At 52.8% G+C, this 137,454-nt stretch overlaps 7 protein-coding genes and 1 pseudogene across 21 annotated transcripts in view; 5 read left to right on the forward strand and 3 right to left on the reverse strand.

Moving 5' to 3' along the window:
* Nucleotides 1-16,609: 16,609 nt before the first annotated feature.
* Nucleotides 16,610-22,560, reverse strand: TMEM187 (transmembrane protein 187). Of its 2 annotated transcripts, none has more exons than XM_059678803.1 (2): nt 22,175-22,560; nt 16,610-17,891 (listed from the first exon to the last, which is right to left on the reverse strand). In XM_059678803.1, the coding sequence occupies exon 2, from the start codon at nt 17,649-17,651 to the stop codon at nt 16,851-16,853; it is 801 nt and encodes a 266-aa protein (XP_059534786.1). In that variant the 5' UTR covers nt 17,652-17,891; nt 22,175-22,560; the 3' UTR covers nt 16,610-16,850. The 2 variants fall into 2 exon arrangements, with proteins under 2 accessions (XP_059534786.1, XP_059534787.1); XM_059678804.1 differs by lacking the exon at nt 22,175-22,560 and adding an exon at nt 18,067-18,232.
* Nucleotides 22,561-22,932: 372 nt separating this feature from the next.
* On the forward strand, nt 22,933-49,110 carry HCFC1 (host cell factor C1). 6 transcript variants are annotated; one of them, XM_059679488.1, is made up of 26 exons: nt 22,933-24,398; nt 31,449-31,597; nt 31,784-31,944; nt 32,745-32,953; nt 34,106-34,190; nt 34,687-34,793; nt 35,907-36,086; nt 36,217-36,576; nt 36,861-37,021; nt 37,505-37,702; nt 38,033-38,257; nt 38,393-38,497; nt 38,729-38,948; nt 39,493-39,635; nt 39,777-39,915; nt 40,121-40,341; nt 40,979-42,497; nt 42,760-42,923; nt 43,414-43,987; nt 44,397-44,720; nt 44,906-45,024; nt 45,112-45,249; nt 45,530-45,715; nt 46,007-46,307; nt 46,829-46,892; nt 47,088-49,110. In XM_059679488.1, the coding sequence occupies exons 1-26, from the start codon at nt 24,206-24,208 to the stop codon at nt 47,125-47,127; spliced, it is 6,285 nt and encodes a 2,094-aa protein (XP_059535471.1). In that variant the 5' UTR covers nt 22,933-24,205; the 3' UTR covers nt 47,128-49,110. The 6 variants fall into 6 exon arrangements, with proteins under 6 accessions (XP_059535471.1, XP_059535473.1, XP_059535474.1 ...); XM_059679490.1 differs by having other exon boundaries at nt 43,543-43,987; XM_059679491.1 differs by having other exon boundaries at nt 43,543-43,987; nt 44,400-44,720.
* A 5,140-nt stretch (nt 49,111-54,250) lies between these two features.
* On the forward strand, nt 54,251-61,190 carry RENBP (renin binding protein). 4 transcript variants are annotated; one of them, XM_059679855.1, is made up of 11 exons: nt 54,251-54,363; nt 54,672-54,781; nt 54,913-54,988; nt 55,196-55,271; nt 55,466-55,638; nt 56,088-56,312; nt 57,086-57,167; nt 57,513-57,688; nt 58,814-58,945; nt 60,841-60,928; nt 61,018-61,190. In XM_059679855.1, the coding sequence occupies exons 1-11, from the start codon at nt 54,286-54,288 to the stop codon at nt 61,083-61,085; spliced, it is 1,284 nt and encodes a 427-aa protein (XP_059535838.1). In that variant the 5' UTR covers nt 54,251-54,285; the 3' UTR covers nt 61,086-61,190. The 4 variants fall into 4 exon arrangements, with proteins under 4 accessions (XP_059535838.1, XP_059535839.1, XP_059535840.1 ...); XM_059679856.1 differs by having other exon boundaries at nt 54,281-54,363; nt 54,583-54,781; XM_059679857.1 differs by having other exon boundaries at nt 54,317-54,363; nt 54,662-54,781.
* Nucleotides 61,191-61,434: 244 nt separating this feature from the next.
* Nucleotides 61,435-67,179, forward strand: NAA10 (N-alpha-acetyltransferase 10, NatA catalytic subunit). Of its 2 annotated transcripts, none has more exons than XM_059679861.1 (8): nt 61,435-61,593; nt 62,062-62,160; nt 62,492-62,550; nt 63,533-63,578; nt 63,665-63,780; nt 63,982-64,026; nt 66,089-66,173; nt 66,872-67,179. In XM_059679861.1, the coding sequence occupies exons 1-8, from the start codon at nt 61,573-61,575 to the stop codon at nt 67,106-67,108; spliced, it is 708 nt and encodes a 235-aa protein (XP_059535844.1). In that variant the 5' UTR covers nt 61,435-61,572; the 3' UTR covers nt 67,109-67,179. The 2 variants fall into 2 exon arrangements, with proteins under 2 accessions (XP_059535844.1, XP_059535843.1); XM_059679860.1 differs by lacking the exon at nt 61,435-61,593 and adding an exon at nt 61,734-61,928.
* Nucleotides 67,180-67,237: 58 nt separating this feature from the next.
* Nucleotides 67,238-93,481, forward strand: ARHGAP4 (Rho GTPase activating protein 4). Of its 3 annotated transcripts, none has more exons than XM_059679852.1 (22): nt 67,238-67,575; nt 75,816-76,023; nt 76,099-76,261; nt 77,172-77,234; nt 77,520-77,705; nt 78,313-78,441; nt 78,524-78,745; nt 85,504-85,605; nt 86,476-86,667; nt 86,759-86,843; nt 87,109-87,136; nt 87,390-87,492; nt 88,888-88,948; nt 89,024-89,101; nt 89,189-89,323; nt 89,430-89,535; nt 89,630-89,863; nt 89,958-90,031; nt 90,111-90,294; nt 90,960-91,049; nt 91,379-91,472; nt 92,841-93,481. In XM_059679852.1, exons 2-22 carry the CDS (start codon nt 75,818-75,820, stop codon nt 93,078-93,080), a joined length of 2,775 nt encoding a protein of 924 aa, XP_059535835.1. In that variant the 5' UTR covers nt 67,238-67,575; nt 75,816-75,817; the 3' UTR covers nt 93,081-93,481. The 3 variants fall into 3 exon arrangements, with proteins under 3 accessions (XP_059535835.1, XP_059535836.1, XP_059535834.1); XM_059679851.1 differs by lacking the exon at nt 67,238-67,575 and adding an exon at nt 69,628-70,904; XM_059679853.1 differs by lacking the exons at nt 67,238-67,575; nt 89,630-89,863 and adding an exon at nt 69,626-70,904.
* A 52-nt stretch (nt 93,482-93,533) lies between these two features.
* On the reverse strand, nt 93,534-96,728 carry AVPR2 (arginine vasopressin receptor 2). 2 transcript variants are annotated; one of them, XM_059679859.1, is made up of 4 exons: nt 96,579-96,728; nt 95,623-95,666; nt 94,435-95,298; nt 93,534-94,265 (listed from the first exon to the last, which is right to left on the reverse strand). In XM_059679859.1, the coding sequence occupies exons 2-4, from the start codon at nt 95,645-95,647 to the stop codon at nt 94,057-94,059; spliced, it is 1,098 nt and encodes a 365-aa protein (XP_059535842.1). In that variant the 5' UTR covers nt 95,648-95,666; nt 96,579-96,728; the 3' UTR covers nt 93,534-94,056. The 2 variants fall into 2 exon arrangements, with proteins under 2 accessions (XP_059535842.1, XP_059535841.1); XM_059679858.1 differs by lacking the exon at nt 96,579-96,728 and adding an exon at nt 96,210-96,331.
* An 8,505-nt stretch (nt 96,729-105,233) lies between these two features.
* Nucleotides 105,234-106,073, reverse strand: LOC132224772 (mitotic spindle assembly checkpoint protein MAD2A-like; annotated as a pseudogene).
* Nucleotides 106,074-130,650: 24,577 nt separating this feature from the next.
* Nucleotides 130,651-137,454, forward strand: part of L1CAM (L1 cell adhesion molecule) — a 25,541-nt gene continuing 18,737 nt past the window's right edge. For both annotated transcript variants that reach the window (XM_059680541.1, XM_059680542.1), the window contains exon 1: nt 130,651-130,764. The gene's annotated coding sequence lies outside the window, so the exon portion shown is untranslated. The remainder of the gene's footprint in view (nt 130,765-137,454) is intronic.

A 137,454-nucleotide genomic window follows, 5' to 3' on the forward strand; every position in this document is an offset into this window, starting at 1 on the left:
AGGAGGCAGTGAAGCAATGATTCTCTCTCATCACTGATGTTTCTCTCTCTCTCCCTCTCCCTTCCCCTCTGAAATCAATAAAACAAAAAAGATGCCCTAGCTGGTTTGACTCAGTGGATAGCGCATCAGCCTATGGACTGAAGGGTCCCAGGTTTGATTCTGATCAAGGGCACACGCCCAGGTTGCAGACTCGATCTCTAGTGGGGGCATGAAGGAGGCAGCAGATCAATGATTCTCTCCCTCTCCCTTCCTCTCTGAAATCAATCTAAAAAAAAAAAAAGGTGGGGTCCCCTTGACCTTGGGTGGGCCTCTGTGACTGCTTTGACTCAATGGTGTGTGGCAGAAGGGAACTAGTCTAAACTTCCAAGGTGAGGTCCCTTTCTTGAGATATCCACCCTTGGAACTAGACACCGCCCGTGAGGAAGGTGACATGAAGAGGCCCAAGTGCACTGGGGCCAATGCCCTCTGTCCTCAGCCCCAGCTGAGCTCCCAGCTGATACTCAGCACCAAGTTCAAAGACCTTTTTGACGTCTGCTGATGTCATCTTTTCCTCCTTTGACGCGTTCATATTACTAATTTTAATGACATACTTCCTAATTGAGTCATCTCGGCACTTTTGGAATGAACTCCACTCAGCTATGGTATGTTAATTTCTTTCTTTTTTTAAAAAAAATATTTTTATTGATTTTTTACAGAGAGGAAGGGAGAGAGATAGAGAGCCAGAAACATCGATGAGAGAGAAACATCGATCAGCTGCCTCCTGCACATCTCCCACTGGGGATGTGCCCGCAACCCAGGTACATGCCTTTGTCCGGAATGGAACCTGGGATCCTTGAGTCCGCAGGCTGGTGCTCTATCCACTGAGCCAAACCGGTTTTGGCGGTATGTTAATTTCTTAATCTGCTTTTGGATTACACAAATTTTTAAAAAATATGTTTTTATTGATTTTAGAGGGAGAGGGAGAGAGAAACATTGATGTGAGAGAGGAAACATCAATTGGTTGTCTTCACATGCACCCCCACCGGGGATGAAACCTGAAACCTGGGTATGTGCCCTGACCAGGAATCAAACCGGCGGCCTGTTGGTGCACAGGGCTAACTAATTTTTGTTTGTTTTTCTTTTCTTGTTAATCCCCACCTGAGGATATTTTTCCATTGACTTTTAGGGAGAGTGGAAGAGAGAGGGAAAGAGAGAAAAACATCGACATGAGAGAAACACATTGATTGGTTGCCTCCTGCATGAGCCCCAACCAGGGCTTGGGCCAGGAGGAGCCTGCAACCCATGTACGTGCCCTTGACCAGAACCCGGGACCCTTTGGTCCACAGGCCAACGCTCTATCCACTGAGCCAAACTGGCTAGGGCTATACCAGCTAATTTTTAATGTTCGAAATGTTCATTGATATTTATCAGTGATAATGACCTGCAGTTTTCTTTGCAGGGTGTGTGTGGTCTTTGTCAAGTCTGGAAACCAAATGCATTCAGTCAGTCAGCCCAGGAGTACCTGCTAAGCAGCAGATGTGCCTCTGGACTCGGAATGGAGCAGTGACTGGGACGCAGCTGTCTCTGTGGTACTAATGTTCTCCTAGGAGAAGAAGGTTCTTCCGGTTTCATGAAACACATTTAGAAGCTTTTCTTTACTTCTTTGATTTCTGAAAGGCCAGAAAGAATTCATTTGAGGCCTGAGGCTGGGGCAGGGGTGTCTGTCTGACAACCCATTTCCTCCTCTGCTCAGCTGTTCTCTTTCTTCAGGGATCAATTTTGGCGGGCAGTCCCCACTGTGGGACCCAGTGTGTGCCTTAGAACCCTTCAGATCATGGCAGTGGCAGGGTCCCTCCCAGCCTGTCACTTAAGGCCACCCACCGCTCAGACCCAGAACCCACCTCACCTTGGGGTTACAGTGGTTCAAGAGTGAGGTGGCCAGCCCTAACCAGTTTGGCTCAGTGGATAGAGCGTCGGCCTGCGGACCAAAGGATCCCGGGTTCAATTCCGGTCAAGGGCACATACTTCAGTTGCAGGCTCCATCCAAGCCCTGGTCAGGGTGCATGCTGGAGGCAATGAATCGATGTGTCTCTCTCACATTAATGTTCCACAGCTCGCTCAATCTCTCCTCCTCCCTTCCACTTTCTTTAAAAATCAAGGGGAAAATACCCTTGGTGAGGGAAAATACCCTCACCAAGGGTGAGGATTAACAACAACAACAACAAAAAAAATGAGTGAGGAAGCCAGCCTTAAGGGGCCCTAGTACTTCTCCCTGCAGGACCCTGCCACTCCTACCCTCCCTCCCCCCTCTCCTCCTCCCACTCCCTCCCCTCCCACTCTTCCGCCCGCCTCCTGCCCTCCCCACTAGGACAGATGCAGACGAAGAGATGTGCAACCTCATTAGTCATGGGGAAATGCACGATAAAACCACAATGAGATAGCTGTACACACACAGCAGAATGACTAACCCTAAAGAGACTGGTCATACCCAGTGCTGACGAGGACGGGGAGCCAGGGGAAATGTAAACTGGGACAAGCCACTTTGAATAACTGTTGGGCGGTGTCTGATGAACTTGAACTTTGCCTGCCCTAAGCAAGCAATTCCACTTCAAGGCGTATACCAAGGAGAAATGAATGCGTGTGTTCACATAAAAAGGCTTGTACCTGAGTGTCTGTAGCACCTTTATTTATATTAGAAACAAAGCAAATACCCACATGTAAGCAAAGCTGTTATATATCCGTACCATGGAATGCTACTTGGTAATAAAACAGAATGAATGTGCTCCTGTGTGTATGAATGTCACACACATGTGCTGTATGCTGCAATTTCTATGAAATTCTAGAACATACAAAACCCATCTGTCGTGATAGAGGTCAGAACACTATTTACCTTTGGGGGTTGGCTTGATGGAACCTCCACTAAGTATAGATGTACTCCACTAAGTACATCTAATACGTTTTGGCTCTATCTACTGAGTCAAAGTGGCTGTCTTTAGATGCCACTTGTGAACATGGGGTGCCCTGGGAAGACAGCAGCCCCTCAGAGAGCACTTAGTCACAGGCTCCTTCACATTTTCACGGAACTGTATTTGCTTGATCTAATACCTCCACGGGGAGCCCATAATAAGGTCCCTCTCTGATGCTAGATTTGTCTGTTTCTTCCTGGAGTTCTGTCCACTTTTGTTTTGTACATTTTGAACCTATTTTAATATTATCCCTAAAATGTTTTTGTTTTGTCCCAAAGTCTATTTAGTCTGATATTAATAGAGCTATGCCTCTCGATGAGTAGGTGCCTAGTATACCTTTTTCCTCATTCTTTCACGTGTAATCTTTCTGCAGACATGTTTTAGGTGTGTCTCTAGTACACAGCATATACCCGGGGGTTGTTGTTTTGATACAATATGACAATCTCTGTCACTTCTTTTTTTAAATATATTTTTATTGATCTCAGAGAGGAAGGGAAAGGGAGAGAGAGAGAGAAACATCAGTGATAAGAGAGAATCATTGATTGGCTGCCTCCTGCACGGCCCCCTACTGGGGATCAAGACGGCAACCCGGGCATGTGCCCTTGACTGAAATTGAACTTGGGACCCTTCAGTCCACAGGCTGATGCTCTATCCACTGAGCAAAACCAGCCAGGGCATCTCTGTCACTTCTCACAGTCTCCGGACCTGATTTCCTCTCAGAGGTGGTATCTGTTTGCTATGTCTGCCCCCCCCCCCGCCCCCGCAGAAGCTTCTAGTGGGGCTGGCTCAGCTTGTTGTTTTCAGTGTCACAGGCTCAGCTCCTTCATCTGTTTGCTTTGTACAATATAAAGAACAATCAGCATGGTCTGACCAGTCTTCTCCATCTGAATAGCAAAAATGAAGAATTTCAGATGGTAAACATTTCTGAATGGCTTGCCTGGCAAGGGCAGGGCGCTCTCTGTGGAAGCTGAGAAGCTAAGGGTGGGGCACAGTGGCCTCCCATGTGTACACTTGACCGGTGACACATCCAAGTGCAAGTGCTATTGCATTCCTGATGAGAGACTTTTGAAAATGAAGAATGTACTTTCAAAGCATAATCAGATACCGCCTTCATACCCACTAGAATGGTGATAATAAAAAATCAAGCCCGGCCAGTGTGGCCCGTGGTTGGGCATCAGCCTACGAACCAGGACGTTAGGATTCGATTCCTGGTCAGGGCACATGCCTGGGTTGTGGGCTCCGTCCCCAGTAGGGGGCATGCAGGAGGCAGCCGATCAATAATTCTCTCATCATTGATGTCTGTATCTCTCGCCCTCTCCCTTCCTCTCTGAAATCAATAAAAAGTCTATTTTTTTTAAGTCTATTTTTTTGAAAAGTGGATCAGTGGGTGCCAGGGGCTACAGGGAAGAGGATGGGGACTGAATGCTTATGGGTCCAGGGTTTCTATTCTTTTAAATATATTTTATTGATTTTTTACAGAGAGGAAGGGAGAGGGATAGAGAGTTAGAAACATCGATGAGAGAGAAACATGGATCAGCTGCCTCCTGCACACTCCCTACTGGGGATGTGCCCGCCACCAAGGTACATGCCCTTGACCGGAATCGAACCTGGGACCCTTGAGTCCGCAGGCTGACGCTCTATCCACTGAGCCAAACCAGTCAGAGCGGGCCCAGGGTTTCTTTTTGGGTTAAGATGTTCTGGAATTAGGAAGCGATGATGGAGGCCCCGCCCTGTGAATGTACTAACATCCACTGAAATGTACACTTTAACAGGGTAAAACTGTGCTATGTAATTTATATCTCAATTTTTAAAATGTATTATCAAAATGAAATCTGGATCCCAAGTCGGGGTGGCAAGGGCTCCAGTTACAAACAACAAAGTAGCAGCCAAGAGCAAGGGAGGGAAGTGGCCAGGGCCACCTTGGCCACTTCCTACCTTCAGTGAACTTGAAGCACATTCAACTTCTCTAAACTTGCTTTCCTCGACAGTAAGTCCTCAGTCATGGTTAGCTCGTCCCAAAAACGGTGTGTCTCCTCCTCCATAATGCAGCGCGGGGCTGGGAAGAGTTGACACCTTATTATATGAAGAGCATGACCTGCCTTTATGGGTTACCCCGCCTAATCCTCACACCCACCCACACCACAGGCGAGAGGTACTGGGAAAGAGAGAGGAAACTGAGGCACAAAGAGCTTATGAAACTCACTCCCTCTGGCCTGCTGAATTGCGGAGATCAATGTTATTGTTTTCTGTTTTCTTTTTAAAATATATTGTTATTGATTTCAGAGCGGAAGGGAGAGGAAGAGAGATAGAACACCCATGATGAGAGAGAATCATTGATCGGCTGCCTCCTACATGCCCCATACTGGGGATCGAGCCCACAACCAAGGCATGTGCCATGACCGGGAACTGAACCATGACTTCCTGATTCATAGACTGACGCTCAACCACTGAGCCACAACTGTCGGGCCAGAGATCAATGTTGACTTTAAAAAAATGTGGCTGCCCGGCCAAGGTACTTGCCCTTGACCAGAACCCAACCCAGGACCCTTCAGTCCATGGGTGGGTGCTCTATCCACTAAGCCAAACTAACTAGGGCAGAATTTCCTTCCTTTTAAGCCTGTTTTGTCCATCCATTTTCTGTTGATGGGCCTTTTGGCTAATGCTAATAATACTGCTATGTACATGAGTGTACAGATCTCTTAGAACCCCTGCTTCCATTTTTTGGGTACGTACCCAGGAGTGGAATTCCTTGATCATATGGTAAATCTGTTTATTTCTTTTTTTAGGCAACCTCCTATCTAAGAATAGACAAACATGGTAATTGACCATACCTTCGCTACGCCTCCCATTGGCTAATCAGTGCGATATGCAAATTAACCACCAACAAATATGGTGGCTAGTTTGCATACTGTAGGCAGGGTGGGACAGTGCGAACCACTAGAGCGCCGCCATCCAGGGCAGGCCAGCTGCCCGGGACCCCATCAGCGGGTCCGGGCAGCAAGGCAGGCCTGTCCCAGAAGCCCCAGAAGCCACCTGATTTGGCAGTAACTCTATCAGTAAGCACTCTGAAAGTCAGTGGCATACATGCACCAATTAAAAGACAGATTATGAGGGTGAATCAAAAACAAAACCCACTTTAAATATAGACACATATAGATTAAAAGTAAATGAATTAAGCTTCAGCCTGTTTTGCTCAGTGGATAGAGCATTAGCTTGTGGACTGAAGGGTCCCAGGTTTGATTCCAGTCAAGGGCATGTACCTCAGTTGCAGGCTTGATCCCCAGTCCCTATCAGAGCATGTGCAGGAGGCAACCAATCAATGTGTCTCTCCCTTTCCCTTCACTCTATCTAAAATTCAATTGAAAAATATCCTTGGGTGAAGATTAACAAAAACAAAGTAAATAGATTAAGTAACATTAAAGAGATTATAAGAAAAATATATTCCAAATTTTGTTAGTTGTATAATGGTTATGTTTAAATTATTAACACCTAAGAAATTGGGTGAAGGGTACATATAATATGCTGTAGTATTTTATAGTTTTTTTTTACATGTATGAGGTTATTTCAAATTAAAATATTAAAAAATTAGCCAAAACTGGTTTGGCTCAGTGGATAGAGTGTCGGCCTGCAGACTGAAGGGTCCCAGGTTCGATTCCGGTCGGGCTCATGTACCTGGGTTGTGGGCACATCCCCAGTAGGCGATGTGCAGGAGGCAGCTGATCAATGTTTCTCTCTCATTGATGTTTCTAGCTCTCTATCTCTCTCCCTTCCTCTCTGTAAAAAATCAATAAAATATATTTTTTTAAAAAATTAAAAATTAATAAATATTAATTGAAATGTGTATGCATTACATGAAAAATCTAATTGCTTCTAGCATAATTTATTAAATTGTGCTAAAATTTACAAGGGTTCAATTAAAAATATCTTAATTCTAAATGATATAATAGAAAATATATAATAGTGCAGTTATAAGCACTTATCTGAAAATAAAAATTTAAAGAAGTGAATTTAAAGAAGGGATTAGCCAAAGAAAATATATGCACAACCCATGGACACAGACAACAGTATGGTGATGGCCAGAGAGAAGTGGGGGGCAAGAGCTGGGTAGAGGGGACAAAAGGGGGAAATAGGGACATCCTATATCTACACTAATAAAAGAGAAAAATGGTAATTGGCGTACAACGATACCCTTTTCATTGGCTAATCAGGGCTATATGCAAATTAACTGCCAACTATGATTGGCAGTTAACTGCCAACAAGATGGTGGTTAATTTGCATATGTAGGCACAATGCAGGGATGTGAAAGGGAAAGCAGGAAGAAGCCCCCTGCCACTGACAGTGATCGGAAACCCAGGGGGGAGCTAAGAGCTGGGGGTCAGGACGAAGGCGGCCCTGGGGCCGCCTTTGCCCTGCCCCCCAGCCATGATCGGAGAATCAAGCGCCTTTGCTGCCCTGGCCAGTGATAGCAGGAAGTAGGGGTGGAGCCAGTGATGGGAGCTGGACACGGTCGAAGCTGGCAGTCCCGGGAGCTAGGGGTCCCTTGCCTGGGCCTAAAACGGAGCCCACGATCGCGGGGCCGCTGCAGCTGCGGGTCCCTGCTGCCCGAGCCGGACGCCTCAGACAGAGGCGTTAGGCCTGGGCAGGGGCGGAGCCTGCAACCACGGGGAGCTGGGGGTCCCCTGCCCAGTCCTGACACCTCTGCCGGAGGCCTCAGGCCTGGTCAAGGGGCCGATCCGGTGATTGGTGATCGGAGGGTGATGAGGGTCAAATCCTCTGGCTGAGGCATCAGGCCTGGGCGGGGGTTGAGCCGGGGATTGGGGTTATATGATGGTCCCCTTGCCCAGGCCTGAAGCCTGGGTCAGAGGCGTCAGGCTTGGGCGGGGGGTGGAGCAAGCGATCAGAGGGAGATGGGGGTCCCCTGCCCAGGCATGATTCCTGGGCCAGAGGCCTCAGGCCTGGACGGGGGCCAGAGCCAGTGATCAGGGGGAGAGGGGGGTCCCCTGTCCAAGCCTGACACCTCTGGCGGAGGCGTCAGGCCTGGGCAAGGGGCCGATCAGGCGATCGGAAGGTGATGGGGGTCTATGCCTCTGGCCAATGCATCAGGCCTGGGCAAGGGGCAGAGCCAGCAATCGGAGGGGTCTTGGGGTCCCCTGCCCAGGCCTGATGCCTGGGCCAGAGGCATCAGGCCTGGGCTGGGGGCAGAACCAGTGATGGGGGGAAATGAGGGTCCCCTACCCAGGCCTGACACCTCTGTCAGAGGCGTCAGGCCTGGGCAAGGGGCCGATCCTGTGATTGGAGGGTGATGGGGGTCAACGCCTGAGGGCTCCCAGTATGTGAGAGGGGGCAGGCTGGGCTGAGGGACACCCCCCCCCCCACACACACACACCCAGTGCACGAATTTCGTGCACCGGGCCCCTAGTAATAATAATAAAAGGCTAATATGCACATTGACTGAACAACAGAATGACCAGTTGCTATGATGTGCACTGGCCACCAGGGGGCAGACGCTCAATGCAGGAGCTGCCCCCTGGTGGTCAGTGCACTTCCATATGGGGAGTGCCACTCAGCCAGAAGCTGGCTCATGGCTGGCCAGCGCAGTGGTGGTGGCAGGAGCCTCTCCCACCTCCGTGGCAGCACTAAGAATGTCCAACTAACGGTTTAGACCCGATCCCTTGGTGGCCTAAGCCTTTAGTCGGACATCCCCTGAGGGCTCCCTGGCTGCCAAAAGGATGTCTGACTGCAAGCTTAGGCCTGATCCCCCAGGGAGTGGGCCTAAGTCGACAGGTGGACATCCCCCAAGGGGTCCTGGACTGTGAATGGGCGCAGGCTGGGCTGAGGGACCCCTCTGAGTGCACAAATTTTTGTGCACTGGGCCTCTAGTGTGTATATATGTGTGTGTATATATTTATATATATATACTGATTTCAGAGAGGAAGGGAGAGGGAGAGAGAGATAGAAACATCAATGATGAGAGAATCATGGATCGGCTGCCTCCTGCACGCCCCCCACCGGGGATCGAGCCCACAACCCGAGCATGTGCCCTTGACTGGAATCAAACCCAGGACCCTTCAGTCCACAGGCCAACACTCTATCTACTGAGAAAAACCAGCTAGGGCATAGGCACCCTCACTTTTAAACCAGGAAAGGCAAACAAGAAGGAAATGAAATTCTACTTCATTCCCCATCAGATAGACAGAAAGTAGATCCTCACAGTACCAAGTACTGGCAAGGCCGTGGCACCATGGAAGCTCAGGTGGGCAATAATTTCAGCAACCACTTTGGCAGCTTCCAGTCAAGTTGAAGTGTAGCTGTGCCGCACGCAAGCACATTCCCTTGCCAAGTGCTCACGCATAGGGGAGGCATGGGCAACAAGCACCAAAGGGGCACCCCGGGAGACCTGGAGAAAATGCCCACCAATCAGATCCCGCAGCCAGTGGGAGAAGGATCTGGACCGTGTGCATTTATAGAAAGTTACAACACATACAAAACAGTAGTATATATGGCTGATGCATATGCCCACTCGTTAGAAAGGCATGAGAGCCCGGCCAGTGTGGCTCAGTGGTTGAGCTGTGACCCAGGAGCAGGAGGTTACTGGTTCAATTCCCGGTCAGGGCACATGCCTGAGGCTGCAGGCTCGATCCCCAGTAGGGGCATGCAGGAGGCAGCCAATTGATGATGTTTCTATCTCTCTATCCTCTCCCTTCCCCTCTCTCTAAAAATCAATAAAATACGTATTTTTTAAAAAAGGCACGAGAGCATGCAGGGGAGTCAGATACACCCAACTCTGGATGCTGTTACTCTGGGGCAGGAGGGCAGGGAAGGGACTCCAGCTCAATCTGTTAGGTTTCCTGTCTTTCAGAGGAAGAGGCCTGTGCTGGCTGCGAGGTGGCGGGACAGACACCCCCGGTGGGGGCCCCAGTGGAAGTCGGGGCGGGGCGGCGAAAGAAGAGGCAGAAGTAAAACCAGAAGTCAGCAGTTCTAAAGAGAAGCAGAAGGCAAAGATCAAAGCGAAAGGCGGGAAACGGGGAAAAAAGGCTAGAAAAGCATGAAAATGGTTAGAAGGGCCTGCTGTGCTGCCGTGGCCCAGGCTGCAACGGAGCTCTCGGGCCTCACAGCGGCCTGGCAACCAGCCAACCCCCTGCCTGACCATGTGGCCCAACAGCCACCAGTCACTTACCAGAGAGGCAGCAGGGACTCAAGGGGCACCTAGGATGAAGCCTGCTTGTCTTAGCCACGGGCATGGGGATTGCACAAACATATTAGAGCTGAGAAAAAATGGGCCCCAAGCCTCCACTTAGCAGGGGAAGAGGTTACCCTGATCACATGACTATTTGGGGGCTCGCTTGAGAACACAGGTCACTTAGCTGATATTTATCCAAAGATTTCTTACTCATGGAGACCTTACAGGTGGGAGGGAAGTGCTTTGCCTGTTGGATGTGCCCAACTTGAAATGCAGACAAACAAAATATCCATTGTTCTCTGCGGTGCAAGGAAACATCTCACACAGGGTTTGCGAATTTCCTCCTCAATTAAAACATGATCACAAGTGTGCCAGTGAACTAGCTTGGGCAAACCACTATGCTGACAACGAGGACAGCTGCTCTGTTTTGTTTATACACTAGAGGCCCGATGCACAAAATTCGTGCAAGAGTAGGCCTTCCTTCCCCCAGCTGCCAGCACCAGCTTCCCTCTGGCACCCGGGACCCGGACTTGCCCTCGGCCGCCAGTAGACACCCGGGACCCAGGCTTCTCTCCCAGCCCCAGCTTTGTCCGGAAGGTCATCTGGTCTAATTACCATATTACGCTTTTATTATTATAGATGTAAATTTTAACTAGTTTTTTTTATAATTATTGTCTTTAATATTTTTAATTTTTAAAAAATTGGTTTTGAGAGAGAGAGAGAGAGAGAGAGAGAGAGAGTGGAAGAGAGAGAGAGAGAGAGAGAGAGAGACATCCACGGGATCAGCTGCCTCCTGCATGCACCCCAACCAGGGATCAAACCTGAAACCTGGGCATATGCTCTGACTGGGAATTGAACCAGCAACCTTTTGGTGCACGGGACGACATCCAAGCAACTGAGCCACACCGGCCGGGGCAATATTTTTATAATTAAAATGTTATCATGAAAAAGATCTGAAGCAGCTATAGATGTTAAGATTTGACAAAGCTGGCTAATGTGTAGACAAGTAAAATCTAGACAACCAGAAAACTGTTTTAAGCAAGACTACAAACCCAGAAGCTATGAAGGAAAAGACAGACATAGCCCTGGTGGTGGTTAGTGTCAGCCGCCCTGGCATGGAAGGGTCTTGGGTTTGATTCCTGATCAAGGGTATGTACCTGGGTTGCAGGTTCAATCCCTGGCCTCAGTTGGGGCCTGTGCGGCAGGCAACCTATTGGCTGTGTCTCTCTCACATCGATGTTTCTCTCTCTCTCTCTCCCTCCCTCCCTTCTGCTCTAAAAAAATCAATGGAGAAAATATCTGCAGGTGAGGATTAACACAAACAAGAAGAAAAGACATATAGACTTATGTGACTACATCAATCTTCAAGCACGTTGCTTTAGGATACCCACAAAGCCAAAAGACAAACCATAGATTAAGAAAACATATTTATCATCTGTGTGACAGATGACTGGTTAATATTTACAATACAAAAATGGCTTCTGCACAAAGGATATAAACAAGCACCTTCCAGAACAAACACAAACTTCTAATAGACAAATACACAAGCACCAGTTGTGCACGTGTGAGTGCACGTGTGTGAATGTGTATGTGCACGTGTGTGGAGAAGGCACGAGTTAGAGTCACAATGAGATCTCGTTTCACTCCCATCAGATTGGCACAAAATGAAAAAGTGTGCTAACACCTGCTGGTGGGTGGGGGCCCGGGGAGTCTTCTCTCATCCCTGGTAGAAATGTGAATCATGAGGGTCAGTGGTAAAAGCAACCCATGTGCCCTCTTTTTAAATTGATTTTTAGAGAGAGAGAGAAAGGGAGAGGGAGGGAGAGAAATCCATGTGAGCGTGAAACATCAATTGACTGCCTCCTGCACACCTCCCACCAGGGATGGAGCCCGAAACGTGGGCATGTGCTCTGCCTGGGAATCCAGCCGGCAACCTTTCATTGCACAGGGCCACGCCCAACCAATTGAGCCACACCAGCCAGGGCCCCTGTGCCCTTCGATCACACTCCTGAGACTGACCCAGAGAAAGACGAGCTCCTGGGTGCAGAGGGGCACCTGTGCACTTTCTTTTTCTTTTCTTTTTATTTTTTGTTCATCCTCACCGAGGATATTTTTTCATTGATTTTTTTTAGAGACAGTGGAAGGGAGGGGGAGAGACACACAGAGAGAAACATTGATGTGAGAGAGACACATCGATTGCTTGCCTCCTGTATGTGCCCTGACTTGGGGCAGGAGACCTAGCCTGCAACCGAGATATGTGTCCTTGACGGGAATCGAAACCAAGACCCTTTAGTCCACGGGCTGACGCTCTAGCCCAGGGGTGGGCAAACTTTTTGACTCGAGGGCCACAATGGGTTCTTAAACTGGACCGGAGGGCCGGAACGAAAGCATGGATGGAGTGTTTGTGGGAACTAATATAAATTCAAAGTAAACATCATTACATAAAAGGGCACGGTCTTTTTTTTCAATAGTTTTATTCATTTCAAACCGGCCGGATCCGGCCCGCGGGCCGTAGTTTGCCCACGGCTGCTCTAGCCACTGAGAAAACTGGCTAGGGAGCACCTAGCGATTATCTAGCAGGGAATCAGTGTGCTGGATGAGGACAGGGTGAAGTAGTCGGGGCATCACAGAAGCCCACTGGGGCCTGGAGCAGCGTCTGCGCCCAACGCTGTGAAGTGGGGAGAGCAAGTGCATGGGAGTACATGCCCCATCGTGGAGACACCAGATTCCTGACAGTCCTCCCGGGGGCTTGTCGTCCCCCCACCCCCACCATGAGCCTGTGTTACCTACACAATCAGAGCAAAACCAACACAACTAGGTTCACTGGGGGGCAAATCTCCGGGCCCTGGTATGCCAAGGGAGAGGCAGAGCAACAGAGGTGGGCAGGACAGGGCTTTGGGCCGGGAGGGGATGCCTGGGTTTCTGATACTCAGTGTTGCAACTTGCAGCCAAGACGAACTTCTAGAGTTTCAGTTTCTGTGAAATGTGGGGGTTGGCGCAGATGGTTTCTAAGATTCCTCCCAGCTTTGGAACCTCTAAACCGTTAGGCCAAACGTGGGGAGAGGGCCCGTTTGGTAACTATTGGCTTCTCAGCTGTGCTGTGGGGGGTGGTGGGGAGTGTAAGATGGAGATGATGATAATGACAACAATGATAAAGGAACAGGGAGGGGCAAGAAGAGGGACTTCTTAGAGCACAGCCACCAGCCTTCTTCCTTCAGCCTCTCAAACGTTGCTGGCACCCTGGAACCCCGGGGGCAGGGCTGAGGCGGTCTGTGGTCCCAGCCCCAGAATCCAGGGCTGGAGGGACCAGGATGCTGCATGGTTAATGCTGACCACACTTTTTGAAAAGCACTGATAAAAAAAAAAAAAAAAAAAAAAACAGGGCTGAAAGAGAAAGTTCCAGGCCTCTGGCTTTAATTGGGTCAGTTCAATGGAGGGTTATCTGACTTAGCAAATAGAAACACATTCCCAGTTCTATCTGAATTTCAGATAACAATGAAGGATTTTTCAAGGTAAGCACATCTCCTGTGACAGACATTTTGTTTATTTATATTTTTGTTTTGTTAATCCTCACCCGAGGATATTTTCCCATTCATTTTTAGAGAGAGTGGAAAGGAGGAGAAGAGACAGAGAGAAACATGGATGTGAGAGAGACAAATCGATTGGTTGCCTCCCCAACACACCCTGCCCAGGGCCTGGGATCTAACCTGCAACTGAGTTACGTGCCCTTGACCAGAATCGAACCCAGGACCCTTCAGTCCAAGGTCTGATACTATCCACTGAGCCAAACCGGCCAGGGCATCTCATCTGATATTTGTGTCTTTTTTTATACATATTTTTTTTTATTGATTTCAGGGAGGAAGGGAGAGGGAAATAGAAACATCAGTGATGAGAAAGCATCATGGATTGGCTGCCTCCTGCACGCCCCACACTGGGGATCAAGCCCGCAATCCAGGCATGTGGCTTTGACCAGAATTGAACCCAGGGCCCTTCAGTCCGCAGGCCGACACTCTATCCACTGAGCCAAACCGGCTAGGGCTCATGTGATATTTTAGACATACTGGTACTAGAACATTATTCATTGTCCTGCATTTCATCTGACAACCTTGGATGGGAGCCCCCTGCAGGAGAGTGGGCTGGGCCTCTGGGGGTCTCTGCCTGCTCCAGGTGTCTCTTCCGCAAGACCTTTGGGTGGAGGTCACCTTCCCCGGGTTCTCTCCAGGCCAAGTGGTGAAGTCCCGCCGCGGCTCCCCCACCCCCACCCCCGCCCTGGCACAGTGGTGCTCTAGTTCTCCCTGAAACCGTCCTCCATCACCCTAATCTGAGCCTACCACCTGTTTCCTGTGGGGACCCAGCCTGACAGGCGTAGAATGAAAACCAGGAGGTCCTCAGGGTCATTTACTAAGTATTGGTAGAAATAAAAGAAGTCATTGCTGCTTGTGCTTCAAACGTGTGGAATGAGCAACACTCTGCTGCAAAGTCCCAACAATTCTCAGTGGATCCACTCTGCCAGTCACGGAAACAGCGACGGAGAGAGAAATAGCAAAGGGAGGGAAATCCCCCAGATGCTAGGTGAACAGCCCGCCCCCATCATTCCTCCACCCTCATCTCTAACTGAGCCACCCAAGAAAGCACATCCTCTCTCCCTCCCTCTGGCCTCTTTGAGATAAGGGCAACCTCTCTGGAGACGCCCACGATCTTTTTCCTCTTCTAGGGCACAGAGAGCTTTCAAGACAACTGTAATGGAATAAAGCTGTTTCCCCAAACAAATGCTGCCCCTGCTCTTCACCTGCTGGCATGCCTTGCCTCGGGGCTCCCAAGTCCTGCGCCAGTCCGACCATTTGCCCAGGCCTTTGGGTGGGGTGGAGGCTGGTTGGCTGACACCCAAGCGGAGGCAGCCCTCATAGGCTCGCACCTGCTGGGTTCTTTCAGGTGACAGCTTGGTTGAGACCCACCACCCGTTTTAGATGTGCCCAGCGAGGAGAGATCATCCCGCCCAAGTACTCAGTTTCAAAAGCATCTCGGTAGCCATAGCAACAGTCCGCATGCCAACCTGAGGGGCTCTAGGGAGAGAAGCCTCAGGGAGCACTGAGCTAATAGCACATGGATGACCAGTCCTGAGATGCCATTTGGCAGGGACAGGGCATCCTTTCTCTGCCCTCACCTTTTTAAAAAATATATTTTGATTGACTTCAGAGAGGAAGGGAAAGGGAGAGATAGAAACATCAATGATGAGAGGGAATCATGGATCGGCTGCCTCCTGCTCACCCCACACTGGGGATCGAACCTGCAACCCGGGCATGTACCCTGACCTGGAATTGAACTGTGACCTCCTGGTTCATAGGGTGATGTTCAACCACTGAGCCACACTGGCTGGGCCCGTAATAATTTTTAAAACTATTCTGTCAGAGGCACTGACCACTTTTCCCTTACATTGTCAAGTTAAAAAATGACAACAGCCACCACAATAGCTGCCTGGTGTGAATGAATCAAAAATTCTACCTATTTTGTCAAATTGGCAAAAAAATATATTTTGGGGTGTGCTGACTTTTAGTAATTACTTTATGTATGGCATGAGATGAAAAAGGTTGAAAATCGCTGCTCTCAGGACATCTAAGACACACCCTGGCTGAGGGTGGACCCACCAAGCAACATTCTGTTGAGAATTCCACTTTTAACATTTGTGTGTTTCCTCATCTAAACACACCGCACCCTGCCTTGTTCCACAAAAGCTACGGAGTAACGTGGCTTCCATGTGACCTGCTGTTAGCTTGGCAGTTAAGATGACACAGTGAGTTAGTGCTCTGGCCTTCTGATTTCCCTATCAATCTGCTGGGCATGTATTTCATGTGACTCACTCTCCCTGACCCTCACCTCTTGGGGACACTCTCGGGTAACTCCGCTGCCTGGCCTACCCTACCCCACTGTCACCAGCCCACACTGTAACCCACATCCTGAAGTCATTGCAAACAACCACTCTCTCCAACTGCAAGCATCAGGAATTTCTTTGGGGTCATTATCCACAACATTTTATTTATCTATTTTATTTTTTAATTTTAAAAAATTGGTATCAGAGAGCAAGGGAGAGGGAGAGATAGAAACATCAATGATGAGAGAGAATCATTGATCGGCTGCCTCCTGCATGCCCCCTACTGGGGATTGAGCCCACAACTGGGGCATGTGCCCTTGACCAGAATCGAACCTGGGACCCTTCAGTCCACAGGCAGACGCTCTATCCACTGAGCCAAACCAGCTAGGGCTATTTTATTTTTTAAATATATTTTTATTCATATCAGAGAGGAAGGGAGAGGGAGAGATAGAAAAAGAGATAGAAACATCAATAATGAGAGAATCATTGATCAGCTGCCTCCTGCACGCCCCACACTGGGGATCGAGCCCACAACCCGGGCATGCGCCCTGACCGGGAATCAAACCGTGACCTCTTGGTTCATAGGTCAACACTCAACCACTGAGCCACAGTGGCTGGGTGCCCAACATTTTATTTTGAACAATTTCAAATTACAGAGCAGTTACAAGGGTAGTGCAATAGGGAATAACATTTCACGCCTAAATATTGAAGCCCATAACTTCGAAGGAAAGGACATTCTCCCATGTAATAATCATATCTTATCACGCCCAGGAAATTTAATACTGAGGACAAAATGTCATCTGATCATCCATTCTGACATTGGGGCCAGCGGCTGTCAGTAGCCTCTTTCCACACTTTATTGCATCTTCCCCTCAGGAGGGAGTCGCCGGCAAGTGCTTAAGTTGGTCAGAAATAAGAATGCAAAGTGGAACTGGAGCACATCACAGACTTTGGACCAGAAATGGCCTGTGAGCCGCTGGAAGAGATGCCACTGGGCCAGCTGATGGTCACACAGCTTGAGGACCACAAAGCCCAGGCAGGAGAGCACTGCCAGAACCAAGTACACCCCTGAGCACCTGCTGCCGTGGCGCCTGTGGACACGCAGGGCCTGGCTCATGGCGGCGGCAATGTGCACACCCAGGGCGACCTCAAACCCACGGGGATGCAGCAGGGCAAGGCCATAACTGGACAGCGAGAGGCACTCGATGGCGAGGAGCAGGCCGGGCTCCCAGCCCCTGTCTAGGTAGAGGCACCATGCCACAGGCCATGCAAAGATGGGCAAGGTGAACCACTGGTCCAGCACAGCAGCCGGGTGCGTCTGCAGCCCAATCCGCAGCCACTGCACGGGGCCGTAGACCATAGCCATGCCCGCGAAGACATCCTTTAGGTAACGAGCCCGCTGCACCTCACTGGGGTGCCCCAGGGCACTGACATTTCTCCGTAGCCAGTACACTCCCAGGAGCACGTAGGCCACGTTAATGAGCGAGTTGAAGGGCATGGCTAGGAAGGTGGGGAGGCCGCCTACTGGGGCTTCTGCATAGTGTTCATAGCCCACTTCCACAAAGACGCTTTCAAAAACGCCCATGTAGACGGTGGCCACACAGAGGCAGCTGGCCACGGCCACGTGGCAGAGGGCCTGCTCTGACTTGGGATTCATCTGGAAGCCTAGTTGTGACTTGGGGCAGAGAGCTTCAGAGAGCGGCAGCCTTCGCTGTCCTTTCAGAATTCAGATAAACAGCTTTTGCAAAATACTCCTGGGCCTCCCAGCTGAACCAGACGTCCCGTGATTTCCGATGCAGATGCTACAACCTTGCCCTGGAGTGGCGGTGGCAGGCCAGGGGGAGGCGGGGGTCCCGCTGATTGGCTGGCACACGTGGAGGACCGTTCTGCCTTTTTCCTTTGTGGTTAGAAAAAGAGTGTGGTTAGAAAGAAAACCATCCAAAGAAGAGACTCCATCTTGCCGACTCTCAGCCTCAGGATCCACCAACAGTTTTCATTAGAAACAAACAAACAAACACAAAAAACACACATACACACACCATAAAACAAGTAAAAGTGAAAATGATACTTACAGTACTAGTATGTCACCTTCTTACACATGGCTTCTAGAATCTTCTTGTGCAAGGCATTTTGTGCCTCTTGACAACTATGCTGTTCTTCTCTCATCTGTGGACTATAAAAATCCTGCTCCTGCCCTAGCCTGTTTGGTTCAGTGGATAGAGTGTCGGCCTGCGGACTAAAGGGTCCCAGGTTCGATTCCGGTCAAGCGCACATGCCCGGGTTGTGGGCTCAATCCCCAGTAGGTGGCGTGCAGGAGGCAGCCGATCAATGATTCTCTCTCATCATTGATGTTTCTTCTCTCTCTCTCTCTCTCTCTCTCTCTCTCTCTCTCTCCCTTCCTCTCTGAAATCAATAAAATTATATTTTTTAAAAAATCCTGCTCCTTGCCCTAGTTCCCTTAGAGCCACTGTATTTAGAGACACCAACGTCCCTAGATCTGTTCTTACAACTCAGAATGGGTTTTCCCACTTCTGAGACGTTATATGTGTGGAAGTTTCCAGGCTAGCCCCCAAACCCTTTTAGCCAAATACCCAACTGAACAAGAGACCATTAGCTGTGGTCTAAGCTCTGGAATCCCAGGCAAGATGGTGTGGTGCTGGAGGAGGCAGGGGGCGAGTATGAGCATGCCTCCTCTGTTTCTTGGGTGTGAGGCCAGGCAGCACAGGGATCTCTCCTCCAGGCCTGCTACCCTGGCTCACCTTTCTGCCCTCCCCAGAGTTGCTATACCCCCCCCCCAAATCACCCTCTTTCCTTGTCCCACAATACAACTTTCCATTTCCTGCAATCACAGAAGCAAATAATTTATTTACCGATTTTTTATTGATTTTAGAGAGAGGGAGAGAGAAACATTGATTTGTTGTTCCCCTTATTTATGCATTCATTGGTTGATTCTTTTTAAAAAATATATATTTTTATTGATTTCAGAGAGGAAGGAAGAGGGAGAGAGAGAGAAACATCAATGACGAGACAGAATCATTGATAGGCTCCCTCCTGCATGTCCACCACTGGGGATCAAGCCCACAACTCGGGCATGTGCCCTGACTGGGAATCGAACTGTGACATCCTGATTCATACGCTGACATTCAACCACGGAGCCACGCCTGTCGGGCCATTGGTTGATTCTTTTTTTCCCTTTTAAAAAACCTTTATTGTTGAAAGTATTAAATATGTCCCCTTCTCCCCTCCCCCCCATTGGTCCCCTTCAGCCTGCCCCTGCTTCCCCATTGGTTGGTTCTTGTGTATCCTAAGATCCAACCCTCAACCTTAGCATACAGGGAAGAGGCTCTAACCAACGGAGCTACTTGGTGAGGGCTAGCAGGCAAACAATTTAAAAACAATGTGGACTTTTCATTGACTGTCAACTGCTTTGGGGCTAGCTGCGGGCGAATTGGCCTAGTAGCCTAAAAATGTATTAAAGAAGAAAGAAGAGGTTCAGTGCTCTAAAAATGACTCAAAGCCAAGATAGCAGATAGGCAGGCAGACAGGCATGGAAAAGAGAAGGTCTGTGTCCCCCACCTGCTAACTGTGTGTGACCTTGGGCCTTAACCATTCTGGTCCTCAGTTTGCATACCTGTAGAATGGGGATGCTACCAGTGCCTCCGCAGAGTCCTTGTGTAAATTAGGTGAGTTGTTATATATGCAGACCGCTTAGCGCCACTTATTTTTCAAATACAATGTATATCCCCCTTCCTGCAGTTTAGGCCCTGAAAGTGTAGGACGGGGCTGATTCTTTGCTTTCCCTTCGGTGCTCAGTGAAGACCTACTCAATTTCAGTTCAATTCAAGCACCAAGCCAGCACCTTTCCTTTTCCCCCTTACTCTTTCATTGGTCCTATTTGCCACTTCACTTCTCAGCTGGGCCAGGGGGGTCCACCTGCATGCTCTGGGGAGGGGCCTGGGGGGCCTCATACTGAGCTTTCTTTGTCCTGTCTGTCCTGCCTTGGGGATCTTCTCTGAAGGAGGACCATGCGGCCTAGCATTTCCACAAGTGAATGGAAGCCCTCACCCTCACTCTGCATCTCCTGGCTGACCACAAGCTTCCATCTCAGCATGCGGCACTGTCGGCTAAGGAGCGTCCTGGCCACCCCTGCCCTGGGATTCCCACTTCTAGGATGGTGGCTGCTAACGTGGTCTGCATACAGCAGTCCCCAGCATGTTCCTCAAATACCCCTGAATCGGATCATGTCAGCCCCTGCTCAACACCCTTCGGTGCCTGGCTCATCACTCCACATACAATCCCAACCCAATGTCTTGGCCAGACATCAAAATGCCATCCCCATGTAGCCCTGAGAGCTTTCTAGGCCCAGTCTGTTCCCTAGCTGGAATGAGACTGGTGCTCCTTTCCTCCTGCACCTCACCTGGCCTGCTCACGCCCCTATCTCCTCTCAGGCACTTTTTTTTTAAAGTATATATTGATTTCAGAGAGGGAGGGAGAGGGAGAGAGAGAGGGAAACATCAGTGATGAGAGAGAATCATCAATCAGCTGCCTCTTGCACACATCCCACTGGGGATGGAGCCTGCAACCTGGGCATGTATCCTCACCAGGAATCAAACCCTGATAGGTCAACGCTCAACCACTGAGCCACACCGGCCGGACTCAGGCACTTCTTCATTCAGCACTCCCGATTCTGGCTGGGACGGGAGCTAAGTCCCTCCCTGCACCCATCTGAGGCCTGGCTCCCTGGTGTGAAGTGTCAGGCCTTAAGGGTTCCAGGTAGCGTGAGCTAGTCTGACCCTCCTGTCTGCCAGCCAGCATGGAGGAGAGCCAGGGACAGGAGTCAAACACTGTCAATTTGATAGAGAAGGAGGTCCAGGAAGGAGGTGGAAAGTGACTTCTCTCGGGCCAACCTGGCAGAGTCCACCTGAGTCCTTGTGCAAGCTGAAAGTGACATGTCATCAAGCCAAATTCCCAAGTCCATCAGGAAGACCATTGCTGGGTGCTTTACTGCCCAGCTTCTCTGTACCCTCCAACTGCCATGACCCCTGTGACAGGACACTCAATTCTTCACAGATTCCCCCATGGCCTGGCACACAAAGGCTGAAGGATCCCCAGCATCGGCTCCCTGTTCTGGGGGTCTTCTGGGGGGTCCTGCAAAGCATGACAATCTCCTGGCTAAGGGACTAACACGTGTTCCTTAGATTCATTCTCCTGCTTCCTGGGGTGATATGCATTTAAGTAGAAGCCACTAACTATCACCTGTCTCAGTGATGGCTTCTTTGGCCTGTAGCATTTGACAACTGCTGCCTGTGCTCCTGACTACCCTAATCACCCTTGCTGCCTTTCTGCAGAGAAGGTGACGCCAGCCTGAGGGCTGCAATGTGGGACACCCCCAAAAAGGTGAGATCCCTCTGAACCACCAGAAAGCCCAAGGAACCTGGAGCAACCACAGGGCTTCCTGAACTCTGGGGAGAGAATTGCTGAGTGTGGGCAGGGCCCCTGGGAACCAGCAGCTTGGCTTCCTTATTTCACAGGGGAGGGACTCAGGGCCCTAGAGGGGAGGTGAATGGCCAAGGTCATTTAGGGCAGTTGGTAGCACCGCCACACACGTGAGGCCTCTTTGGCCTTGCTCAAACAAATGCTTCCAAATGTATAAGGAAAAACAGGATCACGACAAAAAATGAATGTCAAAAGACAATCACTAAAATATTTTTGAAAATGTGAGAAAGGGTTATACATGTTCTTCTTTACCAATAGGTTAAATTCCAGGATCTCCAGGCAGGTTGAATAACTACAGTAATTTCAAAGTAGTTATTCTGCCTGCCAGTATGTCTTGTCATTTAGTTAATTTCAGGATATCTACAACAAAAGCTATGAGATATGAAATGACTGCTCTGTCATTTTCATTGGTGACAGTCACCTGCCTAATGCTCTTATGCTCTGCGGCCTATATTCATAATTGCGGGAAAGGCCAAATTTCGGCTAGAGGCTGGTGAAAATAAAGAGGAAATAAAGATGAAAGTGGAAAAAATCATCTATTGTCACTGCAAACTCCCAGACACCTGTGCAGGACCCCTGCACTACAGCCTGAGTCTAGCCGTGAGCATGACAGTGCAATACCCAGGCGGCCTCTTGCAAGATTTGTAACGGATTTGGAACCCGGGGGGCGACGTCAGTACCCACCTCTCAAGGTTGTGGTGAGAACTCACAGTACTGGCGCGAAAAGGCCAGCGATCACCATCCGGGTACTTTGTCTCCCTCACTTTGCTGGGGGAAATTCAAATCTCAAAAAAAGGGCGGACCCGAAAAGCGGGCTTGCGCCTGCGCGCGGGGCGGGGCGCGGGGCTCTGGGAAGCAGGCGGGGCGGGGTGACGCGAGGTGACGCGAGGCTGCACTGAGCTCTCCCGCGCCCGCCCGCCCTCCCGCTCGTGCTCGAACGCCGCCAGCCAGGCTGCCCGCCCTGCGGCCGGCTGGGCCGGGAGCTGCTCAGTGCGCAGCGGCGCCCTGGCGCGCGGCCCGGCTCATTTAGTTGGGGAGCGAGCGGCAGCGGCAGCGGCGGCGGCGGCGGCTCCTGGGGGCGGAGCTGGCGGGCCTGGGAGCCTGGGAGCCGGCTGCGTCACCTCCCACTCTCGCCCCGCCTCTAGCTCCCCCGGCATGGGGCTAGAGCTGCCTTTTTGCGGACGCTGGGTGTACGGAGCGGCGAAACGTTCGCTGCCTGACTCGAGGCGAGACTCTAATGTCTCCCGTCAGCTACCTTCAGCAACCAATGTCCTGTCCCCACTGTTAAATAAAGGCAATTCCTCGGGCGTGTGTCCCTACATGGGCTCGGGGAACAGTTCCCAAGGGGGGCGGGGCCAAGCTCGTCAGAAGCATTCTCATCCGGGTATTCCCTAGATGCCGCAGCCGCCATCTTTGTTTTGTGCTGAAAGTCGCTATTGACGCCCGCGGACAGCCGGGCGAGGGGAAGTGGCAAGATGGCGGCTCCCACGGCGGAGGCGTGGAGGAGCACGGAGGGGTACCGCGGAGATGGGCGCGCCTGCGCCTGACCCGGGCGCAGCCTAAGCCCGGGATAAGCGCGCAGCGACCCCAGACCCTCGCCTCAGAGCAGCGCGGGGGCTCCTTTAAGAGGAGAAGCCAGAGGCGAAACAGAGCGAAGGCGGGAGGGGGAGCAGTGACGTCATCCGACCCCGCCCCCTCGTCCGACCGTCGCAGCCGCCATGTTTAGTTGTTACTTCTTCACACAAGATGGCGGCTCCCAGGGAGGAGGCATGAGTACCCTGCCGTTACCGCTCCTCATGCCGTACAGTTGTCACTTCAGGGCCTAACTTTGGCTTTTGAAGCGGCTCCTGTGGGAAGGAGTCATAAGGTGGGAATCGAGGATCGGACGCTGCCTTGCGTTTTGTTTGCAGTGGAAGAACTGACCCAGGAAGAAGAGAATAGGGGAGAAGGGGGAGCTAATCTCAAGATGGCGGCTCCCAGGGCGGCAGGCGCAGCCTGAGCAGCTGAGGCGAACTGAGGAGAGAGGTTCAAGACCTCACAAGCCGTACGGCGCAAGCCTCTGAGCAGTCCCAGAGAATTCGAGCTCGCTCCACTGGCCTCCGGTGCGCCTCTATTCTTTACGAGTGTCGAGACTGTTTCGGGAGCGGCGGCTGCACCAAGCGCTGGGCGGGGAAACGCGACGGTCTCAAGATGGCGGCTCCCACAATTGTGGTCTGAGTACCGGCGGGACTGGGACAACCGCGGCGCTTGTGGCTCCTATCCACCCGCCCCGGAAGCCGGCCAGTGCGGGGGACTGGGGGGTGTGGGAACCGGGCCGGGGCTCCGCCATTTCCGGCGGGTGTGGGCTACGACTGAGGAAGGGAGGAGAGAGAGGCGGCTCAAGATGGCGGCTCCCAGGTCCTCCCGCCCGAGCTTATAAGCAGGAGCTCCCGGGCAAATAGTCAGAGCGGCTGGACTCGTATGCCTCAAGCTTCTCGGGCCTAGCCGCTCTACTGTTTCGGGACGCTCTTTAAGAGTCGGGGTGAAAGAGAAGAAGGAAAAGAGCCGAAGGGAAGGAGGGTAGTTAAGATGGCGGCCTCCATGGAGCCGTCCACCGCTGTGTGAGGAACTGCTTTTCCGTGAGAGCTGCCTTAGACGAAAGGGGGTGTGTGGGAGGTATTGGGGGGCTCCTTTCCCGCTCTGTGACTTTTCCCTATCTCGCCCTTTCCCGGAGTTATGGCTTCGGCCGTGTCGCCCGCCAACTCTGCAGCGGTGCTCCTGCAGCCCCGCTGGAAGCGAGTGGTAGGCTGGTCGGGTCCAGTGCCCCGACCCCGTCACGGCCACCGCGCCGTGGCCATCAAGGAGCTCATCGTGGTGTTCGGCGGTGGCAACGAGGGGATAGTGGATGAACTGCACGTGTACAACACGGGTGAGTGCAAAAAGCCCGCCGGGTCCTGGGAGCTTTCCCTCCTTCCATCTATTCCCTTTCCCTCCTTTTCCCTCCCTTCTTCTCCTCTCCTTCCCTCCATCCATCACTTCCTCAGCACTGTCTCCTTCCTTTTCCCACTCCTCTCTTCTCTCTCTTCCCCTCCTTTTTCTCCCCCTTCTCCCATTGCTCTCCTTCCACGCTGATCCTGCTTTCTTCCCTCCACAACCCTTTGCTCTGCCTCGTTTCTCTGCTCTTTCCCCCGTCCTTACACCCCCTGATTCCTCTGCTTGAGGGGTGCTTTCATTATTGAAGAGGAACCGTCTAGTCCGGCTGGTGCGGGGGCGTCGCCAGCGGTGGTGACTTCAGACATACACCGTTACCCGGGCGAGCGGGCTGGCGGATGCGTCCCTTTGGTGCAGGCTGATTCCCACCCCCTCCTTCCCTCCCTCCTTCCTCCTGCGCCTGCTCAGCTATTCATCCCTAGTGCTCATTCGGGAGAGATGACAACTTCTAGATTACAGATGAGTTCTGTCTCGAGAAAAGGGGCATAATCCAGCAGCCTAATCCTGATTTGGGCGGGGGTGGGGGGCTTGTGTGTTTGGTGGGTAACCTCCCTGAGATGGTGCAGGAGCCTTGGGGGACCACAGATCAGGCAGCATTGCCGCCTCCAGCTTGGCATTCACTTCTGCAATGTTTGTCTTCAAATTGCCGATTTTCTCGATCCTCCGATGTAAGATGAATTCCAGTGATCCCGCAGCGGGCTCAGGTGGTCCCTTACCTGACTCTCCTCTTCCTAAGGTTGAAAGAGGTTACCTGCCCATGTTCATGCTTCCCCCAAACCCAAGGCCTAGTTTTATGGTGGGCGGGCGCGGGGGGGGGGGGCGGGGGGGCGGCGGGGGCGGCGGGGGCGAGTGCGGGATTGGGTGGCCGAAAGAACACTGGACTGGGCTTCTCTCTTTGGGTATGCTGGCCTGTGGCTGGCTTTCAGCCTTTTGCCTGGTGTCCTTGCTGGGTCTCTAAGGCCTGGCTGCATCCTCCTGCAGCCCCCTCCCCACGGTGGCCACTTGGCCTGATTTGCACACCTATTGCCTCATTCTGAGTGGGCTGTTGAATGGCTGCTGGCCCGTAGCACCTCCCCTTGCTCGTAAGGAGGGGCTTGAGGCGTTGTCACTGGGAACATTGGGCCTGTGTTGTGTTCTGGGTGAGAGCCTGAGGGACCAAGGCTTGGATGGACAGGGGAAAGCCCCCCTCCCCTACGTCAGACAGTATCTTTTAGGGAGCTCCCCTCTGCAGCCGAAGGTAGATGGGTTCCGGTGGGACATGGCCAGGGCCATCTACCAGCTCTTTTCATCTTGCTATCATATCTAGCAAAACTCCTTGTGCTCCAGATCCATCCTGCCCCCCCAGGCTCTAGAAGTATAGGGTCCTTGAGTTGGGGCACCCCCTCCAGCTTTGAGGTTGCCCTGGGGTGGAGAGCTGGCAGCCGGAGGGAGAAGTTGGAGTGACAACGGTTAGAGCTGGGTTCTTGGTTGGGTGCTTCCCCCCTGCTCCCCCCCCCCACACCCCCGCCCAGGCAGAGTGCAGTTTTCTCTGAACCTTGTAGGTTTTTGCCCCCAACTGACCAAGTTGACTTTCAAAGGCTGGTGGGTTGCAGTGACCCTTTGCATTCCGGGTCTCAGCACCTGTTGCCTCCAGCGAGGCCAGGCTGGTTGGTGGTGCTCCGTGCCAGCTAAGACAGCTGCTGGTGGCAGCAATTAGCCCAGTAAGGTAAGGCTGAGGGGCAGGGCTGTTTTTAGAGAGGCCGTTGCCCTGAGCAGAACCTCAGCTCCTTGGATCAACTTGATTCTCCCAAGGCCTGGAGCAGGCTCCTTGGCAGGGAAATACCATTTTAGAAAGTAGGGCAGGGGCCTAATTAGCATCAACTCAACTCCAAAGTCCACTTCTTCCTGGGGCCTCTGCATATTCGTTAGTTTATTATAATGAGCTGGTGGCTTCAGCCTTGATTCATCCCCAGCCTGTAAGGATATGTTGGGTAGTCGGGCATAGCCAGCCCTCCAGAAGGGCTGCACCCCGATTCCTCCAGGGAAGCACTTTGCATACTGCCCTAGTCAACTCCTTAGGTGACTTCACACGAGAGCGACTAGCGACCCTTCTCCTGAGTGTTTATGCTCTGACAGATACGGTCAAATAACATAACTCAAATAATGGTGCAGAGGTCTCTGGCCTTTCCTGTAGCTGCAAGGTTCTTATGTCCTCTGGAAAGATGGGGCTTGGTGTTGCCCCCCCCCCCCCCCCGCCCACCAGTGTGGCCCAGATGCCCCTCATCCATGGCTGCTGCTTCCACAGCTGCCCTCCTGCTTACCTTTGTTGTTATTTTAAAATACATTTTTATTAATTTCAGAGAGGGAGAGGGAGAGAGAAACATCAATGATAATCATCGATCGGCTGCCTCCTGCACTCCCCACACTGGGGATCGAGCCCACAACCCAGGCATGTGCCCTGACCGGGAATCAAACCGTGGCCTCCGGGTTCATAGGTCGACACTCAACCACTGAGCCACACTGGCCAGGCACCTTTCCTTTGTTTTAAATGGGGTCAGCATATTGTCCTGAGGTTTCTCTTGCACTTTTCCTTCTACTGGATGAGAGCTCAGAGACTCGCTGAGCTGCCAGCGTTCCCTGTTGCTAAGATAAAAGACTCCAGGGGGTGCATTCAGGAGGTGCTAGGCACTTTGCTGGTTTGGTTAGCTCAACAAAGGGGGGGGGGAATGTGACAAGGGAATGAGGAGTGGCAGGTGTGTGAGAAAGTGTCTGTTCTTCCTCTTCGACAGTCACTACAGCAGCTGTGGGACACTTGACTGGCTTTTGGGAGGTCTTAGGGTAGCCGTCCTTGACCTCGGGGAATTTTATTTCAGCCCAGCAAAGCGGATTAATCAGAAGACCTGATGCTGACAGGGTGGGGTGGGACCTGGTGAGGGGAGGACATGGCCATTTGCCAAAGGAGCCACCCAAGGCTGGTTGGCCTCAATGGTTCTTTAAGGTCTGCCAACTGTTTCAACTGGAAGGAGCCTTGGAAAATATCTAGTAAAACTTCCTTGTTTTTTCACATGAGGAAATTGGGGGCCAAGAAGGGAAGTGACAGGTCCAGGGTCACCCTGCCAGCTGCTTGTGGAGTTTGGCAGGAGTACAGACCTTTATGGAGACCGTTAGACTGTCTCTTCCTTCACAGACGGAGACCACCACCTTGGAGACGCCTCCCAGTTCCTCTGTCCCTGTAGCTAATTAGTTGCTGAACCAAGCTTGTCTCAAATCTGTTCCCCCTCCATTCTGGGCCCTCTCCCCACATGGCTCTTGCAGTCACTTCCTGATTGGCCCTGTTAGTTTCATGTGTCGGGAAATCCCGTTCACCCTTCGAGGCCTAGCTCCAATGGTCCCCTCTTCTGAGAAGCCCCCACCCCCCCACCCCCGCCAATCATCACCCCTGCAAACCTCTTTCTTGGCTGCTCTTCCTATGGTGGGAGGACATGGCGGCTTCCCTACTAGATTGGGAGTCTGAGTCCGCGAGCTGTCTCTTCTGTGCCTCTCAGCACCCGGCACCGTGGCTGCCACACAGGAAGTGCCTCAGCGTGACAGCGAACAAAAAGGCAGCTGGTGCGGCTGGACCATCTACCCGCTGTGGGGGGTTGGATCTCTAGGTGGTGACGCGTAGAGGCTGTAGAGGCTGACAGGGCAGCAGCAACTGAAGACAGAGTTGGCACAACATGGGAAGGGGTGGGGGAACTGATAAAACACAGAAGCTGGGGTTTCAGGCTTGTTGAGGAGAGAGAAGGTGGAATCGTATTTCTGGCCATCCCATGAAGGGTCCCAGGTGTAGATGGCCTCCCTTCCTCAAAGCCCCCTCCCAGCTGAGAGCAGGGACAAAACCAGAGCATATCAAGAACGAGAGACCCAAAGATTAGGTTGCACGACACTCCCCACTCGATGAGCTAGAGGTAATAGTATTAAGGGGTGACTACGAGCAGCTGTCTTGTTTAAGAGATGGTTGCTTGTGCCACCTCAGTGGCCGAACTGGGGCTGGGGATGAAACGAAGAGAGGCAGTTCACAACTTCATACCTGAACACTGCCCTTCCTGGAGTGTTCTAGAACAAGATTGGGACTTCTTGGGCACCGTAGAATGTGCTGGTCATTGTTAGCTCTTAGGGCATCCCAGGTTACTTCTAGTCTGGCAGCTGGGTCGGTGATCAGTGTGTTGGGAAAGCGGTGGGCTGATTTCCTTTGCCATGTAGCTTTGTCCCAGCCCTGGTCCATGGCCCCATAGCCACAAGGGTGTTCAGGTGAGCAAAGGTGGCTGATGGCTCCCTGTTCATGGGGCCCTGAGGTGGGCATCTGGTGATCCCTTTTAAGTGACGAGGTTCTTGTCTGTGTCTCTTTTGCTCTGTGACCTCAGGTAAGTTACTTCCCCTCCTGGGTTCTGTTCCTTTATCAGTTAAGGGATGTTGGCTGGGATGATCTCAGTGATTTCTGTCAGCTTTTATCCCACTAACTTGGATGAGATCCCTTTCAGGGACCATTCATGCAGGGCGGTCTGCCTCGGCATGGGGAGCTGCTGGCTTTTCTTGGTGTGTACGTGCACAAGGAATGAGAGCAAGGCAGTGAGCCGGGACCTGGGTCTGGGCGCATGCGCATGGCAGGCAGTACAGCATTGCACCTCTGCTAGAAACATGGCAGAGGAGGGGAGAGGAGGATTGGTGCTAGGCATCCTAAAATCCCCGTGACTCAGCTAAACCACAGAGGGGGACGGGCAGCCTCTTCCACACCAACCTGTAGAGTTGGGTGGTGGGGAGTGACCTGAAGGGCTGTAACTGTCTCAGGAGGTCCAGCTGTGCTTTTATTTATTGTTTTATTTTTTCCCTGTCATTTTTATTTAGTTCAGTACATGGCAAAATATAAATACATAACAATATGTCCTTTCTTATCATGGGTAATAAAATCTGTAGCCAATATTTTACATAACTAAAGAAAACAATCTCTAAGTTACCAGAAAAGGAACAAGGAATAGGAAAACAATACATTTTATATGAATTATAGAGGCCAGTTACAGTGAAGATCTAGCACCTTTGTTTCTAACTCAGATTTTTTAAAAAATATATTTCATTGATTTTTTACAGAGAGGAAGGGAGAGAGAGAGAGAGTTAGAAACATCGATGAGAGAGAAACATCGATCAGCTGCCTCCTGCACACTCCCTACTGGGGATGTGCCCGCAACCCAGGTACATGCCCTTGACCTAAATCGAACCGGGACCCTTCAGTCCGCAGGCCGACGCTCTATCCACTGAGCCAAACCGGTTTTGGCTCTAACTCAGATTTTTTACAAAATAAAGTCAACTTGTAATACTTTGTGACCTGCCAGGAGGACATAAACACTGGCCCTTTCAAAAGACAGTGGTCAAAGACAAAATGTTATCTTGATGTCACAGCTTGTTCTTAGTTCTTAACTGGAGTTGATCTTTGATAGTCTTTTTTTAAAATATATTGTTGTTGATTTCACAGAGGAAGGGAGAGAGATAGAAACATCAATGAGACAGAATTATTGATTGGCTGCTTCTTGCACGCCCCCCCACTGGGGATTGAGCCCACAACCTCCATGAACCGAACTGTGACCTCCAGATTCATAGATCAACACTCAACCACTGAGCCATGCCGGCTAGACTCATAGTCTTCTTTAAGTGATGGTAGTTTGGCAAGATTTTTCTCAGGAAATCCAGCTGTAGTGTCTAGGGCAGCCGTACCCTTTTATGTAATGATGTTTACTTTGAATTTATATTAGTTCACACAAACACTCCATCCATGCTTTTGTTCCGGCCCTCCGGTCCAGTTTAAGAACCCATTGTGGCCCTCGAGTCAAAAAGTTTGCCCACCCCTGCTCTAGGGCTATGGTTGCTCCGTCTGCGCCTGACAAAGGCAGTCTACACCAGTCAGATCCCAGTGGGTGCTATGTTTACATCCGTATCCCAATCCCTTTGCTTACTCATGTTGACCAAAACAGATTTAGGGACATGGAAGCAAACAGGGTTGAGATTGACCCCTAGTTTGAGGATTTACCTCCTGGCTCATAGGTCGATGCTCAACCACTGAGCCATGTTGGCCAGACTTTTTTCCCCATCACCATTTATCCCTTCTATGCCCTCTTCTACCTCCACCCATCTCCCTCTACCTCTCCCCCGCCACCCCCCGATCACCACACTGTTGTCCATGTCCATGAGTTCCCTGCTGCCTGGCTTCACTGTCATCCTCTTCCTTGGTGGCCTCCTGAGCCTACCCCCAGCTAGAGGTGATGGGCTTTGGGGAAGCTTCTGTGGCCGGCAGAGACTGTTAGGTGCCACAGCTTATGCTACTGCTGCCAACTCTGGCTTTTGAAGGTGTTCTGGGGGGCTGTGGGCATGGCACGGGAGAAGGTGGATGTGGACCATTACCCAGGAGACGCCAGCAGAGATTGTTCTTGTGTGGCCTTGTGCCCCACTCCCACAGGCCACGCCGCCTTGATTGGCTTCCCTTGGGTGCCCCGCACCTGCAAGGACGGGGCGGGGGACACCAACCAGTACCGGTTGCTCTTTCAGCCACTTAAAGGTGCAGTCATGGGCCCCAGGAGGAGGAGCCTGGGGCCACTGAGAGAGTATTCTGGGTGTTAAAAGTTTCTTTCTGATGACCCACCAAGCGGTAGGGGAAGGAAGTCGGTGGCCACGTTCCCAGAAGCTGATGAATTATCTTGGTCAGTGACTTCCGGCTTATTAAGGCAAACTTGAGGCGAAGCAGGCTGCTTTGAGGTGGCCTCTGAAGTCAAGAGGCTTAGAAGATAGCTGAGGTAGAGGGCTGGCACTTGAATGCTGAAAGGAGAAAGTGCCATAGCCTTGGAAATAGAGGTGCTGTCTCAGCCCCTCCTTTCTTGGACCATATTCTATAGGCCGGTAGATTTGGGGAGTAAGAGGAGCGAGGACTCTGGTTCTGGGAGTTCCCGGGTCATTCTGACATCTGCTTCCTTTTGTTCACCAGCAACCAACCAGTGGTTCATCCCAGCTGTGAGAGGGGACATCCCCCCTGGGTGTGCAGCCTATGGCTTTGTGTGTGACGGGACTCGCCTGCTGGTGTTTGGTGGAATGGTAGAGTATGGGAAGTACAGCAATGACCTCTACGAGCTCCAGGTAATGGCCCCTGATGTACTCTTTACAGTTGTGGCTGGGGGGTGGGGTGGGGGGAGGGTGGGATGGGGCAGTAAAGCAAGAACGATGGGGGGAAGAGGGCTGGCCAGCGCCTCCTGACATGACAAATAGCTTGGGCTCAGAAGGCGGGCTCATCCCCAACTCAATCACCGAGTCTTGATTTTGCAGGCAAGTCGGTGGGAGTGGAAGAGACTCAAAGCAAAGACACCCAAAAACGGGCCCCCTCCATGTCCTCGGCTTGGGCACAGCTTCTCTCTTGTGGGCAACAAATGCTACCTGTTTGGGGGTTTGGCCAACGATAGCGAGGACCCCAAGAACAACATTCCGAGGTGAGGCTGTGTCCTCTTCATGTGGAATCCCACGTGCCAGCCAGCCCCACCATGCCAAGTCTCTCTCCTTTGTGCAAGGAGAGGGTGGCACTAGATGCCCTGTAAGGAGTTTTGGGGCACTGAGGTCTCCAGCCCAGAGGAGGAGGCACTGGGGGAGAAGGGCCTAGCCAGGAGGTAGACACCTCCCTAGCCTTGGGCTTGGACCCAGTTTATTTTATTTTATTATTTCTTAAAATACATACTGATTTCAGAGAAGAGGGAGGGAGAGATAGAAACATCATGTTAAGAGTCATTGATCGACTGCCTCCTGCACACCCGACACTGGGGATCGAGCCCACAACCCAGGCAAGTGCCCTGATTGGAAATCGAACCATGACCTCCTGGTTCATAGGTCAGTGCTCAACCACTGAGCCATGCTGGCTCGGCACCTAGGACCCAGTTTAGAGCCAGCACTTTCTCAGACTTCTGCTGCCTGTAGGGTTAGTGATGGTTATTTTTATTTTCCAAGGCTGGTGGCCAAGGGCCTTTCTAAAGTCTGGAGGTAATACCATGCCAGAGGCCCTAGTATAATGCCCAGCTCTGTGTGCAGGGCAGCCCAGCCCAGCATGCCCTGTCCTACTGCTCTTCTTGGCCTCAAGTTCATCCTTAGGAACTTCTGGCAGCCCCTCTTTGGGGACAAGGGTAGAAGAACTTGGTCATGTGACCATGGCTCCCTTTGTCTCCCAAGGAAGCCTCGGTTCACTCAGAGAAGCCAGTGAGCCATCTGGCACAGCTTGCCATAGCTGACCTTTCTTCTCCAGGTACCTGAATGACTTATACATCCTGGAATTACGGCCAGGCTCCGGAGTGGTGGCCTGGGACATCCCCATCACTTATGGCGTCCTGCCCCCACCGCGGGAGTCGCACACTGCTGTGGTCTACACTGAGAAAGACAACAAGAAGTCCAAGCTGGTGATCTATGGAGGGATGAGCGGCTGCCGCCTGGGGGACCTCTGGACCCTAGATATTGGTAAGATGTGGGTGTGGCCTCTCCAGTAGCCTCAGAGCAAAGCTGGTCTGCTGTGCAGCCAGCGTGGGGTCCGCAGGGAGGAGGAGTGTCCTGCTTGGCTCCTTTTCATGGGAGGGTGAGGGCAGGCAGTACCCTGTTCGGGCTTATCATATCTGCCCCGAGATTGTGGCGTTTTTTTCAAAAAGAACAAGGCTGAGTTGGTCTGCTTATAGGAGATCAACGGCGGGGGTCGGGGCCTTTCCAAAATGGAATTGTCTAGATTAGATAGCATTAGTCCCTGCTGATTCATCAGTGCTCAGCCTGTACCAGGAGCAGTGCACATTGGTCTGTCCGAGTTAAGAGGGGTCTTGAGCCCAGGAGACCTCTGGGGGCTACTTAGCCTGGTAAGCAGGTGCGGTGTCTGGAGTGGTAGAAAGAAGTGTGGGTTTTTGACCTGAAGAAGGCTGAGGAAAGGAGGTGGCTGGCAACATAGCTTTGGAGGATAGATTCGATCAGCGTGGGTGCCCAAAAGAAACAATAGTCTATTGTTGTTGTTTTTAATGTATTTTTATTGGTTTCAGAGAGGAAGGGCGAGGGAGGGAGAGAGAAACATCAATGATGAGAGAGAATCACTGATTGGCTGCCTCCTGCACGCCCCACACTGGGGATTGTGCCCGCAACCCCGGGCATGTGCTCTGACCAGGAATCAATCTGTGACCTCCTGGTTCATAGGTCGATGTGCAACAACTGAGCAACACCAGCCAGGCTAGAAACACTTTTTTCATTAGCGAAACTCCCAGCAGCACTCTGCTTCCCAACACTCGGTCTGTAGATAGTAGAGGTGGTGTGGGTATGAACATGTTCTTTGGAGAGTAGGACGCCCAGTGGCATGTCTTATGCTCTCTACTCCTACCCTAACCTCGAGAGCAGTGCCTGCCCATAGCACATCTTCTGAGAGATGCCAATTGCCAGGATGGGCTAACACAGCTTGAGAAATGCCAGAAGCTGATCCAAGGGCCTCCCGTGGGCTGTAGGGGGCCCAGGCATTGGATTCTTGGACCTGGGTTGGCAGCCACTTTCCAGAGCCTTCCCCGAGGCCAGAGACCTTCCTCTGGGTCAAGGGCATATGTCTTACCTTGTGCTGGTAACCCTCCTTTCTCCGTTGCTCTGCAGAGACTCTGACGTGGAATAAGCCCAGTCTCAGCGGAGTGGCACCTCTTCCTCGAAGTCTCCACTCGGCCACAACCATAGGCAACAAGTGAGTAGCTAGCCATTGCTTTTCCCTTCACACCAGCCCTCATACCTGGCCCCCAAAGGCTCGCAGTTTTGTCCAGCAATTCTGAGGAGGCCTCTTTCTGGCTGGGCTGGCATTCAGCAGCCCTGTGTTTTCATTACCACCCCACCCTGGAGGACCAAGAGAAGACACAGGGTAGAGGGGCACGCACTGTTCTAGATTCTCCACATATAAGCAGCTGAGTGCCTTTGTCCATACCGAGGTCCCAAAGGGAATGGAAGAATGATGGGGACCGAGATGAGCTGAGCAGTGGTTCCTTGTAGTGGAGGTGACACAGTTCTTGGGAGGGCTGAGCCACCAAGCAGAAGACGGCCACATCGAGAGCTTCATGTGTCCTAGGGGGCTCTCCTGGGGAGAGCTAGGGGACCAAGTGTATATAGAACTTTCTGGATGGAAGAGGTGGCCTCTAGGTTGGCACCTCCTCTACAATCGTCTCCTACTCTTGCCTCCCTTGTCCCAGAATGTACGTGTTTGGTGGCTGGGTGCCTCTCGTCATGGATGACGTCAAAGTGGCCACACACGAGAAGGAGTGGAAGTGCACCAACACACTGGCTTGTCTCAACCTGGGTATGGCCTCCTGGGGCTCAGAGTGGCCTACGGAGGGCTGCGGGGAGCTAGCCCTCCTCGGCCCCGGCGCTGTGTGGGGTGTGCAGGGAGCAAAGCTAAGGCTCAGGCCTCTAGAATCCATGAGCAGTAGCCACTGGCCAGAGTGCTCGGTGGGACCCTGTTCTTCGAATTTGTTGAATAGGCTCTTCCTACACAAGGTCCAACATATGGAAGTACAAAGCCTCAGGGTGCAGAGCTTCCCATTCTGCTTCTCCGATGCAGACACTTTGGTAGGTTCTTACCCACCCTGCAGGGACTCTTCTGTATATCTCAGCATGCTTATAGGTTCCTCTAGAAACCAAACGACAGCCTGCTCTACTCAGAGCTGCACCTGTCCTCCATTCACTCCATCTCGGAGACCATCCCGTCCCCATTCGCCAAGTGGCCTCATTCTTTTGAATTGCTATCCTGGGGTCGGGACTTGCACAGACGCCGCTCCGTGAGTATCCTTGCACTGTGTATTTAGAACTATCCACGTGCAACTGTATTTGAAGGGTAAAAAACTTCAGCATCCCTTTGCTGCCAAAGGGATGTTGCCAAGCTGCCCTGTACCCACATAGACACCTCTAGCAGTGCCTAGCAACTGTCAAACCATTTGCTCTTCACCGAGTCTGATAAGTGATTAAATCTCCCCCTGTGCCAGCCCCATGCCCCGGTTGACCTTGAGCCGCAGCTGCGGCAGGCACTGAAATCAAACTGCTGGGCACCTTAGGGGCTAAGTTTGCACCTCTCCCATGTTGAACGTTGTACTTCATTTTTCTTAGATCCGCTGCCTTTTCCATGACTTGCATTCTCTTCGCCTGTCTCTTTCTACAGGCTCCTGTGTAGTTTGATGTGAAACCTTTGTCTGTGCGTTTCAAGTAGTTTTCTCAGTGTGTAGTTTGTGGCGTATCATTTTCTTCGTTAGGGTCTCTGCTGAGCCAGAGTTGTTTTGGGGTGTGTTTTTTTGTAACTTAATAATCTTTGATGCCTTCTTGGCTTTAATTCCCCATCCCTGCCAGCAAAAGGCCAAAGGGCCAGTAGGGATGTGGGTTCCTTTGCCCCCTGCTGACTGCCGCCTCCCGCTCTCCCCAGATACCATGGCCTGGGAGACCATCCTGATGGACACACTGGAGGACAATATTCCCCGAGCCCGAGCTGGCCACTGTGCCGTGGCCATCAACACCCGCCTGTACATATGGAGTGGGCGTGATGGCTACCGAAAGGCCTGGAACAACCAGGTCTGCTGCAAGGACCTCTGGTACCTGGAAACAGGTAAGGCCAACGGGGAGAGGCAGCCCTAGGGCCTCTACAGTGGAGCTCAGCCTGAGGGCATAGCCTGCCATGCTCACTCCTGAAGCCTCTGCCTCCCCCTTCTCCCTGCCCTGGCTGTGCCCTCTTACAGAAAAGCCACCGCCTCCAGCCCGGGTACAGCTGGTACGCGCCAACACCAACTCCCTGGAGGTGAGCTGGGGGGCAGTGGCAACCGCCGACAGTTACCTTCTACAGCTCCAGAAATATGACATTCCTGCCACGGCTGCAACTGCCACCTCCCCCACACCCAATCCAGTCCCGTCCGTACCTGCCAACCCCCCCAAGAGCCCTGCCCCCGCAGCAGCCGCACCTGCTGTGCAGCCGCTGACCCAAGTAGGCATCACACTCCTGCCCCAGGCTGCCTCCGCGCCCCCTACCACCACCACCATCCAGGTGTTGCCACCAGTGCCAGGAAGCTCAATTTCCGTGCCCGCTGCAACCAGGACACAAGGTGAGCTGGGCACCAAGCACTTGAGGGCTGGGACTGGCCACCGGGAGAGTGCGCTCCTGGGTAAGGGCTGCCAAGCAGCATGCCTGGCAGTCACAGTGCAGGCTTGCAATTGAGTGGTGGGGTTGAGGGTTGGGGGGCAAACTCGGTCCCTCCTGTGGGGACTGTCACTTTGAGGGTGTTTGGAAGGAGCAGACATGAAGCACTAGCAGTTCATGTCTAAATGCTAAAGGACCCAGCAGAGGAGCTGGGGTGCTCTGCTGATGGCCACCTCCTTCTGTCGTCAGGTGTTCCTGCTGTTCTCAAAGTGACTGGTCCTCAGGCTACAACGGGAACCCCCTTGGTCACCATGCGACCCGCTAGCCAAGCCGGAAAAGCCCCTGTCACCGTCACCTCCCTTCCTGCAGGCGTGCGAATGGTTGTGCCATCCCAGAGCGCTCAGGGGACGGTGAGGAGCTGTTGTGAGACTGGGCTAGGTGGGGTGGGACTTCCCAGTGATTGACAGTGCCCTGACTGGGTTAGAATCGCACCAGTTCCAGCACCATTCATCCTGGGCCTTTCTCACCTGTGAAGCACTGAAGAGGTTGCATTGCCAAGTTAATATTAATTACCAAGTTGATGCCTCAGAAGGACCTCCTGCCATCTGGGGCCTTTTGAATGTGGACTTTCTTGTTCTGAAACCTGAGGGAAGAGTCTAAGGGGAGGCGGGTTGGTTGACCCAGGCCCATAAAGAGGGAGCTGTCTCTGACTCTGGACTTAGGAGAAGATCCAGAGCTGCTGACAAACTCCTGCCTTGGGGTCACTGTGCCTGCTCGGTGGTAGGAGCCCAGATTTGCAAGGAGCCCTGGGCAGAAAGGAGGCTCCCTGGTGAAGTCTGGGGCAGAGAGCCTAGGTCCCAGCCCTCTGGTTCACGCTTTCGTGCCTACCACAGGTGATCGGCAGCAACCCACAGATGAGTGGCATGGCTGCGTTGGCCGCTGCAGCCGCCGCCACCCAGAAGATCCCTCCTTCCTCGGCGCCAACTGTGCTGAGTGTCCCAGCAGGCACCACCATTGTCAAGACCGTGGCCGTGACACCTGGTACTACCACCCTCCCGGCCACTGTCAAGGTGGCTTCCTCGCCAGTCATGGTGAGCATCCCCTGGGCCTGGTTTTGAACCAACAGCCTTAGGGCCGGAGACTTCTAGGCAATGATATGATCTGACAGTTGTCACTTCTCCAGGGCTTTAGACCAACCCACAGAGGCTGTTGGTCTGTAATTGGTGCATGCCATGGACCCTGGACTAAGCTTTCACTCTTAGGGATGTGAAGCCCTAGGCTAGACCTGTGATTGACAGTCAACCACACAGAGCTCTTCAGTCTGGGGGGAGAAGGGGAAGAGGAGTCGGTAGGTGAGCCTGAGCTACAGGCCTGCCAGGACATCCCACCCATCACCCATTTTTCTCCTCCCCCGCCCCCAGGTGAGCAACCCAGCCACTCGGATGCTGAAGACTGCAGCTGCCCAGGTGGGGACATCCGTCTCCTCCGCTGCCAACACATCCACTCGCCCCATCATCACGGTGCACAAGTCCGGGACTGTGACTGTGGCCCAGCAAGCCCAGGTGGTGACTACAGTTGTGGGCGGGGTCACGAAGACCATCACCCTGGTGAAGAGCCCCATCTCTGTCCCAGGAGGCAGTGCTCTGGTGAGTGGCAGTCCGCTGCATGTGGCAGCAGCCAGGCTGTGGCATTGCCCTGGGCCTGTTCCAGGAGAGCCCCAGGCCAGGCAGTGCCCTTGATTGGTTTCCAGATAACTTTCTGCTCCCTCCTTTGCTGTGTAGATTTCCAATCTGGGCAAAGTGATGTCAGTGGTCCAGACTAAACCAGTTCAGACTTCCGCAGTTACAGGCCAGGCGTCTACGGGCCCAGTGACTCAGATCATCCAGGTGAGCGCGTGGGGCCAAGCCTCTGCAACTCCAGCAAGTAGAACTTGCGTCCCTGCCTAGAGACGATCCCCTGAGTACGTGTTGCTCAGAAAGTTCTGTTCAGCCTGTCACCCACGGGCCAGAATAGTCCCAGAGCTGCTTGGGCCGCGGTGGAGAGTAGCCAGACCAGACTTTCCGTCCTGGCACTGACGTCGGTCCACCTTGGCCTCCTCCAACTGTTTTCCCTTGCAGACCAAAGGGCCCCTGCCAGCCGGGACCATCCTGAAGCTGGTGACCTCAGCAGATGGCAAGCCCACCACCATCATCACTACCACACAGGCCAGTGGGGCTGGGAGTAAGCCCACCATTCTGGGCATCAGCAGCGTGTCGCCCAGCACCACCAAGCCTGGCACGACCACTATCATCAAGACCATCCCCATGTCGGCCATTATCACCCAGGCGGGCGCTACAGGTAGGGGTCTCCCCCAGCGCATGGGCAACAGACTTCCAGGAGGCTAATGCCAGATAGGCATAGAGGCCAGGCTCTGCTGTGCTCTTGGTTTCTATTTGGTTTTTTTCCTCTTCTCCACCCTCTCCTTGCCTTTTGCTTAAGGTTTGTAGGGAGGTATCAGAGTGTGGCTTTAATTGGCACTTTATTGTTTTAGTGGTCTTTTTTGTTAACCCTCACCTGAGAACATTTTCCCATTGATTTTTAGAGAGAGTGGAAGGGAGAGGGAGAGAGAGAGACAGAGAGAAACATCAATATGAGAGAGACATATCAATTGATTGGTTGTTTCCCGCACCCCAACCAGGCCTGGGGATTGAGCCTGCAACTGAGGTGCATGCCCTTGACCGGAATTGAACCCGGGACCCTTCAGTTCGCTCTAGCCACTGAGCTAGGGTGGCACTCCATCATTTTAAATGAGGGGCATCAAGAGTAACTACTGGAAATGGGACGTGGGAGCTGGCACTGGTGGGGCCTCGGGAGCCCAGCCTGAAGCCCCTCTCCTGTGTAGGTGTGACAAGCAGTCCTGGCATCAAGTCCCCCATCACCATTATCACCACCAAGGTTATGACTTCAGGAACTGGAACACCTGCGAAAATCATCACTGCTGTCCCCAAAATTGCCACTGGCCACGGGCAGCAAGGAGTGACCCAGGTGAGGTGTGCCTGGCCCTCTTCACTCCACTGTTCAGTCTAGGACCTGAGCAGGCCACATGTCCTGAGGGTCCTGGAAGGGGGCTGCATGGGATCCAGCCAACCTATGAGTGATATTGGGGTGGTTTCCCTGGCGTTCTAGGTGGTGCTAAAGGGGGCCCCTGGACAGCCAGGCACCATTCTTCGCACCGTGCCCATGGGGGGCGTCCGCCTGGTCACCCCTGTCACTGTCTCTGCCGTCAAGCCAGCAGTCACCACACTGGTTGTGAAGGGCACCACAGGTGTGTAGCTGCTTTCCATATTCTTTCTGGGTCCACCTCCCATCGGAGGCTTGGGGGAGGGTGCAGGTGCTCTCTCTGGAGTCTTCTGTTCCTGGTGGGGGCACTCTAGAGTTACCAGTGCCCCCAGCCCCGTCCAGGTTGAGAAACTGCTGTAAAGGAAGTACCAGCAGCAGGCCTCATCTCCATCCTGCCTCCCTGCCTTTAGGCGTCACAACTTTAGGCACAATGACTGGCACCGTTTCCACCAGCCTTGCGGGAGCTGGGGGCCACAGTACTAGTGCCTCCCTGGCCACACCCATCACCACCTTGGGCACCATTGCCACCCTCTCAAGCCAAGTGATCAATCCCACTGCCATCACTGTGTCTGCTGCTCAGACAACGCTGACAGGGGCTGGAAGTCTTACCACACCCACCATCACGATGCAGGTAAGGGGCGAGGCGCATGAGGGCTGTGGGTGCCTGTCCGTGAGTGCTGGGGGACACATGAGATCAGCCTGGGTGTGTCTAGTCTCCCATCTGTCTGCCTCTGTGTGCACCAGGTTCTCTTTCTTCCTCATACATGTAGCACCCATGGGATGTGTTCCCTGTTGCCAAATAATTCTTAATCACTAGTAGTCTTTTGTGTTGAGACGTATTTCAGTGGTTTGTAGTTTTGAACGCTAGGTTTTTCTTTCTTGTGATATTATAGATGATGGGATCATTTACCTTCACACACATAGAGCATTTTCCTTCTCTTCATATGTTTTAAGCATAATTCCTGGACTTGGTGAAGCGTCTGTTGCTGGCATCTGTGGGGTGCGGGGTCAATGGGGTTCCTTCCCTAACCAGGGTTGGCCCCACCAGGGCCCTTCCTCGGCTGCCCCCAAGCCCCTTCCCAGGCCCTGTGGCCCTTGAGGCGAAACGATGCCTCTTCCTTGGTCCCTGAGCAAGTCAGTGTCTTGGGATGAGAGGGTGAGCAGGAGCCGAGTCTATGGTCCCAGCTGGTGGGGACAACTAGGACATTGGGAGGGGCAAGCAAATGGGAAGTTGGGGCACTAACTCTTCCTGTCTGGTGTCTTTCTAGCCTGTCTCCCAGCCTACTCAGGTGACTCTGATCACGGCACCCAGCGGGGTTGAGGCCCAGCCTGTGCACGACCTCCCTGTGTCCATTCTGGCCTCACCTACTACAGAGCAGCCCACAGCCACCGTCACCATTGCCGATTCTGGCCAGGGTGATGTGCAGCCTGGCACCGTGACGCTGGTGTGCTCCAACCCGCCCTGCGAGACCCACGAGACAGGCACCACCAACACCGCCACCACCACTGTTGTTGCTAACATGGGAGGGCACCCCCAGCCGACCCAAGTGCAGTTCGTCTGTGACAGGCCTGATGCAGCTGCTTCTCTTGTGACCTCGACCGTGGGGCAGCAGAACGGCAGCGTGGTTCGTGTCTGCTCCAACCCACCCTGTGAGACCCACGAGACAGGCACCACCAACACGGCCACCACTGCCACCTCCAACATGGCTGGGCAGCTTGGCTGCTCCAACCCGCCCTGCGAGACTCACGAGACGGGCACCACCAGCACCGCCACCACTGCCATGTCGAGCATCGGTGCCGGCCAGCAGCAAGGCACCCGGCATGCCTGTGTGGCCACCACCATCCCTGTGGTCCGGATCAGCGTGCCCACCGGGACACTGGAGGGAGCCCAGGGTTTCAAGTCTTCATGCCAAACTCGCCAGACCAGCGCGACGAGCACCACCATGACTGTGATGGCTACCGGGACCTCGCGCTCAGACAGCCCGCTCCTTGCGCCAAGCCGGGCCCTGGAAGCTGCAGGCCATAGCCCTGCTGTTGTGCAGTTGGCCTCTACGACTGGCCAAGTCAGGCTGGTCCCCAGCAGCAAGGACAGCCCTATCACCGACCTAGGTCAGTTGGTATCCATGGGGTGCCAGCCGGAGGCACAGCACACCCACACAACCAACACCCCTACCACAGCCCGCTCCAGCATGGGTGCTGGGGAGTCTGGCGAGCTGCGGGGGATCCCCACGCCTGCATACGAGAGCTCATCTAGTGCCGCTGTGACTGTGACAGGCCTGGAGGCACTGCTGTGCTCCTCGGCCACCGTGACCCAGGTCTGCTCCAATCCACCATGTGAGACCCACGAGACGGGTACCACCAACACGGCCACTACCTCGAATGCAGGCAATGCCCAGCGGGTCTGCTCCAACCCACCATGCGAGACCCATGAGACAGGCACAACCCATACACCCACCACCGCCACCTCCGGTGGGGGTGCAGGCCAGCCCGAGGGGGGGCAGCAGCCTCCTGCCAGCCGCCCCTGTGAGACGCACCAGACCACTTCCACCGGCACCACCATGTCAGTCAGCGTAGGTGCCCTGCTCCCGGACAGCACCCCACCCCTCAGGACCCTGGAGTCCGGGTTGGAGGGGGCAGCACCGCCCACCAGTGCTTCCCAGGCCAGCACTTCACTGCTGACCCCTTTCCCAACACAGAGAGTGTGCTCCAACCCCCCCTGTGAGACTCACGAGACAGGCACCACGCACACGGCCACCACTGTCACCTCCAACATGAGCTCAAACCAAGGTGAGTGCAGCTGGCCACTCTGGTGTCAGTGATCTCCTGGAGCCCCAAGCTCGAAGAGTGAGGGCTGTGGTGTCTAAAAGATCTATCTAGCCAGAGCCCCAGATTCCGTGGGGCTCAGTTTACCCGGGGGAGGGGGGGTGGTCCTGGCAACTGTCCTTTAGTGGCAATGCTGGGTAGACACCCGGGGGCTTCTGGCAACCAGCCTCATCCCTCGGCCCCTGCTGGCTGAGTCCCTGTCATCCAGCTCTGCCTGTCCCCTCAGATCCGCCACCAGCTGCCAGTGACCAAGGAGAGGTGGAGAGCACCCAGGGCGACAGTGTGAACATCACCAGCTCCAGTGCCATCACAACGACTGTGTCCTCCACGCTGACGCGGGCTGTGACCACCGTGACACAGTCCACGCCAGTCCCCGGCCCCTCCGTGCCGGTAAGAGCCCCTGGAAGGTCCCCTTTTGCCTCCCTGCAGCCCAATGCACCTGTGGCCTTGCTGTTCCAGAGCAGGACACTAGGTGTCACTCTTGTACCAGGCACAGTGTTGCTCTTGGTCCTTTCTCCAGATTATGAGAGGGCAACCTCCTGGCACAACAGGGCAAGAGGCAGCAGTCCCCCAGTGCCATGGCTTGCCGGTTCACTATAGCCTAGAGGAGCAACAAGGGGGTGGGGCATCTGAGTGCCCCTTTCTGACCAGACTGGGAGGCTTCCTTGAGGACGGGTTAGCATTGGCCAGCAGGTCTCAAAGGTGTCGTCTCCCCTCGCCGAACTCCTGCTGCTCAGTGACCTGCCACTGCTGCCCATTTTAAAGGGGTTCTGCTGGTCCATCGTGAATGGGAATCCAGGCTCTAAAGAAAGATGAAGGGTGCCTGGTTCTGGCCTCCCTCTCCTCCCCTCTGACAGGGGCTTCTCTCCCTTTCTAGAAGATCTCATCAGTGACTGAAACTGCCCCAGGGGCTCTGACCACCGAAGTCCCCATCCCGGCCACGATAACAGTGACCATAGCCAACACAGAAACTTCTGACATGCCCTTCTCTGCTGTTGACATCCTGCAGCCCCCAGAGGAGCTCCAGGCCTCCCCCGGGCCTCGCCAGCAGCTGCCGCCACAGCAACTCCTGCAGCCTGCCTCCACCCCCCTGATGGGGGAGTCCACCGAGGTCCTGTCAGCTTCACAGACCTCTGAGCTCCAGGCCGCTGTGGATCTGAGCAGTACAGGGGACCCCGCTTCGGGCCAGGAGTCTGCCAACTCCGCCATGGTGGCCACTGTGGTGGTCCAGCCACCTGCGCCCACCCAGTCGGAAGTAGACCAGTTGTCACTTCCCCAAGAGCTGATGGCCGAGGCCCAGGCAGGCACTACCACCCTCATGGTCACAGGGCTCACCCCTGAGGAGTTGGCGGTGACTGCTGCTGCTGAAGCAGCTGCCCAGGCTGCGGCCACAGAGGAAGCCCAGGCCCTGGCCATCCAGGCGGTGTTGCAGGCTGCGCAACAGGCTGTCATGGGTAGGTGCAGGGAGCAGAGAGCTCACCCCTCCGTGTGAGGTCAAGTCCATATCAGTGCCCTGAAGGGAAGATGGGCCCCCTCAGGAAGAGAGAGAACACAGGGTTCTGGAGCCTCTCTGCTGATGGGCAGCCAAGAGAAGAAGAGGCTTGCTTCCTGCCAGGGAGGAGCAAGGCAGACATAAAGGGGAGGACAGGGGCGGAGCTGCTGGGCTCGGCTGGGCACCCAGGAAGCAGGCAGGTTCTTTGCAGGACAGCAAGGTAGAGGTAGGCCAGGAAGCATGGTCAATGGGACAGGCTTTCAGGGCCTCTCTTGCTTGGGGATTGGGATCAGGGGGTGACATTGGAAAGCCAGGGATGGGCTCCACCTAGCTGGCGTCCCTGTTGAGGAGTATTTCTCTCCACTCTGGAGCAGGCACTGGGGAGGCCATGGACACGTCCGAGGGGGCAGGAGCTGTTACACAGGCAGAGCTGAGCCACCTGTCAGCTGAAGGCCAGGAGGGCCAGGCCACCACCATCCCCATTGTGCTGACGCAGCAAGAACTGGCTGCCCTGGTGCAGCAACAGCAGCAGCTGCAAGAGGCCCAGGCCCAGCAGCAGCACCACCACCTGCCCACGGAGGCCCTGGCCCCTGCCGACAGCCTCAATGACCCAACCATCGAGGGCAACTGCCTCAGTGAGCTGGCTGGGGCCGTGCCCAGCACCGTGGCCCTACTGCCCTCCACAGCCACTGAGAGTGAGTAGAGCCCTGTTTGGCCACGTGGACTGTCCCCAGAGGTCTCCGTGGACTGGGGAGAGGTTTTGAGGGGTATCTGCGCCTCCAGTGCACAGACTGGGAGGGTGGCCTGGTCCAAAGGAAGGGCCCCCATGTAGAAACTGAGTTTCTGGGCTCTTTCCTGCTGACACCTTCTTTTCTCCCAGGCCTGGCTCCTTCCAACACGTTTGTGGCCCCCCAGCCCGTCGTGGGATCCAGTCCCGCTAAGCTACAGGCTGCTGCTACCCTGACTGAGGTGGCCAATGGCATTGAGTCCCTGGGTGTGGTGAGTCTCATGTGATGGGGCTTCGGGGGTCACTACCTCTGGGCCCCAAAGGCCAACGGCCTGACGTCTTCCCTTTCTGTCTTCCAGAAGCCAGAGCTGCCACCCCCGCCCAGCAAAGCCCCCGTGAAGAAAGAGAACCAGTGGTTTGATGTGGGGGTTATTAAGGGCACTAATGTCATGGTGACACACTATTTCCTGCCACCAGATGATGCTGCCCCGTCTGATGTAAGTGAGCTTGGGGGTTGATGCTCTCGGGTGGGTGGGTCCTGGCCATAGGCTGGTACAGGGCCCTGAGGAGCCTTCTAAAGCTCCCCGCCTGGAGCCAGCCAAGGGCAGCAGTCCTTTTTCCGTGTTCCCCATGTTGGGAAGTGGGTGTCATTTTCACCCTCTTTCCCCCTTCCTCTCCCCGACATGGACTCACAGGTCCCCATAGCTACCCTCTTAACAGTGGGGTTGATGTTCCTTTCTTCTCTTCCTCTTCCCGTTTTTCCGGCCACTTCCCCAGGACGACTCGGGCACTCTTCCAGACTATAACCAACTGAAGAAGCATGAACTGCAGCCAGGCACGGCCTACAAGTTTCGTGTCGCTGGGATCAACGCCTGTGGCCGGGGGCCCTTCAGCGAGATTTCAGCCTTTAAGACATGTCTGCCTGGTTTCCCAGGGGCCCCCTGTGCCATTAAAATCAGCAAAGTGAGTCCTGGTTCATAGGTTGACGCTCAACCACTGGCCCATACCAGCTGGGCCCTGATCATTTGATTTAGCCATTACATGAGGCTACCGTTTAGATGGAGGCAGATGAGGCCATCTCTCTGGCGCTCCCTGAACTCTTCTGTGAAAGCAGCCTGCTGTGTTAGGAGTGGTGGTGACGTGGGGGTGGGTGGTCAGCCCGGGGAGTGGTGAAGTGGCCTAGCACAGGCAGGGCACAGGATAAACTCACAGGCCAAAGCCAGCACCGCTTGACCTATGCCACTTTGGTTCTAGAGTCCAGATGGTGCTCACCTCACCTGGGAGCCACCCTCTGTGACCTCCGGCAAGATCGTTGAGTACTCGGTGTACCTGGCTATCCAGAGCTCACAGGCCAGTGGTGAGACCAAGAGCTCCACCCCCGCCCAGCTGGCCTTCATGCGTGTGTACTGCGGGCCCAGCCCCTCCTGCCTCGTGCAATCGTCCAGCCTCTCCAACGCCCACATTGACTACACCACCAAGCCCGCCATCATCTTCCGCATCGCTGCCCGCAATGAGAAGGGCTACGGCCCAGCCACCCAAGTGAGGTGGTTGCAAGGTGGGTGTCATTCGTTCATAAGGCTTCTTGGGCACTCTCTGGGGAGGGGCAGGTTGGGGAGTGGAAGCCCCAGCAAGCATCATGTGGAGCAGGTGATGGCCTAGAGTGCTATGGGGGTCCCTTGGGGCACCTTGCCTCATCTGGAGGTACAGGGAAACTTCCCAGGGGTGTTTGAGGTGAGCTGGGTGGAGAGGACTAGAAGGGTCCAGAGTGAGGCTAGACAAGGGTTGGGGTGGGGAGTGGAGGCCACAGGCTGCCCTGGCAAGGTATGAGCCAGTTCCCACAGGCTGACCAGGGAGGACAGTGAGGGCCTCTAACCTGAGTCCAAGGCCACCTTGGGGGGTGGCCAGGACCATGGGGAATGTACCCACCAGAGGGAGGGGCTGTCACATCCAGCAGGCCAGCTGGTCCTGCTGCAGGGCCAAAGGCTGAGGGCAGGGTGGGTCGCCTGCGGACTGCTGTGTGGCTGAAGTTACTGGACCCACCTTACTGTGTCGCTCACTGCTCCTTTTTCCTTTCAGAAACCAGTAAAGACAGTCCTGGCACCAAGCCAGCCAGCAAGCGGCCCATGTCCTCTCCGGAAATGTAAGAGGGAAGCCCCCTTTGGGGAAACCTTCTGAGACTGAGGGTGGGGGGCTCCACTTCTAAATGATGGAGGGGGCTTAACTGGGTATGAACCCCCACTGGGTACCAGCCATCAACCTACTGCAAGTCGTATAGTGCCATCAGGAGCCATGCTAACTACCACTTTCTCTTTCCCTTTTCCTCCCATCTTCCCAGGAAAACTGCTCCAAAGAAATCTAAGGCAGATGGCCAGTGAGAGGCAGCTGGCTTGCACTTGGATTCCTCTCCTGACCCCCCCTCTGCTTCAGGAACACCACCCATCAGGGCCTTCCCGGGCCATCCCATCCCCGAGCGCTCACACTTTACCCTCCCAAGCTACTGGCCACCATTAATTCTCTCTCCTTTTCTCTGTTTTGAAAATAATCTCAAGAAAGCACATTTTACTGTTGCTGTTGGGAGGAAGCAGAGGCAGGTCTGGAAGAAGAGTGAGCATGTGAAAGCAGCGCACTTGCTCCTCTCCAGGCCTTCCATGGGGGCTGAGAGCCCCCGAGGCCAGAGACCCCCAAGGGAGGGAAACAAACTTTAAAGCAAAGAAGCGAAAGCAGTGGAGGTCTGCACCCCCACAACCTGGGAGCCTCTTGCTTGTGATCACCCTTGGCTGGAGAAGGCAGCCAAGGGGCAGTGGACATGAAGCCAGGGAACGACACCCCTCAGCCCCCCTACCCTGCCTCTGCTCCAAGAAGCAAGAGAGGCTTTGCAGGGGCACCCTGAGCTGGGTGTGTGTGTGTGTATGATTTATTGTATTTTGTTCCCTTTGCATTTCCCGCCACCTAATAGCCCACCCTTGACTTACCCAGCCCATCTCTGCCCGTGATCCCACGGGAAGCTTACACATTTTCTCAGAGGCCTTTTTATCTTCCCCATTTCCTCCCCTTCCCTCTTCCCATTTAAGAGAAGGCAAGAAAGAAACAGAAAGGGGGAGAAGGGGCCCCATGGTGGGCTGAGCAGTGTTCTGTGAAAACCTGGCTCCCCGTGGGGCCTACAGAAGCCCCCTACCCCCCAGCCTGGCTTCGGCCCCCCTGGGTCGGGGCCAGGGGCCACATCACCAACTGCTGCATTTGTTGTATTTTTTTAAGTTGAAATTGAAGGCAACATTTTTATTGTAATTTTAGCCTTAGCGTGTGGGGTTTTGTCCCTTTTTTTGTTGTTAGCTGTGTACAGAATGTGTCTTTTTTTTTTTTTTTTTTAACCTTTTTTCTCCTTGGCTAAGCCTTGGCGCAGGGATCTTTCTGGAGGAAAAGCTGGGGGCAGCCAGGGCAGACGAGGCATGATATCTCCCCCGTGCACCTGGTATTTTATGCGCAGCTCAGTTTCCTCTTCCTGGCCCTGCCCTCTGCCCCTGTGCCTGTCCCCAAGCCTCCGGGATGAAGAAAGGGTGAGCTGTCAAATTTAACTCTCCATGGGTGAAGCCTCAAGGCAGGTTTCTGAGGGGGACAGTCCAGAGGCCCAGGCCAACGATCCTCCTAATCCTGGGTTCCCAGCATCCCTCACACCCCACCCCAAGGCTCCCTCCTTGGCGTAGCTGGCTTCGAGTATCTGACACCCTCAAATTACTGCTTCCTGCAGCCACCCACTTCCACTCCACAAGCAACTTAGTAAGGGAAAGGGTGGGGTAGGCATGAAGGGGAACTTTTCAGAGGTAGAGGGCAAGCGTGTGGCTTAGCCCAAGGAAAGGGTGGACTAACAGCACTGGCTACCAGGTCTATGAATGCAGCATTGTCCTGAGGCTGTGCAGTCCTATGGGGACTCAGGCCTAGGTCTCTGCTCAGAGTAGCTACTGAGCCAACTTTCTGCCCCACCCACAAGCTTCAGGTAAGGAGCAAGGTTTGTGAGCTGCCCATCTTCAGGCGCCACCTGCCAACCCGTCTGCAGTGGAGACCAGCTGTGGCTGATGACCGCCCACCCTCCCCTCCCATGCCCCCACTGCCCGGCTCCTTTCTGGGGCCTCCGGTTGTTGTATTATAGTATATTTCGCTGTGGAAAATGTCATGTTTAGTCACCTTGGAGCCCATTCGCCTGGTTTCATTGTTGCCCTGTCCCTCGTCCCAAGCACCCTTTGATTTATTGTTTCTAAGAACAGTACGCCCGTTCTATTGTAGAGTAACCCCCGTGACAATATTACCATAGTGCAATGTCGTTTTGTGCTATTTTGAACAATTAAAGACTTTTTTTGAAATAACCACCTGCTGTTTCAGTGTGTCTGGGACTCCCAAGTTCAAATACCTAGGGAGCCTTTTTCAGGACCTGCCTGTGAGTGGGATTCTGCTTCTCAATTGCCTCACAAGTTTCAAGGTTCCACAATGGCCCTTGACCTTGGGTAGGACTAGATCAGTGGTTGGTAAACTCATTAGTCAACAGAGCCAAATATCAACAGTACAACGATTGAAATTCCTTTTGAGAGCCAAATTTTTTAAACTTAAACTATATAGGTAGGTACATTGTTATTAACCCTTTGCGGTCGTTTGTCTACTCTCAGCCACTAAAGCTTTTTTACCGTTCCGGTCGTTTGTTCTCAGCCGGCACAGCAAGGAACCGTATGAATCTTAACTCTGTTCATTCGTATATCAGTTCATAATTTATCTGAAAGCTCTTAACACATTGTATGTGGGAAATGTGTTTACACGTTTTACGTATTTATACGTTCTACCAGTGTAGTAGAGCACGGGACACGTATTAACACGTTTTTTATAGACTAGCGGTAGAATGCGGGTAACGTATAAATACGTAAACTAAAGTTATCGTAATTTTACTGAACTTTGCCATTTGTGCAAAAAATTAGCAAAAATGGCCCACGCCACCTGTTAGCGCGCGATAAAAACTACCCGCAATGTGTTAAGTGTCTAAGCGACCTTGTCACGAACCAAAACATTGCCCCGGCACATCGGAGATATCGAAACTCAATATAAACAAACGCGGTCGTTCCACACTCGCCATGCAAAATACTGTGGCGAGTCAGTCGCCTTTTGAGAGTGAAGAAATCGACAAGCTTCCGAGATACTTCACAGAATTTCAAATAAAGCTTTACAAATTACGTTGAACTGTAATTAGGCATTCTCGCTTGTTAAGATATTTCAAAATAATACTCCAAAATGGCAAAAAGAAAGTTACCGAAAGAAGTGTACGGCGAATCTGAAAGTAACGATGAAGAGTTTTATTTTGGCACCTTGAATACTGACTCTGACATAGAAAGTGATAACGTTTGTAGTGATTCTACTAGTAGTGACGTAGTTCCAGAAAAGAATTAATAAATCTTGTTTATCCTTCATAATCTTGCATGTTATGTATCACTGCTCTTTCAATGGAAATTAATTCCGACCAGTACGACACCCATGTCCAAATTTAATACGACCGCAAAGGGTTAATTAGGGTATTCCTACCTGGCCTTGGCTAAAAAAGTCTTCAATCTGATTGAGGTCGACCCCTTCCAACTCTCCCATCCACACTCATCTTGTATACTTGTTTCATCTATCTCCTTTCTGAAAACCGACTTCTGCGCATGGGCCACGAAGTTTCAATCGCACTGTACGTCTGCGCCCGCATGTGGTATTTTGTGGAAGAGCCACATTCAAGGGGCCAAAGAACCACATGTGGCTCGTGAGCCGCGGTGTGCCGACCACTGGACTAGATTGTCTCAGCAAAAGGTCCCATAGCAGCTACTACCAGCTCCTGTCTGAGGACCAGATCACCCCTCCCAACCAGGGGACTGGGGCAAAGGCTAGGCAGGTCACCAGCTGCCAGTTGGGGAAGGCTTAGCCGGAGGTCCTTCCACCAGGGGCTCAGGACCCCCAAAAGGATCTCAGAATATCAACTCGCTGGATGTTGCCCATGGGGTGGTTCCCATCTGGCGCTCAGCAAGTGATGCAAGAGTGAATCCTTTTGGCCAGGTTTCCTATGCACCACCCCCAGAGGAAGAAGCAGAACCAACTGTGGTAGCCCTGCTGTTGGGTGGGGTGGTTTTGCTAGGGTATAGCCAGGGTTAGGGAGTGCTCATGACAAAACGGGGAGAATTCTTCGGCACACCTGCCTCCTTCCCCCGCTCCTTACCCCTTCACTCTAGGACCAAAAGCTGCCTCCTCCATCTCTGCCTGGCAAGTGCGCATGCCCATGCAGTGCCAGGTCATGGTTGCAAGGGAGGCCTGTCCAATTCCATCTCTCCCAGGAAGTCCCTCAGAGCCAGCTCTTCTTTCCCTGGTGTTCACTCCCTGGGTTCCTGATGTCTCATATTGTGTGGGGTCCTATTGATCTTGACACTGGGAGCCACAGCTCTGTCTTTCTCGCTGCACCAACTCTGACCTGAATGAGCCCAGGGGCCTCATTGGAGTAACGGGGGAGCAATGCGGGGGGGGGGGGGGTTACAGTGCGGGCCAGCTGTGACCAATGGTCTGTGGGGCTGGCCCCAGAAGGGGCGGGGCCTGTGCAGATCTGTCAGGCATGTGACAGATGACTGGATGCTTAACCTTCGCAGGGTGTAGGGGTTTTTCCCACCCACCCTCTGCTGTCCCAACACACAGTCACCTGCCTCAGGACAGCCTGCATGGCACTCCAGAAGGCAGGGCCACACCAGTTGGTGCTGGTCTCTAATGGGCTCACCACTCATCAGTCTCCTGGGGAGAGACCCGTGAGGGGAAAAGAGTGTTGTCAGTTTTATCTATCTATCTATCTATCTATCATCTATCTATCTATCTATTTTTATTGATTTCAGAGAGGAAGGGAGAGGGAGAGAGATATAGATACATCAATGATGAGATAGAACCATTGAATGGCTGCCTCCTGCACGCTCCCTACTGGGGATCGAACCTGCAACCCAGGTATGTGCCCTTGACCAGAATCAAACCCAGAACCCTTCAGTCCACAGACCAACACTCTATCCACTAAACCAAACCAGCTAGGGCTGTCTTTTACAAATTAAAGGCAAGACCCTCCACCAGCAAAAAGATTACAACTCACTTCATTGCAGTGTTCTGGAACAGAACCCACAGCATCTCTAAGGTTTGCCTGTACCACACCTTCTCACTGGCCAGTCTTTTTTAATGTTTATTTAAATATATATATATATATATGTGTGTGTGTGTGTGTGTGTGTGTGTGTGTGTGTGTGTGTGTTTATTTCAGAGAGAAAGGGAGAGGGAGAGAGAAATAGAAACATCAATGATAAGAATCATCGATTGGCTGCCTCTTGCACGCCGCCCCACTGGGGATCAAGCCCACAACCCAGGCATGTGCCCTTGACTGGAATCAAACTCGGGACCCTTCAGTCTGCAGACCGATGCTCCATCCACCGAGCCACACCAGCTAGGAATATATATATACATTGACGAGAGAGAAACATCAATGAGCTGCCTCCTAGATGCCCCCCACTGGGGATTGAGCCTGAAACCTGGGTATATGCCCTGACCAAGAATTGAACCAGCAACCTTTTGGGGTGCATGGGACAACACTGGATACTCAACCAACTGAAATACAACCGGCGGGGCAAGGGAGGTCAGTCTTATTCTCAAACATCACAAAGGGCATGGGAAGGTCAGCCTTCGGCAGGAACTCATGCAGTGCCGGCTCACAGTTGCAAGGGAGGCCCAGTCCAATTCCATCTCTTCCAGGAAGCCTCTTAGGGCCAGCTCTTCTTTCCCTGGTGCTCACTCTGCCGGACTCCTGGTGTCTAGTATTGTGTGGGGCCCTACTCATTGTGACATAGCTCTGTCTTTCCTACTCCACCAACTCTGACCTGACTGAGCCCAGGGACCTCCACAGGGAGAGGCAGGCATTGTGACATCAAAGACCAGCACACATATACCCTGGCCGGTGTGGCTCAGTTGGTTGAGTGTGGTCCCATACAGCGAAAGGTCCCTGGTTCAATTCCCAGTCAGGGCACATGTCCTGGTTGGGGGCTCGATCCCCAGTAGGGGGTATGCAGGAGGCAGCCAATAGATGTTTCTCTCTCCCTCTCCCTTCCTCTCTAAAAATCAATAAAAACATATTTTTTTAAAGTATATTTTATTGATTTTTTACAGAGAGGAAGGGAGAGGGACAGAGAGCTAGAAACATTGATGAGAGAGATCGATCAGCTGCCTCCTGCACAACCCCCACTGGGGATGCGCCCGCAACCAGGATACATGCCCTTGACCGGAATCGAACCTGGGACCCTTGAGTCCGCAGGCCGACGCTCTATCCACTGAGCCAAACCGGTTCGGCTAAAAACATATTTTTAAAAATTAAGAAGACCAGCCGAAACCGGTTTGGCTCAGTGGATAGAGTGTTGGCCTGCGGACTGAAAGGTCCCAGGTTCAATTCCTGTCAAGGGCATGTACCTGGGTTGCGGGCACATCCCCAGTAGGAGATGTGCAGGAGGCAGCTGATCGATGTTTCTCTCTCATCGATGTTTCTAACTCTCTATCTCTCTCCCTTCCTCTCTGTAAAAAAAAAATCAATAAAAAATATATTTAAAAAAAATTTAAGAAGACCAGCAACAGCAGTAGGAGCTGCAGTATAGGGCCATGCCCAGGCATTAGAATCTCTCTGTTCCAGCCGCGTTCTGAAGCTGCACTGATGAGGTGAGAGGCCTGCAATCCAACCAACCCAGAAGTCCAAGCTCCTCCAAGTCACACTGGGAGCCCAGGGCTCTCAGGCAATCTGGCCCCTGGACTGCCGCCTCCACATAATTCCGCCCTTGGCAGGGAAAGTGAGGGACAGTTGGTCAGCCAGCCTTGCTCAGTCATAGAGCTATGAAGACCACATCTGGGCACTGGCAAACAAGTCTGGAGAACTTGGAGGGCTGGAAGGCAGAGAGCCCCCGGGATGCCCACTCTTACCTGCACAATTGCTGTATGGCTTTTGAGCTGCCTTGTATTGACCTTGATCGCTAAAGCGGTTGATGAGGAGCTGGTTCATCCAGAGGAGTTGCCCACCCTGTGGGGTCACAGGTCAGAGGGGCCTCAGTCCAGGCACTTCCAGCTGTCCCCTCTCTTGCTGTACCTGAGCCTCATACCCTTGCTGAGGCCATCCCCCTTGGTCTCTCTGCCCTGCCTAGCCCCTCCCCCCCCCCAACACACACTAGGACCCCTCTCAGGATTCAGGGGGAGGTGGTTGAGGAGGGAAAGCCGGCTCGTGTTCCCCAAAACACCCCCCACAACCCCAGATCTTCCAGCCAGCTAACCTAGTACAGTATTTCCCACCAAGAGGTTACTGTATTGAGCTGAGGGCTCCAGCAGCGGCAATCGCGAACTTCAGCCACCAGAGGGTCTCAGCGAGCCCTGAGCGTGAAGGCGGAGCCCGAGCGCGGGGGCGTGGCCTAGTGATGACCAAGCCCCGCCCCCACGTCGGGCCCCGCCCTCAGGCCCTACAAAACCCCGGAGGAGGGGATGGGTGGGGCAAAGCTGGATCAGCTGAGTGACAGTCACGGGACCGTGGCCCGCTCCGTTTGGCTTCTTGGAGGAGAGGTAGTGATGAGGTGGGGGGCGTCTCTGAGTGTGGCAGGCCCGTGGTGGGATCCGTGGCGGGTAGATCCCCGGGGTTGGTGGGATCAGTCCTGGGGCTGGTCCCGGGCCGGAGGACAGCCCCGCACACGGGTGGTGGTGGGGCGGACCCCAAGGGCTGGGTCCCCAAGCCCAGGAGACGGGTCAGACAGCCCACTCAAGCCTGGGGTGTTTTGGGCACAGAAGAGCCCGGTGAGGAAGCTGGATACCAGGAAGATGGAGAGGTCGGGTCTGTCGGGGAGCTGAGCCTCCAAGTCCTAAGTTTCCCCCAGGACATGGAGAAGGAACGAGAGACTCTGCAAGCCTGGAAGGAGCGCCTGGGGCAGGAACTGGACCGCGTGGTGGCTTTCTGGATGGAGCACTCCCACGACCAGGAGCATGGGTGCGCCTTTTCTTTCTGGTCTCAACATGGTCTTTGCCCAGCCCCCCGCCAGCAGACTCAGATCTGCTGGGCCCAGTGGGCTGTGGGGGGTGCAGGCCCCTTTTCCCCTTTGCTAAGTTTGTGTCCAACAGGGGCTTCTTCACCTGCCTCGGCCGCAACGGGAAGGTGTATGACGACCTCAAGTATGTCTGGCTGCAGGGGAGGCAGGTAAGGATGTGCTGAGGCTTGCAGCTCCCCCAGGGGCATAAGCCAAAGTCAGGCTTACGGTCCACGCATGCATACACACCCACACCACAAGGCCTGTCATCTCAAAACACTATTCCTCTCCGGACAGGGCATCTAGGACTCCCCCTCATCCCAGCCCTGAGGTCCCTGCTGCTCCCCGCTTAAGCTGTGTTCCCTCTGCCCCTCCAGGTGTGGATGTACTGTCGCTTGTACCGCAAATTTGAGCGCTTCCGCCGCCCAGAACTTCTGGATTCAGCTAAAGCAGGTGCCCCCTCCCTGCCCCATCTCCCCAGAAGTTACTCCCAAGTTTACTCAATAGCTCCTGTGTGCATACTTCCTGCGGGTGGGGGGCGGGGGAGAGCGGGAGGAGGGAGTTTGTGGGTCTAGATTAGAAACAGTGATGGAAGGGGAGGCATTGTCCTCACCTGAGTTCTAGCATGTCAACTTCCCAACCACCAGGTGGCGAATTTTTGCTGCGCTACGCCCGAGTGGCACCTCCTGGGAAGAAGTGTGCCTTTGTCCTGACGCGGGATGGCCGCCCAGTCAAGGTGCAGCGAACCATCTTTAGCGAGTGTTTCTACATCATGGCCATGGATGAGCTGTGGAGGGTGACAGGGGAAGCACGTTACCAGGTGTGTGGGAGGAAGGCTGGATCTGCTTTCAATGTTAATCCTTCCTATGGGCCCCTGGGGCTCCAAGGCTGCTTGCAATACCCTCCTTCTTGCACTATGTTGTCACTGTGTGCCTAAGGGCGTCCCCCAGAAGTCTTGTTCCCTTCTGAACTCCCCGCTCCTGGTCACAAAGGGGCCAATCCTTGCCCAGCTTCCACCTGGGAGGGGGCCTCTCCCTCCTCCTGGGGCGCCTTGTGCTTTCAGACCTAACCTCACTGCCTGGAAGTGGCCTCTACCCCCAGACTGGGAGCCTCTGAGTCAGGGTGGGGCAGATCCACCCTGGCCCCCCCGCACCCAACCTGGGGCCAGGCCCGGAGTGGGCCCTGGGTGGAGAAAGGTGTCCTGTGAGTGGGCGGGCTGGATGGGATGCAGCCTCAGCCTGGGCCTCCCCGCCCCTCCCCCCCACCCAGAGCGAAGCTGTAGAGATGATGGATCAGATCGTCCACTGGGTGCGGAAAGACCCATCGGGACTGGGCCGGCCCTGGCTCTCAGGGGCCCCAGCCTCAGAGTCCATGGCGGTGCCCATGATGCTGCTCAACCTGGTGGAGCAGCTCGGGGAGGCAGACAAGGAGATGGCGAGCAAGTACGCGGAGCTGGATGATTGGTGCGCCCAGAGGATTCTGCAGCATGTCCAGGTAGGGGCGGGAGGCTGATGCCAGCTGCCAGACTGGGGCATCTCCCACTCCGGGCTCTTCCTCCGCGCACACCCGCCCTGATCTGGGCCCTGATGTGGGCCCTGATGGTCCCCTTCAAGATAGGGAGGCTTGCCCTAGCTGGTTTGGCTCTGGATAGAGCATCAGTCCTCGGACTGAAGGGTCCTGGGTTCGATTCAGTCAAGGGCAAGTACATCGGTTGCAGGCTCAATCAATCCCTGGGCCTGGTCAGGTCAGGGCTTGTGTGGAAGGCAACTAATAGATGTGTCTTATCGATGTTTCTCTGTCTCTCCCCCTCCCTTCCACTCTCTAAAAGTCAATGGGAAAGTATCATTGGGTGAGGATTAACAAAACAAAAAAAATGGTAGGGAGGCTGGGCCCAGGACCCTTGGAAATGTGGAGAGCCCAGGGAGCTGGGTGGGGCCGAGGGCAAGAGGGAAGGGGGGTGCCAGAGCCTGGGACACATCAGAGAGCAGGAAACCAGCCAGACCCAAGTCCTTCCACGCTTCTGTGGGCAGCCCAGCCCGTCCAATCCCAGTCCTCTTCGGTGTTTCACCTTTTCCTTCTTGGAGGGGGGAGGGCAGGCCTAAAGCAAGGGTTACAAGCTTTCTGGACTCCTGGGAGTGAACTGGCCCCTCCTCAAACGCACCTCTGAGCCAGGCTTACCCGAGCTTGCAGATTATGGAGGGAAGGAGGGTCTTTCTGGTTGGATGGTGGGGGGCTGAAGGCAGAATTCCCTTCTCTTCCCCTGGCAGAGGGATGGGCAGGCTGTGCTGGAGAATGTGTCAGAGGATGGCAAGGAACTCCCTGGTTGCCTGGGGAGACACCAGAATGCAGGTGAGGAGCAGGGTGGGCCGGGTGCCATCCAGGAGGAGGGAGGTGACCAGCCTTGGTTCCTGGGCTTCAGCATGGGGGACTGCCTTCCTCCTTCCACCCTCCACCAACCAAGGACCAGGCAAAGAAGGGGTGATAGGCCTCCCAGGCTGGGGTGGCAGCAAGAGAGGTAGTCTGGGGTGGGCTGGGGGGTGAGTTTTCTGCATGGGAGAGGCTGTTGGGTGGGGCAGGGAGCTCAGAGCAGCTCCCACTGTTAGGGAGGAAGGCAGGCACAGTGGTCAACACAGGGCTTGAGCCTCCCTGCGTAGGGGAGAATCCACTGCCTATCTTACCCTGAGCCTTCACCAGGCCACGCACTAGAAGCTGGATGGTTCCTGCTCCGTCACGCCACCCGGAAAGGTGACCCTGAACTTCGAGCCCACATTATTGACAAGTTCCTATTGTTACCTTTCCGCTCTGGATGGGACCCTGACCACGGAGGCCTCTTGTACTTCCAGGATGTGGATGGCCTCTGCCCTACCCAGGTAGGAATGCGCCCAGGGCCACATGATGCTAACCTATTCTAAGCTTTCTGTCCTGGGTAGTTCATGGCTGCTGCCCTCAGCTATGTCTTTTTTTAAAAAATATATATTTATTGATTTCAGAGGAAGGGAGAGGGAGAGATAGAAATATCAATGATGAGAGAGGATCATTGATCGGCTGCCTCCTGCACGCCCCCTACTGGGGATCGAGCCTGCAACCCAGGCATGTGCCCTTGGCTGGAATCGAACCTAGGACCCTTCAGTCCGTAGGCTAATGCTCTATCCACTGAGCCAAGCCGGCTAGGGCGCCATCACCTAATTCATAGAGGGGGACTCGGGGCTCAGCAGTGAACTTGCCCAGTGTGACCCCAGTGGTAAGTTCTCGACTTCTGTGCCAGTGGTCCTCAACCTTATGTGCATAGGGAGGCCACTAGGGAGCACAGACAATGCCGATGCAGAGACACTTGTCCCCTTCATCTTTGAAAGGCTCTCTGGGTGATTTGTTTTAGTAAAAGTTTTCAATGTTTTAAAATATATTTGTATTGATTTCATAAAGGAAGGAGGGGGAGAGAGATATAGAAACATCAATGATGAGAGAGAATCATTGATCAGCTGCTTCCTGCATGCCCCCCACTGGAGATTGGGCCCACAACCCGCCCATGTGCCCTGACTGAGAATTGAACCGTGGCTTCCTGGTTCATAGGTCAATGCTCAGTCACTGAGCCGTGCTGGCTGGGCTCTCTGGGTGATTTTAAGGTGTCAGCAGGGGGAACAGATTTGCTGCCTATGTCTGTTTCCTCTGTCTTGATCCTGCTGAGATCTGCAGAGGGTGGCTGAGTGTCCGAGGGGCTTTAGACAGACTGACAAGACAGACATGGTTTCAATTCCAAGGTTAAAGAGAAGTCTGACCCACCCCTGCCCTTTGGGGTGCATTGGCTCAATAAGCTAATCCTATTCTGAGGAGCCTTTTTAACCCCCAGAGATGTCCATCCTGTGACTAGGCTCCAAGTGCTTGGGCCAGAGGGAGTCAGAGCGAGGTCCTGAAGGATGAGGGTGACCTTCCTGCTGAGACAGGTGTTGGGCGGTGGGACGCAGGGCTCTCAGATGCTACCTCTGCTCTGCTCTCAGCTGGAGTGGGCCATGAAGCTCTGGTGGCCGCACAGTGAAGCCATGATTGCCTTCCTTATGGGCTACAGCGACAGTGGGGACCCTGCCTTACTGCACCTCTTCTACCAGGTGGCTGAGTACACCTTCCGCCAGGTAAGTGCTGCTTCCTGGTCCACAGCCCTTGATGGGCTGGGCAAGGGCGTGGGAGAGACAGTGGGCAGTCATTCTTCCCTGGGCAGGCCAGGGCCAGGCTTTCCTGGGCAGTGGGAGGAGGCTGGGCAGGGATAGGGTGGCTCATCCCGCACCCCCTACTCTCTGCTTCATTGAATGTGGTCCCTCAGTTGATCTGAGAGTTCCTGGAGGTCCCCCCAGTGCCCTCTGTTTAGTCAACAAAGCAGTCCCTGCTCCCCTGGAGCTCATGTTTCAGTAGGGAGGGTGGGGGGCACAGACTATAAACTAGTGAACAGGCAAGCACAGATGGCGATGGGAACTATGGAAAATAAAGCAAGGTCAGGGGCTGTGGGAAGGAATAATGGTGGTGGGGGTGGTCTGTACAGAGTTATTAGCTTTTCTGATTTAGGCATTACTGGGTCCTGGGCCTTCAGGAAGAGACTGTGGGGCACAGAGCCAGAGGCTGTAGCTGTCATCCTGGCCAGTGAGGGTGGGGGCCTGGCCTGGAGTGGGAGATGCAGTGGACAGATGATCATAGTCTAGTTAATTGGGAAGGTCTGGGCCATGATTGTTTGGGTGTCATAAGAATATAGATGATACTGGAAGCCAGGAGACAGAGTAAGCTTTTAAAAGTACAGGAGAGGAGGGAATAGGAGGGCCCAGCAAAGGAGATAAGAACCAGCAGGGGGTCTTATTCTCGGGTCCACAGGCTTTAAAACTGGAGGGAAAATTACATCTTTATTTTTACTAAGCACTAACTGAAACCCAGCATTTACTCCCATTATGAATGGAGGCAGTGACCACAGTAGCAGCACCTGACTTTGTCACCAATAGAAACCCCAAATATGTTCATGTTACACTGTACTTAGAGAGGCATCTCAAGTATAGCACAAGCTCATCACTACTTCCAAACCAGGAAGTCATGAGACTCAAGGCTATGTCTTTAAAAATATTTTTTAGTGATTTTTTTAAAGGGAGAGGAAGGGAGAGGGAGAAACATCGATGTGTGAGCAAAACATCAATTGGCTGCCTCCTGCACAGCCCCTACTGGTGATGGAGCCTGTAACCCTGACTGGGAATTCAATTAGCACCCCTTCCATGCAAGGGATGACACCCAACCAACTGAGGCACACTGGCCAGGGCAAGGCTATACAGTGGGGCCTTGACTTACGAGTTTAATTCGTTCTGTGATGGAGCTCATAACTCAAATTACTCGTATGTCAAATCAAAAAGTGAACGAGTGAGACACGGAATGCTGGGCTGATGTTGTGGCGTTCACTGTGACGTTCGCTGCGCCAACTAGCGGTGGGGTATCTGAAGCTGGCTCGTAACCCAATTTTAGCTCGCAACTCAAAGCAAAAAATCGGCCGAGAGAGGGCTTGTATCTGGAAAAACTCGTTAGTCGGGACACTGGTAAGTCAAGACCCCACTGTATCTTAATACTGAATGCATTCATGAAGAACATCTGTTAGAGGCCACCAGTTTAAACTGTCTGAAGTTACATTTAAGGAATATATTTCCAAGAGATAGAGATGGCATTTGAACAAGATACAGTGTGTCTGTTACCCCCAAGCAGGGTTCTTGTTGGTTTATCCCCTAGTGTTCCATCTAACAGCCTGTGGCCCTTTCCCTCAGTGGGTTAACTGCAGGCTTTCATCCTCCACACCCCCCTGGCAGGAAGGGAAAAAGGGAAAGTCCCTCGCTTTTATCTTTGACCACTACGCTGAGCACTGATCTTGGAGCCATGTTACCTGGGGTCAACCGCAGCTCTGGCCCTGGTCTCGGTGCAGTGGGGCAGTGAGAAGCCCCTCCCCAGGCCTGTCTCATATGGACAGCTCCTGTAGGTGCTGGCTGTCACTGTGTCATTGTTATTCCAGTTTCGCGATCCTGAGCATGGGGAGTGGTTTGGCTACCTAAACCGAGATGGGTCGGTTGCCCTCACCATCAAGGGAGGTCCTTTCAAAGGTGAGTGGGAGACTGGGTGGGGCCTTGGGAGCTCTGGAAATTTGGTTGACCCCGGCCCTCCCAACTCGCCATCTCGCCTTTCCCCGCAGGCTGCTTCCACGTGCCGCGGTGCCTAGCCATGTGCGAAGAGATGCTGGACGCTCTGCTGAGCCGCTGAGCCCCTGTCCCTGTCCACGCCCCGATCCCTGCCCAGGGCGCCGGGTCCCCACCTGCCGACCCCGCCCGCGGAGCCGCAAAATAAAGCTGAGCCTGTTCCTCTGCCCGCGAGCGTGTGTGTGTCTATGGGGTCGAGGGAGGGGCAGCCGCCGCGGTGGCCTGAGGACACCTGCTCACCCGGACAGTGACCCGCCAGCCCACGGTCCTGACCGCTCCGAGCATTTGCCTACCCCCGCCCCGCCCACCGACAGCCCCGCCCCGGCCCCCCGCCCGCCTCCCGCATTGGTCGTGCGGCCACGAGGGCGGGTGCAGCGGCAGCACTTCCGGCCTTTGGACCGCCCGGTGCGCACCGCCTCTTCCGCCGCCGCCCCCGCGAGCCCGAAACCGGCCCCGGCCCCGGCCCCAGCCCCAGCCCCAGCCCGGGTCCGGCCAGCAGCAGCTGACTGCGCGTTCACGATCCACTGGGAGCCGCCATCCTCGCCGCCGTCATGAACATCCGCAATGCGAGGGTGAGGCTCCGGGGCGGAAGACTGTCCGCGTGGCGTGGGTGCGGGCTGGGTGGCCGCGTGCGCATGCTCTTGAGGGGCCTAGATTCCCGGGCCGGCCACCCTGTGCGGGGCTGGTGAAGGCCATCGTGCCTGTGGGGCTGGACCTACACGAAGAGGGGGTCAGACCTACCCGGAGAGCGGGTCGGGTCTGCAAACCCCGTCTTTGCGGGATGTCGGGGCTCGGATGGTGTCTGGGAGCTCCCCTTGCACCCACATTCATTCCAGGAACAGATAATTTTTGCACAGTGGCTGTGGGCCAGACCGGTGTAAAGTCAGGCCCGCCCAGCCCTGCGGGGGTAAGGCGGGCGGGAGCGAGGGGGGGTGGGTGTCAGTGAATAGACAGACAGCGAGCGGGCTTTGACAGGACCCGGGCCTGCTTAGTCACTGCAGACCCTGGTCTGACCGCATTCCCATGCCCCCCTCCCGCAGCCAGAGGACCTGATGAACATGCAGCACTGCAACCTGCTCTGCCTGCCAGAGAACTACCAAATGAAGTACTACTTCTACCATGGCCTCTCCTGGCCCCAGGTGGGCAGCTGGATTTGGGGACCGGGGACACCAGGCATCAGTTTGGAAGGAGTGGGTGCTCTCAGCTGGGGTGGGGAGCTTAAGGACTGGGCCAAGGGAGGAGCAGGATTCCCACCTGTGTCTGTCCTCTCCCTGCCTACGACAGGGCAGAGTGTGGTATGGGGAAACCAAGGCACTTGGCCTGGAGGTCAGGAGCTGTTACTGAACTTACCACTGGAGGGACTTCTGTCTGTCATGCACACAGCGAGCCATGGGACTAGGTGGCTGCTAAGGGCTCCTCACCTCTGACAGGAAGTTGTTCTCTGACTTCTTTCTCCTCCCTGTCACCCAGCTCTCTTACATCGCTGAGGATGAGAATGGGAAGATTGTGGGGTATGTCCTGGCCAAAATGTGAGTTACCAAGGAGGGAGAGAAGCCTGGTGTGGGAGCTGGGGGATGGGGCATGGATCTTCCACAGGGGTGGGGGCAGCAGCACTGCACGTGTCTGGTGGATGCTGCCTGGGTTTTTTTTTTTTTTTTTAATTAATTTCTAGGCTCTTTTAAGTTCAGTTTTCAGTTAAAAATTTTTAATGTATTTTTATTGATTGCAGAGAGGAAGGGAGAGGGAGAGAGAGATAGAAACATCAATGATGAGAGAATCATTGATCGGCTGCCTCTTGCACGCCCCCTACTGGGGATCAAGCCTGCAACCTGGGCACATGCCTTGACGGGAATCGAACTGTGACCTCCTGGTTCATAAGTCCAAGCTCAACCACTGAGCCACACTGGCCGGGTTAGGGTTAGGGTCAGAGTTTTTCGGGTCTATACCCAGGAGAGGGATTACTGGGTTGTGGTCGTATGGTAGCTCTATCCTTACATTTTTGAGGAATCGCCAGACTGCTTTCCACAGTGGTTGCACCAGTCTACCTTCCCACCAGCAGTGGATGAGGGTTCCCTTTTCTCCACAGCCTCTCCAACACCTGTCATTGCTTGTCTTGTTGATAATGGCCACTCTAACAGGTGGGAGGTAGTATCTCATTATAGTTTTGATTTGCCTTTCCCCAGAATGTCATTTAGCTGCAATCAGAAACGAGGTAGCCTTTTCAGATTGGCTTCTTTCACTTAGCAATGTGCATTTAAGGTTCCTCCATGTCTTTTCATGGTTTGCTAGCGCATTTCTTTTTATCACCGAACCATATTCCATTGCACTCCATTGACACTACACATGTCTTTTGGCTGCGGTGAGGGGTTTGAGAGTCCCAGCTCTCCTGCCACCCCAGATCTGGGACTACCTCCCGGCACATGGTCCTGCCATGCCCATGTGCCGGGAGGTGGGGGTGGCTGCATCTTCACCAGGCTCCTTGCTAACCTCTCTCCTTTCTTCTTGATATAGGGAAGAGGACCCAGATGATGTGCCCCACGGACATATCACCTCACTGGTGCGTAGGGCCCACGCAGGCTTTGATGGGGGCGGAAGTAGGGGTTAGATGGGGCAGCCCTCAAGCTCCTAGCTTTCTTCCTCCAGGCTGTGAAGCGTTCCCACCGGCGCCTTGGCCTGGCTCAGAAGCTGATGGACCAGGCCTCCCGAGCCATGATCGAGAACTTCAATGCCAAATACGTCTCCCTGCATGTCAGGAAGAGGTGGAAGCCGGGGCCGAGGGAAGGGAGGAGTGGGGAGAAGATACTGTGTTGATGTGGGTCTTGGGGGTGCCCTGGCTTTTGGAGAAGATCTGGGGAGTGGGATTAGTGGGGAGGGGGCACTAGGAAAAGGGGCAGGACCTCGACGTGCTGTCCCTGCCTGGCCGAACCTGTGCAGCTCAGCACTGCCTTATTCCCCTGCAGTAACCGGGCCGCCCTGCACCTCTATTCCAACACCCTCAACTTTCAGTAAGTAGATCTAGATTTTTCTAATGGAGTGGGGTGGTCCCAGGTCTGGCTGGCTCATGCATGTGGCTGAGATGGACTGAGCTGCCTTCCGGGCTGGGGGGCAGGGGCAGCTGAGATGGGGAGCAGGTCCTGGACTCCACACACATTGCCAGGGTGCCTCCTCCATTCTCAGTGGCAACGGCACTTGTCTGCTGCCATCTGCCCAAGGATTGTGTGATGCAGGAGGATGTGTGGTGTGTCTTGCTGGGTGGAGGAGCGATTGCTTGATGGTGGCCGAGAGCAGATGATGGGCAGTGTGGTGAAGAGTACATGGACTACTCGGGAGTATACATGAGGGCTCAGGACATGAGCAGAAGCCTAGGAATAGAACTCAAAGTGGCCAGGTACCTAAAAGCATCCAATGGGACCAGAAGAAAGGAGAATGTGCTGCTACAGAAGCTTAGGCACATCCAGGTAGGATGTGCTGTCAGCCTGGGGAGCAGAAGGATTGCATCGGTCGCCAACCGGTGTTCCGCAGACCACTGGTGGTCCGTGAGATCCGAAAGGTTAGCGCCCGCTGACCTAGAGCCCTAGGCGTCCTGGTGGACGAGGGTGGGTCCACTCAGGGACATTGGAGTCTCTGTATGCCCGGCATAGGACAGAGAGAGCCTGGCAGGGAATCGACGCACCCAATACATGATGGCAAAAGCTACTTGAAAGTGAGGCTGGGTGGGCTGTCCATGTAGGAACCCCCTGAGACAGGACTCAGCCTCAGTTTGGTGGAGGATGAGAAGGGACTGTTGTGAAGGGCATTTGAGGAACAATATTTTTTTTTCATTTTAATAATTTACTTTAACCCAATAAATCCATATTCTTCTCATTTGAACAGGTAACCAATATAAGAAATTATTGAGTTACTTCACATCCTATTTTGTTTTTTAATATATTTTATTGATTTTTTACAGAGAGGAAGGGAGAGAGATAGAGAGTTAGAAACATTGATGAGAGAGAAACATCGATCAGCTGCCTCCTGCACACCTCCCACTGGGGATGTACCTGCAACCAAGGTATATGCCCTTGATCGGAATCGAACCTGGGACCTTTCAGTCCTCAGGCTGACGCTCTATCCACTGAGCCAAACCGGTCAGGCCATCCTCTTTTGTTTTGCTAAGTCTTTAGATTCCGGTGTGTTTTACACTGGCAGCATGTCTCAAGGGGCCACGTGTCTGGTGGCCACCTATGGGACATGCTGGTCTAGAGTTCCCATGTGAGGCTGTGCAGGGAGGCATGCACGATTCTGGGTGGGCTGCATTCAGATTTTTTTTTAAATGCATTGAAAAGTTCAGGGTAATGCAACTAGGGCAGAGCACATGGCCCTGCAACAACTCCATCGCCTCGGTGGGGGCGTCAGGGCCTGGGTGGATGTGACAGATGTGAAGGGCAGAGGTGCACCTGTGGGCCTCCTGTCCTCCCCACAGTGATAAAATCTGAGGAGCAGTCTTTGACCCAAATGCTGATACCTCTGATCAACCATTCCAGGGGCTTAGGTATGGCAGGGACTTTCTAGGCCATCGAGTCCAGGCCCCCTTCAGTGGCAGATGCCCAAGTCTGCAGGCACACCTCCAGTGAAAGCTCAGCCCCTGCACTGCTCGGGCCAGGGCCACGCCTGGCAGTGCCTGTCAGGAACAGAGGGTGCAGCACCCTCCTCCTCGTTCCAATTGCGAGGCATAGGGACCGACAGTGCATTCTCGGTAAGTGACAGGGAGCAGGGCAGGGAGGGAAGAGGATGGTTAAATTCAGGGCTTCAGCTCACAAGAAACCATAGAAAGATCTTGGTAACCAGGTTAGGATATGCAGGACCATGGCAGGACCCGGGGAGTGGGGAGAGGGAAAAAGGCGCTGGGTCCTACTTACTGCAAGACAGAGCAGAGGGAAGGCTGTGTTGGAAATGGGGCTTGTCTACAAAAGGGTCCTTTGGGTGGAAATGACATCTTGCCCCACTAGCATATGACGCCAGAAGGCTGAGGAGAATTTGACCCCTGATTCTCGGGTTGTCCTCCTCCTCTCCAACCCCTGCCCACAGGATCAGTGAAGTGGAACCCAAATACTACGCAGATGGGGAAGATGCGTATGCCATGAAGCGGGATCTCACCCAGATGGCCGATGAGGTAAGTCTAGGGGGGACAGGGCCACAGTCCCCACAGATAAAGAAGAGCAAGGTAAGTAGGGGAGCCCCTGCTGGAGGGAAGGTGAAGCTCCCAGGGGCCCTGAGACAGTAGGAAGCCTGTGATGGGCTAGAGACAAGATGGATCAGGTGCTAGCCATTGTGCCTACGTTGCTGGGACAATGCTACGTTGCTGAGCTCATCACCTCAGTTTCCCCAGCTGTCAGGTAGGGAGCTGGGCCTTGTCAGGGCTTGGAAGGAGGCCACAAGATTCCATTCTCAGGAAGAAGCCTGTGCCACTCTGAGGCGTGGTGTGAGAGGCAAGGGAGGGAGGCCCCTGGATGCACTGAGAATGAGGGCTCCAGGATAGCAGTGGGGGCCTGGGGACAGCCATGGCCTGCCCCAAGGCTCAGGGGTAAGACAAAACAGGGCTGAGGAGAAAGTCCTACAGCAGCCCAGATGAGGGAGGCATGAGCATACTCCCTTTACAGGAGAGAAAACAGCCCCAGGGAGAGCAGAGCCAGGATTCAACTCAATGCAGTCCTGTGTTTCCTATCCTGGCCCTGCTGCCTCTCATTTTACCCTCTGCCCCCAGCAAGTGACAGACACAGGCTCCCTTGGGCAGCCAGAGAGGGCCTACATGGTCTGGAGACTTAGGCCCTGTCGTCTTCCTCCTGCTTCTCCCTGGGCTTCTGGTGGCAGCTGAGGCGGCACCTGGAGCTGAAGGAGAAGGGCAGGCACACAGTGCTGGGCGCCATCGAGAACAAGGCGGAGAGCAAGGGCAACTCACTGCCTGGCTCAGGAGAGCCCGGTCGTGAGGAGAAGGGCCTGGCTGCCGAGGACAGCGGTGGTGACAGCAAGGACCTCAGCGAGGTCAGCGAGACCACAGAGAGCACCGATGTCAAGGACAGCTCAGAGGCCTCCGACTCAGCTTCCTAGAGCCTCCTCTCCCTGCCCTGGCCCTCCCATCCTCACCCGAGGTTACACAATAAACTTCACCCAGGGGGGGGTTTGTGTGTGCGAGTGTGCGCATTTGTGGGGGGTTGCCTCTCTCAGGCCCCTCTGTGTCCCTGTGACCTCACGACCCTTTGGCACAGCACATCCTGGAAAGTCCGAGTAGCTTCGTGTGGGCTTTGGAGGTGGAACTCCCAAGTCTGATGGCTTTCAGCATCTTTGGGCGCTAGGGAGGGAGACCTTGGAGTTCTGGGAGCCACCCCCACCTTGGAGACAGATGTTCTGCCTTCTGAGCCCTGCTCTTCACTGCCGTGCTGGGCTTTAGATGCCTAAGTCCAACTGCTCATCGGGCTTCTCCACTGATGTCCTATCTGGATAATGGCCCAACCAGCTATCCAGTTGCTGAAGTTCTGGCAACTGCTTTTGATTTCTCCGTCTCCTGCATCCAAAAGGTCAGTGGGTCCTGTGTCCCTTGAATCTACTTCCTAACCTAAGCCTTAATTTAAAAATAATTAATAGACTTTATTTTTAGTAGTTTTAGGTTTACAGAACTGAGCAGATAGTGTGGCCTTTCCACACACCCCATCTACCCCCTCAGTTTCCCCTATTAACATTCAGTATTGTGTTACATTTGTTACAATTGATGAGCCAATATTGATACAGTCCAGGGTTTACATTTCCCTCTATGGATTTTGACAAATGCATACTGTCATTTCATGCAGAATATAAGCCTTCTATTTTTCACAGCTTCACTACAACCCCCAAATTTGTTCCTGTGCCCTTTTTTCTGGCTGCAGCGCCATCACTTGCTGCTCCTAGCCCCAGAGCAGGCTGTCTGGGCTGCCCACCTCCTAGGGAAGCTCAGCACTCCTGAGCTGTCACTACCTTATGTCCCTGCTACTGCAGATGGCACGCTGTTGCCCCTGTCTGGCTGAATTTTTCGCCATTTGGGCTAGGGCTCGCTTCTCATTGGCTGGCGCCTGACACGTGATCAGCAGGCAGCCGGGGGAGCTGAAGCTAGGGGGCGCGGGTAAGGTCTGAGGGTTGCGTCTGCGCACTGCCGCTCGCTCGCTGGTTCAGGCGGCGCTTTGTTCTGATTGGTTCCGCTACTCGCTCCGCCCTCCGCGTCTGGCGTCAGTCCCTTCTGGTTCGCAAGCGGCGGCGGGCTTCGTTCCCAGGCTCTGACTGGTCCGGCGGCGGAGGCAAGCGTTCACGGGCGCTGCCTAGGCCGCGCCCCAACGCTGGTGGGAGGGAGCCGGTGGAGGTTTGCGCGGCGCCCGCCTTCTTCTCTCTGCCCAGCCCACAGGGACCTAGCACACCCTTTGCCCTCGGTGCCCTGTTCCCTTGCGGGCCCTTGAAGCTCGGCCGCCCCCAGGCGGTTGAGTTTCCTGGGCGGAGGTGGGAACTGCGGGGGGGCGGGGGGGGGAGGGAGCGGGAGGGGAAGCCACAGGCCCGAATGGCCCTTGAGGCCCAGCACTTCCTCGCCTCTGCAGCACCTTCCTCTGGGAGGGGCCGCTTCCATTCCTATGAACCGAGCCGTGGGTGGAAGGCTGATGGAGGGAAGGCAGGCTAGGCTCCCTTACCCTCTCGCCATGTGGCTGGGATATGCTGCGGGGGCGTTCCACCTCCCCCCCCCCGCCCCCCAGAGCCTATACACTGAGGTGCATAACATTGCACCTCATTGTTAAACTTCTGGAGAGCTGATTTGTAGGTAAATAGGGGCCTCACGGCCCAATTCTTGCTCTGATGTGGACTACTTGTAACAACCTCACCTTTTATCTCATCTCCCCTCTGCTCTGTCAGCCATGCAGCAGATCTGACCACGTCAGCCCTGTGGTCACCCCTCAGGACCAAGTGTACACTGCACTCATTAACAGGTTTAGCAAGGTCCCAGCAGATCTGGTCCTTGCCTAATGCAGGATAATGGGATTTTGAATTCTCTGGGAACAATAGAACTGAGGCTAGTTAAGGCCTTAAATGCCAAACAAGTGTCCTAAAAGCTAGGGCTAATTACTTGAGGTTTTAAAGCAGTGGCTGGATGGGGCATTGCCTCAGCATTTCTGGAATCAGAAAAGGACTGAGGAGAGCATTTGAAAGTAGGGGCTGAGGTGAGTTCATCAGCTTCCTGGGGGCTTGAACCCTCTGCTAGGCTCTGTTGGATAGTTGAGGGGCTTTTAGGGATCACTCAGGGCTCGGATGGAGAAAAGGGGGGAAGGTGTGTTGGAGTTTGCTGATGAGGAGCATGGGTTCCTGACACAGGAGCAGTTTCAGGGGTGGGGGCACCCTTGCTGCAGGAGGGGGCAGGAGAGGCTCCCTCACCTGTCTTGCTGAAGGATCCGAACAGTTGGTACAGCTGAGACCTGCTGCTGGAGGCGCAGGTCCTGGGACTGCTGGGATTTGGCCAGCTCCCCAGCCTCCAGCCCCAGCCTCATGGACACATAACATCCTAGAGAAGGCCCTTGGTACTGGGGGAGGGGGGGTGGGCAGCAAGCTGAGGAGGTATGTTTTCCCCTTCTGGGTAAGAGAATTGCTTATAGTTGAAAGGCAGGAAGTACCTGCACCCCTGCCCCGCCCCCCCAAAGGGCTGCAGGTCTAGGTCACATGTGCTCACACGTGTACAGAGCCTGACTTTGATATCCCTGCACACAAAGGCCTGGACCCCTCGCACTAGTGCCTACAAACCAGCCTCCCTGAGCACAAGCCTCACTCCTCTCCCACCATCTATATCCCAGGGATTTCCCTCCCACCCAACTGAAGACAGTGGTATAGTCCTGCTTGTCACCTGCCACCTGCTCCTGCCTTCCCCGTTTGCTGGAGGAAAGCTGTTGCCCTGTGGCTTTGAGTTGCTAGAGAGGGGTGCAGGGAAACTACAGTACCCCTGGATAAGGGGGGGACAGGCTTACCCTCAGGCTTGCTCTGAAGGGGCAGGGGGAAGGCTGTACCCCCACCCCCAAGCCTAGGACAGGACAGGTGCAAGCTGCAGGGGAAAGGAGACAGAGTCTCTTCCGGCAGCAGGAAGTGGTAACCACCTATGGGGAAACAAGGCTTGTTCCTCCCTATGGGGTGGAGCAAAAGGGGAACCTTAGCTGAGCACTGCTGTCCCCCTCAGAGGGGGGCTGGAGGGAACAACGGCTGAGGTTCTATCCTCTGGTGCTGACCTTCCTTCCCAGCCCACCCTGGGAACGTTGCACCCGGTTCTCCAGGCTCCTTGCACTTATCCCTTAGGGCTGTGACTTGGGAAGGGTGGGCTCCATCTTAAAACCCTAAGGTTCTGGGGGAAGCTGGTGACTCAAGGAAGTCCAGGGCCTGGAGCAGCTCCTAGCATTGAGGGCCAGTGGCCATGCTGTGAAGAGTGCTGTATGGTGGTGGTGGCCAGGCAGCCTTTTAGAGGTGGCGGGTCAGCAGCCAGAGGGTGCCAGCTTGCTGGGCACTTTGGGGCTCTCACACTGGCCCTGGCTGCTTGGCAGGAGAGCTCTGGGCACAAGGCGGCCCAGGTGTGGCCTAGCGCCCAGCGGGAGGGGTGGCAAGGCCCCAGCTCAGTGGGACCCCTTCCCCCAGGCATCCTTCGAGGGCATTGCCAGGCCGGGGGTCGCCCCGCCCCGGGGCTGCGCTGGGGGCGGAGCTGGGCGGGGCTGGTGCAGGGTGCTGGCTGCGGAGCCCCAGGAACCCTGTGTAGTAGCAGCAGGGCTCGACGGCGCCGCTGCCCGGGCTGCCATGGCCGCGCACGGGAAGCTGCGCCGGGAGCGGGGGCTACAGGCCGAGTATGAGACGCAAATAAAAGGTGAGAGGGCGCTGGGCTCTTCCGGTCGGGTTCCCTGCGGGGACCCAAGGCTGTAGGGGAGCCCCAAAAGTCCCGTTGCTGGCCCAGGGCCCAGTATCCTGCCCCAGTGACCTCAGGGGATGGTGAAGGAGGGAGCCTGAGCCCCCTGACTGTCACCCCTTCCTTCCCCTTCCATCCCCCTTTTCCTCCTCCATCACTCTCTTTCTTTGGTTTCTGCCCTCTTGAGTTCTCCCTGCACTTCACCCAAGTAGAAGAGAATGGGGCCTCTGGGTGCACCAAGGTGACCCCCCAGAAAGTGGCATTCTAGCCAGAATGAAATCGAACACTTTGTCTTTGCTGAGGGGGGCCGGTAAGGAAGTCCGAGCGCCTAGGTGGATGTATTAGTGATGGCTTTGTCCTTAAACCACTTCAGTCCCTGTCGTCCAGCCCCTTTGCCTTCCCTTGGGCACTGAGGTGGCTCAGAGCTAGGGCCACTGTCTCTGGATCAAGCGGGCACAGTGAGTCTTGTCCTGAGAGATTCATCAGGGCCAGCCTCACAGCCTTCTGAAGAGTAGACCTCTTTGGGCGCCCGATAAACACGCTGTGCAAATCACATGCAAATCAGCTTTGCAAATTTTTAGTCGACAACTTCTGTGGTTTTATTTAGGGGTTTTATTTAGGGTGTGGTGACTCCTGCAAAGGGAAGAGGGTAGCATCCAAAAGCACCGGCAGTTTGGGGGTCATAAAATTTCTCAGTGTCTTTAGTTGTGCGACCCCCAGATATCATTCTCCATCGTTCTGTTTGCCCATGGGAGAAACTGAAGCTCAGAGGAGCCGTGACTTGCACGCAGTCACATGGCACTACAGCTCCTAGGAGGTCCAATGAAATGACCCCTGAAGTTTCTTCCAACACAGAGATGCAGGCTGCAACATAATTATCAATGCAAGCCATTGATACTAAAATATGCCCGAGTCCTCCCCACCTTAGAGAGGCGGCCTTCCACCCAGAGCCAGCGTGAGGCAATGGTGAGGGTGAGCCAGCTCGCCTAGCCTCACCTTCATCATTTTGAAGATGAAGGGAATGCTTCTCATCCTGCTTCCTCAAAATGCCACGAGGTGGGCTGAAGGACTTTGGAAACTCTTCAGTCAGCAAATATGGGTCAGTTAATTGACACGGAAAAATTGGGAGTCTGAGTGAGGCTGTCTTTCAGGTGTTCCTTATCTGCTCTGGCCCTCCGATGATTTTAGCTTCTGTTCCCTGCCCCCCACCCCCATCACCGACAAAAGAAACTTCCTACCAGGCTAGAAAACAGGATCACTGTTTTGGCACCCTAAATTCTGACAGGTCAGCAGAGTCGTGGTCGGGAGGCCATCTTCTCTTCTGCTTTGCTTGTCAGCAGAAGTGAGACCTAGGCCTTGCTCACAGGAAGTGCTGGTGGGGCCCAAGCACAGTGGATTCCATCCTTCCTTATGACAGATGTTTTCTATGCATCTATTCTGTTTCTTTTGCTGAGTAAAAGAGAACCAGTCGCTTCCGTCCTTACAGCTCAGAGACATCTAGTAAATAAGGCATCACACAATTTTTTTATTATTTTTTAAAAATATATTTTATTGATTTTTTTACAGAGAGGAAGAGAGAGGGATAGAGAGTTAGAAACATCAATGGGAGAGAAACATCGATCAGCTGCCTCCTGCTCACCTCCCACTGGGGATGTGCCCACAACCAAGGTACATGGCCTCACATAATTTTTTTAAAATATATTTTATTGATTTTTTACAGAGAGGAAGGGCGAAGAGATAGAGAGTTAGAAACATCGATGAGAGAGAAACATCGATCAGCTGCCTCCTGCACACTCCCCACTGGGGATGCGCCCACAACCAAGGCACATGCCCCTGACCGAATCAAACCTGGTACCCTTTAATCTGCAGGCTGACACTCCATCCACTGAGCCAAACTGGCCAGGGCAATTATTTTTATTTTAAAATATTTTCATTTCAGAGAGGGAGAGGGAGAGAGAGAGAGAGAAACACCAATGATGAGAGAGAATCATTAATTGGTTGCCTCCTGCACACCCCACACTGGGGATCAAGCCTGCAACCCGGGCATGTGCCCTGACCAGGAATTGAATCGTGACCTCCTGGTTCATAGGTTGATGCTCAACCATTGAGCAACACTGGATGGGTGACATCACACAGTTTTAATTATGACTCTGACCACTATAAAGGGAAAGCCCGGATGTCTAGAAAGGGGGTGGGAAGAGGGCCAGTCCTAGTTTGGGGAGAGGTCAGGGAAGGGTTCTCTGATGCATGCATCTGAGCTGAGATCTGAGAGGTGGACAGAGATAGAGCCTCGAGGCTGGGACCAAGCACCAGGTCTTGGTGTTTAGAGAGCGCTCATTCCCAAGTCTCCTACTTGACACCAGCCAGTGCGCATGTCTGGATCCTGATCCAGGCAAGGCTGCCCTGAAGAATAAATGAAACAGTGTGGCAGACTGGTCCATTCAGAACTGTCATTGTCCCCAGGGAGCTGTTGCTCTGGGAAGGCGGGGCAGATGCCAGAGGAAGGTGAGGTGAGGTTTGAGGTCTCAGACGTTTCTCGCAATGAAATGAAATTTACTTTTATTCACAAATGTTACCCCAAATCAATGAAGGCACTCCACCTGGCCTGTGGAGCTGAGAGTCAGCCACTGGAGCCCGGCCTCAGATGATAGAAAGACCCTCTCTTGCTTGCCTCTGCCTTGGTCTGCATTGATTTCACTGTCAGGAAGTTGCCCCTCACCACCAACCCCTGCCTTCCCCAGGCTTCCATTTACCCAGCTTGACCCCTCGGTGGAAAAAAGAGCACGTTTTCACTAATTTTATTTTATTTATTTTTAATTATATTTTTTATTGATTTCAGAGAGGAAGGGAGAGGGAGAGAGAGAGGTAGAAACATCAATGATGAGAGAGAATCATTGATCGGCTGCCTCCTGCACGCCCCACACTGGGGATCGAGCCCGCAACCCGGGCATGTGCCCTGACCGGGAATTGAACCGGGACCTCCTGGTTCATAGGTTGACACAACCTCTGAGCCATGCTGGCCGGGCATCTTTTCAGTAATTTTAGTGAAAGTGTGCGGACTGTGGCCCCTGTGCCCATCACTGAGCCAATGGTGGGGGTGAAGGGGTCGAGGGACTAGTTATGCATGCAGCCACATCTGGGGCACCTGGAGTCAGGGAGAGGGACCCAGGGGCTGGGAATAGGAAGGGGTGTTCCACAAAGGGGGATCAGAGTTGGAGATGGGGGCGCCCAGCAGGCAGGACCCACTGAGGCTGCTCCACACGCCACACCCCTGGGAAGTCACTGGCGGCACAGAAATCCAAATGGTACCGGGACTGGACTGTTCACAGTGGGGTCCTCTCAAAGAGCCAGCCCAGTCCTGCCCTTCACCAATCCTCGCAGGTTGGCTCCCTGGACCGAGCCCTTATTGTCTTTTGCCTGGACTGGTGCAGTAGCGGCCAACTGGGCTGGGCGCTTCCCTCTGGCATCTGACCTCTTCCTGGGCTCCCCACGGCAGCCCAAGGGGGCTGTGGCTGCCCTTTCCCTTGGCCTCAGCCGGGAGTCCCCTGGCCTAGGCTCTCCGTGCCCCCACTGGCCTCTCAGACTCCCTCACTTCCCCTGGCATCGCTGACCAGCCACACTGGCTCCAACCACCTTCACTGTTCCCTCTGCCTGACTGCTCTTCCCCCGGCTGTCCCCACGGCTCCTCCCTTGCTTCCTTTAGTTCTCGGCTCCAGTGTCACTTGTTCCTGACCACCCTCCTCTAAAAGAACCCTTCCCAGCCCCCTGCTCCGGTCTGTTCACTAGCTGTCTGTTCCCCATTCCCATCTCAGCTCCATGAGGGCAGGCGCTTGGTCAGCCCTCTCTGCGGCCAGAACGCTCCTGGCACAAACTGGGTATGTAGTCAACTTTCTGCGGAATGAAGAAAGCAGTTAATGTCCCTCCCGAGGCACATGGACAGAGATTAGTAAGTGGGTGACCTGCTTGCCAGAAGCCAGGACAGTGACTTATTTACCCAGGAGCCCCAGTTCGCACCTGGGCACGCGGTGGGTGGCAAAAGTGTTTGCAGCCGTTGCTTCAGCTCGTCATTCAGGCGGTTCTTGGCTGTAGGTCTGTGTGGGGAAAGCAGCGTTGCTTAATCAAGCCAGTGATAAGGTGTCAAAAGCCAGCAGAGTGGGGGCCCCGGGTGTGGCTCTATCTGCAGGGAGGTGGGACTGGGGGTGTCCTGGGGTGGGTGATCAGGAGTAGGAACTGGGGACAGAAGACAGGCCAGCTTCCTCACCCCCTTCACTTGTCAGCTCTGACCAACCCCCCCCCCCCCCCCCGGCTGTTGGCCTTGGCCATGAGGCTGCCTTGGCCACAAGTTCACTGCAGATTTGGCAGAGCGCCACAGCCACCATGCTGTGCAGCCCCGTGTGTCTGCTTTTGTAGGGAGGCTGTTTTGCCTGGGGTCCTGGGCATCTAAGGGGCAGGAAGTGGCAGGGGAAGCAATTCTGGGGCTTTCCAGAAACCGGGGAGTTATGGGAAGCCTAAGTGAATGGCGCCTGGCTGGGACAGGGCAAGATGGAGCTAGGGCAGCTTTGTGTTCTCACCATCACATCTGGCTCCTGGATCTGCCATGCTCCCTCTCACCCCTGGCCCTTTGCATGGCTCTCCCCTCTCCCTGAAATAGCCTTCCTGTTCCTCTTCAACCAGTTGGGCCTTGCTGGTTCCCTTTAGCCTCAGCCCAGAGGTCCCTCCCTTCAGGACTGATCTGAGCCCAGCTGGACGTCTGAACCTGGAACTTCTCCCTGGGGGCCTCCTTCTTCCCCTCCTGCCCCAACCATCGCCCTCAGGGCAGACAGGCAGACAGGACAGCCTGCTGCCCAGGCCTGAGCCACTGTTTCCCCACAGAGATGCGCTCGCAGCTGAGTGAGCAATTGCGCTGCCTGGAGCTGCAAGGGGAGCTGCGGCGGGAGCTGCTGCAGGAGCTGTCGGAGTTCATGCGGCGCAGGGCCGAGGTGGAGCTAGAGTACTCCCGGGGCCTGGACAAGCTGGCCGAGCGCTTCTCCAGCCGAGGAGGCCGCCTGGGGGGCAGCAGCCGCGAGTATCAAAGCTTCCGGTAGGTCCTGATTGGCAGGATGGCCGTGCCCAGGCTCAAGCCCTGCTCCCAGTCTGAGTGCCCCTCTGTCCCCAGGAAGGAGCCGACCCTCCTCTCATCCTTGCACTGCTGGGCCGTGTTGCTGCAGCAGACTCGGCAGCAGAGCCGGGACAGCGCGGCCCTCAGCGAGGTGCTGGCCGGGCCACTGGTCCAGCGCTTGAGTCACATTGCGGAGGATGTAGGGCGCATAGTCAAGAAGGTAAGGCCCATGCCCTGGCTGGTTTTGCTCAGTGGATAGAGCATCTGCGTTCGGACGAAGGGTTTAAGGGCACATGCCCAGGTTGTGGGTTCGATCTCCAGTGGGGGGTGTGCAGGAGGCAGCTGATCTATGATTCTATATCATCATTGATGTTTCTATCTCTCCCTCTCCTTTCCTCTCTGAAATCAATAAAAATATAAAAATAAATTAATTAATTAAAAAAAAAAAAGAAAGAAGGTAAGGCCCATGCCCTGGCTGGTTTGGCTCAGTGGATAGAGCATCTGCGTTCAGACGAAGGGTTCAAGGGCACGTGCCTGGGTTGCAGGCTCGATCCCAGTGTGGGGCGTGCAGGAGGCAGCCGATCAATGATTCTCATCATTGATGTTTCTCTCGCTCTCTCTCCCTTACTCTCTGAAATCAATACAAATACATTTTTTTAAAAAAATATATTTTATTGATTTTTTACAGAGAGGAAGGGAGAGAGTTAGAGAGTTAGAAACATCGATGAGAGAGAAACATCGATCAGCTGCCTCCTGCACATCTCCTACTGGGGATATGCCCGCAACCCAGGTACATGCCCTTGGCCGGAATCGAACCTGGGACCTTTCAGTCCGCAGGCCGACGCTCTATCCACTGAGCCAAACCGGTTTCGGCTACAAATACATTTTTTTAAAAAAAGAAGGTAAGGCCCTGACCCTGGGTCTAGGAGGTGTGAATGGCCTCAGGATCTATCAAGGGCAGCCTGTGGGTACGCAATACAGAGGCATCAGGGCTGGGAGGGCTAAGGGACCAAATGGGTGTCAGGCTGGGGGGAGCCTTGAGTGCCCAGCTGAGGTGCGGTGACCATCCCAGGACAGCGGTGGGTGCCGCCCTGGGGCAGTGATTCTGTCACGTTTCCCCTCCTCCCCAGAGTAAGGATCTGGAGCAGCAGCTGCAGGAAGAGCTCCTGGAGGTGGTGTCTGAGCTTCAGACGGTGAGGATGCCAATCAGAGGGAGGCTCTCATATTACATCCCCACCCCCACCCCCACCCCCGCCGGCCCAAGGAGGCGGATCGGGTGTCCAGGAGAGCCCTACGTTTCAAGGACTGCAAGCATGGCCCTTTCTCCCTGCTCTGGGCACAGGCTGGGTGGGCTAGGAGCTCATATGGGATTGCCTTACTCTCAGGTCTGAGTCACTGAGCGTTTGGGAGGAGGACGGGGAGGGCTGGCTGTGGCCTTGGCCTTCAACAGGGCTGCCTGGCCTTGGGCCCCCGTACAGGCCAAGAAGACATACCAGGTGTATCACACGGAGAGCATGAATGCCGAGGCCAAGCTCCGGGAAGCTGAGCGGCAGGAGGAGAAGCGGGCTGGCCGTAGTGCTGCTCCTGCCACGGCCACCACCCCCACTGAGGCAGGGCCCCTGCGCAAGACCTCTGTCAAGAAGGGATCACGAGTGGTAGAAAAGGTGGGCCTGGAGGCCATGGGTCAGTTTCAAGGCTGTGGCTCCTGGCCTTTGTCCCTTTGAGCCCCTGGCCCTGACTGGGGCCTGCTAGAAGGTGGTGGGGGGAAGGTAGGGCTGCGGAGGGGAGAGCCACAGACCTCTGGCAGGGCTGTAAGAGGAGGGCCTGGGCTGTCTGCCCCCCAGCTCATCAGGGGCGAAGAGAACTCTGGTGCTTCCAAGCCCAGGGGCCTTTCCACTCATCCTCCCTGCCTCCTGCAGTGCCATGAGGTTTCAGAGGCGCAAGGAGACATGGAGAGTGGGTGCTGGGGTGTTGTGCAGGGATAAGGAGCATTTGAAGAGAGGATGGAGAGGTTGAGGGTGGCAGGAATATCAGAATGTAGAGGTACCAAGCTGGGAAGAGCTGAGGTGGAGCTGGGGTTGCCAGCCCGAGGCTGCAGGGTTTGTGCACAATCAGGAGGGGTGGCTGAGCACGTCGGGGTTTCTGGCCATGCTGTTGAGGGTCCTGTGGGTCTTCGGCTGTAGCTGTCCACGTGGAGGGGGTAGGGAGGGGGAAAGAGTGTGAGGGATGGCCGGGTAGATGACCCTGCTGTACTTGCGTGGTCCTGAGCAGCGTCAGGCCAAGTTCTTGGAGCACAAACTGAAGTGCACGAAGGCGCGCAACGAGTACCTGCTCAGCCTGGCCAGTGTCAACGCCGCAGTCAGCAACTACTACTTGTATGACGTCTTGGACCTCATGGACGTAAGTGCAAGGTGGACAGGCGCGGGAGCTGGTGCCCAGTGCCCTGGGGCCCGCCCGAGCCGTATCCTTGCTTTCTCCCTAGTGCTGTGACACAGGGTTCCACTTGGCCCTGGGGCAGGTGCTCCGGAGTTACACGGCTGCCGAGAGCCGCACCCAAGCCTCCCAGATGCAGGGCCTGGGCAGCCTGGAGGAGGCGGTGGAGGCCCTAGATCCTCCAGGGGACAAGGCCAAGGTGCTGGAGGTGCACTCGGTCGCCTTCTGCCCCCCGCAGCGTTTTGACTACCAGCCCCATGAGGGGGATGAGGTGAGAGTCACCGCCCCTGCCCCTTAATGCCCCCAGCATCGACGCCAAGGGCTTTGCGTTCTCTGCCCTTCAGGTAAGTCAATGAATTTCACCTTGCTAAGGGGTTGAAACTCGAATGTAGCTCATTTCTTGGACCCTCATTCAATGGCCTTGAGGCAAATGACATCTCCATGCTTGCATTTGAAGCAAACAAATTTCTGTGGTTCATTGCAGTTCACTCAGCGAATGAGCACCCACCTACCCCAACGGCAAACACAGCAAAAATATCACTAGTGTGGACACCAGGTGGTAGGTGGGCTTATGGCTATCCATATAGTTGTCTTCCAATTGTTCTGTATGTTTTAGACATTTCATAACAGACTTGGAGGGAAATAAACCATACAAGCAGTAAAATATAGCTAGGCATTGTTTTTTAAAATATGTTTTTATTGATTTCAGAGAGGAAGGGAGAGGGAGAGAGAGATAGAACCATCAATGATGAGAGAGAATCATTGATCAGCTGCCCCCTGCATGCCCTCCTCACTGGGGATGGAGCCCGAAACCTGGGCATGTGCCCTGACTGGGAATGGAACCTGGGACCCTTCAGTCCGCAGGCCGACGGTCTATCCACTGAGCCAAACCAGCTAGGGCTAGGCATGGAGCCCAGTGTGGGATGTGCAGGGGGATGGAGCCCACAATCCAGGCATGTGCCTTGACCTGGAATCAAACTGTGATCTCCTGGTTCATAGGCCAACGTTCAACCACTGAGCCACGCCAGCCAGGCAGTAGGCATCTTTTTACTTGTCTCTGCACTATTTTTTTCCTTTACCAGTTTATCCTAATGGGCATTGCGCATGGACTGGGATTGCATGGAGCTTTCAGTTATTTTATCTGTCTTTTGACCAAAATAATGGTTGAAAAAGTCAAAGATGCCGGGCCGGCGTGGCTCAATGGTTGAGCAGCAACCTATGAACCAGGAGGTCACGGTTCAATTCCCGGTCAGGGCCCATGCCCAGGTTGCAGGCTTGATCCCCAGTGTGGGGCGTGTGGGAGGCAGCTGATCAGTGATTCTCTCTCATCATTGATGTTTCTCTCTCCCTCTCCTTTGCTCTCTCTGAAATCATTAAAAGTATATTTTTTAAAAAAAGAAAGAAAAAGTCAAAGGTTACTCCAGGCTTCCAGTGGCATACAGCCATTCTTGACCTCACCCTTTCTGTTCTTGATTCCTACTCCCCCAAAATAGCCACTTCCCCGTCTTCTAGCTGCTGCTTCTGGGCCTTCCGTCTGCGTGTTCAGATCATGCAGTGGCTGCTAGTTGCTTTTCAACTTTCCATAGGCTCCGCTGACTTCCTTCCATGCACGACCAGGGCTCAGCCCCACCATATCCCTGTAATAGTCCTCTCACCTTGTCCACCGTGCCACGCCATCTCTGCGCTCGCTCTTATTTTTACTTTTTAAAATATATTTCTATTGATTTCAGAGCGAGGAAGGGAGGGGGAGAGAGAGAGACAGAACCATCAGTGATGATAGAGAGTCATTGATCGGCTGCCTCCTGCATGCCTGAAACTAACATAAAAATAATATTGACTGTCAACTGTAATTGAAAAATAAAATAAAATGAGACTTCTTGTAATTAAACGTTGGACCTCATGGGTTAATTCTCTAATTTCCTTATCTATGCTCTTTCCTATTTCCACATCTCTATGCCTTTTAATTCTGCTTTCTGAGAGATTTCTTCAACGACCTCTTCCAACCCCTTGTTGAATTTTTTAAAAAGTGTACTTTCATACTTTTGTTTCTAAGAGTTCTGTTTTGTTTTCCAAATTCCTGTTTAAAATAATCCTTTGTTCTTGTTTCACGAATACAGTATCTTCTCAGATCTTTCTGCAATGTTTATTTTTGTTTGCTTGACAATTTTCTCTGTTCCTTGCATTTTCTTCCAGTATTTTTTTTTAAATATATTTTATTGATTTTTTACAGAGAGGAAGGGAGAAGGATAGAGAGTCAGAAACATCAATGAGAGAAACATCGATGAGCTGCCTCCTGCACACTCCCCATTGGGGATGTGCCCCCAACCAAGGCACATGCCCTTGACTGGAATCGAACCCGGGACCCCCCAGTCCGCATGCCAGCACTCCATCCACTGAGCCAAACTGGCCAGAGCTTCTTTCAGTATTTTTAAAAATTTGTTTTAAAAAACAAATTGATCTGTCTTCCATTTTAGAGTTTCCCTGAAATGGCTGACTTGGCTATCAGTTCATATTTAAGAGGAGGCACAGAGAGGGGAATTAAATACATGATGTGGTCCAGCCGCCGTGGCTCAGTGGTTGAGCGTCCACCTATGAACCAGGAGGTCACGGTTCGATTCCCGATCAGGGCACATGCCCGGGTTGTGGGCTCCATGCCCAGTTCGGGGGGGGGGCATGAAGGGGGCAGCCAATCTATGATTCTCTCTCATTATTACTGTTTCTATCCCTCTCTCCCTCTCCTTTCCTCTCTGAAATCATTTTTTTAAAAATGTGATGTGTGTGAGCAGAGCTGGTCAACAGTGCCCTTCCCCACAGGGTGGCTGGGCAGGGACTCACATCAGTGCAGCGAGGGATACCCACACCTTGGGGAACCGAGAAGGTGCATCTCAGTAAGAGGTTGCTAGGAAAAACTAGGACTTGGCCTAGATGGGGGGAGGGGAGTTGGGAGAGAGGCTTGACTCTGGCTTGGATGTTGACAGGAAGCAGGGGTAACTCTGAGTGTGTGTCTTAATAAGTCTTATCTAGCCCTACCCGGTTTGATTCAGTAGATAGAACATTGGCCCTTGGACCGAAGGGTTGTGGGTTCGATTCCGGTCAAGGGCACGTACCTTGGTTGCAGGCTCCGGGTGGGGCATGTGTGGGAAGCAACCAATTGATGTGTCTCTCTCACATTGATGTTTCTCTCTGTGTCTCTCCCTCTCCCTTCCACTCTTTAAAAAAATCAACAGAAAAATATCCTTAGGTGAGATTAACAACAACAAAAAAAGTCTTACCTGGAAGTCAGGGTGAGCGATGAAGGGAGGCTAAAGCTGTCTTCGGTGAGGAAGCAGCAGTCACTCAGGAGCTGGGACAGAGGAAAGTTTGCTTATATTTGTGGCTTGGACAGCGTTTTTGTTTGTGTGCAGACATGATTACAAGGTGGTCATGCTTTTGTCTTCACCCCTCATGGTCACAGAGGGGCCTTGTCTGATGCTGATGCTCTCTGACATTCCGTATGGTCAGTGGGACAGCACCAAGACCCAGCTGTGAGTGCCCGGCCAGCTCCAGATGGCGGCGGCTGCCTTGGTCTTTCTCATCAGTAGGGTGTTTCGTCACCTTCAGCTGTGACTGGTGTCCCTGAGTCCAGCATTCCTCTGATTTATCCTTTCCCGAGAGTAAATCTCTAGCTTTCTGCTAATAGTGTGGGTTTTGAGAGGGTGGGTCTTCTAACCTCAGTGCTCCCTATGGCCTTGATAGTCTTTTAAAAAGTATTTATTTGTTAAATTTATTAGGGTGACATTGGTCAATAGGAACGTATAGGTTTCATGTGTGGGTTTCTATGTTACAAGATCTGTATATTGCACTGTGTGCCCACCACCCAAAGTCAAACCTTCTCCTGTCACCTTATATTAGGACCCCCATCTCCCCCCATTCCCTTCCCTCTGGCAACCACCACACTGCTGTTTGTGTTCACCAGTTTCAGTTTTATATCCCACATATGAGTAAAATCATATGGTTCTTAGCTTTTCCTGACTGACTTATTTCACTTAGCATAATGTTCTCAAGGTCCATCCCTGTTGTTGCAAATGGCACTATTTCATCCTTTTTATGGCTGAGTAGTATTCCACCTAACCGGTTTGGCTCAGTGGATAGAGCGTCAGCCTGCGGACTGAAAGGTCCCAGGTTCGATTCTGGTCAAGGGCATATACCTTGGTTGTGGTCACATCCCCAGTTGGGGGTGTGCAGGAGGCAGCTGATCAATGTTTCTCTCTCATTGATGTTTCTAACTCTCTATCCCTCTCCCTTCCTCTCTGTAAAAAATCAATAAAATATATTTTTTTAAAAATTGTGTATATGTACCACAGCTTCTTTATCCAGTCCTCTATCGAGGGACACTTTGGTTGTCTCCATGTCTTGGCCACCGTGAATAATGCTGCAGTGAACATAGAGGTGTATATATCTTTGCAAATACATGATTTCGAGTTTTTGGGGTCTATCCCCAGGAGAGGGATTGCTGGGTCATATGGTAGCTCTATTCTTAATTGTTTGAGGAATCAGCAGACTGCTTTCCACAGTGGTTGTACCAGTCTACCTTCCCACCAGCAGTGGATGAGGGTTCCCTTTTCTCCACAGCCTCTCCAACACTTGTCATTTGCTTGTCTTGTTGATAATGGCCACTCTAACAGGTGGGAGGTGGTAGCTCATTGTACTTTTGATTTGCATTTCCCTCATTGCCTGTGAGGTTGAACATCTTTTCATATATCTATTGGCTGTTTGTATGTCTTCTTGGGAGAGGTCTATTTTCAGGTCCTCTGCCCGCTTTTTGATTGAGTTGTTTGTTTATTTGGTGTTGAGTTTAATGAGTCCTTTATATATTTTGGAAACTAAACCTTTGTTGGAGCTACTGTTTACAAATATCATCTCCCATCTTGTTGGCTGCCTCTTTGTTTTGTTGTCTGTTTTTCTTGCTGTGCAGAAGCTTTTCAGTTTGATATAATCCCATTCATTTATTTTTGCCTTTACTTCCCTTGGAGTCAAGTTCATAAAATGTTCTCTACGACCAAGATTCATAAGTTTGGTATCTATATTTTCTTTTATGTAACATTGTTTCAGATATTATATTTAGGTCTTTGGTCCATTTTGAATTAATTTTTGACCATGGGGACAAGCTGTAATCCAGTTTCATTCATTTGCATGTGGCTTTTCAGTTTTTCTAGCACCATTTATTGAAGAGACTACCTTTACTCCATTGTGTGTTTCTGGCTCCTTTGTTGAAAATTATGTCCATATACATGTGGTTTTAAAAAATACATATTTTTTATTGATTTCAGAGAGGAAGGGAGAGGGAGACAGAAACACCAATGATGAGAGAGAATCATTGATCGGCTGCCTGCACGCCCCACACTGGGGATCACACCCACAACCCAGGCATGGGCCCTGATGGGGAATCAAACCGTGACCTCTGGGTTCTTAGATCGATGCTCAACCATTGAGCCATGCCAGTAGGGCATACACGTGGTTTTATAGCTTGGCTCTCTATCCTGTTCCATTGATCTGTGTGTCTTTTTTCTGCCAATACCATGCTGTTTGGATTATCATAGCTCTGTAGTATAATTTGAAGACAGGTAGCATGATATCTCTAGCTTTGTTTTTTTTCCTCAGGATTGCTTTGGCTATTCTGGGTCCTTTGTTGTTCCATACAGATCTGATGCTTTCTCATTCTATTTCTTTAAAAAATGACATTGGGATTTTGATGGGGATTGCATTAAATCTGTGTATTGCTTTGGTTAATATAGCCATTTTAACTATGTTGATTCTTCCAATCCATGAGCATGGAATATTTTCCCATTTTGTTATGTCTTTTTCGATCTCTTTTAATAAAGCTTTGTAATTTTCAGTATATAGGTCTTTCATGTTCTTTGTTAAGTTTTTTTCCTGGGTATTTTATTCTTTTGGTTGCAATTGCAAAATAAATTGTTTTGGGGGGCGGTTATTTTTTTGTGGTTTTTTTCCTAAATATATGTTTATTGATTTCAGAGAGTAAGGGAGAAGGATAGAGAGATAAAAACATCAATGATGAGAGAGAACCATTGATTGGCTGCCCCCTGCATGAGCCTGCAACCCAGGCATGTGCCTTTGATCAGAATTGAACCCAGGACCCTTCAGTCCGCAGGCTAACGCTCTATCCACTGAGCCAAACCGGCTAGGGCAGGAATTGTTTTCTTTTTCTTCATTTCTTTTTCTGAAATTTTGTTGTTAGTATACAGGAAGGCGATGGATTTTTGCATATTGATTCTGTATCCTGCAACTTGACTGTATTTGTTTATTGTTTCTAATAGTTTTTTTTGGTGGAGATTATTTTTTATCATTGTGGTAAAATATACATAAGATATACCATTTTTGAAGTGTACGGTTCAGTGGCATTAAGCACATGAACCACGACCACCATCCACTTCCAGGACTTTTTCATCTTCCCAAATTGAAACTCTGTTCCCATTAGACACTTAACCCTGCATTCCCCTCCCCCAGCCCCTGGCACCCACTAATCTCCTTTCTGTCTCTATGGAGTTGCTTCTTCTGGACATTTTATGTAAATAGACTCAGGGAATATACGGCCTTTGTGTCTGGCTTCTTTCACTCAATAGAATGTCTTCAAGGTTCACCCACCTTGTAGCAGGGATCAGCCAGGACTTCATTCATTTTCGTGCCTGAATAACATTCTATTTAGCGTGGATGCGCCACACTTGCTGATCCATTCATCAGCTGTTGGGCACTGGGGTTGCTGCTGCCTTTGGGCTGTTATGAGTGTGCAGCCATGAGCATCCATGCGCAAGTCTGGGCATGCTCCTTTCTCTTGGGGCGGCGCCCTTGCTATTGTTCGGATGCAGATGTACAAAGCGTCAAGGCCTGCTGGTCCTGTACATGAGGCAGTGGAATGTGCTCAGTTCCCTCGTGCCCCGCAGACCTCAGTGCCCGCCCCTGCCCCCACTCCCACGTCTGAGCTCTCTGTCTTCAGGCTCGGCCTCAGTTCCCTGACGCTGCCCTTTGCAGGTGGCTGAGATCCAGGTGGAGGTGGAGCTGCGGGACGAGATTCTGCCCAGAGCCCAGAATATCCAGAGCCGCCTGGACCGACAAACCATAGAGACAGAGGAGGTATGAGTGGCCCGGCCTGGCGTGGGGGATAGGGTCTTGGAGACGCGGAACCAGATGGCCATAACCTCCCTTCCTCTTCTGGATTCTTTTTAAAAAAAATGTTTGTTTGTTTTAAAATATATTTTATTGATTTTTTACAGAGAGGAAGGGAGAGAGATAGAGAGTTAGAAACATCGATGAGAGAGAAACATCGATCAGCCGCCTCCTGCACATTTCCTACTGGGGATGTGCCCGCACCCAAGGTACATGCCCTTGACCGGAATCGAACCCGGGATCCTTCAGTCCGCAGGCTGATGCTCCATCCACTGAGCCACACCGGTTTCGGCTAAAAAAATATGTTTTATAGCCCTAGTTGGTTTGGCTCAGTGGATAGAGCATCGGCCTGTGGACCAAAGTGTCTCAGGTTTGATTCCAGTCAAGGGCATGTACCTTGGTTGCAGGCCTCTCCCCGGCCTGGGTCAGGGCTTGTGCAGGAGGCAACCAATCGATGTTTTCCTCTCACATTGATGTTTCTCTCTGTCTTTCCCTTTCTTTTCCACTCTCTCTAAAAATCAGTGGAAAAATATCCTCGGGTGAGGATTAAAAAATACATACATATATATTTTTTAAATTGATTTCAGAGAGAAGAAGGGAGAGGGAGAGAGGGTTAGAAGCATCAATGATGTGTGAGAATCATTGATTGGCTGCCTCCTGCACACCCCACACAAGGGATCAAGCCCACAACCCAGGCATGTGCCCTGACCAGGAATTGAACCATCACCTCCTGGTTCATAGGTCGATGCTCAACCACTGAGCCAGACTGGCCGGGCCAGAGTTGGATTCTTGTCCCTTGCCTGTCCCCCATTTCTTCCTGCCCTGTCTCCTCCCCAGGTGAACAAGACGCTGAAGGCCACACTGCAGGCCCTGCTGGAAGTGGTGGCATTGGAAGATGGGGACATGCTTGACTCCTTCCAGGCCTGTCCCTCCACTGAGTCCCTCAAGTCCACCAGCTCGGACCCAGGTGCTCGGCAGGCGGGCCGGAGGCGGGGCCAACAGCAGGAGACCGAGACCTTCTACATCACGGTGGGAAGAGCCGGGCTGGGGGGCAGGGGTGGGGTACAGGGAGGGCCCAGAGCTGGGACTAAAACTGCAGGTTCTTTTGGGGGCTTCCCAGAAACTCCAGGAGTACCTGAGTGGGCGGAGCATCCTTGCCAAGCTGCAGGCCAAGCACGAGAAACTGCAGGAGGCCATTCAGCGAGGTGGGCCCCACTCCCGGCCCCCTTAGTCTCTTTCACGCCACCCCTAGGGTCAGGAGCAGCACCTGCCCTTGGCACCCCACCCACCCATGCTCCTCTCTGCCCAGAGAGGTTGCTTGACGTGAAGGAAATAATCCAGCCAGGTTCCTGGCCTCTATTGCACCCTTGGCCCTGCTACTGCCCTTGGCCTTCAGGCCACACCTTCCTCTCTGCAGTGCCTTGAGGACCTCCTGGCCCGAGAGGCACACCAACACTTTCTGTTCCCCAGGTGACAAGGAGGAGCAGGAGGCGCCTTGGTGAGTCCTTCATGAGGGGCTGGTTGGTTTCAAGGAGCTGGGGTTCTGCAGGGGTCAAGCTGTGATGGCCCCACCTCCCTTGTCCTTGGGGCACAGCTCTGCTGCGCAATCCTCTGTGGCCTCAATTTCCCACTTTGCCCAGGGGGTTCTGGAGTAACTCCCACGCTCCAGGGCCCTGCTTGGTTGGGCTGGGGGGTGGGGCATCCTATTCTCCATGCCCGAAACCCTCAGAGCCAGCTCCCATTCATCACAGCGCCCAGTACACACAGAGAAAATTCCAGAAGAGCCGCCACCCCCGCCCCAGCTCCCAGTATCATCATAAACTCTTCGGGGGAGACATGGAGAAGTTTATCCAGGTACTTGCTTTGCCTCACGATCCTACTAAATGCAGGCCCTTGCCCGGCCAGTGTGGCTCAGTGGTTGAGTGTTGACCTATGAACCAGGAGATCACGGTTCGATTCCCAGTCAGGGCACATGCCCGGGTTGTAGGCTCAATCCCTAGTATGGGGCATGCAGGAGGCAACTGATCAGTGAGTCTCCCTCATTATTGATGTTTCTGCCTCTCTCTCCCTTCCTCTTTGAAATCAATAAAAATATGTGTAAAAATAAATAAATGCAGGCCTGCATTCTGGTCTCTCTCTGGCCCTGGACCATTTCTGTGGCCTGGCTGCCTTTGACCCCAGTGTCCTTTGTTGCCACACCCTTGTCAGCCCACCTTCCTGGGTGGGCCTTTACGGGGCCTCCACTGGTGGAGGGGACCGTCCTTAGCTAGTAACACGCATCCACAGAAAGTAGCGGCTATTATTTTTCATGCTGTGATTATGTATGTAAACATTCCAAATAGAGTCGACAGACTATTTCAATGAACAAATTCAAGTTTTGCAATGCTACTTGATTAGAGGTCAACATACAGAATTGGATTACATTTTCACGCGCCAGCAATAGTTAGCAAGGAAAATATAAGGCTCTCCCCAAAATGGCAACAGGGACATCAGACACCTGGGAGCCGATCTTGCATGCAGCTTGCCAGGCCCTGTGGCCAGCAACCATAATACATTGTTAAGAGAAGACAAGTTGGCCCTAGCCGATTTGGCTCAGTGGATAGAGCATTGGCCTGCGGACCAAAGGGTCCCAGGTTTGATTCCGGTCAAGGGCACATACCTTGGTTGCAGGCTCCTCCCTGGCCCAGGCTCTGGTTGGGGCTCATGCAGGAGGCAGCCAATCGATGTGTTTCTCTCACATCGATGTTTCTCTCTGTCTTGCCTTCTCTCTCCCACTCTCCCTAAAAATCAATGACCCCGCCCGCCGCACACAGAGCACAGACTAGTCAAAGATAGATACTAAAGTAATAGGTTATGTAAGTTATGCATTCTAAATTGGGTATTTGTAAATAGCGCCAGGTAGGCCTTCTACCAGTAGTACTCCAAGAGTTACGGCAGCAAAGGGATTTAGAAAGAACATTTTTTTTTGCACAGTTAATTTACCATGTCAGGTTGTTGTAAATGGTAATGTATACAGATTTTCTGTTCCAACATTCCATTGTAAACTTCTTGTTAAGACTGTTAAGTTTTTATTGCTTTCATATGGAATGCAATTGCAAAACTAAAAAGAACCTTTAACTGGAAAAAAAATCAATGGAAAAATATCCTCGGGTGAGGATTAACAACAACAAAACAACAACAACAAAAAAAGAGAGGACAAGGTGGGATGTGCCGTGTCCAGAGAGATGTGAACACCCTCTCTGTCCCCAGAGCTCAGGCCAGCCCGTGCCCCTGGTGGTGGAGAGCTGTGTCCGCTTCATTAACCTCAACGGTAAGCCTGGCACCTGGCACCCATCTGGGGGGTGGGGGAGGCCTCGGTGCCCACCAGCCCTTTGTTCTCCCACAGGCCTGCAGCACGAGGGCATCTTCCGGGTGTCGGGCGCCCAGCTGCGTATCTCAGAGATCCGTGATGCTTTTGAGAGAGGTGGGGACAGGAAGCGTGAGGTGGGGTAGGGTGGGAGGCTGGCCAGACCGGCTGTGCTCAGCCTCCTGCACCCTGTGTTGTCCTCAGGGGAGGACCCCCTGGTGGAAGGCTGCTCGGCCTGCGACCTGGACTCGGTGGCAGGGGTCCTGAAGCTCTACTTTCGGAGCCTGGATCCCCCGCTCTTCCCCCCGGACCTATTCCTGGAGCTTCTGGCTTCTGCGGGTGAGGCCAGGGCCCGAGGCCGGCGGGGTGGCCAGGGCTGGTCCCCAGTGGCCCGTGGCCGCACTCACGGGCTTCTCTCTTCTTGGGGTGGTGGCCTCGATCACAGAGCTGGAGGCCATGGAGGAGCGGGTGGAGCTGGTGAGCCGCCTTCTGACACAGCTGCCGGGCCCAGTGCTGGTGGTGCTGCGCTACCTCTTCACCTTCCTCAGCCAGTGAGTGCTTCTCGGGGGGCCAGGGGGGCTGCCCAGGGGGTGCAGGGGACACAGGGCAGGGAGTTCCCTGCTTGTGACCCGCGTGTGCCCCCAGCCTGGCCCAGTATAGCGATGAGAACATGATGGACCCTTACAACCTGGCCGTGTGCTTTGGGCCGACGCTGCTGCCCGTGCCCCCTGGGCAGGACCCCGTGGCCTTGCAGGGCCAGGTGAACCAGCTGGTGCAGACGCTCATTGTGCAGCCCGCACGGGTTTTCCCACCCCTCACCCTGCTGCCGGGCCCTGTCTATGAGAAGTGCATGGCACCGCCTTCCGCCAGCTGCCTGGGGTACGCTCTTTGTGTTGCTGGGGGATGGGGTTCGGGGGGCGGTCCAGTGGAACCCCCTAAATGCTCATCGTCCTTGCTCTACTCTGGGCCTCAGGGACACCCAGGTTGAGGGACTGGCAGGCGAGAACGAGCCGGAGCTGGAAGCTGGGACCCCAGCCCAGGAGGATGGTGAGGGTATCTGGAAGGAGGACCCCACCCTGGCCCTGCCCTGGGTGCCCCCCCCACTCAGACCCCTTCTTCTCCCCAGTCCTGGAGGGCGTCGTGGAGGCGGTGGCCTGCTTTTCCTACACGGGCCGCACGGCCAAGGAGCTGACCTTTCAGCGTGGGGACGTGCTGCGGCTGCACGAGCGGGCCTCGGACGACTGGTGGCGGGGCGAGTATGCTGGCACCTGCGGGCTCATTCCGCACAAGTACATCACGCTGCCTGAGGGGTAAGTGAGTGCCCCATGCTGTCCAGAGACTCTCCACAGCTGCCCTTCCCCCAGGTACTGGCCCTTTCCTACCCCAAGTCTCAGAGTCTGGAGGCTTTTTTATTTTTTTTTAACTTTTTAAAAATATATTTTATTGCTTTTTTACAGAGAGGAAGGGAGAGGGATAGAGAGTCAGAAACATCGATGAGATAGAAACATCGATCAGCTGCCTCCTGCACACCCCCTACTGGGGATGTGCCTGCAACCAAGGTACATGCCCTTGACCGGAATTGAACCTGGGACCTTTCACTCTGCAGGCTGACGCTCTATCCACTGAGCCAAACCGGTTAGGGCTGGAGGCTTTTTTTAAAAAAATATTTTTAAAAATTGATTTCAGAGAGGAAGGAAGAGGGAGAGATAGAAACATCAATAATGAGAGAGAATTATTGATAGGCTGCCTCCTGCATGCCCCACACTGGGGATCAAGCTCACAACCTGGGCATGTGCCCTGACTGGAAATTGAACCATGACCTCATGGTTCATAGGTCAGTGCTCAACCACTGAGCCACGCTGGCTGGGCAGCCTGTAGGCTTTCTGTGTGCCCTTCTGAGCACTTCTTGCTGCCACTGAGGGCACAAAACCTGCTGGCCCCCAGCAACGTAAACAGGCCATCTTTCTGACCCCAGAGCAGAGAAGCACGCTATGGGCCCAGAGCTGCAGGCTGGGGAGCTGCTGAGCAGTGCGGAGGGCCTCCCGGCTGTGGAGGTCACCCAGCGGTGAGCAAGGGGAGTTTGGCCCCTCGGGAAGACCCTTCTGGTGGCCTCACTGCCTGCCCCCACCTGAGCACTGCTCTGGGGGCCAAGCCTGTCCCAGGCAGCAGGCAATGGGCCGGGCTGGAGGGGGATGGGGTCAGGTTTTGGGCACCTGGAGAGAAGCCCAGTGGGGGGAGAGTTGTCTGGGTGAGGGATGCCACAGGAGGACAGAATGGACCCGCTGGGCCAGCCTCACTGTCTTTCTCTTGGCCACACCCTGGGATGGGAGGAGTCACTGGCAGGTTGTGGAGACTTCCCACGGCCCCACCTGGCTCACTGTCTGTGCCCTGCAGGCCAGAACTATGTACCCCATCCGGGGGCTCTTTTGGGCACAGACGGCACTGTTTGGTCCCAACCTCCCCAGATCGACATGTGGAGATGGATAAGGTGAGTGGGGGACGGCTGAGCGGCAGGTGGGGGATATCTCTCTGGGGGGGGGAGGGTGCCTTGCCTCCCCTTATGAACCAAATTCTTCCCTCCTGAGGGTGGAGTCTGTCCTTCCTGACCTCAGACAGGCTGGCTGAGCCCATCCCAGAGAGGGGCAGGCCAGTGAGGGGAAGGATGGGCCCAGGGGCAAGGACAGGGGACACAGAGGCTCATGCATTTGGGCTTCATGGTTCTTTTTTAAAAATATTTTTTTATTGATTTCAGAGAGGAAAGGAGAGGGAGAGAGAGAAACATTAATGATGAGAGAGAATCATCGATCAGCTCCCTCCTGCACGCCCCCCACTGGGGATCGAGCCCGCAACCCAGGCATGTGCTATGACTGGGAATCGAACCGTGACCTCCTGGTTCATAGGCCGATGCTCAACCACTGAGCTACGCTGGCCGGGCCACCCTCTCCACATTTCTCATATGGTTGGTTCTTCAGTGGGAAGTGACGAGTGGTTTGGGAGAGGGGCTACCGGGCAGGCTTCAAGGCTGGAATCTAGAGCCAGGCTGGGTGGCAGGTGGTGACATGGCAGGAGCTTGGTGGACCAGGGAGGACGAAAGGGACAGATGGCAAAGAGGTCGGAGGGGGTGGCTGGCTATGGAGCTGGGCAGGACAGTGGTTCTCTCAGGGGGCAAGAGGAGGTGCTGGGCATGGCCCTGGCAAGGGGTGCAGCCTGGTGAGCCCCGGCTTCCTGCTCTGTCTAGTGGACCCAGCGCACCCACCCGATGGGTGCTCACTGCTCCCAGCTGAGACAGGCCCTGAGATCAGACTGGGCCCAAGGAGAGAGCTTGAGAGTAGGCTGTGTCGGGTGTGGCCCAGTGGCCAGGCTGAGAGCCGGGAGACAGGGGGCTGAGTTGGACCACCAGGTGGTGGGGCGGGGCTGGGTAGCTGAGAGATTCCAGGGGAGGCCGTCAGCAGGTGGGGCCCAGCGGGGTACAGCTGGATGCTGATTTGGGAGCTCCTGCATGCTGGGAGATCTCAGGCCGGGAGAGAGTGGGCATGAGAAGGAGAAGGGGGCAGTCAGGGCCCAGCCAGAGGCTCCCACACTCGAGGCTGGGTTGAAGATTGATGTCCCCAAAGGAGGTGGTGACAGCCACACCAAAAGTGGCAGGAGGAAAACTGGGCAAGGGAGGAGGGACAGGTTGGTGGCAGATGACTTTGGTTTGGGAGTGGGGGGTTCCGGTGGAGGCTTGGGCAGCAGGGGGTAGGAGGGCCTCACTCCTGTGGTCACCGTGTTGTCAACACACTGCCCCGGGGGTGGGGGGAGTGGCAGGGCAGTGAGGGACATTCCTACCAGATGCCCTCCCTCTCACCTCTGCCAGGCTGTGGCGCAGACCATGGACTCCGTCTTTAAGGAGCTCTTGGGAAAGACTACCATCCGCCAGGGCCTGGGGCCAGCATCCACCAACTCTCCCAGCCCCGGGCCCCGCAGCCCGAAGCTTCTAGGCTGTGGCCGCCTGGGCAAGAACAAAGGCTTCTCCCGCAGCCCTGGGGCGCCGGCCTCACCCTCATCCTCATCATCCCAACCCCCGGGCCTGGACTCACCCCTCAAGCCACACTGAGGTGCTGCTGGCTCCTCAGCACACCCCCCCCTCACCCTAAGGGTTGCCAGCAAGACCCTCCTCCCTCCCCAGGCCCTTTGCTTCTCCCTGGCCCTGTCCAGCAAGCACAGAGCACCTGCTCTTGACCCTTTGCGGAAAGAAGGACACGGCTGCCCAACCGAGCCCCTGCCTGCCCCAGCCCTGGCTTAGGCCCCTTTGGGACGCAGCCAGTGGAGGCTGGGGGCAGTCCCTCCCCAGCTTGCCTGTGAGGGCTCATCAGTGGCTGTTGGGTGGTGGGTGCCCTTGCTCAGATGAGCAGGCCTGCCAGTGCCCAGGCCCTTCTCTGCTTCAACCGAGGGCACAAGACTGGCGGGGGTTGGCAGGCCTGGCAGCCATTCATAAAGACTTGAGCATTGACTCCCCTACGTGAGCCAGGTCTCTTGTTTTGGGGGACTGGGCACGTGGATACAGGGCCAACCCCGTCACCCTCACTGCTTGAGGCCAGATGCCAGGGCGCTCAGCAAGGGCGGCAGGGTGGGCGGCTGGACCAGCTTCTGTTGGGAGGCGGGGGGCTCGGCACAGGGCTGTGTGGGCCGGGGGCTTGGACATTTGAAGGCTGTCACATGCATTGTGAGCGCCACAGTCAGACGTGTGGGGGGGGGCAGGGGGGGTCTGAGGACGTCTTTCCATGCCACCTTCACACCCACTGTTAGCCGGATCCAAGGAGACTCACTGGGTGGGAAATGAGCTGACACTTTTATTAGGGAGAGAGAGAGAGAGGAACTAGGGAGGTGAAGAAAGGAAGGTCTCCTGGCCTCACCCCCTTTCCCTCCTCCTGGGCTCCATGGACCCCCATCTCCCACGCTGTTGCCCTCTCTGTACCCCACGCCAAGGAGCTGACCTCCTGGGCCCCTCACAATCTGGAGCCAATTCCCAGCGCGCCCTCCTCTCCCAGTGAACCCGGGGGGCCTCTGGAAGGAAGGCGCCCCCTGGCTTCTCAGGAGGAAGTGTCCTTGGCCAGGAAGGAGCTGGCAGTGGTGCAGGACTCCTCTTGGGGCCCCAGGCTGGGCGGGGCGCGCCTCCGAGCAGCGCAGCAGAGCAGGCTGCGCAGCTCTGAGGAGACGCTGCTGCTGAAGGAGGCATAGATCCAGGGGTTGGTACAGCTGTTGAGGCTGCCCAGCAGCATTAGCAGCACGAAGGGAGGCCCTGTGTGGGGGGAGGAGAAGGATTGGGGGCTGCAGGTACCCAGGCAGGGGCGCGACCCCATGTGCCTACTAGGGGCTAGTGAGCCCCAGGCTGGATGGGGGGGGCAGGTAGAGGTGCATATGCAGCCAAGCCCCAGCACTTCCCGTCGCCCTACCACAGCCACACCCACCTTCCGTCGGTGCCTTCGGGTCCCACGCCGCCCACAGTTGCACAAGGAAGAAGGGCGCCCAGCACAGCACGTAGACGATGACAATGACCAGCGTCATCCTCACGGTCTTGGCCATGGCTGCCGACACAGGGGCTCCCTCGCCGGAACTGGCTGTCCGACGTCCCCTGGCCCTCTCTGCTGGCCCTGGCACCAGGCTGGCATGAATCTCCCGGAAGATGAGCACCTGACAGGCAGCGATGCCCAGAGCAGGTGCCACAAACACCATTAAGGCAATCCAGGTGACATAGGCACGGAGGCCCCAGGGTTCGATAAAGAGGCCCCAGCACTCGAAGACCCCACTGTGGCCTTCCACTTCGCGCTGGGCAAAGATGAAGAGCTGGGGCAGGCTGAAAAGTAGTGAGAAAGCCCAGGCCAGCAGCACCGGCTGGTTCCAGTGAGCGCCCCCTCCATGGCGGTATGCCACCATGGGGTGGCAAATGGCACGGTGGCGGTCCAAAGTCATGGCCAGGATCATGTAGGAGGAGGCATACATGCCCACCATCTGCAGGTACTTGACAGCCCGGCACAGGGCATCAGGCCCTTGGAAGCGGTCGGTGGCATCCCAGGCCAGCTGGGGCAGCACTTGGAACAGAGCCACGACCAGGTCAGCCAGGCACAAGTGGCCGATGAAGACGTGCATAGGTGCCCAGCGGCCACGCCGGCCATGCCGCGCCAGGGCCCCCAGCACCAGGCTGTTGCTCAGGGTCACGGCCACAAAGACTATGGAGAGCAGGGCCAGCTCCGCCTGGGCTAGCAGCTGGTTCCGGGTGTCCTCCTTGCTGCTGTTGCCAGGTGGGAGAGGCTGAGAGAGGGGTCGAGGCACAGCTGGGTAAGGACCGGGGAGGAGGGGGGGAGAGGAGAGGGCTAAGTTAGGGGAGTGTGCTCTGCAGGGGGATCAGAGACCAAAGGAGGTTCCACTGGACAAGTAGAGCCAGTGGCCTGGGTCTTCTGATGCCCCACCTGCAGGGCCCTCATCCTTCACCTCACATGCTAGGGAGGGAGGGGCAGCCCCAGCCCCAGCCCCCAGGGGCCTCCTGGAGAGAAGGGTGAAAGAGGTCCCTGAAACAGGGGCTTCTAGGCTTCCTCCAACCCCACTGCAGCCAAGCCCACAGTTGGGGGAGGGGAGGGGCCCAGGGGCTGGAACCTTACCAGAGACGGTGGGAGCCGTGAGCATGGTGGGGTGTCCTGAGTGCCTGGAGGAGACAGGGTGGCGAGCTCAACCTCCCCCCCCCCCAAAGGGCCGGCCCTGCTGCCCAGACTCTTTGGACAGAGGTCCTTAGGGTGGCATAGTGTCTGTGTGTGGGGCTGGGGTGGGGTGGGGGTACCAGCCTGTGCGTGCAACTGTGTGTTTTCCAGCAATTGGGCACTGGGGTGTGTGTGTGTGTGTGTGTGTGTGTGTGTGTGTGTGTGTGTGTGTGTGTGTGTGTTTTCTAGCGATCAGGAGCTGGGGGGACACCCTTGGCTGGGTCAAGGTTGGTGAGGTCTGGCCCCACCGAGCCAGGCATGGACCTTGGGGTCCTGCTATGCTCCTCCTAGGACTGGGCAGGGGAAGATAGAGAGGGGGACAATGAAACAGATGGCCAAACGGAGCCTAGGACCCACCTAGGCAGTCCACAGACCCGAGGCAAACATATAGAACCCCCCTGTCCTAACAGAGGCTCCGAGAGGCGCAGCGGGAGAGCTGGGGACTGGGTGGGAAGGGCCGGCGCGCCCCCGGGGCCCTTGCAGACCCTTACCTGGCTGGGCTCCTGGGGTCCTGGGAGGGTTCCTGGGAAGCTAGGCAGCAGCGGGCTCAAAGGTGTCCCAGGAGCTCAGATCTGCTCTCCATCGCCCGCCCCGCCCCAGCCCAGCGTCTGGGAGTGACCTGCCCAGGGGGGGACTTCCTCCCCTCCTCCCCCTCCGCCCTCCCTGGCCTCCTGCCTGTGGCACCGGGAAGGACTGCTTCCCTTCCCGCCCCCAGCCCCTCCCAGGTCTGTCCCCAGGATTCCATTCCTGAGGGCCCTGAGACTGGTCCCCAGCGTGGCCCAGCTGTGACCGCCAGGCCGGCTACTCGCCCCCCTCTCTGCCCCTGCTGCCCCCACCCCCCACCCTGGGGCCCAGCTTACTAGAATGCTGGGTCTGGCAGGGCTCTGGGAGATCACTTAGTTCAGCGTCTCCATCCTAGACATGGGGAAACTGAGACCAGTGCTCAGGATCATACAGCTTTTCTGGGGTAAGCTTGGCGCCTCCTTCCCAAGCCAGGCTCCTTCTGTCTGTCTTCGGGTCCGTGTGAGGAAAGGGTGAGAGCTCAAGGAATCCCCACTAACACAGAGGGCCGGCCCCTCCCAGGCCCACAAAGCCCCTCCCCCTCCTCAATTAGGGCCAGCCGGAGATGAAGGACAGGAAGGGAGGAGGTGGGGTGGGATCAAGGTCTTAACGTGCCCTGCGAGATCCAGTTTCCTCCCCAAGGCCCAATGGGAGCCAGGGACACCCTTGCCCTGCTCCTCCCCCACCTGAAACTACCTGTCCCTGAAGGAGGGGGCTTCTGAGCTCCTGCACTCATGCATATTCCAGCTCCCCCCGCCCCCGCCCCCGCCCCTCACACACACACCCTCACTTATATGAAACAGCCATATGCCCACAAAGGCATACACACTTGACATCACAGACACACATTTGGGTTCCTGTGCCCTGTGTGGAGGGCCCGAGAGGTGCCGCCCTGCCAGGGCCTTCAGGACTGGGCCTCCCCTGCCTCCTCTCACCTCCTCAGGCTCTAGGACTCCCTCAACCTCTAGCCCAGCGTTCTCCCCCATCCCAGGCACCCCCATCCCACCCCTCCCCTGCCCTCACTCAGCCCAGGCTGGCCCAGCCGAGCCCAAGGCAGTAGCCTGCACACAGCCAAGGGCCAGGCTCTGGCCTGAGTTCGACTCTTTTTTCCTGTTTGTCTTCTCTGTTGACCTGCAGAGACCAAAACAGCCCCTCACCGACCAGGCCCAAGTATAACCAAGGCCAAGGCCTCCTCTTCCTACCCAGAGAGACTGGCTGTACCCCAGCCCCTCCCAGCCTCTGGGCAGCAGGGGAGGTGGGGGCAGGTGTCTTATACATGTACCACACCCCCTACACACCGCACACATAGCATACAGCACACACACACAGCCCTCAATGCACACGCATGCATACCGCACACACACATCCTACCTCCTGACATTACATATGTACCAGCCTGCAGTGGCCTCTGTGGCCTTGGTCACCAAGACTCTCCCAGCCTTGCAGGCTAGGTGGAACCTCCCTGTCCACCCCAGGAACTGAGGCGCCTGCAGAGGATCATATGTCCCTGTTTTGCCATCCCCAGCTGTGTGACCTTGCACAGGCTATGCCCAGCTCTCTACGCCTCAGCTTCCTGTTCTGTACACTGAGAATCTAATGATCAAAGGTGGACACGTGGTGGCCCAGGTGGTGTGGTTCAGTGGTTGGGCATTGACCTATGAACCAGGAGGTAACGATTCCACTCCCGGTCAGGGCACATGTCCGGGTTGCAGCTCAATCCCCAGTGTGGGACGTACAAGAGGCAGCTGTTCAATGATTCTCTCTCATCATTCATGTTTCTCTCTCTCTCTCCCTCTCCCTTAAAAAAACACACACACACACAAAAAAGAGGTGGATACGCAGTGATAGGATGGGCAATGGCCTGACCCGCAGGTGCCTCCAGAAGTGCCTGCTTTCACTGCAATAGGGCAGTGCTAGAGGCTGGCGAGAGATGCTCCCGGGACTGGTCAGGAAGGGGTGCCAGCCTTCCCGGGCAATCACTTCCTTATGAGTTTCTCCGCTTGGATTCTTGGATTCGCAGGGCTGGATCCCAGTGGAGAGCTGACGCAGGGCGGGGCCCTGAGCCATGAGGCCGGGCCCGTGACCATCTCTGCTCTGCGCACTCCTTGTTTCCTGTTGTTGAGCCCAGGGAAAAGTCTTGGGGAAGGCCCCCCTTCCTGTCGCTTTCTCTGGGCTCCAAGAAGCAAGGGGAGGGGTTTGTGTCCACACCGAGGCCAGGACATAAAGGGAAGCTGCTCATGGAACTCCCCCTGGTCAGCCAGCACAGTCCTGGGGACCTCCGAGGAGCTGAGAGCCACCAAGGCAGGAGGGTGTGTCCAAGAGAGTCTTGCTCTTCAGCTGAGAGCCCTGAAGGCTCAGGAGTCCGTGGTGCACGTGCTGGCGCTGCATGGGCGCCGTGCCAGGGAGAGGCCGGCCCGGCTGAGTCCCATGCCTACAGCAAGGAGCCAGTCAGAGGGGAGAGGCCCCTGCCCCAGCCACCTACAGGGGACAAGAAAGATGGAGCTTGGCAGCAGCTCAGGAAAAGAAAGGCTGGCTGGATTATTCACTGTCAGGGCCACGTGCGTCAGCAGAGATGGCACTGGGCTGCCCAGAAGCCCCGGCCCCCTGGACAGCAGGTACTGAGAGCAGGGCGCATACCTGGAGACAGGCAGGTGAGTGGGGGCCCTGGAGAGGAGAGAGAAGGCAGGATCCCTAACCGGCCCATGCTCACCCTGGGGAGCACTGGGAAATTCGTTCTGGAAGGCTGGAGAAGGGCTTGGCTATGGCCTGACCAGTTACCCTCAGCGGACCTCAGGCCTTGGGCCTGGGGCAGGACTGAGCGGACATTCTCCCCACCCCCCTCTCCCCCCAGGGCAGCCCCTCTGCCCTGCTTTCCACCACCTCCCTCTAAGATTCCATTGGCAGAAAGCATTCCCTGGGTGGTTGAGGTGTGGGGCTCTGCACTCTCCTGTCTGCGCAGAAGAAGCCGGGAGGCCCCGGGAAGCAGGGAGCACTGGCTGTCCCAGGTGCCAGCCGCCGGGGCAGGAGGTCAGAGCTGGCAGGACCCCAGATCTGCCTGCCCTGCTCTCGTACTGGCTCTCTGTAACCAGAACCTTTTATTTATTTACATTTTGATTGATTTCAGAGAGGAAGGGGGGGGGGGGAGAGAGAGAGAGAGAGACCAAAAATGAGAGAGAATTATTATTGATCGGCTGCCTGCAACCCTGGCATGTGCCCTGACAAGGAATCGAACCGTGACTTCCTGGTTCATAGGTTGACACTCACCCACTGAGCTAGGACAGCCGGCCTGTTAATCAGAACCTTTTGCTCAACAAATAGCAAGTTCTGCACTTGGTGTGGAGGTGGGAGGGTCTGGGCCCTGCCAGGAGGAGCACAGGGTCCTATGCTGAGAGGAGTGGGGGCAGAGAGACTGGGAGAAGCCCCAGGAAAGAAATGGTGGGACATGATTAACGCTACCAGGCAGTGGGGATGGAGAGGAAAGGCATTTCTTGGGCCCTGGATAGACTCTTGAAAGACATTTGGGATGAAAGAGTAAGAGGAGGCAGCCAAGGACATGGAGAAGGAGTGATGGAAAACCAGGAGAGCGCCCGACTGGTGTGGCTCAGTGGCTGAGTATCAACCTATGAACCAGGAGATCATGGTTCGATTCTGGTCAGGGCACATACCCCGGGTTGCGGGCTTGATCCCCAGCAGGAGGTGTTCAGGAGGCAGCCAATCAATGATTCTCATCATTGAAGTTTCTATCTCTCCCTCTCCCTTCCTCGTTGAAAATAATAGAATATATTAAACACACACACACACACACACACCCCAGGAGAGCTTGGGTTCACAAGGCTGGGAGGAGAGACAGGTGCCACAAGGGAAGGAAAGACACAGCAAAGCTGCTGAGAGGCCCAGAGAAGGAGGCAACCCTATTGGACATCCCTCCCTACTGGGTGCACATTGCAGATGGCGGACCTGCGCGGCAGTGGGAAGAATGAACGTGCTCACACCAACTGAAATGATGCCTGAGGAGCACGGCGAGGAAAGCCTGATGTCATTCCCATGCCTGGGAGAGGCTCGGATGGGGAGAAAGAGCTTTGAGTCAAAGGATGGGGTCAAAGGACGGGATTGAAGGGGGGAGCACGTGCCTGTGTGCGTGCAAGTGTTCACTGAGTCATGTATGGGCCAATGACAACAGGAGGACAGGGTGACCATTCATCTGAGGTCCAAAGTAAAGTTAAACAGAGCCTGTTTGCAAAAGTTGCAGAAGGAGGAGAGTGATACCTGGTGGATTAGGAGCCCTGCAGGCTGGGGAAGGGCAGGGTCCCCAGGAGGCTCTGGGTCACCCCTCTCCTGGGCTGAGGAACTGGGGTGTAGAAGGCAGGTGAGCAGTTGAGGGCTGTGTCCCCAGGTGGCCATGCGGTCCCCATCTGAGGGGAAGGCAGCCCTGTAGGAGGCCTCTCTCTCTCTCTCTCTCTCTCTCTCTCTCTCTCTCTCTCTATATATATATATATATATATATATATATGATTTCAGAAAGAGAAGGGAGAGGGAGAGATAGAAACATCAATGATGAGCCGAAGCCGGTTTGGCTCAGTGGATAGAGCGTCGGCCTGCGGACTGAAAGGTCCCAGGTTCGATTCCGGTCAAGGGCATGTACCTGGGTTGCGGGCACATCCCCAGTAGATGTGCAGGAGGCAGCTGATCGATGGTTCTCTCTCACCGATGTTTCTAACTCTCTATCTCTTTCCCTTCCTCTCTGTAAAAAATCAATAAAATATATTTAAAAAAAAAGAAAGAAAAGAAACATCAATGATGAGAGAGAATCATTGATCGGCTGCCTCCTGCACACCTGCCCCACTGGGGATCGAACCCACAACCTGGGCCTGTGCCCTGACGGAAAATCAAACCATGACCTCCTGGGTCATAGGTCAGTGCTCAACCCCTGGCGGGGCAAAAGGTGTATCTTTCTGGTCAGAGTTATACACACATGTGGCTTAAAGTGGCAGATGGTTCAAGGCTGAGGCTTGTAACAGAAAGCAGCAGCTGCTCCTCATTTCGCCTTCCCAGAGCAGAGCCAACCGGTTTCAGCTCCTTCCAGGGGCTTTCTGGGTAATTACCTCTGTGTGACTCAGAAATGAACCTCCAGCTCTCCGTTCATCATCGCCACCACCACACAGCCTTCCCCCTCTGCTGCCTGCCTTCCATACGGCTACATCTAGAGCTGCTTAATCGGTGCCCAGTGCTTCCACTCTTCTGACTGCCGTGGCCCAGCCAATGATTTCTCTCCTTGTCCTGAATGACTTTAAAAAATATTTGTTACTGATTTCAGAGAAGAAGGGAAAGGGAGAGAGAGATAGAAACATCAATGATGGGAGAGAATCATTCCTCGGCTGCCTCCTGCACGCCCCACACTGAGAATCCAGCCTGCAACCCGCGCATGTGCCCTGACCGGGAATCGAACCGTGACCTCCTGGTTCACATAGGTCAACCCTCAACCACTGAGCTATGCCAGCTGGGCCTGAATGGCTTAAAAATCAGCTTCATTGAGGTAAGATTAGCATAAAATGAAATTCACAAATTGTTTGGTGAGATTTGCCACATGGATACAGTGGTGTAATCACCACCATAACCATGACAGAGGATGTTTGCATCATTCCAGAAAGTTCCCTCGTGGCCCTTTGCAATCTCTTTCCCCAACCTGGAGCCTAGCAACCAGGATGTTTCTATCACTACAGATTTGTCTTCTCTCGAATTTTATATAAGTAGAATCAGAGAGCATGTAGTATTTCATGTCTGGCTGCTTCCACTCAGCAGAATGCCTCTCTGTTGTGTGTCAGGAATTAGTTCCTCTTAGTGCTAAGTAGGGTTCCATTGTATGCATGAACCGCAGCTCATTTAGCCCAGTACCAGCTGATGGGCAGACATGTGGGTTGCTTCCAGTTTGGGGCTGTTATGAAGAAAGCTGCTCTGAACTCTTGAGTACAAGCCTTTGTATGCACATGTTTTCATTTTCCCAGATAAATCCTTAGACATGGGGCTGCTGGGTCATATGATAGGTGTATGTTTCAGTTGATAAGAAACTGGCAAATTGGTCCTAGCCGGTTTGGCTCAGTGGATAGGGTGTCGGCCCGTGGGCTGAAGGGTCCCAGGTTTGATTCAGATCAAGGGCACATGCCTGGGTTGCGGGCTTGATTCCCAGTAGGGGGCGTGCAAAGGGCAGCTGATTAATGGTTCTCCCTCACCATTGATGTTTCTATCTCTCTCTCTCCCCTTTCTTCTTTGAAATCAATTAAAATATATATAAGAAACTGGCAAATTGGCCCTGGCCAGTGTGGCTCAGTTGGTTGGAGTATAGTCCCATGCACCAAAAAGTGGTGAGTTCGATTCCTGGTCAGGACACATACCCAAGTTGTGGGTCCCCTGGTTGGAGCACATGTGGGAGGCAGCCAATTGTTCTCTCTCTCTCTCTCTCTCTCTCTCTCCAAAAAAAAAAAAAAGAAATGTTTTCCACACTCATCATATGACATGACAGTTCCATTTGCTCTGCACTTACTATGCCAGTCTGTTATTTTGCTTTCAGCCTCTGTAATCTTAACCATTTTAGTGGTATTTTTATTGGGGTTTTATTTTGCATTTTCCTTATGACTGACGATGGTGAGACTCTTTTCATACACTTATTTGCCATTTGTATATATTCATTGGTAAAGTGTCTAGTCAAATCTTTTGTCAATTTGTTAAAGTTTTCTCAATTATTGAGTGGTAAGAGTTTGTTTCCTTTTTGACATACTTTGGTTACAAATCCTTTAACAGATATGTTTTGCAAATATTTTCTCCCAGTCTGTGGCTTGCCTTTTGATTTTACTAAAAGTGTCTTTTAAAAAGGAAAGATTTTAAATTTTGATGAGGTCTAATTTTATCTGGAGTTTTTTCATAGTTGGTATATTTTGTGTCCTATCTAAAAAGTCTTTGCCTAATCCAATGTCACAGATATTCTCCCATGATTTCCTCCAGATGGTTTATATTCCTAGCTCTTATATTTAGGTCTGGGATTCATTCTGAGTTAAATGTTGTGCATGGTAGAGGTAAAGGTCTGGGTTCCTTCTTTCTAAAATTTTTTTAAAATATATTTTTATTGATTTCAGACAGAAGAGAGAGAGAGAGAGAGAGAGAGAGAGAGAGAGAGACATCAATGATGAGAGAGAATCATTGATTGGCTGCCCCCTGCACGCCCCCTACTAGGGATTGAGCCTGCAACCCGGGATGTGCCCTTGACCGTAATGAACCTGAGACCCTTCAGTCTGCAGGCTGATGCTCTATCCACTGAGCCAGACCTGCTAGGGTTGGGTTCCTTTTTTTGCATGCAAATAACCAGTTGTTCCAGCACCATTTGTTCAAAAGACTGTTCTTTCCTCATTGAATTACCTTAGTACCTGCTATGTGTGGGTCTGTTTCTGGACTCTCAGTTCTGTTCCACTGTCTATATCCTATCTGTATACCAATACCTATCTTGGTCACTAGGTCTTGAACCCAGATAATGTAAATTCTTCAATTTTGTTCTTTCTCAAAATCATTTTGATTAGTCTAGGACTAAGTGGTCGGCAAACTGCGGCTGGCGAGGCACATGTGGCTCTTTGGCCCCTTGAGTGTGGCTCTTCCACAAAATACTGACTTCTGTGCATGGGCCACGAAGTTTCAATCGCACTGTATGTGCGCACCTGCACATGGTATTTTGTGGAAGAGCCACACTCAAGGGGCCAAAGAGCCACATATGGCTTGCGAGCCGCAGTTTGCCGACCACTGGTCTAGGTAATTTGCATTTCCATCTAGATTTTAAAATCAGCTTGTCAGTTTCTACAAAAAAAAGACCTGGGTTTTAATTACCATTACATTAACTCTATAGATAAGTGTGGGGAAAATTGACATCTTAACCATAATGAGTCTTTTGACCCATGAATAGGCTATTTGTCTCCATTTATGTAAGCTTCTTTCATTTCTCTCAGCAATATTTTTTAAAAATATATTATTATTATTGATTTCAGAGTGGAAGGGAGAGGGCTAGAGAGACAGAAACATCATTGATGAGACATAATCATTGATCAGCTGCCTCCTGTACACCCCACACTGGGGATCGAGCCCACAACCTGGGCATGTGCCTGACTGGGAATTGAACCATGACCTCCTGGTTCATAGGTTGACAACCACTGAGCCATGCCAGCTAGGCTCTCTCAGCAATATTTTATAGCTTTTGGTACACAGGTATGCACATAGGTTATTAAGTTATCCCTAAGTGTTTCATATTTTGATGTTATTATAAATGGTACTTTTAAATGTCAATTCCATATATATATATATATATATATATATATATATATATATGTGTGTGTGTGTGTGTGTGTGTGTGTGTGTGTGTGTGTATGTATGTATATCAGAGAGGAAGGGAGAGGAAGAGATAGAAACATCAATGATGAGAGAGAATCATTGATCAGCTGCCTCCTGCACACCCCACACTGGGGACTGAGTTTGCAACCCAGGCATGTGCCCTGACGGGGAATCGAACTATGACCTCCTGGTTCATAGGTCAATGCTCAACCACTGAGCCACATCAGCCAGGCCAGACTTCTTTTGCTGTGTTTCATATTTACCTATATTCTTTGTCAAGCTACTTGACAAAAAGGTCTGATTTAGGAAGGCATTTAGATTTATAGCAAAAGTTTTCCATCTGCAGGTACCACCTTCAAAGGAATTGACTTTACAGTGCTGATGTAATCTGCTGGTTCCCTGTGAACAGTGTGCAAAAAATTACGTCAACCCTATGGAAAGTCAGATACCAAAAAACGGAACAATGTATACAGTTGAGGAAAGTATCATGCTAAGTTTTCCCCATCTAAAAATTAATCAATGGAATAAATGCATGAACTATGGTTGCCTTGGTTTCAGGAAACGCACATTTGGGAATTCCATTCTTGTTCTCATCTCATGTCCGTGGACAGGATTTTGTTGGCCACCATGCTATTTGCTTTGTGGGTTGTGGTAGTGAAGGAACGCAGTCGTACTTGCTCAGAACTGGTAATGAGCTGTGGTCCTGACTCTTCCCACTTTTCAGGTGCAACCAAATCTTTGTCTGTATAGATCAGCAGTTCAAATGGACAAGAAACTTCCCACCGTGGCAGAAATGTCACTGTAGCTGTGATCTGTGCCAATGAGGGGATTTCTGCGGCTTTCCTCTGGGTGGACTGTCATCTGTGACAGCCTTATCACACTCAATATCAAACTGCTATCTTTCAAGGACCTTCCCACTTTCAATATTCGAAATGACTACCACTGGTTTCTAAACTGAATACTTGTTACCCGGCCACTGTGGCTCAGTGGTTGAGCACTGACCTATGAACCAGGAGGTCACGGTTTGATTCCCAGTCAGGGCACATGTCTAGATTGTAGGCTCGGTCCCCAGTGTGGGGCCTGCAGGAGGCAACCCATCAATCAATCATTCTCTTTCATCATTGATGTTTCTATCTCTCCCTCCCCCTTCCTCTCTCTGAAATCAATAAAAATATATTTTAAGATATAAATAAATCAGCTGAACACTTGTATAATCAGTCTTTTAGTTGTTCCACCAAATTATTTAGATATTTCATGAGCTCAGAATCAGTAATTACAAGTGAGGTGAGCCCATATTTCTGCACGCAATAAAGGTTTCAGATGCCACGCTGATATAAAATGCTGTTGATGCCAAATGAGAAGAACTCAGCCAGGATTTTGGTGTTCCCGTGAAGGATGATTACCTGCTGCCCGGAGAGCTGCCTAGCCATGCCAGGCCCACAGCCTCGGGCGTGCCCACCACACAGAGTGACCTCAGGGCTCACCGCTAACGCATATGCATTTTATTTATTTTTTAAATGTCTTTTTACAGCTGGTGTGTTCAAACCATTGTCCAACAAAGTCCACACATTGCATTTGGTTTTATTTTATTTTATTTTTTAAATATATTTTATTGATTTTTTACAGAGAGGAAGGGAGAGAGATACAGAGAAACATCAATGAGAGAGAAACATCGACCAGCTGCCCCCTGCACATCTCCCACTGGGGATGTGCCAGCAACCCAGGTACATGCCCTTAACCGGAATCGAACCTGGGACCTTTCAGTCCGCAGGCCGACGCTCTATCCACTGAGCCAAACCGGCTTCGGCTATTTTATTTTTAAATATATATTTTATTGATTTTTTACAGAGAGGAAAGGAGAGGGAGAGAGTCAGAAACATCGATCAGCTGCCTCCTGCACACCCCCCACTGAGGATGTGCCTGCAACCAAGGTACATGCCCTTGACCGGAATCGAACCTGGGACCCTTCAGTCCGCAGGCCGACGCTCTATCCACTGAGCCAAACCGGTTACAGCGCATTTGGTTTTATTTTTGAGTCTCTTGAAATCTAGAATAGTCTCCAACACACCTATATTTTATTTTATTTTTGTAATCCTCACCAAAGCCATTTTTTCCATGGATTTTTTTCAGGATAAAGCCTGCAACCCAGGCATGTGCCCTTGACCGGAATCAAACCTGGGACCCTTCAGTCCGTGGGCCAACGTTCTACCAACTGAGCCAAACTTGCAGGGCTCATATGCACTTGATATTGTTCAGGTAACACTGAGTATTGTTCACTCAAGAGTGGTGGCTGAATGATCTCTTTGCTGGATAATGTGTGCTTGACATAAGGCCCTAACTACCTGTACGAGATCAGTGTCTAAAGCTTACTTAGGCCCTAGCTGGTTGCTCAATGGTTAGAGCATTGGCCCTCAGACTGAAGGGTCCTGAGTTCATATCTGGTCAAGGGCACATACCTCGGTTGCAGGCTCGATCCCAGGCCCTGCTCGGGGTACGTGTGGGAGGCGACCAATCGATGTGTCTCTCTCACAGTGATGCTTCCGTCTGTCTCTCACCCTCCCTGCCACTCTCTCTAAAAATCAATGGAAAAATATCCTCGGGTGAGGATTAACCAAAACAAATTTTTAAAAAATATATTTTATTGGTTTTTTAAAGAGAGGAAGGGAGAGGGATAGAGAATTAGAAACACCGATGAGAGAGAAACATCGATCAGCTGCCTCCTGCACATCTCCTACTGGGGATGTGCCCACAACCAAGGTCCATGCCCTTGACCAGAATCGAACCCGGGACCCTTTAGTCCGCAGGCTGACGCTCTATCCACTGAGCCAAACCAGTTAGGGCAAAACAAATTTTTTTAAAGCTTACTTAGATTGAAGTTTATGAATTACAGCAAATTGTAATGCTAGAAACAGAAAATAAACATTTGATTAAAGCAGGGGTGGGGAAGGTCCGCCCCCACACCGTGTAAGGCCCATGAAATATTTGGTCTGGCCCAGCTGAGGCATTAGGGGTGAGTTAATTAAATGTTTGACCAATCCCTGACCGGTTTGGCTCAGTGGATAGAGCATCGGCCTGCGGACTGAAAGGTCCCAGGTTCGATTCCGGTCAAGGGCATGTACCTTGGTTGCGGGCACATACCCAGTAGGAGATGTGCAGGAGGCAGCTGATTGATGTTTCTCTCTCATAGATGTTTCTAACTCTCTATCCCTCTCCCTTCCTCTCTGTAAAAAATCAATAAAATATATTAAAAAAATAAAATAAATGTTTGACCAAATACAGCAGGCTAATTTTTAAATTGATAATTTTGTATGGTCCGTGAATGATGCTATAAATATCCAAATGGCCCTTGGAGGGAAAAAGGTCCCCCACCCTGGATTAAGGGGTCTGTAATGGTAATTTTAAGGGGAATAGCATTGCAGTTTTATTTTGAAGACAGACAATTAAAAAATAAGTAAAATAAATATATTTTCTAATTTAACTTGTGATTTCTTCTTTGATCCATGGGTTATCTAGACAGATATTTTTTTCAATTCCACATATTTGGAAATTTCCTAGAAATCATTTTTTTCATTGATTTCAAATTCAATACCACTGTGGTCAGAAATTCTACTTTGTATGATTTCTCTCCTTCGTAATTTACTGAGGCTTGTTCTGCTCTGAATGTTATGTATGTTGGTGAGTGTACTTGACAAGAATGTGTATTCTCTTGTTGCTGGGTGTAGGATTCTAAAAATATCAACTAGGTCACTTGGGTTGATAGTGTTGAGAGTTGATGGTCTTCTCTATCTTACTGAGTTTTCCCTATTATTTTAAAAATATATTATTATTGATTTCAGAGAGAAAGGGAGGAGAGAGAGATAGAAACATCAATGATGAGAGAGAATCATTGATCAGCTGCCTCCTGCACGCCCCACACTGGGGATTGAGCCCAAAAGCTGGGCATGTGCCCTGACCGGGAATCGAACCATGACCTCCTGGTTCATAGGTCAACGCTCAAGCACTGAGCCATGCCGCTGTGCTCCCTATTTGTTTTTTATCAGTTACTGAAGAGGGATGTTAGGGTCTGCAACTCTGAAGATTTGTCTGTTTCTAGAACTCTGTCAATTTTTGTTTCATGTATTTGGTAGCTTTGCTATTAGCTGCTTACAAATTTAAAATGATTATGTCTTCTTGATTATTTGTCCCTTTTCCATTGTGAAACGTCCTTCTTTATTTCTGCTAATACTCTTTGTCTTGAATTCTACTCGGATATGAATATAGCCATACAAGCTTTCTTATGCTCAGTGTTTGCGTAGTATATCTTTACCGCCGTTTTATTTTCAGCTTGTCTGTGTCTTTATGCTTAAAGCGCGCTTCTTGTAAATAACATATAGCTATTTTATCCAGCCTGACAGTCTCTGCCTTTTAACTGGCGTGTGTGCCAGATTGTGTTTTTCAAAGGTAGCCCCAACAATATCTCCCATCCCACATGCTCTTCTGGAGCCTTGCCATTTTCCCATCAAGAGGTGGAACTGAGCCCTCCCCCCTGTAATCTGGAAAGGCTTGTGACTTGCTTTAAATCAACATAATGTGGTCAAAGTGACGCCACTTGATTTCCGAGGCTAGGTCAGAAAAGGCAACAGTTTCTGCCTTGTTAGCAGGGATACTCTCTCTTCCTCTTCCAGCCTCTAGCGCCTGCCCCCCTCGAGCAAGTCCAGTTTCCCTGACACTGCCATGCTGGGAAGAAGCCCAAACTAGCCCCTCATGGAGAGAACACACTGAAGGACTCTGAGGCGTGCAGAGAGAGATGGCCGGCCACTGCTACAGCCACTGTCTGGCAGCAACCACGTGAGTCACCATCAGCCAGAGCTGCCCAGCCGAGCCCTCCCCAGAGTCTTTTTTACAGAATTCTTTTTAAAAAAATATATATTGCCCTGACCGGTTTGGCTCAGTGGATAGAGCGTCGGCCTGCGGACTGAAGGGTCCCCGGTTCAATTCCGGTCAAGGGCATGTACCTTGGTTGCAGGCATATCCCCAGTAGTGGGTGTGCAGGCAGCGGATTGATGTTTCTCTCTCGTCGATGTTTCTAACCCTCTATCCCTCTCCCTTCCTCTCTGTAAAAATCAATAAAATATATTTAAAATATATATTGATTTTTTTACAGAGAGGAAGGGAGCGGAATAGAGAGCTAGAAACATTGATGAGAGAGAAACATCGATCCGCTGCCTCCTGCACATGCCCTACTGGGGATGTGCCTGTAACCAAGGTACATGCCCTTGACCGGAATCAAACCTGAGACTCTTCAGTCTGCAGGTCGACGCTCTATCCACTGAGCCAATCTGGTCAAGGCAACACAGTTTATTCTTATATTATTATTGATTAATTATTGTATTATTTTTCTTAAAAAAAATTTTTTTATTGATTCAGAGAGGAAGGGAGAGGGAGAGATAGAAGCATCAATGATGAGAGGTAATCATTGATTGGCTGCCTCCTGCACGCCCCCTACTGGGGATCGAGCCTGCAACCTGGGCATGTGGCCTTGACTGGAATCAAAACTGGGACCTTTCAGTCCACAGGCCAACACTTTCCACTGAGCCAAACTGGCTAAGGCTATTGTATTATTATTATTATTATTATTATTATTATTATTTTAAATTCTTTATTGTTTAAAGTATTACATAAGTCTCCCTTTTCCCCCCATTGACCTCTCCCCGGCCATTCCCACCCCTCAGCAATGCGTTCACCCCATCCCCCTGGTGTCTGTGTCCATTGGTTATGCTTATATGCATGCATACAAGTCCTTTGGTTGATCTCTTACCCCTCCCCCTCCCCTGTCTTCCCTCTGAGGTTTGACAGTCTGACCCATGCTTCTCTGTCTCTGGATCTGTTTTTGTTCATCAGTTTATGTTGTTCATTATATTCCACAAATGAGTGAGATCATGTGGTATTTTTCTTTCATTGACTGGCTTATTTCGCTTAGCATAATGCTTTCCAGTTCCATCCATGCTGTTGCAAATGGTAAGAATTCCTTCATTTTACCGCAGTGTAGTATTCCATTGTGTAGATGTACCACAGTTTTCTAATCCACTCATCTGCTGATGGGCACTTAGGCTGTTTCCAAATCTTAGCTATGGTGAATTGTACTGCTATGAACATAGGGGTGCATATGTCCTTTCTAATTGGTGTTTGTATTATTTTTCATACAAATAAATGTAAACCTAATTTTGCCCCTCCCTGTGAGTGTGTATATATACAATTTCAAGTGTTTAATTCAGTGTCATTAACTACGTTCCCAATGTTGCGCAACCACCACCCTTATCTGTTTCCTTTTTTCAAAACATTTTTTTGTACCTACTAAGCAATAACTTTCCATTCTCCCCTCTCCTCAGCCTCTGTGACTAGCTGTAATTAGAGATTACAGCCTCTGTAATCTCTAATCTACTTTCTCTATGAATTTGCCTATTCCAGCTATTTCATATAGAGTCATACAATATTTATCCTCTTGTGCCTGCCTTTTTCACAATGTTTTCAAGGTTCCTCCATATTGTGGTATATATCCAGACTTCATTCCCTTTTATGAATGAATAATACTCTTATATGGCTTTACTACTTTTATCTATTCATCTATTGATGGGCATTTGGGTTGTTTCCACCTTTTGGCTATTGTGACTAATGCTTTGATGAACATGGTATACAAGTATCTGTTTGAATCCCTGTTTTCAATTCTTTTGAAGATATACCTAAAGTAGAATTGCTGAATCACAGGGTAATCCTATTTAGCTTTTTGAGGAATGCCTTTCATATATATCCTATCTAATAATAGACAAACATGGTAATTAACTATACCTCCGACACGCTTCCCATTGGCTAATCAGGGTGATATGCAAATTAACTGCCAACCAAGATGGCGGCCGGCAGCCAGGCAGCTGAAGCGAACAGGAGGTTTGCTTGCTCCAGTGATGGAGGAAGCCAAGGTTCCCCGCCTGCTGCTGCCGGCCTCTGAGCTGCACTCTAAGAAACTATGTTGCAATTATAGAAGCTAAACAAACCCCAGATACCTGCTTTCAGCAGCCGAGGTCTCAGAGCTGGAGCCAAACCTCAGAGCTAAAGCCGGCTCTCAGTTCCAGTGACAGCCATAGAAGGTAAATAAATCCCAGAATTAAAAAAAAAGAAAAAGAAAAAAAGGAGAGGTTGGGAGCTTCAGTTGCCTGCCAGCCTGAAAATGGCTCTCAGCCCCTCACCCAGACTGGCCAGGCACCCCAGTGTGGACCCCCACCCTGAAGGGGGTGTGACCAGCTGCAAACAGCCATCATCCCCTCATCCAGGCTGGCCAGGCACCCAAGCGGGACCCCCACCCTGAAGGGGGTGTGACCAGCTGCAAACAGCCACCATCCCCTCATCCAGGCTGGCCAGGAACCCAAGCAGGACCCCCACCCTGAGCCGGGACACCCTTCAGGGCAAACCAGCCAGCCCCCACCCATGCACCGGGCCTCTATCCTATATAGTAAAAGGGTAATATGCAAACTGACCCTAACAGCAAAACGACTGGGAATGACTGCTCACTATGACACACACTGACCACCAGGGGGCAGACACTCAATGCAGGAGCTGTCCCCTGCTGGTCAGTGTGCTCCCACAGGAAGAGCTCTGCTCAGCCACAAGCCAGGCTGACGGCTGCCAGTACAGCGGTGGTGGTGGGAGCCTCTCCTGCCTCCTCAGCAGCACTAAGGATGTCCGACTGCAGTTTAGGCCTGCTCCCCGCTGGCAAGTGGACATCCCCCGAGGGCTGCCGGGCTGCCAGAGGGATGTCTGATTGCCATCTTAGGCCCAATCCCCCGGGGAGCGGGCCTAAGCCAGCAGATGGTCATCCCCTGAGGGGTCCCAGACTGTGAGAGGACACAGGCCAGGCTGAGGGACCCCCTTCCCCCCCGAGTGCACAAATTTTTGTGCACCGGGCCTCTAGTATATGTATATATATATATATATATATATATATATATATATATATATATAGTAAGAAAATTATTGTAGTTATTTTAAAACACTAAATTTTGGAGCAATTTTTTAAAAAATATTTTTTTGTTGTTGATTTCAGAGAGGAAGAGAGAGGGATAAAGAGATAGAAACATCAATGATGAGAGAGAATCATTGATCGGCTGCCTCCTGCATACCCCATATTGGGGATCTAGCCCGCAACCCGGGCATGTGCACTGACCAGAAATCGAACTAGGATAGAGTTTTAGTCCATTTATATTTAATATAATCATTGATATCTTTGGGTTTAAGTCTACCAACTCAATGTATGGCTTCTATTTGTTCCATCCATTTTTTCCTTCTTTTTCTCCTTTTCTGCCTTTTTTGGGGGGACAAATTGGATTTTGTAGTATTTGGTGATCTTTGATGATTTATTAGATATAAATCTTTTTGTGCTATTTTAAAATTGTTGCTCTAGAGATTACAATATGCTTCTTTAATTTAGCATGTTCTACCTTCAAAGAAATATTCTACCATTTGATGAACAGTATAAGAATGTTATAATATGCCCTGACCAGTTTGGCTCAGTAGATAGAGCGTCAGCCTGTGGACTGAAGGGTCCCAGGTTCGATTCCAGTCAAGGGCATGTACCTTGGTTGCGGGCACATCCCCAGTAGGGAGTGTACAGGAGGCAGCTGGTTGATGTTTCTCTTTCATCGATGTTTCTAACTCTCTATCCCTCATCCTTCCTCTCTGTAAAAAATCAATAAAATATATTAAAAAAAAGAATGTTACAATAGTATTGCAATTGCTACGGTCCCACCCTTTGTGTTCTAAAAAACATACAATATTTTTACATATGACATACAAATTACTTTTATATGTAATATGCAAAAAGTAATCCACATTACACTGTTATTGTATTTACTCTAAACAGTAAATAATCATATATATTTACTCTTAGTGATTTTTTTGCACTCTTTTCTTCAGTCTGGTATAATTCCTCTTATATCTAAATAATTAATTTAGCCTTTTTTGTGACAATGAATTCTTTATTCTCATCTGGGGATGCAACTTTATTTTGCCTTAATTTTTTTTATCCTCACCTGAGGATATGTTTATTGATTTTAGAGATAGAGGAAGGGTGGGAGGGAGGGAGGGAGAGAGAGAGAGAGAGAAGGAAAAATCAATGTGAGAGAGAAACATCAATGGGCTATCTCCTGTCCTCTCCCTGACCAGGGATCAAACTCAAAACCCACGTATGTGCCCTGATCAGGAATCAAACCAGCCACCTCTTAGTGCATGGGACGGCATTCAACCAACGAAGCGACACCAGCCAGGGTGATTGTTTCTTCTCTTTATGATGAATCATAGTTCCTTGATTTTTTCACACATATCTTAATTTTTTAATTGAATGCCAGACATTATACTATGTAATAAAACAATAAGGAATATCATAACATTTATTTATTTTTCTAAAAAGACTAAATTTAGCCCTAGCCAGTTTGGCTCAGTGGATAGAGCATCAGCCTGCGGACTGAAGGGTCCCAGGTTTGGTTCTGATCAAGGGCATGTACCTTGGTTGCAGGCACATCCCCAGTGGGGGTGTGCAGGAGGCAGCTGATCGATGTTTCTACCTCTCTATCTCTCTCCCTTTCTGAATCTCTATCCCTCTCCCTTCCTCTCTGTAAAAAATTAATAAAATATATTTTTTAAAAAAAGACTAAATTTACTCAATAACCTAGTAAAACTTTTGAGTATAAGTATCCAACAGTATAAAAAGTACAAAACAGATTTGTAGATTTCTAATATATTAATACAAAGTGCGTGACTACATGAGTATCATAACATGTATGCTACCCCAAAGGGACATACTTCTTTTGTTAAGCTGTTGTGTGTGTGTGTGTGTGTGTGTGTGTGTGTGTGTGTGTGTGTGTGTGTGAGAGAGAGAGAGAGAGAGAGAGGAGGGGGGTCCGGGGAGAAGAGGGTGTTTTTGAGTCAGTTTGGTATGTAGTTAAGCTGTGTCTGAGATTTCTTATTGATTTAGCTAGATTCAGTTCCCTATGGATTTCAGAGTATTTCAAGGTAGGGTTAAGAGCCTTCTCTTTAGTAGGACTTGTGAGCCGAGTACCTGGGGGATGTGTCTTAGTTCTACGTCACCCTTGGACTTCAGTGGATCTATGACCATGTCTCAGGAGCATCTCCTGTAGGTCCTTTGCCCCAACCCCTGCCATTGCAGTTTCTGCTTGGTACTCGGAGTATGTCCTCCATGTCCCCTCATCCTGGGCTTGATGTCTCTCAGCTCTTGTGCCCCTCTCCAGCCACCAGCTGCCCCTGGAAGGTTTGGAGTGTGGTTGGTCTCCCTTCTCCTGCCCTGTATTCAGGCTTCAGCACTCCCGATGCATCTAGACCTCAGAGAGAATGGGTCAGTCCACCTGCCCTGCCTCCCAATGGTCTTGGTGAGGCCTATGGAAAAGAATTGTGGGTAAATGCAAACTCTCTTTGTGTCTGAGGTCTCTAGGGATTCAAGCTGTCATGCCGTCCCGCACTTGACCTTTAAAATTTTGTTAAAGGGGCCTCTGTTTCCTTCTCACACAAGTCGATGGCAGCCTCCTCCTGTTGCCGCTGCTGCCAAGCATAAAGGCAGCAACAGCTCTTTCTCCTAGGAAGGCTTGGTGTTTTTCAGATTTGGGCTCACTTTTTTTCTTTTCTTTTCTTTTCTTTTCTTTTCTTTTCTTTTCTTTTCTTTTCTTTTCTTTTCTTTTCTTATTTTTATACCTTCAGCTCCTGTGAATAGGCTTAAAAGGGGGGGGGGGAAGAAACAATTATTTTGTAGGTTATCTAGCTTCTTTTTTTTTTAAATCCTCACCCAAGGATATTTTCCCATTAATCTTTAGAGAGAGAGTGTAAGGGAGGGAGGAGGGGAAGAGAGTGAGATAGAGAGTGACAGAGAGAAAGAGAGAGAAACATCAATGTGAGAGAGACACCACTACTGGTTGCCTCCTGCACACAACAGACCAGGATGCGGAATCGAACCCACAGGGTCCGTGGGTCATGCTCTAACCACTGACCAAACTGGCCAGGGTGGTTATCTAGCTTCCTGTAGCTAGGGTGGAAGTGATGTTGTCTTGCAAGTTCTTGTATCCTAGGCAGAACAGAAGCAAAATGTCAACCTACTGCCTTTTAATTTATGCGACCACAGAAGTTCTTGTTTGTTCTCTGAATGTTCCTTTTTACAGTACCCTGTTCTTTTTTCATGAATATTTGCATTCTATTATCTCTCTTTGGAAGTTAAGGAGTTTTAAAGAAAATATTTCTTGCCCAGCTGGTGTGGCTCAGTGGTTGAGTGTTGACCTATGAACCAGGAGGTCACAGTTTGATTCCTGGTCAGGGCACATGCCCGGGTTGTGGGCTTGATCCCCAGTGTGGGGCGTGCAGGAGGCAGCTGATCAATGTTACCGTTTCATCATTGATGTTTCTATCTCTCTCTCCCTCACCTTTCCTCTCTGAAATAAATAAATATATATATATTAAAAAAAGAAAATATTTCTTATTCCTCATAATATTGTTTCCCACAGATTTTCTTCTTCAGTTTGATCTCTATCTTTTATGTTTTTTTATATATATTTTATTGATTTTTTACAGAGAGGAAGGGAGAGAGATAGAGAGTTAGAAACATCGATGAGAGAGAAACATCGATCAGCTGCCCCCTGCACATCTCCCACTGGGGATATGCCCGCAACCCAGGCACACTCCCCTGACCGGAATCGAACCCGGGGCCCTTCAGTCCGCAGGCCGACGCTCTATCCACTGAGCCAAACCGGTTTCGGCATCTTTTATGTTTTTTAAAAATATATTTTTATTGATTTCAGAGAGGAAGGGAGAGGGAGAAAGAGAGACCTCAATGATGAGAGAGAATCATTGATTGGCTGCCTCCTGTATGCCTCCTACGTGGGATCAAGCCCACAACCCAGGCATGTGCCCTGACTGGGAATTGAACTGTGACCTCCTGGTTCATAGGTCCACCCTCAACCACTGAGCCACGCTGGCCAAGCCCAATGTTACTCCCTTTAATTCCTTCCTCCTGGAATGGTCAAGCAGCCCAGAGAAAGAGCTTCAGTCTAATTCCTAGGCTGGCAGTCAGCACTCAAGGAGCTACAGAGGGCAAGTGTGCTCCACATACAGTAGTAAATATTTATTTAGTCTCCCTGTTTTCAGTGTAGTACCCCTAAAGCTGTTCTTGGTATTCCCTAATCTATCTCAGAGAGGAAGGGAGAGGGAGAGAGAGACAGAAACATCAATGATGACAGAGAATCATTGATCAGTTGCCTCCTGCATGCACCCTCCCCCTTGGGGATCGAGCCCACAACCCGGGCATGTGCCCTGACAGGGAATCGAACCCTGACCTCCTGGTTCCTAGGTCGGTGCTGAACCACTGAGCCACACCGGCCCGGCTCTAACTGCGTCTGAAACAGATTTTCAGCTGCAGCTTGACATTCACTCCCATTTCCTTTGCTGGTTTTTAAGCCGTGTGTGAGCTCTGCCATGTGAATTCAGCTGCTGCTCAGCTGTCCCCACTGCCCCCAGCTTTGCTGGATTTGCTACAGTGGTCACTGCCCAGCTAGCACAATCTTGTTGCTGTTATCTCATCTCCTGTTATTTTTGCCCTTGGGAATTTTTGCTTTTAAAAAGTCATTTAATGTTATTTTCGTGAGGTTTCAGGAAGAAGAGAAAGTAAACTCATGGGTTTAATCTGGCATCTTGGTTTCCAAGTCAACAGTATGTGGGGAAAGCCTGGAAGAGCAACTGAGTGGAAAGAGAGGGAGGCAGGCTGGGGTCACGTGGCAGGACTGTGGTACTCACAAGCCAGCTTGCTTGGAGCCTAGGAATCCCTAGTGATACCTGTCTCCATACTGATGTGGTTTTCTCAGGCAGCACTTTAGGCAGTTGCGACGGAGAGGAGAGAAGTCAAATGGGCCCTGGTGGGTGTGGAACAGTGGTTAGAGTTTGGGCCTGTGCACCGAAGAGTCACAGGTTCAATTTTGAATCAAGGACACATACTTCGGTTGCAGGTTCAATCCCTGGCCTGGGTCATGGCTGTGTGGGAGGCAACCTATCAATGTGTCTCTCACATTGATGTCTCTCTCTCTCTCTCTCTCTCTGTCTCTCTCTCTCTCTCTCTCTCTCTCTCCCCCTCCCTCCCTCCCTCTCTCTTTCTTTCCATTTTTCCCATCTACTCTCTCTAAAAATTAATGGAAAAAATATCCTCAGAGGAGGATTAAAAAACAAAAACAACAACAACAAAAGAGACGTCAGATGGCCAATTCTGTTCAAATCCTGGGGGTTTGTAGGAAAAACAAGAGAATAGGAGACTTAAGTATGGTGAGATTGGACAGACCAAGCAAGATGCCTACCAAGAGCACTGGCCAGCATTGCTCAGTGGTTAGAGCATCGACCTACACACTGGATAGTCGCAGGTTCAGTTTGATTGCAGATCAAGGACACATACCTAGGTTGCAAGTTCGATCCTGATCCTGCTTGGGGTGCATGTGGGAGGCAACCGATTGATGTGTCTCTCTCACATTGGTACTTCTCTCTCTCTCTCTCTCTCTCTCTCTCTCTCTCTCTCTCTCTCTCTCCTCACTTCCACTATCTCTAAAAAAATCAATGGAAAAATATCCTCATTCCTCAGTTGAGGATAAAAAATAATGCCTACCAAGACAGCTTGCTGCTGTGGGAGCACCTCTAGCCAGAGATTTACATATGGATCATGTTTAGTCAGCTTGGGCTGCCACCACAGAATACCCTAGACTGCCCTGGCCAGCGTGGCTCAGTTGGTTGAGGGTCATCCCATGCATTGAAGGGTTGCCAGTTAGATTCTTGGTTAGGGCATATGCCTAGGTTGTGGGTTTGTGGGTTCAGTCCCTGGTTGGCATGCATATGGGAGGCAGCCAATTGAGCGCTTTCTCTCTCTCTCTCTCTCTCTCTCTCTCTCTCTCTCTCTCTCTCTCCCCCCCCCCTCCCTCCCTCCCTCCCACTCCCTCTCCCCTCCTCTCTCTCAAATCAATTTTTAAAACACCACAGACTGGGGGTTTAAACAACAGACGTTTACTTCTCACAATTCTAGAAGCTGAAAGTCCCAGATCAAGCAGGGCTGGTTTCTGGTGAAGGCAGTCTTCTTGACTTGTAGGAGAGGGAGAGAGAGAGAGAGAGAGAGAGAGAGAGAGAGAGAGAGAGAGAGAGAGAGAGAGAGAGAGAGAGAGAGGAGAGAGAGAGAGCGAGAGAGAGAGAGCGCCCAGCCAGCGTGGCTCAGTGGTTGCTTGTTGACCTATGAACCAGGAGGTCACAGTTCAATTCCTGCTCAGGGCACATGCCGGGGTTGCAAGCTCGATTCCCAGTGTGGGGCGTGCAGGAGGCAGCCAATCAATGATTCTCTCCCATCATTGATGTCTCTCTCTCTCTCTCCCTCTCCCTTGCTCTCTGAAATCAAGAAAAATATATTTGAGAGAGAGAGAGAGAGAGAGAGAGAGAGAGAGAGAGAGAGAGAGGTGAAGGAGCTCAGTCTCTGCTGTTTTCTTAGGACAGTGATGGCAAACCTATGACACGCGTGTCAGAGGTGACACGCGAACTCATTTTTTGGTTGATTTTTCTTTGTTAAATGGCATTTAAATATATAAAACAAATATCAAAAATATAAGTCTTTGTTTTACCATGGTTGCAAATATCAAAAAATATCTATATGTGACACGGCACCAGAGTTAAGTTAGGGTTTTTCAAAATGCTGACACGCTGAGCTCAAAAGGTTCGCCATCACTGTCTTATAAGGACACACGAATCCTGTCAAATCAGGACCCCGCCCTTGTGAGTTCATTTAACCGTAATTACTTTGTTAGAGGCCCCCACCTTCAAATACAGTCACATGGGGATCTAGGGCTTCAACATGTGTGTGTGTGTGTGTGTGTGTGTGTGAGGTTTTTTTTTGCGGGGGGGGGGGGGGACACAAAATTCAGTCCACAACAGATGGCCACTTTGTATGTCACGTAGCCAGCCCAACCTTGTCCTCAGCTGCCTGGACCAGGAGCAAGTACCTGGCCAAGAACAGCCAGTGTATAGTCTGGTCAGTTCCCTACCCAGGTTACCTGACACAAAGGCTCTTGTCAGGTAGAGAGAGTGATTATTTGGGCCAATAAGCTTCTTTCTCATGGGTGCTTAAACTGCAGAGAGATTAGAAGCCAAAAGTGTGGAGAAAAGGTAATGTGTAATTATCATGAAGGATTAAAGTCCAAGGAGATTAGGCAGAAGCAAAGAGATGTAGAAAAGACAGACACACGTGGCTGGCATGGCTCAGTGGTTGAGCATCGACCTATGAACCAGGAGGTCACGGTTCGATTCCCGGTCAGAGCACATGCCCGGGTTGTGGTCTTGGTCCCCAGTGGGGAGCGTGCAGGAGGCAGCCGATCAATGTTTCTCATGATGTCTCTCTCTCTCTCTCTCCCTCTCCCTTCCTCTCTGAAATCAATAAAAATGTATTTTTAGAAAAAGGAAAAGAAAAGAAAGACACAATAAGAGAGGGTTATGTAGTTGGTTGGTGGTAACAGGCGCATGGACTGCGTCCCATCATAACAGTACAGAGGTGGGATGTTTGGGGGTGTGAATAAGAAAACCTGGTCTCCAGAGCTTCTTAAAGACATGGTTCAGCCCTGGCCAGTGTGGCTCAGTTGGTCGGGTGTTGTCCCGTGCAGTGAAAGGTTGCCAGTTAGATTTCCAGTCAGGGCACATGCCCAGGTTGCGAGCTGGATTCCCCGGGAGAGGGCATGCAGGAGGCAGCCGATTGATGTTATGCTCTCAAATTGATGTTTCTCTCTCTCTCTCTCTCCCTCTCCCTTCCTCTCTAAAAATCAATACAAAAATCTTTGAAAAACCAAGCAAATAAACCTACTTCAAACTCCCCAAAGCTCAGATGTTTGATCCTGCCTGGGTTCCTGTCCATGTGTCTGAGATTACTGTTGTGATGATTATTTTTATGTGTCAAATTGACTGGGCCATGAGGTACCCAGACATTTGGTTAAACAACATTCTGGGTATGTCTGTGAGGGTGTTTTAGACAAGATTAACCCTTTGAGTGCCAACCAATATCCTAGGAACTATGCTAAAATTGCCAAGGCATTTTTGCTGATTTTACAGCAGTTTAGGAAAAAAATTATGAATCGCAAGTAAATGAAGTTACATATTCAAGAACTTAAGGAAACCTTTACTATATTGACATTTTTAGCAATATCATCATCACTAATAAAAGCAGGCTTAGAACTGGACGCCGTTTCGAAGCTTTGATAGTGCTCCCGGCACTGTTGGTGAAAGACAGGAGGAGCACGATCGCGCTTCCCGGCACTCAAGGGGTTAATGAATAAAGCCGATTGCCCTCCCTAATGTGGGTGAGGCTCATTCAATCCTTTGAAGACCTGAATAGAATAAAGAGGTGGTGTAAGCCCCTAGCCGGTTTGGCTCAGTTGATAGAGCATCAGCCTGCAGAATGAAGGGTCCTGGGTTCAATTCCGGTCAAGGGCACATGCCTGGGTGGTGGGCTCAATCCCCAGTGTGGGGCCTGCAGTAGGCAGCCGATCAATGGTTCTCTCTCATCATTGATGTTTCTATCTTTCTCTCTGCAATCAATAAAGATATATTTTTTTAAAAAAGAGGCAGAGTAAGAAGGAACTCTCCTGCCTGACTACTTAAACTGGGACATTGGCCTTTTTCCTGCTCTTGGGCTGGAACTTACACCATCAGTTCTCCCAGGAATCCAGCTTGCTGACTGTAGATCTTGGGACTTCTCAGGCTCCATAGTCACATGAGCCAATCTATAATAATAAAAGTATAATATGCTAATTAGACCGCACATCCTTCTGGATGACCTTCCGGACAAAGCCAAGCCCGGTCTGCAAGGGAAGCCCAGGTCCCAGGTGCCAGAGGGAAGCTGGTGCCGGCAGCCGGGAGAAGGAAGGCCTACTTTTGCAAGAATTTCATGCATCGGGTCTCTAGTTCCTTATAACAGATCTCTTTACACACACATACACACATATCCTATTGGCTCTGATTCTCTGGAGAACCCTGATGAATGCAACTGTCTTCCTCATTCCTACATGAATCCTCCATCAATGGGGAAACTTGAGCATGTTGAAGAGATACACTATAGGGCAGCCGTGGGCAAACTACGGCCCGCGGGCCAGATCCGGCCCGTTTGAAATGAATAAAACGAAAAAAAAAAAGACCGTACCCTTTTATGTAATGATGTTTACTTTGAATTTATATTAGTTCACACAAACACTCCATCCATGCTTTTGTTCCGGCCCTCCGGTCCAGTTTAAGAACCCATTGTGGCCCTCGAGTCAAAAAGTTTGCCCACCCCTGCTATAGGGCCTAGGTGGGCTATGGAAGAGAGAAAGGCCAAGTGAGATCTAACAGCTTTGGTGCAGGGTCTAGGGACTAGAAAGTTCTATGAGGTCAAAATGCAGAGGTGGTAGAAAGAAGGAAGTTGGGCCCTGACCAGTTTGACTCAGTGGACAGAGCGTTGGCCTGTGGACTGAAGGGTCCCAGGTTCGATTCCAGTCAAGGGCATGTACCTGGGTTGCAGGCACATCCCCAGTAGGGGGTGTGCAGGAGGCAGCTGATTGATGTTTCTCTCTCATGGATGTTTCTCTCTATCCGTCTCCCTTCCTCTCTATAAAAAATCAAAATATATTTTAAAAAAGAAAGAAGTTGGAAAATGAGAAGGAACAGATGGAAGGTCATGCTCAGAGACTTGGCATTTAGATCTTAACCTGTCAGAGCAACTCTGTGGATGATGAAGAGGTCTGGAAGGCACAACAGTGAGAAGGGGCGGGGGGGGCTGAGGCGAGATCAAGGTGGTTGAAGGTAAGGTCAAGAAACTGAGAGGTTGGGCCCTGGCCAGTGTTGGCTCAGATGGTTGGGCACTGACCCGTGCATTGAAAGGTTGCTGGTTCCATTCCCAATCAGAGCACATGCCCGGGTTGCAGGCTTGATCCCCAGTAGGGGGTGTGCAGGAGGCAGCTGATATATGTTCTGCTCTCATATCGATGTTTCTCTCACTCTCGCCTTCTCCCTTTCTCTCTTTCTAAATATATATATATATATTTTTTTAAATATATTTTATTGATTTTTTACAGAGAGGAAGGGAGAGAGATAGAGAGTTAGAAACATCGATGAGAGAGAAACATCGATCAGCTGCCTCCTGCACATCTCCTACTGGGGATATGCCCGCACCCCAGGTACATGCCCTTGACCGGAATCGAACCTGGGACCTTTCAGTCCGCAGGCCGACGCTCTATCCACTGAGCCAAACCGGTTTCGGCTAAATATATATATATTATTCATTTTTTTTACAGAGAGGAAGGGAGAGGGATAGAGAGAAACATCGATGAGAGAGAAACATGGATCAGCTGCCTCCTGTACATCCTCCACTAGGGATGTGCCCACAACTGAGGTACATGCCCTTGACCGGAATCGAACCTGGGACCCCTGAGTCCGCAGGCCAATGCTCTATCCACTGAGCCAAACCAGTCAGGGCTCTAAAAGCAATTTTAAAATCTTTTTTAAAAAGATACTGAGAGGTTGGGATGTTGTGTGGGTGAGTGGAAGGCTGGGAGTCATTGATGAATATGCAGAGTGATAGCATAAGAATGAGAAGAGCCTCAAGGAGTCTCATGTTAGGGCTGTGGGTGCCCTCACAACATGGCGGCTGACTTCTTCCAGCCGGAGCAATCCAGGAAAGCTGTCATTTCTGCTTCACTCTGTTCATTAAAAATGATTCACCACCTTGGCAGGGTAGTTTAGTTGGTTAGAGCATTGTTTCAATAGGCCAAGGTTGCGGGTTCGATCTCTGGCCACATACAAGAAGCAACCAATGAATGCACAACCAAGTGGAACAAGAAATCAATGTTTCTCTTTCTCTTTCTCTCTCCTGCTTCTTCTCTCTCCAATCAATCAATAAAAATTATTTAAAATTGAATCACCAAGTCCAGCCCTCACTCAAGAGGAAGGGAAGTAGCTACCACCTCTTGAAGGAACATCAAAAAAATTGTGGCCCTGACCGGTGTGGCTCAGTGGATGGAGCGTCAGCCTGCGGACTGAAGGGTCCCGGGTTCGATTCCGGTCAAGGGCACATACCCGGGTTGTGGGCTCAATCCCCAGTAGGGGGCGTGCAGAAGGCAGCTGATCAATGATTCCCTCTCATCATTGATGTTTCTCTCTCTCCCTCCCTCTCCCTTCCTCTCTGAAATCAATACAAATATATATATTTTTAAAATTGTGGCCATAGGTTAAAACCACCAGAGCAGAGATATTGATTAACTTTAGACTTTGTTAAGAATGCACGTTAAAATAGCTAGAGTAACTACTAAAAAATTCATATAGTGCTTCTAAATAAATAGAAAGGAAAATGAAACAAAACAAGTTCGACCCATCTAAAAGATGACTAAGAATGGAGGGAACCAATGGGATGGCTGCGTGGGCTCAGACTTTCTCCCACCTCCTTTTTTTCTTTAGACACATGAGCTGCCATTACTAACAGCAAGAATACCTTTTTAAAAAATATATATTTTATTGATTTTTTACAGAGAGGAAGGGAGAGGGATAGAGAGTTAGAAACATCCATGAGAGAGAAACATTGATCAGCTGCCTCCTGCACACCCCCTACTGGGGATGTGCCTGCAACCAAGGTACATGCCCTTGACTGGAATCAAACCTGGGACCAGGCCAATGATCTATCCACTGAGCCAAACCAGTTAGGGCCCCACCTCCTTTAAATGTGCCTTTGTACTTACTGCTGAGGTAGTGTGTTTCCCAGACCCAGACTGTGTGCAGCCGGGCTCTGGGATGCAAATTAGGTTTTGCCACTCAGGTGCACTTGCACAAGATTTGGAAGGCTGGAGAAAGGGGGGGGGGCGGCCATCTTTTTACTGTATAGAGCTCTTTCTCGGCTGGATGTCAAGGTCAAGAGGGAGTGGGGCTTCAGCAGCAATGCTCCCGTGTCCAGCCTTTGCTTCTTATGGCAGCGATGGCATCTTAGGTCCCAGCTTGCTGATCCCTGGCTCATGACTCTGGTGGAGTCTTTTTTATTTTTTTTTTCTCAGCATGGTTAGCCACATTTATTGAATGGAAAAATCTGGGTCATCCTAAATACCTGGTTTCTTCCATTTTCTTCTCAGTATTGAGGCTGTTATGGTGTCTTCTTTTTTAAAAATATTTTTTTCTTTTATTGTCTGTAGTTTTACATATGTCTCCTTTTCCCCCAATTGACACCCCCATCTCCCAGCCATTCCCACCCCGGGAAAGCCCCCACTGCCCCAGTGTCTAGTCCATTGGTTACGCTAATATGCATGCATACAAGTCCTTTGGTTGCTCTCTACCCCCGCTCCCCTACCATTTCTCTCTAGATCGATCTTTTCTTGTTCATCAAACTATGTTGATCATTATATCCCAAATATGAGTGAGATTGTGTGATATTTATCTTTCTCCGACTGGCTTATTTCGCTTAGCATAATGCTCTCCAGTTCCATCTATGTTGTTGCAAATGGTAAGAACTCCTTTTTTACAGCAGCGTAGTATGCCATTGTGTAGATGTGCCACAGATTTTTAATCCACTCATCTGCTGATGGGCACTTAGGCTGTTTCCAAATCTTAGCTATTGTAAATTGTGCTACTATGAACTTAGGGGTGCACATATCTTTTCTGATTGGTATTTTTGGTTTCTTGGAATATAGTCCTAGGAGTAGGATCACTGGGTCAAATAGGAGTTTCATTTTTAACTTTCTGATGAAACTCCATACTGTTCTCCACAGTGGCTGCACCAGTCTGCATTCCCATGAACCAGCAGTGCATGAGGATTCCTTTTTCTCCACATCCTCGCCAGCACTTGTCATTTGTTGATTTGTTGATGATAGCCATTCTGACAGGTGTGAGATGGTACCTCATTGTTGTTTTGATTTATATCTCTCGGATGATTAGTGACTTTGAGCATGTTTTCATATGTCTCTGGGCCTTCCTTATGTCCTCTTTCAAAAAAAGTGTCTGTTTAGGTCCTTTGACCATTTTTTGATTGGATCGTTTATCGTCCTTTTGTTAAGTTGTATGAGTTCCCTGTAAATTTTGGAGATTAAACCCTTATCAGAGATAACATTGGCAAACATGTCCTCCCATGCAGTGGGCTTTCTTGTTGTTTTGTTGATGGCTAAAAAATATTTTTATTGAGAGGAAGAGAGAGGGAGAGAAACTATCAATGATGAGATGGAATCATTGATCGGCTGCCTCCTGCACACCCCACACTGGGGATTGAGCCCGCAACCCGGGCATGTCCCCTGACCTGGAATCAAACAATGGTCTCCTGGTTCATAGGTTGATGTGCACCCATTGAGCAACATCAGCCGGGCTGGTGGTATCTTCTTGAACTCAATAGTTACACTGCTGCCAAAACCGGTTTGGCTCAGTGGCTAGAGCGTCGGCCTGCGGACTGAAAGGTCCCAGGTTCGATTCCGGTCAAGGGCATGTACCTGGGTTGCAGGCATATCCCCAGTAGGAGATGTGCAGGAGGCAGCTGATCGATGTTTCTCTCTCATCGATGTTTCTAACTCTCTATCTCTCTCCCTTCCTCTCTGTAAAAAATCAATAAAATATATTTAAAAAAAATAGTTACACTGCTGACTGCCTGTTCCCCCACCTTGCTGATGGTGGCAGAGGTAGAGCTAGTTGTCTTGGGGATCCCGCCCAGAACACACCCCTCTGGCCCCTCTGATGGTTGTATGGTTCCAATTCCTTGTACAAAATCCCTTTCTGTGTAAGATAGCTGGAGCAATTTCTGCTTCCTGCCCCGAAACTTCACTGATAGAATGAGGAGAGGAAAGCCCTAGCTGGTTTGGCTCAGTGGATAGAGCATTGGCCTCCGGACTGAAGGGTCCCAGGTTTGATTCTGGTCAAGGGCACATGCCTGGGTTGTGGGCTCGATCCCCAGTGGGAGGTGTGCAGGAGGCAGCCGATCAATGATTCTCTCTCATCATTGGTGTTTCCATCTCTCTCTCCCTCTCCCTTTCTCTCTGAAATCAATAAAAATATGTTTTTTTAAAAAAGAAAGAGGAGAGGAAAGAAAGTGGGGGTGAAGGCAGAGAAATTTGGAAAGGAAGATAAATAGAAAGCACTTATCTTTTTTTAAACCACCTTTATTGAAGTATAATTTACATACAGTAATATTCACCCTTTTGAAGTGTACAGTTCAATGAATTTTGATAAATGTCGCATAACCACCAAGCAACCACTAAGTGGGCAAGAGTAGTAAATCTAAACATACAGCAACCACTACCAACGAGATCAACAAAACCCTACAGGTAGAAGACAGACAGGCAGACAAAGTCACCGTGTGACCCAGCAGTCTACTCCTTGGTGGTTACCTCACTGAAATGAAAGCTGCTCACCCAAAGTCCTCTGCAGTGAACGTTTTGAGCAGCTCTATCCATCATCGCCCAAAGCTGCAAACAACCCAGATGTTCTTCAGCGGGTTTACGGCAAAACAAACACTGGCACACTACTCAGTGATAAAACGGAAAAACTGCTCACACACACGCACACACACACACACGCACACACACACACACGCACATGCACACACCACTGACAATCCCCAAAACTACGCTAACCAAAAGAAGCCAGATGAAAGAGTACATACTGTACAATTGTGTCTGTAATAAATTCTAGCAAAAACAGAAGGTAGCCCAGTGCGAGTCAGGGACCAGGGGCTGGGGCTGGAGGGAATTTGTAGAAGTGATGGAAATGTTCTATATCTTTTAAAAAATATATATTTTTACTTATTTCAGAGAGGAAGGGTGATGGAGAGAGGGATAGAAACAGCAATGATGAGACAGAATCCTTGATCAGTTGCCTCCTGCACGCCCCACACTGGGGATCAAGCCTGCAACCCAGGCATGTGCCCTGACCAGGAATCATACCGGGACCTCTGGTTCATAAGTTGATGCTCAAACCACTGAACCACGCTGGCCGGGCTATATCTTGATTTCAATGGTGGTTATGCGACATTTATCAAAATTCATTGAACTGTACACTTCAAAAGGGTGAATATTACTGTATGTAAATTATACTTCAATAAAGGTGGTTTAAAAAAAGATAAGGACTTAAAAAAAAAAAGAAAAGTCCATTTTTTTGGTGCCCCTAAATAAAAAAAACGGTAAGGACTTGTAGACGGTATCAAACTAAACCAAAGCTAAACTATATGCTGTTTCAAGAGATACACCGAAGACACAGACATAGATGGAAAGGGGACGAGTAGAGAAAGATATGCCAGGCTCATAAGCCCACCCTGGTAGCCCGCTGGGAGGTTCTTCCTGCTCTAAGGGCTTCTGTGACTCACACCCCTCATCACATGGCTGTCTGGGGGGAGTCTGGCCAGACTCTAGGGGACTGCCCTCAATCAGCTGACTGTGCCCAAGAGAGGTGGGTCACAGGGAGCTGTGAGGAGCACTTGCCATTGAAGGGGGTGTAAATGGGCAAGACCCAGCCCTCTGTCTGTCTAGGACTCCCCCGACCTTCACAGGGAACACGTGGCCATGGAGCAACAGCTCACCTCTTGTTCAAAGCCAGTCCCTTCTGCTTCTCTTGGGACTTGCTCTGCCCCAGTTCCTCCTTTGTTCCTCCTGTTCCTGCTCCCATTGACCGCTCCATCTGGGCAAACAGCAGTGGGAAAATGGGCTTTGCGGTCACCCAGAAGCAAGTTCAAAGCCCAGGTCTGCCATTTACGTTCTGGGCGATCTTGGGTAAGTCACTTGGCCTGTCTGAACCTCCGTTTCCTCATCTGCGAAATGGGGGCAATCGTGGTGCTTACTGCATAGTGACGGGCTGAGGAGTCAGTGAGCAGAGGCGCAGGGAATGCCGGGCACAGCACCACCTGGCTGAGTGACTGTGTGACCTGGGGCTCCTCATTTGGAGGGCGAGGACAATAACAGAATCTTCATCACAGGTTCATGTTCAGATACAATGAGCAAGTGAAGAGAAAGACTCCCTGGCTGTGCTCCCGGGACACACTCCTTGGCCTCTTTGGGCTTCAGGTTCCTCATCTGTCATATGGACTAATGGTGGGCCTCCCTGGGTCGGTGCAAAATAAACGTGCTAATACACGAAACGTGCTTGGAACAGTGGCAGGCTCCATAAATGTGACTTAGTGTAATAATGGCGATGGGGACTAGTATACTAGCTTCTATAAAGGATTTGCGGAAGTTGGTGCTGGGGGAAGAGGCCTTGAAACTAGAGGGGGTGAGTAGAAGCAGGAGTGGCTGGAGAGAAGGGAGGCTAGACCTATTAGTGGTCAGATCAGAGCAGGCAGGAAGCAGAGCGCAGAACAGTGCATCATGGAAAATACCCCCATCTCGGTTGCTCAGGCCTGCCCTTCGCAGCCAGCTCCAGGCCTACTGGCCTTGTGCCCCAGCTCAGCCTCCTCGTGGCTCCTGAAGGGGCTGGACCAGGGGCACAGAGACCTGCCAGCATTCCCACTCTTGGTCTCCTGGCACCAAGAGCCTGGCCACTGGCAGCCCTGGGGGTAGGCCTGAGCTGAAAGACCCTCCACCTTCATCAGGTATCTAGTCTTTTTTAAAATATATATTTTTATTGATCTCAGAAAGAAAGGGAGAGGGATAGATAGAAACATCAATGACGAGAGAGAATCATTGATCGGCTGCCTCCTGCACACTCCACACTGGGGCTGGAGCCTGCAACCCGGGCATGTGCCCTGACCGGGAATGGAACTGTGACCTCCTGGTTCATAGGTCGACGCTCAAGCACCGAGCCACGCTGGCTGGGCTCAGGTGTCTAGTCTTGTGCTTGCTCTTTCTGAAGACAGCCAGAAACATGGCATCCAGACCCTCCCTGACGGAAGGTGGGGCTATTCCCACCCTCCCCTTCCTGGAGCCGGCAAGGAGATGGTTGGATGGGGTGGGGACAACAGGCCAGGGCCGCTCCCAGCTAGGCCTCCTGCACGGCTTGGAGGGTCCCAGGAGGCTGTGCTGAAGGCCCCGGGAATGCTTCACTGGGCAACAGGCATGCCCATAAAAATACCGTGGCCACCAGGGCTGCAATCTGCCATCTGGGCCCTAGGCCTTCCTTGCCCTGCGGCCGGCTAGGCTCACTCCGGAATTCCTGCGCCCTCAGCGTGACCGCCACGAGCCTAGGGGGGGCGCTGGGGAGGAGCTCCTTACCCAGGCGTCCGAGGCAGGGCTGCTGAGAGTGGGGCCACCGGGGAAGGTCGGGATGGGGCTAATCCCCGCGACAAAGAAATAAGACATGGAGCTTGGGAAAGCTGGCAGGGAGTCAGAGGAGTATCTGGGAACTGGGAGTGGCAGTTAGAGGGGCGCCTTCTCAGCCACCTCCTGGCCCCCAGGCTCTGGACTGCCCAGGAGCTCGTGCCCATCTGCGCGCTCCATCTGCGCGCTCCTGGCTGCCGGAGATCGAGGCCCGCGCACCCCGCCTGGGCTGGGCGCCTAGGATTAGGGGGCACTCGTGGGGAGAGCCCAGAGACTCAGGAATCCTGCCTTGGGTGGGGAGGCATCCAAACACCTCAAGACGGGGACGCGGCTGGGACGGCGTTGCCTGTGAGTGCCCATAGGTCGCCAGCACCCTGGAGGGCAGAGAGGGCTGGGGGAGGGGAGATGGGTGTCTGTTTCCTACTCGACTCCTCTCTCCAAGGCCCAGCCCCGAACCCTGGGAACACTCCCGCTCCGCGATTCCTGTCCCGAGCCTCCACTGCGGTGCGGGGTCCGGGGTCCGAGGCACTCCGGGGCTGCGGGCAACGGTCCCACTGAGCTCCCCCGAACGGGCCAGCAGGGGTTCCCAGGCGCGCGAGGCTCCGCAGCCAGGCTCCTCCGGGACGAGGGGTGAGGGCGCGGGGGGCGGAGCGGGCAGCGGGGGAGGTGATCTCACTCCCCCCTCCCTCCCCCCTGCGCTCCCCTCCCCTTCCTCCCGCGCGCACGCCGCCCCGCCCCGCCCCCGCCCTGCCGCCTCCGACGCAGCATCTCCAGGCTTCGCAGACGCGCTCGGGCGGCGGGTCCGAGGCCGGCGTGCGCGGAGGCTGGGCGGGCAGCCTGAGTGGCGGCCGTAGCGCAGGTAAGGCGGGCAGGCCTGCCCTTGGGACCGGCCGCGGCTGCAATGTCCCCGGTCCCCGGTCCCAGCCCTGCCCGGGGTCGAGAGCGTGAGCGCCGCTCCGTTGGGCTCGCGGTCACGGGTGGGGCGGCCGGAGCCCCACCCAGGTGCCCCCCCTCCACCCGCTCGGCCGTGCGGACAGGAGTGGGGCAAGGGCAGGGGACCAGGGCCAGAGCCCGACAGGTGAGGGGTACCTGGGTTGCGCCCAAAATGCGGATCCGAGGAGGGACACTCCGGGTGGGTGGGGGGAGTCAGACAAGGTCTGTGCAGGCAGGTGGGGGCTGAAGTTGGCACGTCCCTATGGGTGTGTGCGTGTGTGAGAAAGGGAGCGCGATGGGGCCTGATGACGCCCCCCCCTCCCCAAAGGCTGCCGTGGGGTGTGGCCCTGGGCGTGGCTGGCCCTCTTTCCCAGTCGAGGTCCCAGTTCCACTGAAAATTCGGTGGCCAGCGTGGTGGGAGGGGAGGTTGGGGTAGGCTGCCCCTGCAATGGGGGGAGGGGAGGGAACCGGGCTGGGCTTTGTTCTTCTCACTCTTCTTTCCAAACCCCAGCCTGGACTCCTCGGAACTCCCCTCCGAGACTGCACCAGGATCGGGGTCTCCTCCCCGGAGGCACAGGGCGCGCCTGGAGCCTCAGTGAGATGGGCCTGGGCGCCCACCGGTGCGCCTGTGCACATGGTTGTAGGATGTGGGTCCACCAGGTAGAGGCGTGGGAGGGAGGGCATCACTGGCTCAGCGCCAGGGGTTCTAGAAAGCGAGATGCTCGGCTCAGGCCCTATCCCTACTCACGGCAGGTCTTTTGCCCGTTGCAAAGTCTTCCTGCCCCTGTTTGCTTATGGGAGGGTCCACAATTCCTATCACCCCCTTCCTCAGGCAGATTTTGGGAGTCTCTTGGTTGGCAGGGATGGCAAAGAACACCTAGCACAACCTGCTGCCCCCTACAGGATATCTGGAGCCCCGCCCATCACTGCCTGTCTCTCGGTGGCAGGCCGAGGGCCATCTGCCCCCTCAAGAAGGGGAGGCTTGGCATCCCCCTCCACTAGGTGCCCTCCTTCCAGTTAACTCCACCCAGAAGGCAGGGGCTTCTGGGCAGCCCAGTGCCATCTCTGCTGACTCATGTGAATAATCCAATCAGCCTTTCTTCTCATGAAGTGTCTCTGAGCCTCATCTTTCTTGTCCCCTGTCGGGTGGCTGGGGCAGGGGCCTGCCTGGGGCCTCTCGCCTCTGGCCAGCTTCTGACTGTAGGCAATGGGACTGAGCCGGGCCTGCCTCTCACCTGGCACAAGCGCCCGTGCAGCGCCAGCATGTGCACCCATGGGCTCCTGAGCCTTCGGGGCTCTTAGGTGTTTGTGACCACATGGGGAGCTCAGGTCAGGGCTGGGACCCTCAGCTCCTGGCCATTTTTCTATGCTGCGTCCTAGTCTCGTTGTGGTGGTGCGCTTGAATTATACAGAAAAGAACAAAAGAAATTAAGACTCACTGGGGATCTGATCACCCAGAGAGAAACCCGCTCGGCACACCCCAGCCTCAATCTCGTTGGTTCGCTACAACCTGCTTCTGGGAGGTTACTCCACCAGTGGCCAGACCCATGCAGAGCAGCGAGTGGGCACACAGCAACCTGAGGCGGCGGGCCCCTCCCTGTGCAGTAATGAGCTCCTCCCTGCCCGACCACTCCGTGGCCCATGGGCTGGGCCGCTCACTGCCAAGTGCTCACGGCTGCCCATGGAAAAGCCAGTAATGAACCAGACTGACACTGTCTTCGTCCTCGGGGGCACAGATTGGCTTTCCTTTTTTGTGACTATCTGAAGGGAAAGGGAGGTGCGGAGTAGGGAAGGGCCCGCTCCAGCAGACAGGAGCACCCAGGCTGCGCTCCCATCGGCCTCTTCCTGCCGCTGGGGAGGGTGCCTTCCATGCCACATGCTTGGGCAAGACTGGCTGGGGAGGGTGGAGGAGGCGGCCCCCGTGCCATACCTGCCACTCCCCAGCTGAGTGGCTCCAGATCCTCAGGCCCTTCCTGGCTTTGAGTGTCAGCCTTCTTGGCTATCACAGGAGGGCACGGGCTCCTTAATCTCTAAGGTCCCTTTCAAGGCAAACTGTCCCTGGTGCCACTTTGAATGACAACAGCTGGGAAGGTCTCTGGGTCACCCTTCTGGGCAGCGAGGGTCATGGGGTCCTGCAGAGCCGCCCAGCCTCCAGGAGAGCCAAGGCGAAGGTGTGATAGAAGTGTTTTCTGGATCTCCTTCCTGGGCTAAAGGTCGAAACAGCTTGGGGGGCCAGGAGGGATGTGGGAGCCCCGAGCCTAGGAGGAACCTGCTCTGGGGAAAAACGGAATAGAGGTGGGGTCCTGTGCAGAGATGGGCATCCCAGCCAACTGCCCTGCCCACCAGGCCCCTTCTGAGCCCCAGGACCCCGCCCTATCCTGTGATTCAGACAATGGGGGAGACCAGGTATCTGGATCCCCCCTCTAGGGTTCCCAAGCTGGCTGCTGCATTTGCCCTGTCTCCTCCTCCCTTCATTGGAAAGGGAGGGTTTAGGTCCCTGGGTGGGGCCCTGGGCCAATCCTGGGCTCCCCCTTCTGCTTCCCCACCCCCCAGCTCTCAGTCACCCACCTTTCCACTCCCGCCCCTCCCCCCCCCCAGACATCACCTTTCCGCTCCCAGCTCAGTTGGAGTTTCACTGTGGGGAGTGCACTACTCCCTTCTCCCCCCATTTGCCTCTGCCTTCCTCCGCGCCCCCTGCCCTCCCCCCCCCCCCCCCGTAGGTGCCCTGGGTTCCACCTCTCAGCTTCTCCTTTTGTCTAGCTTCTCCCTCTGCTCCTCTCCCCTCCTGCCTCACCTCCTCTCCCATGTCTTGCTCTTGATTAAACTTGGCCCCTCTGAACTCTGAGCCACGGCTTCAGGTTGGGCTCAGACCTCCCTTGGGGGCCTCGTCTGACCTGGAGGATGGACAGGGGCAGGCACCTGGTCACCTCCACCCAGAGGGCAGGGGAGGGGGATGGAAGGTTAGCAGGGCCGGCCTGCTTTCTCCCCGATATCAACAGGATCTTTGTGGCTTCCTAAAGGCTGCAGAGAGGGAGGAGCCTGGAGGGCGGGGGAGTTCCTCTGCAGGGGCAGGGGCAGGGGCAGGGTCTGGGTCTGGACTGCTGGTCTTTCCAGAAGCCACGGAGGGAGCACCCAGCCACCGTTCTGACAATGTTTGGCCCTAAACCCAGTAAGGACAGCCGTGCTGGCCTTGGAAGGGGTGAGGCAGGAGGCTAAGAGCATCCTGGGCTTTGCACACTCGGCCATGCAGTCCTGCTGGGCTGTTCCTCTTGAAGTGAGGTTATGAGTCCCAAGGAGCCTCCTCCCCTCAGCTCTCTGGGCTAAAACATTCAGAGGCGGACACACTAGGGCAGGGCAGCAGGGCTGGAGGTTTGTATAGGAGGGTAGCTTTGGGCATGTGAGTGTGTGCTTATTCCTATTTGCATGTGTGGGGATCATATATCGGGTTGCATGTGTGCATTCGTGTGTGTATGTGTGTGTGTGTGTGTGTGTGAGAGAGAGAGAGAGAGAGAGAGAGAGAGAGAGAGAGAGAGAGAGAGCATGCGCACACAGATCCTCCTCTGCCCACATGAGTCCCCTCAGATGCCCCTACTGGGCCTGTGCTAGGAAGGGGCGGGCCTGATGATGGTGGCTGCAGAGGCTGCCATGATGTGGGGTTTCCCGTTTGGGGTGCCCTCTGGCCCCTCCCCTGGCCTCCTGCCTTCATGCCTTAGGAATGCCTGGGACGACAGAGGCTCCATTGTCCGCCCCCAGTCTTCCTGTGCCCCCTCTGCCCTTTAACCCATTGGGAGTGGGGAGCCCTGAGGGGGCTGGATGGGCCTGGCAGTGTCTGAGCTGTTTCTAGGCACCCGATTCCCCCCCTCCCCCCCGCCCCAGGCATCCCAGGGCTGGTGCCTCTTGCTGCCGGCTGGGCCCCCCTTGCCTCTCCACTTTGCTTAGCACCTTCCCACATGGCTTGCCTGCTCTGCAGCCTTCTCTCCCCTCTAGTCCTGGAGGCAGGCCCTGCCCACGATAGGAACAGGATGTACATCCCCCCTCTGGCCTAGTCCCCAAGGCCCAAGTTCATTTCTCAGGTCAGGGGGTTTCTGGTCTGGCTCAGAGTCCAGAGCCAGAGAAGGCTTGGAGAGGGTGGGGACGCAGCTTTTAGTCTGTGGGCGCCAGTTTCCCCAACTGCGCATGGGATACTTGGCTGCACTGCTGCCATTCTAGGAGTCTGGGAGGCCAGAGCCTTGGCCCCTACTCCACTGGGCCTCAGTTTCCACTTCTGCACAGGGCGTCCATGCTGTCCCGAAGCCCTGACTGGTAGTCAAAGCCTCTTTGTGAGGAGGCCTTGGGACCTTTGGTGTCAAGAAAAGGGCCAGAGCAACCCAGCATTTTGGATAACGGGAGGGGCACAAGGCACCCAGGCTGCCCTGAGTTGAAAGGGGAAAGGAATTTGCCTTCTTGTGGATGGGCGGCCTCCTGGGATGGGCGGTCAGGTGAAACCCAAGGCCGAGGGATGGGATGGTTCCTGCTCTGTGCCGAGGGTCACATCCTACTTATGCGTGGCTTCCTCCTGAGATTTCCCTCCCGGCTTCCCACATTTGCTTGCCATCTGCCTAGCAAATTAGGCCCTTCTCCAGGGTGCGGGATGGCTTGGAGGCCATTCTCCTCCAGGCTCCTGGCCCCCTGGGAACACATGCTGGGAAGCAGAGGCCCTGAGAGATGAGCTGGCACCCAGAGGAAGCCTCTGCCCCATCGAGAACCCCACCCCTGCTGAGCATCAGTGACATGGTACTCTGGCTCTCTGCGCCTCAGCTTCCTCATCTGTAAAATGGGGATGATAGCACATCCGTCCCACACAGCGATTTTAAGGGTTAAATGAGCGATGTGTGTGAAAGTGTCCCTGTGTGTAAGAGTGCCTGGCATGTCATAAGCGCCGTCCATGAATTTACTCAATAAAATGGGGCAGCTGACTCTGACATGGGGGTGGGGGCAGGGGGGATAGAGAAAAGCTGTCCCTGCCACTGATGGTGAGATTCTGCCTTCCTCCCCCAGTGTAGACTGTTCTCTCTGCTCCTCCACAAAGGGTTAAGCTCTGTCCCACCCCTTCCTCATCCTTTAAGGAGAATGGTCCTTTACAGGTAAGCTGTGGTTGCCTTGGAGACCTCAGCCTTGTAGGGGCTGAGGGTGTACTCTGGTGGGGGTGTCCTTTGGGAGGGGCGAGACAGGGGGGCACAGAAGAGGAAACCGCCGTTCTTTAAGACTTCCAGGCCCCCAGGAACCTGCGGGGGCTCCCACCCGTCAGCCTCCTTTATATATTATCTAAATAACCCATTAGGCTGCAGTAAGCTTTCCTCTAGGCTTCCCCCATCTCTGCCAGCGGAGGGAGCTGGGCTCCATCTCCATGGAAACCCGCCAGCCACAGCCTGGGGGGGAGGGCGAGAAGGAGACTTAAAGGAACACAGTGCATGGGATGTAGGTGACACCCGCACCCTCATGTACGTGCCGACAGGCTCCAAGGCCCCCTCCAGTCCTGTTGAGGTGACAACCCAGGCATGCATGTCACCACACAGGCCCCCCAGACTTACAAATATGCAGGCGTGGTACCCACACTTTGACCGTCTCACACACCTGGGGCACTGAGCCCCCAGCCCTGCCCCCGTTCAGGTCTGCCAGGTCATAGGGCACTGCCATTCTCAACAGACACTGGGCTGGAGGACCTTTGTGTTACTTATGCCTTGGGCAGGTGCATTTCCATCAGATGGGAGGGGCAGAGAGGACAAGGCATGCAGGGCACCCTTAAAGGTTCTGGGGGGGGCAAGCCACCCCAGGGCTCAGCCTGGCTCCATGTCCTCTCAAGTCTCCCCCAGCCAGTGGGCAGAGGCCAGAGGAGAGCAGTTCCAGAGGCCCCGTGGGGCCAGGGTATGGCCAGGGGCCGGGCCCCTCCCTGCAGGCTCCAATGGGCCTGACCTTGCCAACCTCATCCACTTCAGTTCCTGCCACACCCTTTCCCTCTGCCTGCCTGTGAGAGGTGCGTGAGGCCCCAGGGGAGGATGGGTTCCCAGCTGGACCCACTGGGGAGCAGCCTGCCTTTGTTGTGCCCTCCCCCAGCACAGTGATGGGTTTATGCAGTGGGTACACATCCGGGTGTACACACAGACACTCACTGTTGTGCCTGTGGATTCCTGGGCACCCCCCCTCCCCCCAGCCAGGTGGCTACTCATTCTGCCTTAGCCGCAATCTCGGAAGAATCCACTGTGATCCTCCGGGTGCTTCTTCCTCCCCCTCTTCAGGGGGCCCACCTGCTCCCTGAGGGCCGACCGCCAGTGGCTCATTCATCTCGTCTTACTACCACACCCTTGCTCCAGTGTCACAAGTGGCGGGGACCTGCTGCTCTCTCTCTGTTGTCGTTGTGGGCTTTGTTTGTCTCTGATGCTGGCTCACAGCTTCTCTGCTCCACCCTGCCCATCAGTCCAGCCTGACATCCAAGCCCTAAAAGGCCCCCTCCTCTGACTCAGGTTCATCTCCTCTCCTCCTTCCCCGCCCCTTGCCTGGTGCATCCCCCAGGGTCCAGGACTTGGACCACTAGGCCTGTTCTCTCTCTCTCTCTCTCTCTCTCTCTCTCTCTCTCTCT

This window comes from Myotis daubentonii, chromosome X, assembly GCF_963259705.1.
Source record: "Myotis daubentonii chromosome X, mMyoDau2.1, whole genome shotgun sequence".
Lineage (NCBI taxonomy): Eukaryota > Metazoa > Chordata > Mammalia > Chiroptera > Vespertilionidae > Myotis > Myotis daubentonii.

Bases quoted from the DNA above. Each gene is read 5' to 3' on its own strand.
- TMEM187 (XM_059678803.1), bottom strand. From the start codon at position 17,651: ATGAATCCCAAGTCAGAGCAGGCCCTCTGCCACGTGGCCGTGGCCAGC.
- HCFC1 (XM_059679486.1), top strand. From the start codon at position 24,206: ATGGCTTCGGCCGTGTCGCCCGCCAACTCTGCAGCGGTGCTCCTGCAG. The intron at 36,577-36,860 runs GTGAGCTGGGCA...TTCTGTCGTCAG, and splicing joins CGCTGCAACCAGGACACAAG to GTGTTCCTGCTGTTCTCAAA. The intron at 46,308-46,828 runs GTGGGTGTCATT...TTTTCCTTTCAG, and splicing joins CCAAGTGAGGTGGTTGCAAG to AAACCAGTAAAGACAGTCCT.
- RENBP (XM_059679855.1), top strand. From the start codon at position 54,286: ATGGGTGGGGCAAAGCTGGATCAGCTGAGTGACAGTCACGGGACCGTG. The intron at 55,272-55,465 runs GTGCCCCCTCCC...CCCAACCACCAG, and splicing joins TCTGGATTCAGCTAAAGCAG to GTGGCGAATTTTTGCTGCGC. The intron at 55,639-56,087 runs GTGTGTGGGAGG...CCCCCCACCCAG, and splicing joins CAGGGGAAGCACGTTACCAG to AGCGAAGCTGTAGAGATGAT.
- NAA10 (XM_059679860.1), top strand. From the start codon at position 61,803: ATGTCGGGGCTCGGATGGTGTCTGGGAGCTCCCCTTGCACCCACATTC. The intron at 61,929-62,061 runs GTAAGGCGGGCG...CCCCTCCCGCAG, and splicing joins GCCCGCCCAGCCCTGCGGGG to CCAGAGGACCTGATGAACAT. The intron at 64,027-66,088 runs GTAAGTAGATCT...CCCTGCCCACAG, and splicing joins TCCAACACCCTCAACTTTCA to GATCAGTGAAGTGGAACCCA.
- ARHGAP4 (XM_059679851.1), top strand. From the start codon at position 70,838: ATGGCCGCGCACGGGAAGCTGCGCCGGGAGCGGGGGCTACAGGCCGAG. The intron at 70,905-75,815 runs GTGAGAGGGCGC...GTTTCCCCACAG, and splicing joins GTATGAGACGCAAATAAAAG to AGATGCGCTCGCAGCTGAGT. The intron at 76,262-77,171 runs GTAAGGCCCATG...CCTCCTCCCCAG, and splicing joins TAGGGCGCATAGTCAAGAAG to AGTAAGGATCTGGAGCAGCA.
- AVPR2 (XM_059679859.1), bottom strand. From the start codon at position 95,647: ATGCTCACGGCTCCCACCGTCTCTG. The intron at 95,299-95,622 runs GTAAGGTTCCAG...GTCCTTACCCAG, and splicing joins CACGGCTCCCACCGTCTCTG to CTGTGCCTCGACCCCTCTCT. The intron at 94,266-94,434 runs GTGGGTGTGGCT...CCCCCCACACAG, and splicing joins CCCGAAGGCACCGACGGAAG to GGCCTCCCTTCGTGCTGCTA.